This window comes from Hermetia illucens, chromosome 3 (genome assembly GCF_905115235.1).
Source record: "Hermetia illucens chromosome 3, iHerIll2.2.curated.20191125, whole genome shotgun sequence".
Classification (NCBI taxonomy): Eukaryota; Metazoa; Arthropoda; class Insecta; order Diptera; family Stratiomyidae; genus Hermetia; species Hermetia illucens.
The window spans coordinates 6,629,647-6,773,825 of NC_051851.1; the positions used below are offsets into that span (position 1 = coordinate 6,629,647).

At 46.2% G+C, this 144,179-nt stretch overlaps 3 protein-coding genes across 4 annotated transcripts; all 3 read right to left on the minus strand.

Moving 5' to 3' along the window:
- Nucleotides 1–6,703: 6,703 nt before the first annotated feature.
- Nucleotides 6,704–41,839, minus strand: LOC119651741. 2 transcript variants are annotated; one of them, XM_038055470.1, is made up of 9 exons: nucleotides 41,298–41,834; nucleotides 25,092–25,254; nucleotides 24,604–24,708; nucleotides 24,369–24,543; nucleotides 23,375–24,286; nucleotides 17,240–19,184; nucleotides 17,037–17,163; nucleotides 16,823–16,968; nucleotides 6,704–7,804 (listed from the first exon to the last, which is right to left on the minus strand). In XM_038055470.1, exons 2-9 carry the CDS (start codon nucleotides 25,139–25,141, stop codon nucleotides 7,629–7,631), a joined length of 3,636 nt encoding a protein of 1,211 aa, XP_037911398.1. In that variant the 5' UTR covers nucleotides 25,142–25,254; nucleotides 41,298–41,834; the 3' UTR covers nucleotides 6,704–7,628. The 2 variants fall into 2 exon arrangements, with proteins under 2 accessions (XP_037911398.1, XP_037911399.1); XM_038055471.1 differs by lacking the exon at nucleotides 25,092–25,254 and having other exon boundaries at nucleotides 17,234–19,184; nucleotides 41,298–41,839.
- An 8,486-nt stretch (nucleotides 41,840–50,325) lies between these two features.
- Nucleotides 50,326–52,260, minus strand: LOC119650835. The gene has a single exon (XM_038053976.1). The coding sequence runs from the start codon at nucleotides 52,258–52,260 to the stop codon at nucleotides 50,326–50,328; it is 1,935 nt and encodes a 644-aa protein (XP_037909904.1).
- Nucleotides 52,261–63,983: 11,723 nt separating this feature from the next.
- Nucleotides 63,984–68,481, minus strand: LOC119653131 (eukaryotic translation initiation factor 3 subunit A). Its single transcript, XM_038057660.1, has 5 exons — nucleotides 68,275–68,481; nucleotides 67,950–68,146; nucleotides 67,013–67,894; nucleotides 64,829–66,959; nucleotides 63,984–64,516 (listed from the first exon to the last, which is right to left on the minus strand). The coding sequence occupies exons 1-5, from the start codon at nucleotides 68,321–68,323 to the stop codon at nucleotides 64,467–64,469; spliced, it is 3,309 nt and encodes a 1,102-aa protein (XP_037913588.1). The 5' UTR covers nucleotides 68,324–68,481; the 3' UTR covers nucleotides 63,984–64,466.
- Between the last annotated feature and the right edge of the window lie 75,698 nt (nucleotides 68,482–144,179).

The following is a 144,179-nucleotide window of genomic DNA, read 5'->3' on the forward strand; positions in this document are numbered from 1 at the left end:
ATAAAAGTTTCCATGAAATCGTGAACTCTGTTGAAAGAACTCATTCCTTGGTGTAAAGAGCTGTTGATAAATACGAATCAGCCGTGTTTTTTACTTCAGGGTATCGATCAGTGCGTCCACCTAAACTTACAGTACATAAGCGCTGGATAGCCTTTTACTTTCAGCAAGCCTATGACCCCAAGCATACTGCTGACATAAAAAGGCTTGGTTGCTCTACACGCCCTAAATCACTGGATCTGAATCCAATTGAGCAGTTGTGGCACTTACTTGAAAGAATTGAATTACAAGCAAAGAAGCTCTAAAAAATGTTATATTCGATGAGTGGAATAGTATAACGGCTGAAGAAACCACCAAACTAGTTTATCAGTGAAAAATAGGCGTAAGGAGGTCATTTACAGAAAAGGTTATGTAACCAGCTATTAAAGTACTTAATCTGATAATCAAATCTATTGGGTTTAAATTAAATGAATAAATTGTCTGCGGTGTACACAGACTTTTTTGGAAGCCATCCTTCATTCCTGTGTCAGTATTGTATCCCCTTTCCCAATCTGTGGCTCATTGCATGAATAGGGGCTAGTTTAGGTGGGTGGGAGCGGTTCAAATTCCGGAATCATTTGTTGTATTTATAGGCTCCCTATAAATGCCAAAAGAGATTGCCTTTTTCCCTCTAGTAATTCTTATATCTAGAAATGAGTTCTCCATCGTCTTCGATTTCCATTGTAAGCTGCGATGCACATTGTTCATAAACTCCAGTATCTCACCCATCCAGTTTGTTTTTATAAACAAGTCGGGAAACCGGAAGCTAACGCTTCAGGTATGAAAGGTTTTTCCCTATGTGAGGAATGATGAGTACATGAAAGTTCCGTGTGTGTATAGTTAAAAATTCAATTGCCCTTTTTAAAAAGCCATTTACCCAAATATGATAATTTGGAACCTGGAAACCACTGTATTGACACTAGGTAGTTCAATAAGTTTTGCGACTCGCCTAATTTTGTTTGTTATGTTGGTATGCCCCTCATATAAACGTACGGGAAGTTTCATTTCAATCTGTCAATTCGTTCCTTGGATACAAGCCATTTAGTATCGACATGTCATGGTATTTTTTTAGAACGGGAAAAGCAAGTATCGTTCTGTGGTTGAATTTTTATTTTTGGAATGTTTAAAAGCAGCGGAAATTTATGAACGAATGTTGAAAGTCTATAAGGACTCTTCGCCTTCAATTAGTACAGTAGAAAGATGGGTTGCTCAATTAAAACGTGGTCGTACAAGGCTTGAAGACGATCATCCACGTCAACGACGTCGAAAAATAGCAACAACAGCAGAAATCGTAGAAAAAATACAGGATATCGTTTTGGAAAATCGTCGAGTGATTGAAAATTGAAAGAGATTTAGTATAAACCCTAGGCATCTCATTGGGCAGTATAAGCAATATTTTGACTGAAGTATTGGATTTTAGAAAGCTGCGTGGAACAAAAGCACATTCGAATGCGACCTTCTCAGCAAGATTTAGAGCTTTTTCGAAAAGATAAAGTGAATTTTGTGCATCGATTCATCAGGATGGATGAGGCTTGAGTCTATCACCATGATACTGAATCAAAACAATAGGCTAGAGTTGTGTGAACCTGGTTCTTTGGCTCCGAAACGAGTTCGTGTTCAGAAATCAGCCAAGAAGGTGTTAACATCAATTTTTTTGTGATTCCAAAAAATTTTGTTTGTGGACTACTTGCAAACTGGTAAAACAATAAATTCTGAATATTGTTGTAACCTTTTAGACAAGCTGAAGGAAAAAATTCGTGAAAAAATATCCCGTGTGCAGACAAATATTCTTTTTCATCAGGACAGTGCATCGTGTCAAAAGAGCATTTTGACAATGGCTAAAATCCATAAATTCGAGTTGGGATTGTTGGAGCATCGACCGTATTCACCAGATTTGCCCTTAGCGAGGAAGCGAATTTTACAGCCCTTCCAGATTCTCAATTCAGATTTGAACTGATTGGCTATTGACGCTAATAGCTGAATTTCCTTGAAACTTGGCATGTGTATATGGGCTACTGTCCTCTATTCCAGTACCCCTAAGATGCAATTAACAGGGGTTTTCCAGTTAATTTCTAAAAGTTGGTAATATACTATTAGTAAGTTTATTTGAGCAGATATCGGAACGTTTTGAGGCCTAAATTTCGTATAAGCGCACGACCCTAATTTTATTCTGATTTTTGCGCTGGGTAGTTTCCGAAAGTGAGTCCTGTCTTACTTTAATTGTGTAGATTTTGCCTCTTTACTCGCACATTTTGAAACCTACGTCAAAACTAATATCAGCTTCGGAAAGTACTAATCGAGACCTTTCATTCAACATCCCACAAAACTACATTGGTTGAAAAAATGTTACATCCCCCCTTTGCAGGTATGGGGAGCCCCCCCCCCCCTCCTTTAAACTCTACGTAAATTTATGTCACTCAGATAAAAAAAGCGCCTTCTTAAGGGGGTCATCCCGTGTGTCGGGTTGGAGAAATCAATTTTTTTTGCATGAATTGTATCTATCATATATATGGTGGAGAATATGTGGGCAAAGGGATTTTCCGATATTCCGAGTCCTTCAGAAATTACAGGGTTAAACAGGTAAGGAGTTTGCAGCCATGGCTAGAGTACTTGATGAGAAAGAGCATCGAATCTTTTTTGACCTGTTAGTTTTTTACCTGAGCCTTATAAATTTGAACACAGGTATAAATATAAAAAGATTGAATACCAATCAATTGTTTAAACTTATTTGCTGTTTGGAATAAAAAGGATAATCCAGTCTAGAGTGAGCCCTGAAAGGCTTTCAAGCTATACTCAGTTATATTTTGTTGTAAGTATTGCGCTGTTTGTGTGTTCAGTGATTTAAATGGATCGTACGAAGGGAGATCGCTTTAACGGTCAACGTCATGCTCGCACTAAAAAACGAGTATTTCATGGGAATCGATACTTATCAGAGAAGAAAAAGGACTTCGCATCAACATCAGCAAAGAAACTTTTAGCCTGCATGAACATGGATGTTCCAGTTTCGACAAGTTTTGTATATTGTATATTGGATTTTGCTAGAGTATTCTCCGGTATTTCTGCAAATAATAAAATATACGTAGTAGTAAAAAAGGAATGCGCAGGACATGTCGAGAAAAGAATGAAAACGCGGCTAAGAAATTCAAAGAAGAATCACAAAGGCATTGGTGGAAAAGGGGCGGGAAAACTTACTGATAAGGTTATTAGCGACCTCACTACATTTTTTGGGCTAGCTATTTGTCGACACGCAAATTCGATAGAATGAAGCAAGAAATTTGAGCAACTTTCTTCCATAAATGTTCTACAGACGAAAATCCTCAGCATCAAAATTTTCCAGCAGGCGAGGACAGTTGGTGCAAATGGCGCAAAGCTAAAGGAGAACTGGATAGTTTTCACCACGAGAAGGCACCTTTGACTGAAGAAGTTCAAACAGTCATCAAACCAATCTACGAAGATTTGTCACGAGATGATCTCTTGAACAGATGTGTAGGAGCAGAGACCCCGAATAACAATGAGTCGTTAAATGCATTAATCTGAACTTTCGCTCCTAAAAACCTTCATTCTGGGGCCAAGGTCGTAGAAATAGCCACTTTTCTGGCTGTAGTTATTTTCAATGAAGGATTCAATGGCATTCTCAAAATCCTAGTGACAATGGGATGTCTAGTTGGTCACATATGTCAGGTTTATGCCGACCGCCGTAATGAAGCGCGAATTTGGCGGTCCGAACGACGATCGACTAACCTCACTAAAAGAGCCAGAATTGAAACCAGACAGCAACAATCGGCCTTACAAGACTTTTTTGAAGAAATTGAGGGTGCTCTCTATGGACCAGGTATAGCAGATTAATGGCGAGTGAAAATTTTACGATTGATAATCACATTTAAATTTTCAAATGCGTTTTTCTCGAAACTGCATCTTGAAAATCGGCTGCCACCATAGCTCAAAATCGATCCAACCAAATTCTTTGAAATTTTCACGGCTTCTTTAGTACATATTTCTACGGTCCGCAAACTAGGATAATTGCAATCGGACGGGTCGTTTTTTTTTTATTCATAAAAAAAACCGTAAAAAAACACCAAAATCCAAAAAATTAAGTTTAAAAGCCCACCAAAAATTTACCTTTTAATATTTTCTAATTATCCTAGTTTGCGGACCGTGGAATATTGTCCACATTAAAATGTCGTTTAGTTTTTTTTCATCACATGAACACAGCGCCCTCCAGCGTGGCAGCAGAAAAACACCTTTTTTTGGAGATGGGTGCATAAATTGACACGTATTCCGAAAACTAGCTACGATATCAAGCTGAAAAATTTATCACGTATACTAGAGATATCGATAAACATATGGTGAAATTACGTTTCTATCTTTATCCAGTCCTCCAAAATAATTCTTCAAAAAAAGGAAAAAAAAACGGCCTGCACACGGGATGACCCCCTTAAGGCAGGCCTGGGCCGGATACCGGTTGTTGTGCGGTTGATGATGATGAAAATAATAAGCGATTAATATACCGTTCGACATCATTCTCACTCTTCCTTTTTATGCCACTTTATTCTTTATTTTCTTCTATTCCTTATAACATAATAAACGTATTTTTCAATCACAAAACGTAGAATATGACATCAACAATATTAGCAGCATCATGCGCAGGAGTAATTCATTCAAATTCAAATTTAAATTGAATAGCTAATGAGCAAAGTATTGCTATTTTCCAATATTTATAATTATCACATACTTATACATATCATATTAGAGGACAGAATAGATTTTCATAAATTGAAACTTATCCAAATAAAATTCCAACATCAAAAACCATTCTCAACTCTTTTAAATTGTTAACATAATATTAAGGGAAAAATACAATTAAATTCTCTCCGCCATTTTATGCTAAATTATAATTACGTAAAGTAGAATGTAACAATTGCTTTTAACACCAATAGAAATTGAAGAAAAATAAACATAAGAAGATAAAAGAACGAAGTTTTAAAAGTTGGAAGTTATATAATTACAATTACATTGGGATGAACTGAAATTATTCAAATTCGAAACGTATTTCAGACCTCAACGCAGGCTTTGAGGGAATATTTTACTGCAGTGTACTAAAAATTATTCTAATAGCACTCGTTTTGTTGCTATTCAGTATCCTTTAAATAATATATCTTTTTAAACTTTGCACAGTGGTTAGCAGCTAGTAGCATCCCATCGCAAGCACAATCTTTTGACAATGAGTCAGTCTAACACATCGTTCAATAAATCCCGGGACTAGCGTAGAAATGGCGCTAATAATGCCATTTATATACCAAGGTTCAGAAGTACCAACCTTCAGATAAGATGTGTCAAAATTTGATGTAATTCGAAACATAACCAAGAAAGCTATAGTGGTTAAACTGACGCTACCTTTGCAATCGTGAAAAAATGGACCAAAACAAGTTTCGTGTGTTGATAAAACATTGTTTTCTAATGGGGAAAAAACACTGTTCAAGCTCAGCAATGGCTTGAAAAACGTTATCCGAACTCTACTTGGTCGAAAACAACCATTTGTCGGTGGTTTTCGACGTGAAACACGGTCGTGCTGATACAAATGATGCGGAACGTTCAGGTCGGCCAAATGAGGGGGTAACTCGCGAAAACACAAAGCAAGTATTGAAAATCGTGATGGGCGACCGCAAAATGAAAGTGCGTGAGATAGCTAAGATGGTGAACACATCAACTGGTAGTGCATTTACTATTTTGCACCAAAAATTGGCTATGAAAAAAGTTTTTTTCCAAATGGCTGCCGCGTTTGCTCACAATGGAACAAAAGCAACAACGTATCAATGATTCGGAGAGCTGTTTGGCACTGTTTACTCGCAATAAACAGGATTTTTTGCGTCGATATGTGGCAGTGGACGAAACATGGATTTACCATTTCACTCCGAAGTCAAGTCGGCAGTCAGCTGAATGGCGTACAACCGGTAAAAGCCGCCCAAAGCGTCCAAAAACACAACATTCGGCCGGCAAAGGGTTGGCGTCCGTATTTTGGGATGCGAATGGTATAATTTTCATTGACTACCTCGAAAAAGGAAAAACCATCAATAGCGACTACTACATGGTGTTATTGGATCGTTTGAAGGCCGAAATAGCGAAAAAACGCCCACACATGAAGAAGAAGAAAGTCATCTTTCATCAAGACAACGCACCGTGCCACAAGTCAATCAAAACGATAACCAAATTCAACGAATTAGGCTTCCAACTGCTTCCTCATCCTTCGTACTCGCCGGATCTGGCCCACAGCGACTGCTGGCTCTTTGCGGATCTCAAAAAGATGCCCCAGGAAAAAAGATTTGGCTCAAATGAGGAGGTGATCGCTGCTACTGAGGCTCATTTTCAGTCAAAAGACAAATCGTTCTACAAACATGGCATTGAAAAGTTAGAGAAGCGTTGGAATGATTGTATTACACTTGAAGGAGATTATGTTGATGAATAATAAAGAATTTTCCGTTGTTTGTTGTTAGTCCCGGGACTTATTGAACGATTGATGACCTGACGGTGATCCCATGCCAAAATAGATTCATCTAATCATTAAGTAATTAAAATCTATCACCTAGAATGGGTAAAATATTGCGTAAACAGTCAAAATATTTAAACTTAATATCATGTGGATCTCCACTACTCAAACTGCGCTTTTGGGATTGGCAGTGACTTGCTTTTCTCACTTTTGATTTAATGTAAAACAACAAAACAAATCTTATTACAAACAGTCAATAATTGAGCATACTAAGATTATGTCATATTCCACGCGATTACCTTCTTTTAATCATTAGCAGTAACGTATTTAGTATTTATACATTTTTAATATATTAAACAGTTAAGTAATAAGTAATAAAGTTCAAGCATCTTTCAAAAATAAATTCAATTATTTGAAAATAACATTTCAGTTGATTAAAAGTAATTAATGATAACTAACTATCGAATATTTAGACACAACTCGAAAACCTAATATTGTATTGCTGTTGCTTTGTTATAACAAATTGTACTGAGTAGGAAAACGATTTTAGATGGAAAAACTAGTTCAATACACTCGTATAAGAGTTCCTTACTGTATTCATATTTCAAAAGGGGGGCTAAACACGTTCATCTGTGTACAGTTATCAAATCCTAAATTCAAAAACAGTTGCTAGCTACATGGTAAGTATAGTAAAGTATCTTGTATATTCCTACATGTTATCTTGTGTATAGATGTTCATAAATCTACTGTTATATGCTGGAGAAAATCGAATAGCATGCGAACAAAAAAAAAACAATACAGATAAAACTGAATGAGTAAATTTAGGATGCTTTCAGTTCTATTCAGGCAATAGTTGCTTGCAAATCAGATTCTCCCCCTCGCGCAAAGTGGAAACTCGCGTGACGATACCCTAATCCTACTATCATAATCATAAATATATTACATGAAATTCATTCAATCTATTTCTACTACTTATAACGGTATTGTTACTATTCTTAAATCTATCATCATTATATGTATTTGTTGAGAAGATTGTTGTGTATAAGACTTCAATCTTTTTGTTACTATTGCTACTTCGAGTACCTTGGGCCGTAGCCTTTGTAAAATGTCAGGTTTTACAACGCGATGATGATGATGGAGCCGGTGACGATGCTTTGGCGCTCGTGAGTTTTTCTTTGACCTTGGCCAAAAGACTTTCGAAAGAATCCTCTTGAAATGATGGGGTACGCAGGGCTGGCTTTGAATAGGGTAAATGATCTTGGAAGCTGTTGGTTGCAGCACCATCTGAAAGGAGAATGAAATTTGGAATGTTATAATTTTGCGTTCAGAGTTAAGATATTTTTCTTCTGATGAAAGATTTCTATTTTTTTTTTATAAGTGAGGAGTTGACTGACTCAATTAAGATCGATTTCGTAAGTAAACTATGGAAATTTTACTTATACAAGGTGTTGCAAGCCACGAGGAGCGAACTGGTTCTGCATAAGAAACCATGCACCTGTTGAAAGTCTCAGGATATGACATTCATGTGTTTTTCACTGGGACACTGCGGCGAGTTCTCTGTGCCGTGAGACAAATGAGCCGACAGGCTCTTCATTTTGTGAGCTATACAATGTGAATACTATTTTTATTGAACCCGAAATTGAATCTCGGATCGGATCGGAAATATAATAACGATTACAGCAACTGTAACCTGGCCTCCCGATATCCAGGCGCAGCTCTAAATGTATTACTCAATTTGCAATGAAGAAGCAACATTGAAAGAGTTATTGGGAAAATTGAATTCTTTTTTCGCAATGTCTCCCGCTTGGTAGAAGATATGATGTAATTCTTCAATGTCGAGAACACTGGGAGGTACTAGAAGAATGCGTGGCAGGATATAGTAAGTAAGGACTTCTACTCCCATAGCCCTAAAACAGCCAAAGTCTATCTTTCAAATAAAAACGAAAAGTAAACTTTTGCCTTGGGAAATTGAGCGCCCGAGTCACGACCCCTGGGAAGCGCATCAAATCCATTGCTGGAATTGAGAAGACAACCCAGATGATCACAACTAGCATGAGAGAAGCTTTCGAAGAAAGCTGTCCACTCAAGATGCCAAAGAAGGATAAAACACCATGGTGGAACTCGGATTTGGCAAAACAGAGGAGAACGACAAGGATGCTCCTTAATCGTGCTCTGAAGGGTAGCCAGAAACTGGGTTATTTACGTTTACAGAATGGGAAGTACACAGAAAGCGATGAAGAAACTGCAAATCATTTGCTTGTAGTACACTTCCCAGGCAGCATCCAAAATCTAATCTCGGAGCCAATAGGTGCATACAGCCCTCAACCGAGAGACTGGAATCATCACTGGAGCGAGTGAAATGGGCATTTAATTCGTTCCATAGATACAAGTCTGCAGGTTCGGATGGTATCATCCCTGCGCTAGTAATAGAAGGAATGGATGCCCTGAGTCTGCACATTCGGAATATATATCGTGCATGCCTGGCACACGCTTATATTCCAACTAAATGGCGGGATGTGAAGGTGTTGTTCATTCCCAAACCAGGAAAACCCACCTACACAGACGCAAAAAGCTTTCGACCGATCAGCCTAATGTCCTTTCTGCTAAAAGGACTAGAAAGATTAGTAGATCGGTTCATAAGGGATACACACATTCCTAAATGGCCACTTCACCATAGGCAACACGCCTACCAGAAAGGCAAATCCACGGAGACAGCACTCCATGAACTTACGGCAAAAATTGAAAAGGCGATGTCCGATAAAGAATACGCCTTAGGCGCATTCATGGACATCGAAGGTGCCTTCAATTATGCCTCATTTGCGGCAATTTGTGATGCGGGAAGACAGCATGGAATCGAACCGCTGCTAATCAGTTGGATCTTTCACATGCTAGAGTGGAGAAAAATCCACATATCGGTCGGCCAGAAGTCTATTGAAGCAGGATGTCTGAGGGGCTGTCCACAGGGAGGGGTTCTCTCTCCACTGTTATGGCTCTTGGTGATGGATACCCTGCTGTAGCTCCTGGAGGACAAAAAAAGTCTTCGCGCAAGCATTTGCGGACGACCTAGCCGTAATAATTACCGGCAAGTTTGCGGACACAGTATGTGACCGCTTGAATGCAACTCTGCATGTAATCCACAGCTGGTGCCTTCGCAATGGACTCACGGTGAACGCTAGGAAGACTGGACTAGTTATGTTCACTAGGAACGTCAGGTGGGGCAACTATACGCTACCCACCTTAGCAGGGGTGGAAATCCAGCTGGCACAAACAGTCAAGTACTTAGGAGTACATTTCGACTCCAAGTTAACGTGGAAGCATATCCAGGAACAATATCAGAAATCCTGCAGATTGCTCTGGTGCTGTAGGAATGCGATAGGTAAGACCTGGGGACTTTCACCTAAACGGATATATTGGATGTATACATCCATAATAAAACCCATTTTGATGTATGCATGCATCGTCTGGTGGCCAAGACTGAACTTTGCTAACAGCAGGAAGCTGCTAACGCAGATTCAAAGACTTGGTTGCCTAAGTATTACTGGAGCAATGAGTACTACGCCGACTGCGGCACTTGAAGCTATCCTAAATTTACCCCCCATTCACTTGGAGGTGAAACGAAAAGCGGCCAACGACGCATATAGGCTCGATACCATTGGGTCGTGGAAAGGCGGCCAATCCAACGGGCATGCATCTATCTGGAAATTCCTTGAAAAACATCCGGTAGCCCTGATGCCGACCGATCATATGGTTTCCAGATTAGTCTTTGAAAAGACGTACACTGTCGTAATCACCGAAAGTGAAGAATGGTCGACAAGTGGCCATGAGTCTTTTCAGATTACAGACCTAATAATCTTCACCGACGGGTCAGTCACGCAGGATGGATCGGGTGCAGGTGTGTTCTCGGAGAATTCGATTATAGAACTGGCCCGACCCCTCGGAAAACTGGCAACCATATTCCAGGCGGAGATATATGCCATTTCATTGGCAGCAGAAGAATGTTTGCGACAAAAATGGAGGGGTCGCACCATTCGAATCTGTTCCGACAGTCGGGCGGCATTATCAGCACTAAATGGCAATAACATATCAAGCCAGTTGCTGTGGAGTTGTCATCAGGTGCTGCTGAAACTTGGCCGACTGAACGAAACATTCCTGATGTGGGTGCCGGGGCACTCTAACATCGCCGGTAATGAGGAGGCTGATAGACTGGCTCGCCGAGGGTCTGGATCCACAATGGTGGGGCCAGAACCAGCTCTTGGAATCCGACCATCTACTGTCAAGTCTACTCTGAAGGGTGAAATTGCAAGGATTCACGCAACCGAGTGGAGAAATTTGGACACTTGCCGCCAAGCGAAAATCCTTGTGAAGGAGCCTAGGGCCACTAGAGCGGCATTTTTGTTGTCCCTTAAGAAGTGGGACATGAAAACCCTAGTAGGGCTTTTGACGGGACACTGCCCCTTAAACTACCATATGGAAAAAATTGTGGTAGCGGTTTCGGCTGTATGCAGCCAATGTGAGGAGGAGGAGGAGACTGCCCTGCACTTTTTATGCAGCTGCCCGGCATCCTCAGATTTCAGACGAAGACACCTTGGCAAGGTTTTCTTCAATGAAGAATCTGCACACTCTCTGCCTCTTGAGAATGTTCTCAGATTCGCTAAAGCCTGCGAACACCGTAGGCGGGAAGCCATTGAACAGGCAACTTACGGGGATAGTACAATGGGCCTAATAATGGCTTGAGTGTTCGGAGCTGCGGCTCCCCCCAGTTAACTAAACTAAACTTTGCCTTGGGATAATATGCAACGATCTTCCAGGCTGATCAAAGGCTAGTATAGGTCCCAGGGCGAAACGTGGATTGGCACCCACGATGGAACATAAAACCTGGGAAACGCCCGCTGAACCAACACCAACAGCTCTACTACCAAACCCTATCTCCACCTCCACATGGTGACCGCTGGGAGCTCTTTCTTAACGAAAAGCTGCAGACGGAGAAAGATGAAGGCGAGTCTCTCCCGCCTAAAAACGGAGCAAATTGTACCAACTGGTCCTCCAGGTTGGGGGTTGTGTAGGGCTGACAACCTTACACGGAAAACTTGTTACGAAGCCACAACAGGAGCCTCAGACAAGATGGATTTTACAACGGCGAACCCGGCAACTACAACGGATTAACGATTTGCACATTTTCTCATGGAACGTGCGTTCTCTGTACAGACCGAATGCTGCTGAACAGCGATGCGTTGGACAGGGGTCGGTTTCCTGGAGAAGAGTCGCTACCCCATATATTATAGTGGCCATCCAGTAAACCATGTGCTCGGAGTAGGTTTCTTAGTCAGCCGAAAAATGAAACCTGCTGTTAACGGCTTTGAAAACATAAGCGAATGGTTATGCACTCTGCGCTTGCGAGACAAGTTTAGAAATATAAGCCTCATTAACGTTCACGCCCCTACAGAGGAGACTGCAGAGTCAGAGAAAGATACCTTCTACGAGGCAGTAGAACGAACCCTCGAAGCCTGTCCCAGATATGATATCAAGATCATACTTGGGCATTTTAACAGCCAAGTAGGGAAGGACCCCGTATTCAGGCGATACGTTGGCTCCCATAGCTTACACCAAAATACAAATGATAACGGACTTCGGATTATTTAATTAGCAGTGCCACACGAAATGGTTATTGGAAGTACCTGGTTTGCGCCGAAAGCGGTCCGCAAACATACATGGGCCTCTCCAGACGCGACCACTTTCAACGAAATTGACCACGTGTTGATCGAACGCCGCCACCTCTCAGCCTTGATGAATGTCAGAACATATAGGGGGGCCAATATAGACTCGGATCACTATCTCGAATTATGACACCACCTACAATCCCCTCTGATAATCAGGCGAGAATTAACACTGAAGCCATCCACAACACAGCCCTCCGCCCTCCTATAAGAGAGAAATGGATGCCGGAATAACCGCAGTCAACAGATGACCTGGAGATGAAGCAACAACAAATGATCTTCACAACCACCTGAAGAACGTTATCATTGATACGGCCACAAACATACTTGGCCTCAGCCGCAAAAGGAGTCGGAACGGTTGGTTTGACGATGAATGTAAGCTAGCAACGGAACGGAAGAATGCCGCATACCGAGTAATGTTGCATTCTCAAAGAACGCGGGCACGCGCAGAGACTTATCACAAACTCCGTCGAGCGGAGAAGCGACTTCACAGACGGAAAAAGGAAGCCTGGGAGAACCAACAAGTCTGTGAACTAGAAAACCGCATCAGGCGCGGAAGTTTTACCAAAAAGTCAGCAGGATGAAGCCTTATACACCTCGATGCTCATCCTGCCGACACAAAGAGACAAATCTGATTCCCTGCCTAAGATGGAGCGATGGCGTAGGTCAGGACGCCGGACAGCTTTTAGGGATATGGAGTTCCTTATTAAGGCAGGCCTAGACAGAAGAGAGGCTTCAAGTCAGACAAATCCTTTCTTCAAAGGGAGGGGAAAGGAGAAAAGACGAAGAAATGATCATTTATGAGTTAATAATTGCGAGTAGGAATTTTAAAGGATGCATTTGAGGGGAGAGTAATGGAGGTGCTCAAAAAATCTAAATAGGAGGGAAAGGAAATGGTCAAAGCAAACGAAATGGTGCACATGCTGTGAAGTGACGAATACTAGAGTGCTTCTTTCTAAACCTGACAGACAGCTGAAGTCCAAGATTGTGATCTGGACTCTGAGGTCTTTAGGGTGAGCGATACCCAGATTGTGACCATCCACGTATTTCAACTCGTATTAGTTTGTTCCGATTCTCCCGGTGATTTTTGCTTTAACGAAATTCTGACTCAGTTTGACAATGTACGGCCTTGGCCTTGCCGCACTATTTAGATTGTAAAGCCGCATATGCACCATATCTCCGCACACTTGCAGAGGTAGTTTGTTGGAAGTCTATCACGGTCGATCAATTGCAAATAGCCCGCAGACCAAAAATGTGGTGAAACAAAATCCACGACTAGGACGTCCTCGTTTCTCTCCCAAGGGTCCATCTACGCTGATGAATACATGCGAGATAGAGAATCTTGTATCAAATGTTGTGAGTCTTTTCTATTTATGATAATGAACGAGAACTCCTGTGTGCCAATGTCCATCTGGTCACCCTTGCTGGACGAATCAAATCCAAGCCACCGCGAAAAATGTCCACCTGGCGGCACCCTGAAACCCTGAATTCAATCTAAATTTAGCGTTTTCCGTTGGTCAACATGCAGTAGGTTAATACTCCAAAGCGGAATTAGGGCGATCAGACCTAAGTTTGTACGGGGACTCAGAGTTTATCTGCTAATATGGAAACCGAGATAGTCCTCGTGAGTTTAAAGGAGTTCCTAGAAGAGTTTTGAGTTGTTGAAAACGATATCCAAAATACGTTCCTCAGTTTTCGTTTTAACGGAAATGAATTTGGTTAAACTCCTTTTGAGCTGTTGATCCGGAGTCAACTTACTAAGCGCTTTCCGCCAAAGCGTCTTCTTTCGTTTCGTTTGGCGATCAACCGGCTGATGTTCAGGTCGTGCATAAGAAATGCGCTTGATCTCTTTCACTACGCCTTCCCAGGTTATGAGAAGAGTTAGTATCTGGTAAATCATGTAGTTGAAAGAGACAACTTTATGCAGGAGACAAAATTAAATGCAATGACTTGGGAGGAAATCAAATCAAATCAGATCATCTATTAATTGTTAACGTTCCTTTGGGGTTGCTTTTTTTTTTATATGATGTAATAAAAGCGAGGGGACTTTTTGCGCGACATGGTCATTGTGTTAAGAAGGACAGAACTTAACTGAACTTAAGAAAGAATAAACTCAAAAGAAACAATATTATTTCCATAGAAACCAAACAGGATGTTGTCTGCAAAAAAAGTAAACAGTCCTAGATGAGCGATTTTCCGAGATTCCAACTAACCATTATGGACTTCCGAGAAAATTAGAAAACTTGACCCCTGCTGTCCTTATTGAGAAGTAAAAATACGTGATATAATGAATGTTTCTAATAATTTTTGGTGTCCACGCCCGTTATTCCGAGGGTCCGCTGAATAGAGGAACTGTTATGTTAAAAAATCTATCTCTGGGCGCGTGCAACAGATATGGAGCATAGCGCGCCAATCACACCTACGCCCCGCCACTCGCGTTTCGCTGAAATGCGTCTCAACCCCTTCCAGGACACTTGAAGTATAACAATGTGCTTCATTTTGTTGAAACGAAATTCATCTCATTCAATTACGTTTACGCTAGAGTTCAGGCAAAAAGAAACCATCATGACGGTCTGCTCGCGGAATTTCTTCTTCCTCTTATCTGTAAATCCTAAGAATTCGGGACCTTGTAATGACTAAATGCGTTGGCAATGGTTAAAAGACCATCCTGAGTGGCCGGAGATGACTTAGAAGGAAGAGCTATCCCAAAAATAATAAAAAAAATTGCGAAATTGGCCGTTGAAGTTTTATTGAAGTGTTCCGTTGACACGTGCTTGCGCGCCTCTGTGCTAGCCAGGCTCGGGAATGTAGGGGCGATCCTTTGTGCCACTATACAAAAATTCACGTGTAATTGTACGGCTCGACTGCGCGCATGTTGCCTAGTTTTTTTGCTGTATTGAAATTGAACCCCATGGTACATTTAGTAGCTTGAGCTTGATACGGTGGTACCAGCAAATTGTCGGGGTGTGACTATTCGGACGCCCTTTTCAAGAAGCAGACCCCGACGGTGACTGCGATCGATATCTACCTCCTTAATGCAAAGTACCTATTGTCGTCGTCAGTTTGGAGCCCGCCTCATTCTTCGAAGCAGCTGGCTACGGGGGGTACGGTCGCCCAGCGTCAGTCGGTTCAGCAAATATTTCAGATTAACTTCCTCACTTATTGACAGCCGGGGTGTGAGCTAGCCGGTCGTAGGAACCATCATAAAATACGCCTGCCACTAGCCCGATGGTCTCTTCGTCGAGACCGACAAGCGCGTGGAGTCCGTTGTGACACCTGCGAGCGCAAATTGCGCTTATAATTGAGTCGGAGTCGCCAGCAACCACACTCCCTTTTACACCAGTTTTCGCTGCCTTCACTGCGTCACTAATCGTACCTAATGCGACGTTGCACTCCGCTTGCCGTAGCCGCCGAAATGAGCGGAAATTCCAAAAAAAAAATAAATCCCTTGCATATAAAATCGCGGCCGCAGACGTTGACGCTCCTTCGAAAACAGTTGAAGTTAGCTGTGGACGCCTATGCGCTGAACTTGGAACATTGGACTTGTCCGTCCGTGCAAAATCGCCGGCGACAATTAACAACGAAATATTCCACTTGGCTCGGCCAACTTCCAACTTGCAATTCTGAATTGCGACCACTACTTCTCGCTACCAGCGCGGAATGCACTCAATATCAAAACTCGACACCTGGTAAACACGGGGTCTGATTGGCCAGCTCCAAATTTAGTTTTCCATTTTCTTTTGTATAAGCTCGAGACGGGCTCATAGCTAACGTCACGGCTGGTCGTTATTTCGTTACGGGGAATAAACGACTAGGCAAGAGCTGCTCGTGCAATCTTTTTTGAGTTTCAAGTTATTGCACGCGTCTGCACTCTCCGGCGGAAGTGTAACCCGCCGGACTCGTGCCAGGCCGCCAGATGTGTCGGCGGCAGTGCAGTGCATTGCCGGAGGTGTTCTTATCACCGACAATGCAGTCGCGGGTTCTTGTTCCCGCTGTGCCGCCACAAAGTCATAAATTGCAACTGACGTTTGGATTGAACCAACTTGGTCTATGGACCCTTCCAATTAAAAAAAAAAAACATAACTTGCGCTTGGATACTTAACCTAAAAAGTGGGATTCATGGATTCAAAAAATGAGGAATGTCAAATTGGTCCGATCTATCATAAAGAGAATGGCGGACTTAGGACTCCCTCAATCCTAAACAAAAATTTGTTTCGTTTCGGGCTGAAACTAGGCGATTTTTCGTCTTCAATATGATTTAGACTCAATCGTTTTTTTCGGGTCTATATAAGGAGGCAATCACTTTTGGCCTCGCTGCTCCCAGGATAGAGGTGAGGCAGCGTCTGATTAGTTGCCTCTGCTCTAAACAAAATCGCAAGTTGTATTTTTTAACCAACTACCTTTCTAAATTGACTGTCCAAACACGGGCCACAAAAAGAATGTGCTGCTCAGTCGTTTTTTGGCCCGTGTAGACAAACTAAGGTTTTATTTACTCTTAATCGCCAAGTTGATTATTGGATCACCTTATTTCTGGGTTTATTGATCGTTCATAATAGCGTGTTAGAATAAAAATATTTTAGGCACTTACCTAGATCAGAATAAGTAGCTCTGCAGAACGCTCGTCGGCCTCCGAAGCTAATATCATACATATTTATCTTCGGATCATTCATGCTACGATCAATAACCTGATAAGCATCCTGAGCCTTTTCATACGTTACAAATCCATACTTCATGCTGTTGAAAATAAACGGAAAATGGCATTAGATTGGCATCGAAACAAAACCGATCAAGAATATCCTCACCCAGTATCTTTGTAATGCACAGTAATCTGTCTGATTGGACCATATGAAATGAATTTCCGCTTTAGATCCTCCTTTGATGTTTCGCGCTCTATCCGCCCAACATAGACGATACGACGTTCCTCTACGGCTGCAAAATATGAAAAGAAGAAAAGGAATTCGATCAAAATTCATCTGAAACCGGTTTCATCCTTTAGTACCATTACCCGGAGATGTGTTACGTCTAAAACTGGATCGACGTTGTCGATTCCCACTCGAATAGTGCGATCGAGAACGTGATCGAGATCGCGACGATCGGCTTCGTGATCGTGAACGTGACGAAGTGTCACTGCTACTACTGCTACTGCTAGTGTTATGTGAGGAACTATAACGGCGGGTGCGACGTTCACGACTACGACTTCGACGTCCTGTTTCCGGATCAGATGAATCCGATGCATATTTCGTGCGACTACTACTTCGGCTTGATCTTCTACGTGTTTTATGATACGGCGAAACTGTACGACGACTACTTGAATAAGAATAACGAGAACTACGCGGGGATACCGAACGATTTGTTCCATGACTGCTTACTGAACGATAACGAACATGACTACGTGATGACGATTGATAGTCATTATCGTCCGATGATGCTGCAGATGAATCACGACGTGAACGATAGTGTCTTTTGCGTTTTCTTCCAGTGTTTGTTGGATTACTAGAAAGCTTTTCGGCTAGAAGTAGTGTTAAGGGCGGGAATTGAGGTAGTTCTTCAGTTTGAATGGATACTGAGAATGTTTTCTTGCGTATCCGATCCTTACGCAAATGCATAATGATTTTGTCCTCTCCGTGTTCGATATCTCTTCCGGTTTCTTTGACTGTAGGTTTCTCAGCAGAAACTGTATCTGTTTGGTCTGTGTGCGACATTTCTGGTTTTTGAGGTGAAAAATGACTAGGCGGCGAGACGCCAATGTTCGGTGACTTTTGTGATAGTTGACCTCCATTTAGTAAGGTTGTAGTCGACTGTTTAAGAACAACGTCTTGGATGCTAGATAGAAGGGAACTACTAGATATTTTCACTGCATTTGTTTTCTTCATGGTATCGCTGATGTTGGAAAGTAGCGATGATGATTTTATCACGGCCGTTAGAGGGTTATTTTTGCGATCTGGAATCGAGTTCGTATCCAATTTCTCAAAGACTGGAGGTAGCGTGATTTCTGTGTTACTACTTGCTGAAACAATTATTATCTCCTCGTAGTCAGGGTTTAATTTTGTAGTTGAACTGTTTTGTGCGTTGTATTTTCCGTTGCAGATTTGCTCAAGTGGGAGAATTGGAGTGATCGGGCCAACTTTCGCAGATACTGTCGAATCAATGCGCTTACTCTGTGCCGCCTTTTTCAATTCTTGCATGCGCAGCACTTTGTTTTTCGCTTCCAAGATGGGATCGTAGAAATCCTTACCAGATTTGCCATTAGCTGGTTGTGTTAATTTTGGGACTGGAGTTTTCTGGTTGTTTTGAATTTGAGGTGGAACAGGGGTTGGGTCCGTCTTCTTGCTATCCTCGATTTTAATTTTAGAAGGAGCTTGAATTGGAATCGGATCACATGGTATGCATTTTTTGATTTTTGTGTCGCCTATAAGTTGATTCTCTCTTCTCCGCTTGTATTCTTCTAAATTTAGCTTCTTTTTGACAGGTACCAAATGCGGAACTTCGGAATTAACCTTCTCATTTTCCTGACTAGAAACATCCTTTGTACCGTCAGGACAGTGAGCGTCTTTGATTTCAGTTTTTGAAACATCAACTGGCTCCTCTTTCTTGATTGCAACGTTTTCAACTTTCACTGTTGTCTCTATTTTAGGAGTTGAAGGTTCAGAAATTGCATTTGTTTTATTTTCAGTTTTGGGTTCATTCACGTTCGATTTACATAAATTGCTTTCTATGGCACATGTTTCTTTAGAATCCACGGTTTCTTGCTTTATACAGCGAGTATCGATGGTTTCTAAATCACTCTCGATATCTGAATCAGAGAAGTCGGACAACTCAGGTTTCGTACACATCGAAATGTTCTTCCCTTTACCGAGACCATACTTTTTCCGATCCATAACTACATGCGGTTTACTAGAGAAATTGTTCGATGCACAGCTATTGCTGAGCATTCGATTACATTGTGACATCTGCAAATATGATGAGAGACAATCAACTCAAGTGTAAATTATTTATTTAATGAGGAGAATACACAGAAAACAAATTCCTTATTACATACTGTCCTCAGAGGGAGGAGCAAATGAGTGGCTTACTTTACGCTTAAAACTACAGAACTAGGAAATAGAGTCAAGAACCCAAGCTGTAGGGCGTTGTAGGACCGGTATAGCTTCGGGATCGAAGAGTGGAAGTAAATCTCGAGCTCCGCGAAGGGTATATCAAAAATGTCCGCACTACATGTGTTATGAGACGAGGCGATACGGAAAGTAATATCCGAGTTGGCAGAGCAGTCTATCAGGCAATTGCTGGCACGCTTAACGTTGGGTGATCGAACACCCAGTCAATTGGTTCGTGAAATGAGGCTTTTGAGGCTCTGGCTGCCGCAGCTTACAAAGTGCACGAGGTACACGCATGTCCTACATTATCTACCAAAGAGCAGCCCACCGTGGGATCGACTTCATTAAAACGTGAAATGGCCCCCTTTCTTGCAAGCATGGCCGAAATGAGAGCGACGTGGAACGCTAAGCGTTTGGGTGGTAGGTCGCGGACTGGCACGCGATCCACCACCCGAAAAGGGCGATCGGGTAGCCAGTCTTCTGGACAACCTACGGACCCAGGCATATGTTGGTACCATCGTAGATTCGGAGATAAAGCTACAAGATATACACTACCGTGTAACTTCGCGAGCTCTACAAAAACTAGGTCCGCGGAGGGTCCTGGCGACGGCCACTCAGAATGCAGCGCCACGTCACCCTCACGATTTAAGACCCTCTCAGGAGGCGCAGCTACCTAGTGGATACCGGCGCGGAGGTTTCGGTTCTTCCCGTGCTCCGGCACCATCGATTAATACCACAAAATTTGAAACTCGGAGCAGCGAACTCCTCACAAATAAATACTTACGGGTACAGGCATGTGGACGTGAGTCTTGGTTTGCGTAGAAAGTTTTCGTGACAGTTCATCCTACCGGTTGTCGGCTTCCCCATTTTATGGGTTGCTAGTGGACCTACAGAACGGGTCACTTATAGATCCCACAACCAGCCTCATTTCGTCAGGGAGAATCTCGACCTACCCAAGTAACAGCCTTTCCGTACTCTTGGAGGACATTACCGACGCTCGTGTTCGGGCACTCCTCCAAAAGTTCAGTCAGATTACTACGGAATGTAGTCTTTCGAAACCAGTGAAGCATGATGTTCTGCACCACATCATTACCACTGGTTCCCCTATCTCCTCAAAAGTGCGTCCCCCTACCACCCGAGAAGTTGGCTATAGCAGGGAAGGAATTCGAGCAACTAATTCAATGGGGTATCTGCCGAACTTCAAACAGCTGTTGGTCATCACCACTCCATATGTTCGCTAAGCCAAACGGCGAATGGCGCCCCTGCGGGGACTACCGAAGGCTAAACGCCCAAACCATTCCAGACCGATACCACTCATTCACGAATTTGCGCACCATCTCACAAACTGCCACTTCTTTTCGACCTTGGACTTAGCCAAGGTCTGTCGAACCCCTGTAGCTCCTGAAGATATACCAAAGACGGCATTATGCACGCCCTTTGGACTCTTTGAGTTCCTGCGAATGACTTTTGGGCTGTCCAACGCGGCGCAAACCTTTCAAAGGTTTGTCCACTTGGTCCTGCGAAACCTTGACTTCTGTTTCGTATACTCGGGTGATGTTCTGGTCGCTTCTTTCTCATAGTCTGAGCATTTGGCCCATCTCGAAAGCATTTTCCAACGTCTCCTCGAGGCCGGACTCTCAAATTTCAAGTTTCTCCAGAATCAGGTGACATTCCTCGACCATTCTATTACTCCTGACGGAATCCAACCCGACCTAGACAAGGCACAAGCAATTTTAAGCCTCCTGCGTCCTAAGACAGTGAGAGAGCTCCGAAGGCTCTTGGGCATGCTAAACTTCTATCTTCGTTTCCTGCCCCTTGCCGCCCACCACCAGTTTGTTTTGAACGCGTACTTATCTGGCCCCAAAACCAAGGACACACGAATGATTGTGTGGTCTGAAGAGGCGATCCAGGCGTTTGAAAAATCCCGATAGCAGCTGGTTGATGCTATACTCTTGTCATTCCCTCAACAAGATGCACACCTAACCATATTCATTGATGCCCCTGACGTCGCTATAGGTGGTGCTCTTCACCAAAAGGTGAATCAAATCTGGCAACCGTTGAGTTTCTTTTCTCTAAGCAGCTGAAGTCCGCTCAACGAAACTACAGCACTCACGATCGAGAACTGCTCGCCGCGTACTTGGGCATCAAATACTTCCGTTTCTCCCTAGAAATCAGCCCAATCACAGTGTTCACGGACCACAAGCCTTTAACGTATGCTTTAAAAGAAAAGCCCGACAAAGCGTCCCCTCGTCAGCTACGACACCTCAGCTTCATAAGCCAGTACACTTCTGACATATAGTACGTGTTCGGCAACATATCTCCAAGTAAACATCCCTGCCTCAGTCGACTTTCCGGATATCGCCAAGGCGCAAGACATCTTCTTGCAGGCAGTACTTCAGAGCCTCAAGTCCAATCCCAAATACAAATTTCGGGAGTTGTCTATCTTCGGCTCAATCCTCACTATTTTCTGCGAAGACTAGAAGGAATCTCGACCATACATTCCGGCCACTTTTCACAAGGAAGTGCTCCATGCATCCAGGCATCAGGACAACGAATCGGTTACTTAATACTTCTGGCCCGCTATGAACAAGACATCAGCTCCTGGGCCAGAGAGTGCATCGCGGGCCAAAAGTGTAAGGTCATCAGGCATGTAAGAAAAAAAGTGGGCTCATTCAGTCGAACGACCAAGCGGTTCCACGCGATCCATCTCGACCTCATAGGCCCTTTGCAAGACTCGCACGGCTTCAAGTATTGCCTCACAATCATCGACAGGTTCACGTGGTGGCCTGAAACAATGCGTCTGATTGACATTACAGCACAATCTTGTGCCGAAGTCCTCTGTCGAGAGTGGATCTCGCGCTTTGGAGTCCCGGCAGTGATCAGGGAATGCAGTTTGAGTCCAACCTTTTCTCGGATCTAGGCAAACTCCTGGGATTCAAACGTCTTAGGACCACTGCACACCACCCGCAATCCCATGGGTTGCTAGAACGTTGGCACCGGTCACTGAAATCCGCCATCATGGCCCGCGTCGATACGTCCAGGACACAGGTCTTGCCTATCGTCCTACTTGGCCTCCGAGCAGTCAGCCGGGAAGAGTTTGCTGCCAGCCCCGTAGAGCTGGTATACGCGGAGAGCCTGAGGCTCCCGAGCGTCCCGGTTTATGACAGAGGATCGAGCCTCACAGACTCAGAATTGCTGCGTCTGCTGAGAGAAAACTTAAAAAGAATCAAACCAACACCACCCACCCGTCACCCATTCGCGGTAGTCAGCGTACCCAAGGAAACCGCTGCAACAGTCTTATGAGGATCCATATCGTATGGTACGAAATTGAAGTGTTTAATTTACACACTCTTGAGAATAGGGATAATAAGGGCCTCTTTCCAGAGATGGGGAAAGTAGCATTCTTCTAGATTATGTTGTAGATTATACTCAGAGTGAGGGAAATGTGTTTTCTACTGTTAAGAAGGAAGAGGTTAGGAAGCCCATCGGGGTCAAGAATACCATTGAGACTCAACCAAGGAAGGTGCAAGGAAAGGGATGGCCAGAGATTCGGAGCAGTCTGCAGTTAAGAGAGGTGTAGAAGGTGGAGGGAGGAAACATTGAAGAGAAGTAGGTGCAGAGAAGGTCGCAGGATTGTTGATGGTGGGGTCACTAAAACTTATAGAAGAAGGGAGGGATTGAATGGGATTACGAGAATTGTGAGCGTGAGACTAAAAGGGTTTTAACTTACCGCAGGCAAGGGCTACTTTGACGCTCAATAATTACCTTTTATGCGCTTTTTTAACCGTTGATTTCACAGTAAAGCGCATAGGCTTAAAGTCGGTACGAACTTAGGCAGACAAGGGAAGAAGGGACATAACAGGAGAGGAGTTCGGACAGGATATTATAAAAGGTCTTTAGACCTTGACCACACGATGAGTTGCTTAATATATGTACCCAATTGGAAGACGCTAAACCTGAGTTCAGACCGTCGAAATTGGCTTCAAAAGTTTTTTCAAACTACAACTAACCATTCAAAAAATAACATTTTAAAAGCAAGTACTTACCAAATTGCTAGTTTTCTTCCCCTTCGCTTGTCGGCCTCCTTTTGTCTTAATACCTTTTCCCTGTTTCTCAGCTTTCGGGCTCCACGATGGGTCGTGCTTAACATCATCATCACATTGTGTAAAACTTTCATTGAAATCAACACAGGAACTATAATCGATCGTTTGTTTACGTAACAACATTGGCTTCACGTCTTCTTCGTTGTCATGAACTGTTTCAATATCGATAATAGCTTCGGTATCCGAATCACATTTTGGTTCGATTTTAACATGATCTGAATTAACTAAATAATTGCTAGGATTGCTATGAACTTTGTTACTACTTTCATGAGTTCTATTATTTGTGAGTTTCGGGAAATCGACATTGTCTTGCGTTATGTATGTAGCTAAGTCGAAGTCTTTAATGTCATCCACTTGGGCGTCGAGGATTCCATCACATTCGCTCAAGCTTAGCGAAGTGGAATTTCTATCCTCTACCGATGGAGCTAACTCATTTATAATATCAAGAGGAGCATTACTAATATCAGAAGCTTTACCATAATTAGACTCTACTTTCTTTGGTGTAGATATTCCATTATTTGTGTTTTTCAATTTGTTTCTACTTTGCCCTTCAACTTTAATCCGACTCATGTCTAGACATTCTTGATTATTGACTGTATCAATGTCACTTTCATCGCTTGAATGACTTTCGTAGTCGGCTATTGATGAAACCTCTGAATTGCTGCTACAATCACTACTGCGACTGCTGCAACGATCGCTGTCCATTTCTTCGTCGCCTTCTGCCTCATCATCGTCATCATCAACGGTAATTGGTGAGGTAAAATCGCAATTGGGATCAACCGAAATAATCTCCAATGATGGTGACATGCTGTCGGACATATCATCGGCAGCATCGTAATTTGTTAGAAGATAACCCTTTTATTGGGGAATCAATATCAAGTTAGTATGCATTACTTGGAAACTAAGTAATCCAGCCATCTACGCTCAGATAACTTACTTCTTCTTCATCCTTATCCATTTCGATAATGGTCTCCGTGAGTCCATCATTTTCCGATCCAAATCTGTAAGGAATACGATGTTCTAGTTCTGTTTCGAAGAAATGCGGTGCTTCTTCGTTTGCAGCGATCGGTAGAATGCCGTGCAGAGTTTCTGAAAGCTGCAAGCCCATGCCACTGAAAATATAATATAAAACCATGATAACTCCGGAAGGTAGCAAGCATTGCTCTACATACTCATTCCCATCTGACCAAAGATCTAAATTGTTATCATATTTGGAATAGTTCCCATCGAAGTGATCATCATGGAACGTGCTCAACAGTCCTGACTCCATTCTCGATCTGTAATTAAAGTAAGCAACCATATTAGCCATCAAAGCAACTAAAATTGAACAATTGCTAATAAAAGTCCTGAAAATAAAAGGATATTCATCAGATTTGCCTACGCTTCATAACTCACAGCAAATGACAATATACTATCGCCTTCGCTTGAATTTGAATCAGCCAATTAAGAAAAATCCTAAAGACATATTGAATAGTATTTGGTGCTGATCAGGAGGAAGACAGAGATGAGATTCGATTCCCGCCGTTCCTTCCCACCTACCAACCAATCCTCTTAATTACTAATAAAAAAGATTCTGTATTTCAACAAAATCATATAAAAAACCTGCACCTTTTTCTGTTTATGCGAAAACTGAAGAGAGGATTTGATCTTTGGTACTTGCCTGCTATTGATTTCTTTGGTTTCTTCCAACATTTCAAATAGTAAATCCATTTTGAATGTAATTTTGTGTTTTTATTTTTTCTCTGAATCGAAACTATTCGAAAACTGAATCTTTCATTGTGTAAGGACAAACAAGACGACAAACATTGACATTCAATTGTAAGCTGAAAAGAAGATTCAAGAATCGAGATGAAATCGATTGTTTGTGTCGTTGAAAAGTTAAAAGTTATCTGTAACGTTAGAAACTAAATTAAATTCATGCCACAACATACTTACTACATTTCTAAGGACAAGGACAAAACAATATTTAAAACTAACGCCTGATGATTTATAGCTAAGTTTTTTTAAGAGTGCCAATATGCTGAGATCAAGGATGTGATCCGTAACTACCAGATGTACTCCTAATTAGTTTCCGTTTTTTTCGATAGATGGCATTCTATGTTTTGTGTTGCTGTTGGTCACACATACCTGTCATTTTATTTAGTTGCTATCGAGTGTCTAAACTGCGTTGACGTTTCCTCAAAAAGTTCCTCCAGCAAATTTTTATTGCGCGTCAAGTATGTCGGCGTACGAATTTCGAGCATATGCGCCATGCATTGCTTTTCATGTTCAATCAAGGAGAAAAAATGTCCGAGAGCCACTGTGCACTTGTGGAAGTTTATGGCGATCGTACATTAACACTTCGAACATGTGAAACGTGGTTTTGACAATTCAAAAATGGAGATTTCCACCTGAATGACGCACGTTTCGGCAAGCGAAAATCGTTTGATGACGCCGAATTGCAAGCATTATTAGATGAAGACAGCACGCAAACGCAACAACAGCTTGCAGATACGTTGGGAACTCAGGGGAACAGCAAGCAATTTCGAAACGTCTGCGAGCCATGGGAAAAATTCAGAAATGTGGAAAGTGGGTGTCGCATGAACTGACCGAGAGACAAATGGAGAACCAAAAAGTGACGTGTGAAATGCTGCTTCAACGGTAAAAAATAAAGTCTTTTCTCCATCGAAATGTTACGGCCGACGAATAGTGGATTGTCTTGGAGAACCCTAAACGCAACAAATCGTGGGTGAGTCCAGGTGATTTTGCTCCACGACAATGCACCATCGCATAAGTCGAAGTTCGTTCGCGACACGCTGGAAAAACTCAAGTTGGAGGTGCTTAACCATGCGGCTTACTCACCAGACCTGGCCCCTTGGGATTACCACCTCTTTGCCTCATTGGGCCACGCACTTTCTGAGAAGCATTTCGACTCCTCCGAAAATTTGCGGAAATGGGTCACTGAATGGTTGAACTCCAAAGGCAGTCAATTTTACTAGCGTGATATTCACAAATTACCAGAAAATTGGGAGAAATGTGTAGAAAGCGATGGAAAATATTTTGAATAAAATAACTATTACGATTCCCTTGGAATTATGTGTTTTATTCACAAAAAAAAAAAAACGGAAATTAATTAGGAGTACACCTGGTACATTCCACAAAACCTAAAACTGATGTACGTGATAATGGAAGCTTCTGGAAGAATTGGGCTTTAAACAGAATGATTTTGATTGTCAGTCGTATATTTCTCTGGGATTCAATCTAGGTGCTCTGGGTTCGAATCCCAATCCTTATGGATGGCTTGGTTCATCTTCTGTTTGTCTCTCTGCTGTAAGCTTCCACATCGTTAAAAGTGATACTTTTTTTAGAATTGCGGGGTCCGAAGTCCGCATCTTTTTTTGGTCCACGAACCCCTCGTTTAAGGCTTAGCTGCCTCACCTCTGCCCTGGGAGGAGTGTGACCGAAGCGGCTTGCAATTCCTAAAAGAAAACATGTTCAGCTCTGGCCCAAAGCATGGGCGGATTTACGCTCAATATAATTCATAGTCATATTGTGTTCTGCGAATTATATAAAGGAGCACATAACATTTGCGAGTCGCTCCAGTCACGCTGTTCCCAGAGCAGAGGTGAGGCAGCGTCTGACGATTTGCCTCTACACTGGTAAGAAGCCGTAAAGCCGTCATCGCCTAATATAGTTAAGAGTGATGCTAATGGAACTTTGAACATCCTATACTTCACTCACGAGTAAACAGGACACACTAATATAGTTATACGCACTCATGCACGATGCATATAAACTTAGAAAGTCCCGGAAAGCAACAACAGATTCTTAGCTGTCAAAGTGAGTCCATCTATGTAGATATCTTTTGATAGTTTGTTGTACTGTTTTTGTTTATTTGGAGGCATTATGGGATGCAACCTGGTATAACACTGCTTGCTCTTCATCTATATCGAGAAAACTTTCGAAGGCATCAACAGGGCATTCCGCACCTAATAGTTATTATCGGAGCGACATTATGATGGTGTAAAATGTCATGTGCTGCACTGAGGTAAAATTTCGGAGGAATTTGAAGTTCAAAGCGGAATTCGCCACGGTTGCATTCAGTCGCCGATACTATTTATTCTTATCATCGTTGACGGATGACGTGAAAGTCTTCAATAAACCATATTTTCCCCCAAAACACCACTAGTACGGTGATACAATTACTTGTTCTTTTACACAGTTATGGACCAAATGGCTCTGAATATGGAAGAAGGGGCAAACAGAATTGGACTGAAGATAAACACGGACAAAGCCAAGGTTCATCGAACATAGGCAGAACATTGAGGGCGTTGGTAGCACGAAAACCGATGTGCATAAGTTTTGCAAGCCTAATTCAGAAATTTCCAAACCAATTTCAGAGTTTTTTCAATTCAAGTTCCGATTTTTCAATCCAAAATCTGAATTTTTCATTTCACATTCAGATTTTTTTCAAAAATAATAATAATAATCGTTGGCGCAACAATCCATATTGGATCAAGGCCTTGAAGTGTGTTAGAGCACTTCATTCAAGACCGTAACGGTACACCACAGTACACTGTGGGAGGCAATGTGGTCAGCATTGCGCTCGTCCGAGATTATTACCCTGATTTGACTCAGGTACTCATTCACAGCTGAGTCGACTGGTGTCCGACATCCAGTCATGATAACAAATTCCTCTGCCCCCAGCGAGATTTGAACCGCGACCTTCCGCTACGACAGCCCAGCGCTCTAATCACTTGAGTCATACGGACAACAACGGAATTTTTTCAATACTTTACTATAAAGTTTTATACCAATTTTCTTACCACTGGATAAGAATCAAGCTTCGAAAAAAAAAATGTAAGCTCTCCATCAATTTTCTGTTATTATTTATTTTAATGATGGAGCAGCCTCAATCTTTGCTGTTTTTTTCATTACCTCTAGATGTAAAATTGTGTATTTGTGACTGCAATTAATTCCACGATTTCCTATAGAACCAAATTAAGGTCCAATGACAATCGATAAATTATATATGCCCGCATAGAGTTGATGTCGGACCACATCGATTGGGAAGAAACTTTATTCGACATTTGTGGTCCGCGGACCCCTCTGGCCTGGTAGCAGCGTGACTGAAAGTGGCTACAGATGGTAATCGCTCCTTTATGTATAATGGCAAATACCACCTGTAGTCAGTTTCGGTCACTCTGCTCCCAAGGTAGAGGGCTGAGGTAGCGTCTATTGAGTTGCCTCTGCCCTGGATAAAACCGTCTGTCACTTTTTTGCTTTCATTACGTTATTTTTCACCGAAGTTGCTTTTCTCCTTGTTACTTAATTAATATGAACCTAGGCACAAGGAGACGGTCGCAATTCCCAGGTTAAAAGTGCGTATAAAAGCGTATATTGCACTCTCAACAAAATTCAAATCGCTTATAGCGATTGGACCATTTTATTCCCAGATCAAATGTACTAGTTTATTAAAGCAAATAATGATAAAAATTGATTGGCAGCTGAAGTTTTTTGTTTAAACAATCACCGTTTCATACTTATCCAATGGTTACAAATTTGTTATTAAATTTTATAGTAAAATGTTAGACAAATTCTGATTTTGAAGTGGAAATGTCTGAATTTGAAATCGAAAATTCTGAATTAGACTTGCAAAACCTACATATACCGCTGGCACACCTTCGTTAATATTTAATATGCTGCATTTTTTGCAAGTGTCGCATACTCTAATATTTTTTTTTGTTATGTAATCTAGTGGTCACATATTTAAGCAAGGGGTCTCTCTCTTTTGTCTGGAATTGTTGTTTGTGGAAATTTTGCAGAGTGTGAAAATTTTAAAAGTGTTTTTTGACAGTTAAGGTACGACCCCATATACGCTGCGTGACGCGACGCGGTGACAAACTGCACTGCCTGTCAGAATACCTTTATATATTTGTAGGCAGCAATATACACTTGAGTCGAGCGACTCGATTACGTGTCATTTCCATATAATTAGACCAGTTGACTGGTACGATTTTTTCAGTTTTAGTTTGTATCAACCTGTTAAAATGTAAAAATGTGCACTTGTTTGCAATTAGCCGACGCGCTAGTGCAATATAGGCATGACGCTTCGTGGCAGTTGTGCTGAATGTAGGGTCGTACCTTTGGAAAAACGTACTGTTACGTGAAAAATCATACAAAAGAATCAAAATGGGGCGCAAGAAGATTTCTATGGAGAAAGAAAAGCATATGATACGTAATATGAACACACGTGAAAAAAATATTAACAAAATTGCTTGGTCCATAGGGTGTTCTCCCAAAACAGTTCAAAACGCGATTAAGCACTACCAGGAAAATAAAAAGTTTTGCCAATGCAAGACGTTGTAGACTAAGAAACATTAGAGAAAGAGCAGATTCTTTGATTGTACGATCCTTTCGCCACTCCCACGTAAATAAGAGCCGGAATGCAAGAAAATTATGTTGTAAATATTTCTGCCAGGACTATCAGTCAGACAGTGAATTTTGGAGAAAAACCTCAGAGGATGTCAAAAATTGAAAAACCAAGTTGCATATGATAACCGGAAAAACGACTGGGGTTCGTCGGAAGTCATATTGACTCTTCTCGCTTCTTTTGGAATTCCCTTCACGATTTGTACGGCAGGTGTTCGAGGATGAGACCATATCAACCATGGACTGGACTGCACAAATCCCCCCGTGTTTAAATTTAATAGAAAATTTATTGGGCAATAATTGAACGGCGAGTTATGGCACTGAAATGAACTATTGTGCAACAATTGTGGGGGCCGACATCAACTTAAAGGAAGACAGGACTTATTTTCGGGAACTATTGTGGAATGCGACTTCAACCAGGTCGCATTAATGCGTGAAGCAATTTCATTACGCAGTTCTCCATTGGCTGACAGCATTGACCCGAGATATTCAATTCGCTCAGTTCTGGGCAGATTACTGAAGCTGACCGCACTGAGCAATTTAAATATTTCAAGTCAATGCTGTCAGCCAATGGAGAACTGCGTTATGCTCCTCACATAGGGAAACACAAAATCTTTTATACCTGAAGGGTCAAGCTTCCGGTTTCCCGGAAACCGCTCTTGAAGCAACCATAATGTATATTAACTATCACTGACATATCTTATTGACAAAAGGATCTCGAGGAGATCTGAATTCTATATTTTATTTAATAAGAGCAACAAAATTACCGCATTTGGACCGATCAAAAGTAATTTAGGCAGGATTTTCACAATCTAAGAAGTGACTTAACCTCGCTGAAAGTGGTACACCACCGAATTGTACAAAGCATAGGCAGTGCTAGTTGTTGAATTTCAAGTTATTAATCAGCGCGACGCAGACCTCGTCTTCTCATTTAAGGATTTCCGATGGAACGTCACCTTTTTGGAAGACTTTGTTGTAGCTTCAATTGATGACATAAAAAAAAATACCTTCTTAAAAAAAATCCAGTGGATTCATTCATTTTTAATTACAGTCAGTCAAGTAAGAGCGTGGTCGTGTTAATTTATAAACAAATTTATTTGATGAAACTTTCATATTCATATATTCATTGTACACATTACAAACAATGATGCAATTCGGTCAATAATGTGTCCAGTCACAACCGGCGTCGATAATTGCCTGGCATCTCCGAGGCATGCTTTCTACTAATTTGACGGCGTATTCTAGTGGCAAGGATCTCCAGATCCGATGAATTTCGTAAGACAACTGCTTGAAAGTGTATGTACGTCTTCCACGAAGCTTCCGTTTAATATATGCCCACACATTTTTAATAGAGTTTGCATCGGGCGGCTGCGACGGTCAATCCAATGTAGCGATGCCAGATTGAGTCCTCCACTGAGTACAGACTTTGCTGCGGTGTTTAGGATCGTTGTCCTCCTGCAGAATCCAATCTTCATTTCTTGTGATGAACCATCGTTTGGCAGATGGCAGTAAAGCCTTTTTGTAGATTTTTATCATTTTCTCGGCATTTAGGCTGCCAGTAAAGAGGTGCAAAGTGCCGAATCCCTGCTTTGAGAAGCAGTCCCAAAAATGCATCTTTATTCCATCTTTCACGGTCCACTGAACAAGCCTATTGGTGGGAGTTGATCAGGCTCGCGTAAGGACAGAACGTGCCCATATAGAACATTCATCAGTAAAAATGACATTTTCAAAATCTCTATCAATATTCTTATGCGCCCAAGCGAGTCGCTTTGTCACATGTTTTGCAGTCCGCAGAGGCTTCGTCATTGTGTTGCGCCATTTCAGATCATGAGTACAAAGATGGGTTCGGATAGTTTCGTATGATATATGTAAACCTTTTGCCATTAATTTGGCTTGTCCTTGCCGCAGTGTTAAAGCAGGATTCCGCGAAAACAGATTCACTATTCTTTTTCCATCTTTTATGTTCACTTTTCCTATCGAGCCACGTTCTGGTAAATCATCGACATTTTTAGTCATTTTGTATCGCTGTATCCACTTCTGTACAAATGCCTTCGACTTTCTCATATATTTAGCAGCCGCTGATTGCGACATTTTGGGACCTTTCGGGTGAATACAAAGGAACACAGCCTCGTAGCGCGACGCGTACTTAGCAACCACGTCGTTTAAACGTGATTCTCTTTCAAAAGATCAACGACAACTGAATCTTTGTTGACAATGCATCAAGGACAAAGCTTCCCTCTATCGGCTCGCGAAGGAAATAGAACGAAATCTTCCATTACCTGTCGGTGAAGTCGACCACGCTCTTACTTGACAGATTGTATGTTTAGGTCCCGCGAGTATGAGTACCATCTATAAGATATTCTCCGCTATCTTGCTAGGCCGGATGGCACCATACGCCCAGAATATCATTGGCCCATACCAAAGAGGCTTCACTTCAGCCAAATCAGCAACAGATCAGATTTTCTCTGTGCGGCAAGCGATGGAAAAACTGTTGGAATATGGACATCAGTTGCACCATCTATTCATCGACTTTATAGCCGCCTATGATAGCATAGCCAACTGTACAAAGCCATGAGAGAATTCGGTATCCTGGCGAAATTAATAAGACTGACTAGGCTGACCCTGACCAATGTGCGAGGCCAAATAAAAGCAGCAGGATCACTCTCAAGACCATTCGACATCAACAACGGTCTACGACAAGGGGATACCCTATCATGCGTCCTCTTTAACCTGGCCCTCGAGGAAGTGATTCGTGATGCTGAGGTAAATGCAAGAAGTGCGATCCTCTTTAAGTCCACCCAACTACTGGCCTATATGCTGACGATATCGACATCATAGGAAGAACAAACTGCCTTCATCCAGATCGAACAGGCGGCGCGAGATTTTGGGCTGCACATCAATGAAGGCAAGACAAAATATATGGTGGCAACGTCAGCACCGAAGACGAATCAAGCAACAACATCAAACCGCACTGGTCAAACGGGAAGAATAAGGGTAGGAGAATACAACTTTGAGACTGTTGACAATTTCTCCTATTTAGGATCGAAAATCACAACCGATAACAGCTACGATGATGAAACCCGCGCACGGTTGTTGTCAGCCAACAGAGCCTATTTCAGCTTACAAAAACTGTTCCGCCCGAAACGTCTCACCATAGGGTCAAAGTTCTTACTGTACAAGACAATGATCTTGCCAGTCCTCATGTATTCCTCGGAAACTTGGGTTCTTAGCAAGAACAATTGCAAACTCTTGGCCGCGTTCGAGAGAAGAATCCTCCGAAAAATTTTTGGCCCTCTACATGAGGATGGACGATTCCGTAGCCTACACAATGACGAAATCTATGAGCGATACCATAACCATCCGGTTGCGGATAAAATCCGGCTCAATAGGTTACGGTGGTCGGGTCACTTAATATCTATGGTAGAAAAAGAAGACGAGGCAGACCCTGTCTAAGATGGAGCGATGGCGTAGGTCAGGACGCCAGACAGCTTTTAGGGATATCGAGTTGGTGGACCTCGGCGCAAAACTGGTATGTCTGGAGTTCCTTATTAAGGCAGGCCTAGACCGGATATCGGTTGTTGCGCCGTTGGTGATGATGAGTATGATGACCAATTTAAAAGAGTAACAGGTTACAATCCCTATAGCGTAAAAAAAAAATCAAACTAACGTGAGTATTTTCGATTCAAATTTACTGAGACACATTTTTTCCTTGGTATTTCCAGTTGCTTTCCCAATTTTGTGAAATTACCAAATATTTAAAATTGCCTTCAGGTTTTCCGTCAACGTTAGCATGTCTTCATTATAGTTTAATTGAATGTACGGACTGATAACGATACACACTGGAGCTGATAGGAATTGTTTTGAATCGAAATTTAAGTGATGCTTCTTACGGATAAACTGATAACAAAATCGTTGTAAGAAGCATTGACAGTGACTAAGAAAATTAACATTTAATTTAAAGACAATTCCTATAAAATTGCTACTGGAAAATCTTAGCAGAAAAAATCATGTTTTGTATATTTAACTCAATATTTTGATTTAGAACGGAAGGATTGGCTTGTTTTTCTTTTTGCACAAAAGTAATCCCTTCCAGTTATGGAAGGCTTTCCAATTCTTGTAGGAAATCAGATCTTTGATAAAGCGGTGGAGATATAAGGATGAGAAATTTTCAGCCTCCAAAAATATTCAATCGCATGGTGGGGTATATCGTGTCAACCACACCTACGCGACATCGTTCACGGTTCGCTGAAATGCGCTTCAGCTCCAGGACTTTCCGAGATGCTTGCACTCTTCTTCCACTGTTCTGCCCCAAGTACTCTCGGAAAATATAGAAAATTAATGATCTTCGATTGGTATTCATGTATGTAGTTACACAATCGATTAGTGACTATTGATGAAACAGAGATCCATCACTAAATATCAAAATCGAAACAAGCAAAGCAAAAAAAAAACGGTTAAAATTAATATACTAATATTTTCACAAAACAACGTAACGTTTTACCCTCTCAGACCTCCGATTGCTTAACTATATTCTACAGAATGGCGTCATATTGATTGACTATACACGGTTGTCCGGTGTTTAATGTTTTTCAACAAACTGATAATGCAATGTCTTATCACAAAGAGACCCAAAAGGGGTCAATAGAAGACGAAAAAAGTTGGTTAAAATAATCGAGAAAAACCGAGATGGTAACAATTGAGATTTTAGCGGAAAAATAAAATCTTTACTAATTTCACCAATGAAAAAATTAATGGAATTAGGAACACCATGCCAACGAGATGGTGATCCGCGTCTATATTGGCCGCGTACAGGGGAATTACATGGAATGGGATTACGACAGTTAGTTTAAAGTCTCTAGCCTTCGTCAACACTTGTCTTCCTCATGTCGTCTGGGTTTTCCGTCCTGAGATATGTTGGGCAAAGAACTTTTTTGGCGTATAAATTCATTAAAGGGCACTATCCCAAGGTGTCTGACGAGTGGGTATTCCTACAGATACATTGCGCATAACAGGGGAGGAAAAGTGTAAGCTTCGCCAGAAGTCCTGGAGAGACAAGAAACAGAAACACACAGCAAGTCGACAATGATGACGCGAAGGTACGGTTGACGGCTAAATGGCAACCATGTCGTCCATGGCATTATTCTAAAGGTGTAGGAAATGTTCGTCGACTCTGTGGAAAAAAACCGCAAATCAATTGTTACATCGGTCACTACATTCAGACAAACTGCAAGTGCGACAAAAGGAAGAACTGGAGTCCCTCGACCCGTTAGATCACCTGAGAACATTGAAGCAGTGAGAGCGTCAATGTTGCGATCGCCACGGCGTTCTGCGCGCAAACACGCATCTGCCCTTGGACTATCCGATCGTTCTGTGAGAAGAATTCTTCGTGATGATCTTCATTTTCATCCCTATAAGATAAGGCGATGGTGCAGGAACTTTCAGAACGTGACTTCAATTCTCGGATGAACGCGTGTGAGCTTCTTCTTGATGTCGTTCCCGAGGGTGCTATTATTTTTTTAGCGATGAAGCCCATTTTCATTTGTGTGGGTCGGTTAACAAACAAAACATGCGCTACTGGGCTGACACCAACCCTCGAGAATTGCATCAAAACCCTTTGCATTCACCCAAAGTCACAGTGTGGTGTGCAATTTGCTCAGCTGGAGTTATTGGTCCCTGGTTTTTTGAGGAAAATGAGGTTCCAGTGACAGTGAATTCAGATCGGTATGTAAACATGCTACAGAATTTTTTTTTCCCACGGCTAGAAAATTTGGATTTGGGGGACACTTAGTTCCAACAAGACGGTGCTACAGCACACACTTCAAGAGAATCGATGGCTGTTTTGAGGGAACACTTTCCAGAGCGCCTTATCTCAATTAGAGGCGATTTGGAATGGCCGGCACGCTCTCCCGATCTGTTCCCTTGTCATTTTTTCCTATAGGGTTTTTTGAAATCCCGTGTTTATGTGAACCGTCCAAGAACCCTACAAGATTTGAAGACCAACAGCCAAGAAGAAATTGCCAACATAACACCTGCTATGCTAACAAGAGTCATGACAAACGCCAGAAATCGGTTTACGCAATGTATGGAGAATGGAGGACGTCACGTAACAGATTTGATCTTCAAAACAATGTAAATAAAAACTTTAGACATGTACCTACATTATAAAAAATAAATAAATATTTTCCGATGCATACAATAGTTTTTATTGACTTTTGAAAAAAGGAAGTTATGCTGCCGCACCCTGTACAAGGTGTCTCAAAAGAAATTTTATATTTATTTAGCTTACTGCGTGAACGCAACGTATCCGAGGGGCGCGGGGGTTATGTCAATCGGTAGCCTGGCTCTTGGGAATTCAGTCGCTATGGAGCGTTTCTCCGGAGCAGACCGTGCGTTGTGCGTGCAAGAGTTTTACAAAAACGGCGATTCGGCAACTGTAGCGCGTAGAAAATCCTGCAATATTCGAAGTTTTTGCCACTTAAATGATGCGCCAAGTATTCCTCTCATTCGACATTAGGTTAAAAAGTTTGAAGAGACTAGTACAACGGTGGATAAATCAAAAATGCGGGCGACCTAGGTCTTCAAGAACGGTAGAAAACGTGGAGAATGTTAATCAGTCTGTTCGTGACGATCCGAACCTTTCAATTCGGAAGCGCACAAGTGCTTTAAATGTGCATAGATCATCATTACATCGCATTATGCACAAAGACCTAAAGCTGCACCCCTACAAAATTCAATTGGGTCAAGAATGAAAGCCCCAAGATGACAGTCAAAGGCTTACTTTCGTAAATCAGGTGCTTGAGCGATTTTCAACGTTTACCAACATTTTGTTTTCGGATGAAGCCCATTTTCATCTTAATGGCCACGTAAATAAGCAGAACTGAAGCTACTGGAGTGCACGAATCCGAAACGCAAACATCAGAAATCCCTACATTCGCCTAAAGTGACCGTATGGGCTGCGATATTGGCGCGAGAAATTATCGGCCCTTACATTTTTGAAGACGAAAGGGGGCCTGCAGTTACAGTGAATTCAGAGCGTTATGTGGAGATGTTAGGCAATCTGGTACCTGAACTGCAAAACTTTCCTGGTTATAACCAAAGAACATGGTTCCAACAGGACGGAGCAACTTCACACACGTCCAATATGTCTCTGCCACGTGTTCGTGAAATTTTCTCAGGCAATCCACGCAGTCCAGATTTAACCCCTATGGGGTTATCTTAAATCTAAAGTTTACGCCAATAAATCAACTTTACTGGCGCATTTGAAAGAAAATATCCGTCACGATATGGCAGCCATCTTTGAGTCCACCTGCCGAGATGTCATAAGTAATTTTACTGTTCGATTAAATGAGTGCCGAGAACGCGACGGTCTACTCACTATTAGTAGCTTTATTTGAACATGTATTGGAATGAGATGTATTTTGAGGCCTAGATTTCATTTCAGATTTTTCGGTTGGCGCCTCCATGGATATCAAGGGCACGATTGAAATTCCTAAGGTCTTATTGCATTTTTGGTGGGATATTCGAGTGAATATACAAGGGGAACTGTTACCAGGCAATCAAACCTTCAAAGTGGCCAGCTAGTGCGTCTCAAGGCGACGTTGAAGGAAAAACGTCCATTCCTAGTGAATAGAGGAAATATATTTCACAATGACAACGCTAGACTTCATACTGCTCAACTCACTCAGCAAAAAAAGGCCGAGTTAGATTGGCAGCAGTTGGTAAAACCTTCGAACTTCTGTGACTTTGCCCCATCAGATTTTTACTTGTTCCGTTGTTGGGATACTCATTTGAAAGGAAAGGATTTTTTTCACGAAAATAGTCCTTAGGCCGAACCTACAGATTTCTTCTCATCCAAGTCATCTGAATTTTACCAAAAGGAGATTTTGTTGCTATCAGAGCGTTAGCAGTATGTAATAAACCACGCTGGAAACTATGCATGTATTAAAGATTGGAGTTTTTTTTTTAAGTTTTGCTTAAGGGACTATTATCGTTCTTTTTTTTTTTTTTGATTCCATATATCCTCCCTCCTCAAGTCTTAGATTTTTATAAAAAAATTCAATTAAAGTCAAAAAAAAAAACCGCGGATCCGCTTCCCGCCCAACCGGACCGAGGGGCGATCAATCTAAGGATGGGTTGAAGGCAATATCCAAAGACCCGTATCACAGCGATGATGCGTTTTAACGCAGTGTGTGCGACCATGCGAAAATGTATTGCTACATCCCCATTGTCGCAAACACTTCAAGCAATGACGCGGTGGTTTTATACTACGGAGACATGGATCTTAAATGGAAGACAGTACGAATTAAGACTGAAGCCCATTAGGTCAGATTGTTACCTAACAGGACTCTTCGGACTATAACACAGGTTGCAAGGATAACCACTTTTTGCATCTCCACGTATAGTGCAGCCCTAAGATCGAGCGTTTTCAGCGCTTTATGTAAGTTCTGCGGGACTAATCCCGTCGCTGAAATTACTACTGGGACTACTTCGATCTTTTGTAGTCTCCAAGTCTGCTTCATATCGTCTGCCAAGGGGCCGCAGTTCCGAATTTTTTTGTACTGTTTTTCAAAAGTGTTCCAGGGCAACGGTACGGCTACATCGATTATGAAGCACGCTCGTTCTTCCTTCAGAAGTAGAACTAGATTGATTATAGTGCAAAGTTTTCAAATCAAGTAGCTCCCCTTCCTCCATAGTGACGTGGAATAGTGATCCTCAATTTTTCGGCAGCTCTATTGCGCATGTTGCTGTTTGCAAGAACTACCCTTACCCGTCTAATCGTCTAATTAAATGACTCAATGTACATTTCGATAATATGCCATGTTTGACTTGGAACCCGTATTTGCATTCATGCAAAAGATGGGATAGTGATGTTTGTGAGAATACCGATAGCTTCGTGCTCCAATTCTTCATCATTGTTCGGAGGAGAAGAAAGACATCCGGGTTGATTTTGTATAAGCGTAACTCTTGTAGTAACCACGAATGCGATATAGAGTCAAAGGCTGATTTATTGTTGCTGTTCCTTGGGGATGAGAAAAGTGATCCCCTTGGTGAAAAATTCTGGAACTGATTTAGGATCGGCAATCATCTGATTAAAATGGTTTGCCAATACCTTGCGGGTGCTCTTGAACCGCTTCAGCCAAAAGCTGTGAATTTTGTCAACTCCTGGCGCCTTCTAATTACCTGCCTTTTCAAGGGCTGCTTCTACGCCAGATTTTCAAGATTTCAAAAAAAAGTCGAATTGCTTGAAACAAACCCGAAAGATTTATGCGTAAATTAAACAGTTTTTGAAATAACCCTCGGGCGTAGAAGTAGCGTGATCGAAGTAGTAAGTGTCTTGGACGAAGCCATAAGTCTTCCATTTTGAGGAAGACTAGTCATTTTTCAATATGGCAACCCCCCACATACTGAAGGAAGAGGATCAAACCCGAATGTGCAAGTGACTCATTCCACATAGCTTCACCGGAAATCATCTGTCACCTTAAGTTTATGAGAGCATTTTCTCCAGTCAAATTCCTGAGGATGTGCTCTCGGCCTCTGTGCCAGTCACGATGGAGCTCTGATCAATTCGTATTCAAAATGGGCGATGGCCTTATGCCTACACGGCAGGTATTCACGTTAAACCCTGGGGATCTTCAATACGGTAAGTCGGTTCCATATTTCCAAGGACATAACGAAAATAAGCCGTTTTGCTTATAACCTCAAAAATAAGTGTAATTCTTAATAATAAAGTCGCATTTCATTCCAAGAAATCCTGAATTGATGAGTAACATCAAAGCGATCCCAATAAGCCATTGGAGCCGCCTTTATGAAAGATTTTTTTTCAAAGGCCCTCACTCATCAACTAGGGTCCTATGTAGTCTCTATACGTAACCTAGAATTACCCAATTTACAAAGTGTAAGGAGCTTCCTCCCATAGGAGCTAACAGGGGTATTGGAATACTCGTTAGAAAAATTAAACGGAAAAGCCTTGAAACGATCAACCGTCGTCCAGGGGCAAGTTTGCAGGTTCAAATACTTTCGAGCTCCACATCTCCTTCACTGTTTCCGAAAGTAACCATTCCATATTCAACTTTTGTTGTTTGCCTGATATTTCTCTCACATGAATATGCAAATTGGGCCAACTTGAATGCGTTTTCGCCACGTTTTGAACCTGTAAGGTCGCCATTGACTGACCACATCAAAACAAGCGAAGATTCGCAAATCTACCAGCAAACAAAGCATTCAAGGTTCACGGAGGCATTTTTTCATTTGTTTTTCTCCTTTTTTCGTCTGAAATGTTTCGTGGTCACTCCGCCCGATAAATGGGTCAAATTCTCGTTGACGACGATAACGTCTCAACTCGATCGGGCCAAGTGGACCAGATGATGGAGGCAGAGTTGTTGGTCGAAGAAAACCAGTCGAGTCGTGATTGGATTTTCAAAATGTGCCGATTGGCCCTAGCCACACGCGAGACTGTGTCGTCGGACGATCCCTTGTGGAAAGCCAAACACCCAATCGACCGTTACACGAGTGGAACGAGTCGAAATCTGGAGATTGTTGCGATTCGATGGTCGCAGCCCAGCTGTAATCGACAATCACAAGACGTTGAGCCGGGCACGGATGCAAGTCAGCATTTTTGCACTCCGGCCGTCGCGAATTTGCTACATTTCACCCGGACGATGTGCCACCGCAACAGATTTTCCGTAGATATCAATTGTGGCGGTGAAATCGCTGTCCGGCCGCGCTCACTGGCAAATCCACGTTGTTATTGTCGACGCGGGAGATTTGAATGTGACCGACTGGAGCGAGGGAGATTGCGAGTATCTTTCATGCGTGGAAGACCACCTGAATTGGGATTAAATTCGTTTCAGGTTTAATTGATTGGTGACAGTTTGGAGACTTGCGAAGATACGAAAATAGATGGTGTCGGACCGTTGTTGAGAGACTGACGAGATTTGGAGGAAAAACAATGCGGAAAAGCCACTTTGTAAGCAAGTTTGCTTTGTGTTGTTTCCATGCGGTCATGACAGACAGTTTCGGGGCGGAACGCGGCCCCATTCAATTTGGCAAGTGGTCGAACGATCAAGCAAAACAAGGAGGGGTGTGAGCGCCTACCTCGACGCTCCCGGATGACTAATGTTGAGAGGTTAGGTGGAATCCCGACTGGAATTCCACTCCACCTCGCATCCAGGCCCTTTCAAACGATTGTGAAATATTGGTGGCGGTGCAACGTCCTCCCAGACGATCCGACACCAGCCACCCGCCCGATTGGGCTCCTGCCCACATGTCTGCCGCACAAAACCTCCGCGTACTTGAGCCAGATTCCTCAGCGGATCGGGCGTCCAACCATTGTCTTTTCCTGTGCCAGCCGCCACACGGCGGCAGGCGCTCGTGCCCAAGATGTAATTTTAAACGACACGACGCTATTTTTAAATCCGTTTCGAAGCAACTGCGTGAGCAGCCACTGGGTACGTACCGAAATTCAATTGTCTTCTCCCGAATCAGCAGCTCCGCTCGAGGCAAGACGCCCGAATTGAATAACAACTGAAAAACGTCCTTCCCGGCCGGGGGCGCAGCGTGAAATCCTTTCACTTTGGGGCGCCTACTGCAGCCGTGTCCACTCGTCGCGGAAGGCCGAAACGTGTTACATGATAACCTCACAAAACTGGAAAATTCCTTTTGTCACTGACACTCGTCTTAATCCGCACTTTCTTTCGCGCAAATCCACTTGCCCGGACACTGTCCACTTTCTCCGCTGGTCCGCAACGACGGAAACGAGTGATTTCGCAGGATTTTCGGCCGGAAAACGCGAGAAAACCTCACAAGACTGTTGAACTTGTCACATGGGCTCCACGGGCTCGAGCTCGGTGGGAAATTCACCGCGACCGCAAGTTACCTAATGACGAAAACGGTCACGGAGCTCGATGGCGGCGCTGCGTGGTCGCTATGCTCCCTCCGTGCCACTGGGCGTGAGAGTGTGTGCGCGGATTTTGTTTTTTTACACGTGGAAATTGACATTTGTCACCCACACACAGCTATCCTAAGAGAAATGTTCTGGTATTGGCGCACAGCTGATGTCGAGCGAAAGCCGGTATTTCGGGCATTTCCTCAGATTCGTGTGTTTTTACGCGGGAATATGTGAATGTGTGCGTGGGACAGGTTGCTGGCGAGAGCGTTTGGCGGTGGCTGCTCTGCTCAGCGCGTTCAAATACTCTACTACGTCGGCCTGCAAAGAAAAAAATGCGAAATGCCGAAACTCACACATGCGTTCTGAGAAAATGTCAAAACACGAAAACACGTGGGACAAAACAACATTTTGGTTTTATGACGTTGGCATCGGGGTGGCTGAATCGCCTTGCGGCGAGTTACTATTCAGGCAAACCGAAGGCGGGAAAGATGTTGCGGAATTTGAATTCGGAAAAAAAACCATTTTGTTGTGCTAGTCTGACGAGGAAATTTACAGTGTCACCTGTCAGAATCGGGAGGACGCAAAAAGGGGATCTCATGTTTGAGTTGAAAAAATTCAGCGTAGGGAAAACTGACGGCTTTCGTAACCAACTCACTTGGGGAGAATACCGCGGTTCGTTCCCAAAAACATGAGATCTATATCCAGTGCAAAGATCTCGATGAGGTAACATCTGCACTGCCTGCTGGAGGAGTGAAGAATGTATCGTGAGCCTAAGAAAAGCGTATGGCGGTACTCAAACGGCCACAATTTTTTTTTTTTTTTTTTTTGTAGGGTAGGTGAATGCAGTACGTTGTCGAACTACCAACTAAACACCTCCCCATCGTCAGAGAGCTAGCCTGGAACCGTTTGTCACATTACTTCGGGCCAGCCCCCGAACTCTCCCGCCTTGCGGAGTCTTCAAATCAGGGAATTCCTTTCACCAACGGGAGGGGAGAGGAGGAAGGGAACTGTCAGTTCAAGGAACCCCCTGCCATCCGGCTCTTCCACCGGTCGAGTTCTATCTTCTTAGCAACGAGAATGGCCCGAACGTAATGGGCAACACGGTTCCACCTGTCAGCAGTCCTCAGCATCTCTTCCACAATGTTGTCTGGAGAGAGATCCCCTGTGTTTAAATAGAGCTGCTGACGAACCCCATCCCACCTTCCACAAGAAAAAAAAGTGTGGTGGGCATCGTCCACAACTCCACACAATCCGGAGAACGCGCCTTTCCAATCCTGTGCAGGTAAAACTGAAAACCTCCATGCCCACTTAAAAATTGGGTAAGGAAATAGTCAGTCTCACCATGCTTCCGATTCAGCCACGCACCTAAGTTGCCGATGAGCCGCACAGTCCATCTGCCTCTAGTTTCATTTTGCCAAGAGAGCTGCCACTCGTCTAGAGTGTGTTGCCGTTCTTCGCGAGCAACCACCTCCCTTGGCTTATCTCCCTTGCGCTTGTATATGGCCTGACGCTCCCTAGCAAGAAGGGCAACGGGGATAACTCCCGCGATCACCATCACGGCCGGTTCAGAGACTGTGCGGTACGCAGACGCCACCCGTAAAGCTCCCCGTCTCTGTACTTGCGCAAGGCGTCTACGATATACCTCCTTGTTAAGAGCGCCAGCCCATACCTCTGCGCCGTAGAGCAGGGCAGACTGCGTTGAGCTCATTAGGAGACGTCGCCTACTAGACCTAGGACCCCCAATGTTTGCCATTAGCCTACTTAACGCCGAAACTCCAGCCGCAGCCTTGTTTGTTGCTGCTTGGATTTGCTCAGAAAAGCTCATCTTTGAGTCAAGAGTCAACCCGAGGTACTTTACCGCTGATTTTGACTCGATTATCGACTCGCCGAACGATATGGGACGCAGGGTCGGAATTCTCTTCTTAGTCAGGATGACTACTTCGGTTTTTTCCAGTGCAAGGTTGAAACCATGAGTAGTCATCCATCCGCTTACCCGTCGCATCAATATGCCGAGTCTGCTTTGCGCCTGTTCGACAGTGCGTCCAGCAACAAACGCTGCGACATCATCTGCGTAGCCGACCAGGCGCGACTCTTCTGGCATGTCGAGTTTAAGCAGACTGTCATAGGTAGCGTTCCAGAGGTGCGGCCCTAGGATGGATCCCTGTGCTACCCCCGACGTGACCTCCATCCACCTTTGAGCAGGGAGCGGTTCCTCAGATAGTCCCTCAAAATCCGTAAGAGATAGTTCGGCACGTTGAAGGTTTTGTCTAGTGTGCCTAGAATGTCTTTCCATCTTACGGAATTGAAGGCGTTTCTGACGTCAAGCGTTACGAGGAGCACCACCCGTCGAGTTCGGCGGCTATGTGCCTCTGCTCGTCGAACGGCGTCCACGACCTGCAGGACAGCATCAATTGTCGATCTCCCTGCCCTAAAACCAAACTGCCGGGGAGATAAATCTCCGGCAGCGCGTATCGCTTCAGCGAGTCTACTTCTGATGAGCTTTTCGAGCACTTTCCCAGCAGTATCAAGCATACAGAGCGGGCGGTATGAAGACGGCAATTCGGGATCGCCTTTCCCTTTAGGGATCAGCGCAAGCCTCGCAACTTTCCAACGAGCAGGGAAAATGCCCTCTTTCAGGCAAGCGTTGAATGCGCCGAGCAGTAGGTCTGGCCGGTGTTGGTATACCAGTTTGTACACCTCTGCTGGAATACCATCGGGTCCTGGCGCCTTCTTGTTTTTCATAGAGAGGATTGCCTGTTCCAACTCTTTTACAGAGAAAAGTGGACAGTCCTCTGCGCTCTCCGCGCCGACGTCACCATCCCATACGGGGTGTGCAGGGAAGAGTGCCCTCACAATGCGGTCCATCTGCTCGGCCTTAAGTGAACAGGGTTTCCGCAGAGCCCCGATTTTTCGGGTTGCAAGTTTGTAACCGAGTCCCCACGGATCCCCATTCACCTCGTCGATCAGATCTTGCCAGCAGCGAGCTTTGCTCTTGTTTATTGCGCTGCGGAGTCTCCTTTTGGCTGATTTGTACTCCATCATTATGGTACATGCCTCCTCCCGGTCGCCTAGACGTTGTGTTAAGCGGCGGAGCCTGTGACATTCCTTCCGGAGCTCTGCGATTTCCACTGTCCACCAATACATGGAAGGTTTGCCGAGCCTCGATGTCTTCCTGGGCATGGAGGCTCCGCAGACCGTCGTTATCAGGTTCATAACTGAATTTACGACAGTGTCAGCAGCGGCGCCACCGCCCCCAGGAGTACCCTTCAGCGTGGCCCCACCTGTTCCCAGAGTTTCGACAAACTTCCCGGTGTTCACTTTCGCGACGTTCCATACACAGAAAGATCGCTGGGGTGGCGCACACCGAGAGTTTGTGTCCACCACTTCGAAAGCAATGTATTGGTGGTCACTTGCCGAAAAGTCTTCCAGAACTCGCCACCCGTCCACCAGCGACACCAGTGATTCCGATGCGAAGGTTACGTCTGGAATGCTTCCTTCGCAGCCCGGGCGCCGGAACGTTGGGGTAGATCCGGTGTTTAGAACTACCAGTCCTGTTCTCGCCGCCATTTCCAGAAGTCGCTTCCCTCTGGAATCTGTGTGAGGCATGCCCCATTCAAGTGCCCTAGCATTGAAGTCACCCCCGACCAGGATCCGCCCATCCGTGCTTAAGATAGCGTCCTCCAAAGCCTCAAGCCTCCGACGAAAGTCCGGCATCGTCTCATTCGGCGTAAGATAGACACTAAAAAACGTTATCCCTGAACACCGAATCCAGACAAAGTCGTCCCCTCGGCCTTGGGAAAGAACCCCCAGGAAGGTGCCGTCCCGAACCCAGATGGCAGCGGTACCTGATAAAACGGCCACAATGCGACTGCCAGTGGAGTCAGCGCAGAAGTTGTTGGCCGTGGGGAGGGTTCGAATTGGATAAGTTGTTTGCCGGCTAAGGGAACAGATCTCTTTAAAACGGTGCTTCAAATGCCTAATATTTGGACACTTCGCGAAGGCATGCACTAGCGGCATCGATCGATGTCGGAGGTGTGGGGAGAAAGGACATATTGCCAAGGAGTGTAATGGAGGCTCCAAATGCATTTTATGCGAACGAAAGGAGGGACATATGCATATTTTTTTTTTTACGTGCAAATCGGTCATCAGCATTTTCACGAATAAATGGGCGTAAGGTAGAAGTGCGGGATGTTTGGCTTCGAACGAAATATTAGATGCTTCTAACCTTCCTCCAACTAGTAATAAACCTTCCTCGTCCAGGAATACTGACAGTCCCAGAAGAGCACTTTTCTTGTCAACTTCCTTGTGCTGTCTTAAATGAGTTATCTCATCCTCGAAGTTTTGCTGCTGGATTGCTTTCACTATAACCCCATAAAGCTGCATCCAACTCTTGTGGAGTCAATGGTTTATTGTTTACGAGTGGTTTTTGGAGGCTCAGTTTCAGCCGGTCCCAAGCCCGGTTGTGAAAGGAGGAGGGATGGATAGCTTCAGTCTGAATGGCTGTACGCCACCGCAGCGTCTCAGGGGGTAGGTGAGGAAAGTGCAGGAACTTTACAGACTTGCAGATTACTCACTAAGGAAGCTATCTACACACCTGGCAGCTAGGGATAAAATGCACCATCAAAAATGAGAAGAAGGAGAAATTTAAGGTCCGGTACGGATAACCGGCGGGAGTCGTCTGACTTGGTGACTGGGTCGGGCTCTCGTAATGGACAGCACGGCGTCGAAACCGCTAGTCGTGGGGCGGTTCGACGTCTAGGCGCCACGACGACCAGGAGCACAGCTCCGCCTGCTGCAGCTGTTTCGCCACAACCTGTGGCGACCACTTCAGCAGGTTCGCGTAGGAAGCGGATGAAATGGACTGAAGAAATGAACCTCTTCATCATCCGCTCCTACTACGAAATAACGGCGGGGGCGGGTACAACATCTTACCGCCCCTTGTTGCACCAGAGATTCGTCGAACGTTTCCCGCAATTCGCGCACGTGACTGTGCAGCGAGTCGCAGACCAGTACCGCTTTATTACTCGCAGCGACACAATCCCGGCCACCATCAGGGAACGTGTTCGACTTGAAGTCATCGGGGAAACTGGTGACCGAGAGTCGATGGGGGCAGAGGCGGCGGCATCAACAACATCACGCCGCACTGCAGGCAACAGGTTCAGTACTCGCCGAAGCACTCTTCTCCACCGTCCAGCTGAGGTTTCCGCTGAGGTTCGGGACGAATTCCAAAGAGCGTGTATAGAATTCTCGGATATGGATCCTTTGCATAGACCAGGCATTCCCAGGCTCTATGCATCTCCAGCAACTCCGGGAATTCTATCTCAAATCAATGATGAGATTGCATCTCGACTGTGTGCTGATATGTCGCTGCTGCAACTACAATCACTTGTGTATTGTGGTGCAGTTGCGGCTATCAGATTGCACGGTCAGAAGATTCGCTTTCGTGTTATTGGTTTGAGTGACAAAAGAGATCCACCATGGAAAATTCGTCTGGAACGTCGGCGGGACTCACTAAGGCAGGACATTGCTAGACTGATTCAGATCAGCACTGGCAATGCCAGCCGACGGGTGAGAAACAAAGTGCAGAGGGTTTACCGGAACTATGCCATCCCCTGTGAGACACCCGTTGTTGAAATTCTGGACACACTAAAACAGAAACTTTCTGTCATATGCAGTCGGTTACGGCGGTATGGCGAAAGTTATTCCAGACGTGTCCAGGGTGCAACATACGCGAGGAACCAGCGGAGCTTTTTCAGATCTCTCAACGAATCCCAACAGAGCGCCCAGACAATACAGTTCTCGGTGACGGAAGCGAAAGAGTATTGGGGTGGACTTTGGGGGTTACCTGCCCAGCATGCTGAGCATGCTGAGTGGATCACCGCCGAAGGCACCCGCCATGTCAATACACCTGGCATGAATTTCGCGGATGTTACCGAAGAGGAAGTTCGACGAGCCATAAACAGCTCGAAGAACTGGAGGGGCCCAGGTCTGGATCGGGTGCAGAATTTCTGGTATAAGAAATTTACCAGCGTACACAGTCGGTTGGCACGCAGTATAAATGAGGTCATGAGTCGGCCGGAGGAATTTCCACCTTTCCTCACTGCGGGGATTACCTACCTTATCCCTAAGAAGGACACGGTGCAGGACCCCGCAGACACAAGACCGATCACTTGCTTACCAACCCTCTACAAATTCATCACGTCCATTATTAGTGGAAGGATCAATGCGTACCTCGAGACCAACAACATTCTGTCCGAGGAGCAGAAGGGCTGCCGAGTTGGGTCAAGGGGTTGCAAAGAGCAACTCATTATCGACTCGGTAGTTGTAGGACAAGCAACTAGAGGCCAAAGAAACCTCTTCAGTTGCTATATCGATTATGCCAAGGCTTTTGATAGCGTTCCGCATACCTGGCTAATCGACATCCTGCATCTGTATCGCATTGATCCGAAACTAATAAAGTTTTTGGCGACAGCCATGGAAGCCACCACCTTATCGGTGCGTACATCTGAGGGTGCTAATACCTCAGAGCCCATCCGTATACGGAGGGGCATCTTCCAGGGGGATTCATTGAGTCCTCTTTGGTTTTGTATGGCACTGAACCCCCTTTCATGGCTACTGAATGATGCTAGAGGGCATGGTTTTGCAATAAAATATGGCCTACGTGCTAAGTGCGAACTGACACACTTGATGTACCTAGATGACATCAAGCTGTATGCTGGTACTGACAACCATCTTAGAAGTCTGTTACGAATAATCGACATGTTCAGCCGTGATATTCGGATGGAGTTTGGATTAGACAAATGTCGAATCCAAGCCATCCGCAAAGGTCATCACGAGCCGCATGCCGGACATAGCATTGGTGACCTCCACATCGAAGCTATGACCGAGACAGACTTCTACAAGTGCCTAGGAATTCTGCAAGGAACCCATGCTCGAGTTGGTGATCTGAAGGAAGCTCTGCTGTCCGAATTCCTGCGACGTGTAAAGCTGGTGCTGAAATCGCATCTCTCGGGGAAGAATAAAATAAGCGCGTTGAATGTATTCGCTATCCCTTCACTGGCTTATGCATTCGGAATATTGCCGTGGATGAAGACCGACCTGGAAAACGTCCAGCGGCGGATACGGACAACTATGTCCAAATTCCGAATGCATCACCCAAAGTCTGCCGTGGAGCGGATGAACCTGCCTCGTGACATCGGAGGTAGGGGCGTGGTTGACGTGGCGGCACAACATCATCGCCAAGTCGACTCGCTGCGCGCTTATTTTTACAGCAAAGAGCAGGCGAGTCCCTTGCATGCGGCTGTCTGTAAGGCAGACTGTGGACTGACTCCACTTAACTTCAAGGATCGATCTTTCAATCCTCTGAGTGGGGTGAAGTCGGACCAAGAGCGGATCGAGGAATGGAAGTCGAAGGCAATGCACGGTAAACACGTGAATTGTCTTTGGCAGCCATTTGTCGATTTGCATCTGTCGAACAGATGGCTGTGTGCTGGGGAGCTCTTTGCTGAGACGGAGGGGTTCATGTGTGCCATTCAGGATGGCGTGGTCGCCACCCGAGCTTATAAAAAGCTCATCATGAAAGAACGGGTGGAGAACGACCAGTGCAGAATGTGTGGTTCGGCGTTAGAGACGTTGGACCATCTCATTTCTGGCTGTACTGTTATGGCACCGGTGCAGTACATCACCAGGCATAATGCTGTATGTAAGGTTATCCATCAAAACCTTGCATACAAGCATGGGCTGATCGCGGGGACATGTCCGGTTTACCGATATGAGCCGCAAGCAGTACTTGATAGTTCTGCTTACAGCATGTATTGGGACCGGCAAGTTCTGACTGATCGCCATACCGCACACAACAAACCTGACGTACTGTTAGTTGACAAGACAGGTCGCTCCGCGTATATTATTGATGTTGCTATCCCCCATAATAGCAACATTGAACGGAAATACGTGGAGAAGAAGGTGAACTATGAGCCATTGGCTCGTGAAATCAAAGAAATTTGGCGTCTCGAGCGGGTGGTTGTAGTTCCCATAATATTGTCAGCTACAGGTATTGTACCTAAATCCCTCACGGCTTCCCTTGATGTCCTGGGACTTTCGCACAGTCTGGTTCAAACCATGCAGAAGTACACCATTCTGCATACGTGCTCGATGTTGCGGGGAGTACAGGACGGATTCTCCCACTGACCTACCACCGGCCACCACCACCAGTGCCCCTTTAGTTTTTAAGTAGGTAGGATCGTCCGAGTCTAAATGCTTGGCACTTAGTGCTAGTATTAGGTAAAATCCGGCATCTGCCGAGATTGTGATAACTCGGAAATAATAATCGTTGGCACAACAATCCATATTGAATCAGGGCCTTGAAGTGTGTTAGAGCACTTCATTCAAGACCGTAACGGTACACTACAGTAGACTGTAGGAGACAATGTGGTCAGCATTGCGCTCGCCCGAGATTATTACCCTGATTTGATTCAGGTACTCATTCACAGCTGAGTCGACTGGTATCCGACGTCAAATCACGATACAAATCCCTCTGCCACCAGCGAGATTTGAACCGCGGCCTTCCGTACGACAGCCTTGCGCTCTAACCACTCAGCTATCCGGACGGACGGACGGTTTTGCCATCCTTATTTCTTAAAAGCTTTATGAAACGGAAGCAATATGCTGTCACCCTTTGAAGCTTTTGAAACGAATTCGAATGTTCAATTTTGTTCACAAAACTGCCTTCTTCCTGCTGCGAAATTACCGGGCAAACGATCTTATCCACCTTCTCCTGTTCTTTACTTCCCAAACTGTCCTGTTCTGGACCTGGTTCAGTGGGCAAGCTGATTTCTTCCGTCTTCTCCTTAGCTTCGTCCCTGTTTGTGTTGGGCTTGAAACACGAAGGCCACAATGCTTCTCGCCCATGTAAGAATAATGGCCCATAGAACCATAAGTAGTGCTCAAGAAGCTTATCCGGGGTAGTTCCTCTTGAAAGAACATCTGCTGGATTGTTAGCGGTCTTAACATGCCGCCACTGATCTTTGTTTGATATTGCATGAATTCTGGCGATTCGGCGGCCGACAAAGGCTGGACGTACTTCTGTTTGACCGTGAATCCAACAAAGAACAATTTGCGAATCTGTCCATAGGTAGGAAGTAGCTCCTTCGATCTTGAGATCTGCTTTTATACGGGATGCCAGCTCTGCGGCTAATACTGCGGCGCAAAGCTCCAGCCGTGGAATTGTGAGACTTGTCATCCCTGCTGTCATCTTGGCTATGGGAGCTACTCGAGACCTTGAGCACAGTAGTCTGCTTATTACAGTACCCTCGGGCTTGGTGGATCTCACGTATGCTGCAGCTCCATATGCTTTCTCCGTAGCATCCGCAAATGTGTGAATTTGTACTGACGTTGGCACTCCTTCAGCGAACACATGTCTCGGGATCTTCACTTTGTCTAGCTTTTGCAAGCCTTCCCGATATGTGCACCACCGTGTTTGCAACTCCAACGGGAGAGCCGGATCCCAATCATATTTGAGTGCCCACAGCTCTTGAAGAAACAGTTGAGCGACCATTATCACCGGTGCCACTACACCTAGTGGATCGAAACTCTGTGCTATTTCCGAGGCGATTGCCCTTTTAGTTGCTCGGCGCTGTTCTATTGGATTCACCTTAATCTGAAATACGTCGGACCTTGGCAGCCAGATCAGTCCTAGTGTCTTTATTGAAGCTTCATTGTCATCATTAAGATGCACCTCCAAATCTTCAGATGGGATCTCTTGCAGAAGATTGTTATGGTTGGAACTCCATTTTCGAAGTTTAAAACCTCCTTTTTTCAGGACGGTCACTAATTGCCTTTGAATTTCCTTTGCAGTTGTAAGATTGTTGGCACCGCTCATTAAGTCGTCCATGTAAAAATCTCTTCTGAGGACTTCGCAACCCAATGGATATTTTGTAGCGTTTTCAGATGCGAGCTTCTCAAGGCACCTTGTCGCTAAATATGGTGCAGAAGAAGTTCCATAGGTTACCGTACAAAGCTCGTAGCATCTTAAAGGTAGGCTTGAATCTTCTCTCCACCAAATTAGATGGAAGCGTCTTTCTCCTTCTTGTAGTCGAATCTGGCGGTACATCATCTGTATGTCTGCCTTGAATGCAAACTTCGGCAGCCGAAATCGCAATAAAATTGTGAAAAGTTCGTCTTGTACGGTTGGTCCCACATGCAATATGTCGTTCAAGGAGACGTTCGTAGAGGTCTTTGCTGATGCGTCGAGTACGACCCTTAATTTTGTGCTGGTACTATCTGGTTTAAGTACGCAGTGATGCGGTAAGAAATAATGCGGGTGAGGTATCTGATCCGGGTTGACTTCCTTCATGTGACCAAGGTCGAGATACTCCTTCATGAATTTGGTGTATTGCTTTCTCAAGTCCCCATTCCTTGCAAGCTTGCGTTCTAGTGCATAGAATCTGCTCTTGACGAAGCCCGCTGAAGATCCAAGTTTCTCAGCACTGTCTGAGAATGGCAAGCTTACCGTGAACTGGTTATTGCTTAACATGGTGTTCTGATTGAACCTGTGCCGCGGAGGCCTCTGGTAGCTGCTCGAGCTGCCAAAATCTCTCAATACTGCGCTCTAGAGGTTCATCCATCGTGCAGATGCCGCATGTAGCAACAGATGCATCTCCTTCCTTCAGCTTTCCTGTAACTATCCATCCAAGTAACGTGTTCTGCAGCCGCGGCAAGTTCTTCCCTAGTTTGATTTGTCCAACGCACAAAAGTTCATGGTAGTATTCTGCTCCTATTAGCATATCGACTCGTCTCGATTCATTAAACCTTGGGTCCGATAGCTTAATGTTTTTAGGACCATTCCATGAAGAGATGTCAAACGTTCGCCAAGGCTGCGGCGCCACGATCTGAGGCAGAACAATTGCTTCAACTCTCGTTGAATACCTGGTCATTCCTGACGAAGGCGATGTAAACATTTATTGGAAAGGGGGATCTGGTTCAATTGTAGATCTGACTTTTGTCAGCCCTGCGCTGGCACATGACATGTCCTGATAAGTTAGCGAGAACTTCACGTACAGCGACCACCAGGCTATCACCTTTGAATACTCAGGAAGCCGAAATCCAAAAGAACACCAGGATGGTCTGCAAAAGCGATGGATGAGCAAACATTCATGGAAGTGTGGCTAGATCTGCCTAGCAAAGCAGGCACCTCCAGGGATAGAGCTAAATCTCTTAGGCATGTGACGCGCCGATGCCTATTCTCCACTAGAAGATCCAATTATTCGTGGCATGGTGAACTTGCCAGCCTTCGATCAATTTGCCATAGAGCCAGACGAACGGCTCAGAGGGCAATAGGTAGAATCGATCAAGGGCAAAAGGAGCATGCCTATAGGGAAGCTCGCAAGAACCTCAAGCTCGCCATCCAGCGGAGTAAGAGGGAATGCTTTAAGGAGGTCTGTTTGGAAGAGGACATAAATCCGTGGGGTAGCGCCTATAAAATCGTGACAGGACGATTCAGAGGCCTATCATCTCCGCAGATCACGTGCTCTACACTCTTGTTGAAAATAATCCAGGGGTTATTTCCCCAGTAAGAGGGGGGGGATGCTGACACTTTCCAGCGTGCCCTGAATGTGACGCTGATTCCACCAGTCACCAGAGACGAGCTGCTGGAGATCTGCAGTCGAATAGGCGACAACAAAGCCCCGGGTCTTGATGGCATACCGAATAAGGCCCTCAAACTTGCCGTCAAATGTAGACCAGATATGTTCGCGGATCGCTTCGAAATGTGCATGTCCGAGGGTATCTTTCCAGCAGCGTGGAAGCGGCAGACGCTGGTGCTGCTGACTAAGGCTGGCAAACCGCCAGGGGAACTGTCCCCCTATAGACCCGTATGTCTTCTAGACACTATGGGGAAAATGTTGAAGCGGGTTATTTATAACAGACTACTCCCAGTCGTGGAGAGCCAAGGAGGTTTTTTAGATAGGCACTATGGGTTCCGTATCCGTTTCAGATCAACCATTGATGCCATCAAAATGGTTACTGGCTTGGCCGAAAATGCAATTCACGGATTGTTGAAAAATTGTGGTGGTGGTCACCCTGGATGTGAGGAATGCATTCAACTTGGCCAATTGGAATCCTTTACGAAAGTCTTTGGCAACGATTGGTGTTCCCACCAACCTCGCCGCTATTTGCATGAGCGAAGACTCTGGTATAATACCGATGATGGACCCAAGAAGTACGTTATCTCCGCGGGTGTCCCACAGGGCTCTGTACTGGGCCCACTACTGTGGAACATCATGTATAATGATGTGCTTAATATTCCGGTTCTGAAGGAGGCCACGGTGGTGGGTTACGCCGATGATATAGCATTGATTGTGGTCGCAAAGCATCTCGAGGATGCTCAGTTGTACTCAAGCGAAGCGATCAGTGTTGTTAAGGCTTGGTTAGAGAGTGCTGGACTGGTACTCGCTGAGGAAAAGACGGAAGCGGTCCTCATCATTAAGCGCCGCCAAAGAAATTAAGCCTCCATTAGAATCGGGAATCGTATCATCACTTCCAAGCCGGCCATCAAATACTTGGGGGTGATGATAGACGGAAAACTCAAATTTAAGCAGCACATAGAGCATACTTGCAAAAAGCATCCACCACGAGTATGGCTCTCGCAAGGATGATGCCGAACGTGGGCGAGCCGCGGCACACTTGCAGGCTGCTCATAGCCAGGGTGGTGAGTTCTATCATGCTGTATGCAGTCCCAGTTTGGGGAAAGGCGCTGCAGGTTTTAGGCAATGCATATAAACTGAGTACGGTTTACAGGAGAACATCCTTAAGGGTGTCTTCAGGACCGTCTCAGGAGATGCGGCGTTCGTCATCTTGGGAATGATGCCGATTGACATCCTGGCAACCGAAATGATGAATATTTATAACACCAGGTCTATCTTCCCCTTATTGCAGGTAAAAAAGCCGAAAGAGAGAGAAATCCATAAGCAGATGGCAATAGCGATGGGACCAGTCAGAAAAGAGTCGTTGGACTTACAGGTTGATCCCTTCCATCAGGGAGTGGCTGGAGAGAAAGCATGGGGAGATCAATTATAATCCCAGCCAGTTTCTCACCGGCCATAGAGGATACCATCAATACCTGTACAGGTTTAAATTGGACACCTCACCATATTGTCCAAACTGCGACGGGACCCAGAGGACCCAGCGCACGTATTGTTAAAATTTCCTAGGTTCGTGGTAGAAAAGAGGAACCTAGAGGAAAATCTAGGTGTTGGCTCACACCTTGAATATAAATTGATGAAGTGCATGTTATAATTGGTTGCCTTGATATTCAACCAGTTTGGCTGTAATTTCATCGACTCCTGCTGACTTATGACTTTTAAGCCGATAAATTGCACGCACTGTTTCTTCCATGTTTGGTGGTGATAGTATTTGTCCGTCCTTTCCAATGGGCGGGACCTCCAACTCGCCGATGTTCTGGTTGTTGAGCAGTTCATTAAAATAATCAACCCATCGCTCCCATATAGCCATTCTGTCAAAAATCAGATTTCCCTCTTTATCTCGGCAGGATGAGCATCGGTAAGAAGATGCAACTCCCCAACCTTACGAAAAGTTGTGGACGCAATAAGCAAGCAAACGTGCGCGACCATCAGATGGTGATTCTCCCTCTCTTGTTGCGTACATCTAGGAGACAACTCTTAAATTTGAGGCTGATAAGTCAGTTGAAACCCAACAAATTTTATGGCAGGCTCTGTGCTCGAACAATGTATCACCAATGGCGAATCAGTGAAAGTTGCAGTAATCTACGAACCAACCACCATTTTCATTATGGTCGCCAAGACCGTGCTTCCCCATCACACGTCCTAGAGAGGTGTTGTCACAGCCTGCTTTGGCTTTCAGGTTACCCGTAATTGTCGCAAGAGGAAGAGCAGTACTCTCCAGGGTCCTTCCATCTTGCTACGGATAGACCCAGGATGTCAAGCTTATATCATTCTCACTCGACTCGAAGAAAGCTTGCAATCTGGGGATTGGCGACACCGATGCAGAGGAGTGGGTGCTGATTCAAGAAATCAACCATCATTCTTATTTATAATTGACAATTTTTTACAAAATGGCGGCTGTAAGAACTCCCAAATAAACTAAGGTTTTTTGGAGGCCCTCCACGGAGAGCAGTACAACTCCTTTTGATCATCATTTTGGAAGCATATTAAGTTTCACATAAGTGTAGCTAGTGACATAAATACGATTATAATTTTAGATTTTTTTCGTAAAATGAGGTTTATAAAAGAATTTCAGTTTTTCGATGAGAAATGTTGACTTAAATATTTTATTAAAAGAAATTCTCTTCATCAATAATGTTCTCGAGTTCTGGCCATTCAGCATGCGAATGATGCCTCCTTCGAGGGTGCGATAAGTTCCGTCCTGCACAGCTTAGTATTCCCAATGGTGAATTTGGGTCGACTGCAAGAATTCAAAGCTGGAGCCACCTTAAAGCAGTCACATCAGTGCACTCCCAACGGAGGAGCTCATCAAAAAAACCTTGATTGGCTCCATTTATTTTTTTACGCTGGTATTTCCGGAGATTAGTAAATTGTCTCTCTAATCTTTTGTCATCCTTGGAGAAACATCCCACGGCCTATTTTTTCCCGCCTTCGTGCTCGTATTCCCAGCTTCCCAGTACACCGATCCTAGTTCTCGCAGAACGCGGCGGAGGGGGGTTCGATTCTTAGCAGAGTCCCCAAGGTATGTGAAGATGAAGAGTTGATCTCTGAAAATAGAATCAATGAATCGTTGGATGGTTTGTGCGGCATTCCGGAGACCAAAACACATTCGAGTGAATTCGAACAACCCAACAACTCCTCAACATCTGGCAGTATTTACATGTGGGTTAGTGTACGGATAAGCTTCCCCAATACATTCGCAAGTCCGGTTCATTTATTGTGGATAATACTTATTTGATGTACTGTGGCCGCAGGGCCGAATATAGATTCTTGAGAGTTCAGCCGAATGCAGCAGACGTCTTTGGAATTTCTAATTACTAATTTCTAATTCTTTGAGAATTTCTAATTACAAATTTATTTTCTTTTTACAGGAGTGGTTATCTTTTAGGTACTCTTTAGTGATAAGCGTGTGTAGTATTTAAGTTTTTGTGGGTAGAAAATAGTTTTTGTTTTTGAAGAGTTTTTTTTCAGCAGAAATCGTTATGGAGACGAGGGCCCAGAAAGCCCCTGAGGTCCGATTACTATCGGACCAATCCCAAGAAAAGCTAATCGCCAGTCTGCAACGCAGTCTGGATGAAATTAACAAGCAGCTAGCCGCTGCGAAAATTGAGATAGAGGAGCAGCGGAAGCAGAACGAGGGTCTGACAGCCCTCATCAAGAGCTTGCAGGAGTCAATAGACCTGCAAAACAGGGAGAAGAAAGAAAACGGCAAGCGTTTGCGTATCGAGAGTCCACAAGTGTCGGACTCTGAAAGTAACTCCTCATCGGAAGAGGAGATGTCCACCGACAACACGGACAACACCGCCACCGAGGAGGAGGAGGACTTTCCACCTCTGCCGCCACCGAAACCAGCGCCCACTCTTCCGCCCATTTTTTTTAAAAAAACCGTAGTGAAGCCACCGGAAAAGCCAAAGCCTTCAGGACAGGAAAGTCCTAAGGCTAAAGAAGCCGAAAAGGGCACCGTACCCGTGATTTTAAGGCAGCCATCAAAATGGCCAGCCATTGAGAAAGAGTTGAGAAAAAGGAAAATTAATATCCTTCACGCGAGGAGGATACACCTGGGAGTGAGAATAACTCCAGAGCAGCCGAGCGACCACCGGAAGATCACCAAATTCTTTAGAGAAAGTGGAATTCAATTCCACACATATCTTCTCCCAGAAGAGAAGGACACCAACATTATAATCCGGGGGCTCGAGGGAATAGCGCCCGAAGATGTGAAGGAAAACCTTGAGGATCAGGGCTTCCATCCTATAGAGTGTTTCTTCATAAAAATGAAGAACGGGCCCTCCAGACTATTAAAGGTGTTAATGCCGAAAAACGAAACCGGCATATGTAATGTCAAATCGATCTGCCATCTGATCGTGAAAATCGAGTCCCAAAAACCAAGGACTTCCCAATCGCAGTGCCATAACTGTCAGCAGTTTGGACATTCTGCGAACAACTGTTTCGCTGACGCACGTTGCGTTAAATGCGAGGGATCGCATCACTTTTCCAAATGCGAGAGGAAGCAGGAGCAGAAGGCAACCTGCACCAACTGCAAAGGGGATCATCCAGCCAGCTACGGCGGATGTCCAAAAAACCCTAAAAATATTAAAAAAAACCTTCGCCCAGATGGCGAAATCTAACTCTTCTTCACAGGTATCACAGGTATCACAACCAATCAACAAACCGACAGGAAAAACTCCAACAGCACCGAAAACTCCCTCTTTCTCAGCGAACCCGAAGCCTGTGCAAATGGATCAAGTGCTGAGCAGCATGCAAGCACAGATACAAAACATGATGGAGTCAATGATGACTAAAATGATCCAAAACCCGTTTAGCTCTCAGATCCCTCTAGGCAACCCAACTAGGATCCACCATGGTAAACATTAAGCTTAACATTATCTCATGGAACGCAAATTCCGTAAAAGGAAAAATGGGAGAATTGAAAGAATTCCTTTACGAGGCAGAAGTAGATATACTACTCATCCAGGAAACGTTCCTCAAACCAACAGATCCACTTAAAGTTCTCAACTACGAAATATATAGAAACGGCCGACTTACTGGCCGTGGAGGAGGAACCGCAGTCCTCATTAAGAGAAGCATCGAGCATCACCGCCTGGAAACACCACTCATCACTGGAATGGAAGCTACAGTCATCGAGGCAAGGACAGGACCAGCTGATGTAAAAATTATATCAGCCTACCGTCCACCATCAGCAGATAATTTTTCAGAGGACCTTCAACTGCTACTCAACGAGGACAAACCGACTTTTCTCGCCGGGGATCTGAACGCGCGTCATCGAGACTGGGGAGCAACCCGAAACACCAAAGCGGGGAGAGAACTGCTCACTTTCCTAAACGGAAACGGAGCAACTATTCACGCACCAGAGGAACCAATACATTATGGACGCAGCACGACCGGCACCAAAATCGATGTGGCTCTTACAAAGAATTACAACAACCACATCACAATCAACGTGTTGGACGACCTCTCGTCGGACCACGAACCGGTGCTATTTTCAATATACAACATATATATTGAAAATCCGCCGAAAATGATAAAAAGCACCAACTGGGACACCTACCGCCACATTCTAAGACAATACACCACAACCTCAAAACTAGAAACATCGGAGCAGGTAGAGACAGAGATTCAAAACCTAACCGCCCAACTAACTTCAGCCAAGCAGGAGAGCTCAACGGAGACAGAAGTAAACGACCAACAATACTTCCGCCTCCCAAGAAATATTAAAGAAAGAATAAGGGAGAGAAATCACATCAGAAAAAGAGGAAGAATGACAGGAGATCCCAATCTGAAAAGAGAAGCGAATCGGCTCACTAACGTCATCAGAGATGGCATTGATCGATTCAGGAACGAACAGTGGGAATACTTCCTCCAAAACCTAGAGCCGGGAAGCAACAACTTCTGGCGGCTCAGCAAATATTTTAAAAGAGGCTCGAGAAGGCAAATGCCTACAATTCATGGTCCCAATGGCCTTGAATTCTATAAAGAGGGAGGGGCCGAAGCGTTCGCGGACTCACTCCAACTCCAGTTCAGGGAGAACACCGCATCGGACGATGAATCTGAAGAAGAGTATGAGTCAGAAACAGAGACATAAGATGACTCAACACAAAGAGACGACTGGGAACTGCAAACAGATCAGGTGGAAGTCCAAACTATCATCCATGGACTAAGCAGCAAAAAAGCCCCAGGATGGGATATGCTTACAAATGAGTGCATCAAGAACGCACAGAATAACATTGCCGAATCAATCACCTCAGTAATAAATGCAATACTCCGTCTCAGATCATATCCAAAAGCATGGAAAAAGTCCATCATCATCCTTCTGCCGAAGCCGGGAAAGAATCCAACCTTCCCACAGAACTGGAGACCCGTCAGCCTACTTCCAACAATTGGAAAAATTGCAGAAAGGGTAATACGGAGCAGACTGCAGGATCAACTCAACGAGTTCAACATCATCCCAGAGGAACAATACGGATTCCAACGAGATCATTCATGCGAGCTTCAACTGGCCAGAGTAGTCCAGCACATTCGCAGTGGTTTGAACAAGCGGAAATCGACCGGACTAATAATGTTCGATATATCGAAAGCTTTCGATAAAGTCTGGCACGCAGGGCTCGTAGCCAAACTAAAGAAATTTAAAATATCTGATTCAATGATAAGACTAATCCAATCCTTTATTGCAGATCGAAGTTTTAGGGTGGCACTGGAGGGGCACCAATCAACGGAAAAAAAAATAGAGGCAGGAGTATCCCAAGAATCGCCGCTTTCCCCGCTGTTATACACAGTATTCACGGCGGACATTCCAAAACAATTTAACCGCTTCACAGGGATCTCCTTATTCGCGGACGACACATGCCTCTTCCACACATCGAAACAGGCACGCCTCATCACAAGCAATCTTCAGAAGGCAACCAACACAATGTTGGAATACTTCAAAAAGTGGAAGATAAAAATAAACCCGGAGAAGACCCAGGCAATCTTCTTCACAAGAAAGAGAGAACAGAAACCGGGGAAAATCCAAATCGAAAATCAGCCCATCGATTGGAAACCAACAGCGAAATATTTAGGACTGACTTTCGACAGCAGACTAAATTGGAGAAAACACATCAAGTTGAAAAGAGGTGCATGCACAGGTACGCTGAAATCCCTTTACCCCTTAATTAGATCTAAGAATCTAAACATTAAGAATATACTTTTAATTTATAAACAATTAATTCGCCCATCTTTGCTATACGGGAGCAGTATTTTTTACCAAACATGCAAGACATATAAAAAACAACTGCAAATATGTCAGAATATAGCTGTAAGAAAAATTTTTAATGTCCGCATCTAGACATACATAGCGATCTAAGATTAGAACCAATAGATAAGTATATTAAAGATAAAGCCCTGAAATTGTTCCAAAAAATTGATTCCCACAAGAATAAAACTCTAAATATTTTAAAAGCAGAAAATCAAAAAAAGAAACTTATCCTAACTTAAGGGCATTAGTATTGTAAGAATATATAGTGGACAACAATGTCCACAGAGAAAAGGGGAGCAAAGGTCTCGAACATCAGCTCTAGATTCATCACAGTTCCAAGAGGGCCGAATAGTGCCGTTTGCTTTTTTCATACTGTGCAGAGGATTCGAACATGAGCTGTTGGATGGCAGATTCCCTGGTCCATCATCCACCGGAATTTTTGTTTTGCGCTTGATACTTTGCTGGGGTAGGTCTTCTAGCTATAGCGGTCACTGTAGTATCTATGATGTGTTCCACAGTGTACTTTGGTCATTCCTTGGGGTGTGCAGATCTTGCCAGTTCAGGAAACTGGGTGAGGCAATGTTTGAAATGGCTGGGACCGTCGAGACAGTGAGTAGATTGTTCTGCGTCACTCTTCCTTCCGTAGTGAGGCCGGTTTTGCTATCGATCAGTTGTCGACGCTGGAGTTCTACTAGAAGACCGTGGGTAACCAAAAAGTCGGCTCCTATGATGGGACGCTCTTTTTGTGCGATGAGGAATTCCCATTTAGGGAGTCACCTCAGGTCCAGAACCTTGTTGGTTTTCCCGAAAGTCTTGATAGTAGTCCCATTGCCTGCGTAAAGAGTGTAAGACACTAGTGCCACCTTACAGTTTGTAGGAAGGGCAATACTGAGGTAGCACCGTGCCGATGTCTGCATGTCTCGTTTATCGTTGATAAAAAGACGGATGTGATGTATGTACACCTAGCGTGACATCTATGTACTTCTACGTCAAATTTATGATGGTAGTAACAGTAGCCATCGTACAATTTGGGTTTTTAGCTACCGCGTGCCTTCGCATTTTTTTTTTCAAACGGCGTTCTCGATCGTCTCGAAGCTGTAGTTGAGCGATTTCCTGGCGAAGTTTTGCTATTTCCGTCTCCCAGGCGGACACGACTGGCGTGGTTTGTATGCGTAGAATGTGAAGGGTCGACTTTGACTATTTTATTCGCTAAGGCTAAGGCTAAAGTTTGTTTGCTCTGAGGCTTGTAGGATCTTCTGTGTACGCTAGGAAGCGCTTGCAACTAGAGGGATCGCAGGAGATCGTCGGTCATAAGTGGACCGGGTCTTGAAGAGTGTTAGAGTCCTTCATTCAAGACCGTGCCTCCTACAGTGTACTGTAGTTACCGTCAGTACACTGTAGGAGGCAATGTGGTCAGCATGGCGCTCGCCCGATATTATTACCCTGATTTGATTTAGGTACACATTTACAGCTGAGTCGACTGGAATCATGATAGAAATCTCACATCGCATTTACATGCATTTGTTCCATCGCTTCCATTCATAAAAAATAAATTTAAACCGGAGGTATGTGCACTCTTACGAATGGAAGCGACGGAACTAATGCAAGTGCCTTCCGCAGTTCTCAAAACGAATTTAATCAAATTCTTCTTCTTCTTTTTCTTCAGCCTTTGTCCCGTTCACAAGCGGGGTCGGCTCGTCGTGATCGGCTTCGCCATTTGGCTCTATCGAATGCCTGATCTGGGTGCAATCTCGAGGCTTTCAAATCCCCATCCAGCGTATCAAGCCACCGTTGCTTAGGTCTGTCTTTTGGTCGTTTTCCATCGACTTCGAAGTTCAGACCAATCTTGGCAAGTGAATTCTCGTTTGCATGAATTGCGTGACCATACCATCGAAGACGCCTCTCTCGCAAATTTTCCACGATCGGTGCAACCCCATAACGATCGCGGATATCCTCATTTCGAATGTGATCTAAACGTGTAACGCCACTAGTCCAACGCAGCATCTTCGTCTCCATTACCGCAAGGCGCCGTTCAGTGTCTTTTATAGTGGGCCAACACTCAGAACCATAGAGAGCGACTGGACGGACGACATTGCGGTAAATTTTACATTTGAGACGTTCGTTGATACGTCGATCACAAAGGACACCAGTTGTGGAACGTCACTTCATCCAGGTTGCGTTAATGCGTGAAACAATTTCATAACACAGTTTTCCATTGGCTGATAGCGTTGATCCGAGGTATTTAAATCGCCCAGTTCTGGGCAGATCACTGCCGCTGACAGTGATTGTGCCTGTTTCATGGGGATCGGTCGTCAAAAACTCAGTTTTGTTTAAATTCAATCTGAGACCGTGTTGCATGAGGCGATCATTCCATTTTTGAACAAGTTGCTCGAGATCATTTTTGCTATCAGATGCTAGGAAAACATCATCTGCATAAAGCAGTGTGTAGGGCGCTGGACGTTGGATATCCCGTGTGACGGTGTCCATAACAAAAACAAAAAGGGATGGTGAGAGGGCGCTTCCTTGATGAACACCAACAGAGACACGAAGCGGTTTTGATACACCCGCCATACTTCGAACTTTACTTTTCGGATCGCGGTAAAGTAATTGAACCCAGCGCACGAGTTCTCCTGGTACTAAGTGTTGTCGTAGAGCATACCAAATGAGTTCGTGTGGTACACGGTCAAACGCTTTCTCTAGATCCAGAAAGGCAATGTAAAGAGGGCGATGCTTCTCACGGTGTTTCTCCATGAGTAACCGCGCAGCGTGTATTGCGTCAGTAGTTCCGCAGTTCTTGACAAATCCGGCTTGATTCACGGTTATTTCAACGATTTCGCGAATACGGTTGTCAAGAATGCGTTAAAAAATCTTCATGGTATGGGAAAGTAACCGGATCGGACGGTAATTTGAACATTCTGCTGGGCTACCTTTCTTTTTCCATATTGGAATTATTTACATTTAAAAGTAACTGGCGAAAATGAAAAGCGCCGCCATATTGCAAATGGCTGTAATCTGTCATCAGAGCGAACCTTGCCGACCTGCAATCTTGATTATACATTTAAACTGCCTGCGGCCTGCAGCCTCGTATTGCAATTGTGTTTGAGTCTTTAACTAGTATCGCTGTGCCAGTCTGGCGGGGCTCTGATTGTGGTCTCCAAACCAATCAGTGTCCGAAGAGGACCGTGGGATTATACCTACACGGCAAGTACTCACGTTAAATCCCCAGCTACGGAAGAGTGAGCCAAGAGCTGTCTGCATCACTTTGCAGAAATTGCACAAAATTCGACCCAATAATTAAAACACCAAACATCGTTTTTTTTCAAAAGTTTTATATTTTCCTATCAACTCGGATTACACCAAGCCCATCTGGCCGGGGGTTACCCCGCCAGCCAGACAGCGCTTTATCAATTTTTTTGTGGGATTTTTTCAACGTCGCGACCCGACCAACGTTCCACCAGCATTCACTCCTCACAGGCTTCAAAGTGAGGTGTGGATCGGTGTTCGCGTCACAATTTTATTAGTTTTTTTTTCGTGGATTTTACGTTGCTTGTTATATTTCATCATTAATGATAGTAGAGGCACAAAAACATAATATTTTTCCTCAACACAAAATCGAAATAAAAAAAAAGGTAAAAAAAATAATCGAAAATCAAATCGCTGCCTGATTGGTTCGGGAGCGCGAATTGCGGCCGCCGATAGGCGATTCCTCTAATGATACGTACAATAATAGCTAAAATATGGATTAGATGTGGATTTAGCAGAAGCTGGTTAGGTGATGGCGCAAAGAAGGGTCTAGCGACGCTTCACGTTCGTCCACTCGCCGTCGTCTCGATCGCGGTTGTCTGGAAAAGGGAGAAGATAAGGGTTGAGCGTTAGTTGGAGTTGCTGCGAATAGGTTCTTGGCAATTTTAGGCTGCCTACGTCTTAGTTCAGCTCAGGAGCTGTTGCAGCCGCAACTGAATACGATCTCTGCTCTGGTGAAGCAGCACTTCGTATCCCTTTGGATGCGGAGGGAGAAATATTTGAAATTGAACGGCAGGAATCTGGCACTTTGTCCACTCTCTCAGGAGGCAAAGTTTTTTTTAGTGTTTAAACAGTGGAGAGCGTGGACAAATACCGAAAAGATATAGAAAGACCCGCTTAAAATAACTTACCTCGTTCCTGTCGTGGTGGAGGTCGTTCCTTACGGTCATCGTCGCGGTTTATCTGCCTCTCGCTTCGCCAGCTTCCGTCCTTGGTGGGCGGTCCGCGAGCGGATGGTCGGTCACGATCACGATCTCTGTCACCGCCTTGCGGTGGTCGTCGTCCATCGCGGCCATCTCGATCATCATCCCGTGGTGCAGGTCTTGCTCGCCAATTGTCACCGCCACGATTCTCACCTCGCGGTCCATCCCGTGGCCCATCACGTCTCGGAGGTCCGTATCTATCATCGCGACGGTCCTTGTCGCGATCATCACGTCTGTCACGTCCACCATCACGGTCGCGGTCGTCACCACCACGTCTGAAATCGTCACGCGGCGGTCGGTCATCACGGCGGATTGGACGATCATCGCCAGTGCGACGCCACTTCTCGCCACCGCCTTGTCCTGGAGCGGGGCCTCTTCCGCCGCCTTGAGTGTCGCGATGTGTGCGCCACGATGATTCAGGAGCACCTGACTCGCCACCAGCAGCAGCAGCAGCTGTTGGACGTGGCGGTCCCTTGCGCCATCCATCCTCGCGCTCGCCGCGATCCTGTCCACCGCGCCATGCATCACGCGTGTCACGGGTGTCGCGTTCACGCTCCTTTTCTTTGCGGGCCAGTTGCTCACGCTCTTCTTGAATACGACGCTCGGTTTCCTCCTCCTTTTGGCGTTGTTTCTCGAACATGACACGTCGCTTTTCTTCCTCTGCTTCGCGCTCCTTGCGGCGACGCTCGGCTTCTTGGCGTTCCTTCTCCTCCTGCGCCTTGCGGATTTCCTCTTCGCGGCGACGTTTCTCCTCTTCCTTCTCCTTGATCCAAGCCTGGCGACGAGCCTCGCGTCGCTCTATAATTCGCTTGGCCAAGCGAGCCTTGCGCTCCTCTTCCAAGAACGCGTTGAACTCCTTCAATTTCTCGACATAGAGTGACTGGCGCTCGGCACGCAATTTCTCCATGAAAGCATCCCGGTCGGGGTGCATGCGCTTCAGGCGCTCTTGCTGGGCCACGGCATTCTTGCGTTCGGCAATCGCATTCTCGATACGCGTTGCTTCTTGGCGCTCCCAGAACTCCATGTCCTGGACGCGTTTGTCGGCTAAGAACTTCTCGATGAGCGGGATTTCCTCCATGCGCTTGGCTCGCTCGAAGTAGTCGATTTTCTTCTCTTGCGACTTCAACTTCATCTGGAGTTCCTTGCGCTCCTTGAGCAGTTCTTCGGTTTCGCGGGCAGCGATCTGCTCGGCGTCGAGCTTCTTCAAGCCTTCCTCGTCCAATTTCGAAAGCATCTTTTTGCCGTGCGCGGTCTGCGACATTTGTTGCATCTTCTCCTTCAAACTCTTTTCCTTGATGGCCTGGATTTCGTTGGTGCGACGCTTGCGCTCACGCTCCTCGATTTCTTGTTCGATGCGCTTTTGCTCGGCGAGTTTGTGCTGGCGCGAGAGCTCCTCCTGGCGACGAAGTTCCTCTTCCTCGCGGGCAATGTTCAACTTTTCGATGAATTCCTTGCGGTCCTCGATGATCTTCTGGCGCTGGAGGATGCGGTGGTGCTCCTTGTCCTTGATTTCGTGGTAGTTCTCGACCATTTGCAAGCGGGCCTTCTCGCGCTCCTCCTTCTTCCTGTTCGGGTAGATTGCGGCGATTGCGCGGTGCAAGACGACGGCCATGTTGACGAGCTGCGAGCGTACTTGCTCGGAGGGCATGGATTGCAGTTGGGGGCCGTCGGGATGGTCTTCCCGTTGGCTTTCAGTCAAGTCCGTGCCAAAGTGGATGCATCGTCTCTTGTGGTCGATTGTGATTTGCATGTCGTTGTGGCGGACACAGTCGACGAGGATGCGCTCCAAGTAGAAGGCATCGGTGAATTGGGCCAGCTCCAAGAGCCGAGTGAACTCGATGGACTGGTAGACCTGCGATACCTGACGGATCAGACGCATCAGGGTAACGTCCTGCAGCGACTGCGTGTATTGGTTGAGGAGACTGTTCTCGTCGGCGGAGATAAAGTCGATGACGGTCTGCACGCGCTTGCAGAGGTTCAATGGATCAAAGTCGACCTCGAGCCAAGTGTACAGATTGGTGAACTGCTCGGCGGCAAGATTCACTACGTTTAGGCGCACCTGCGAAGACAGCAATTAGAAGAATTCACCAAAAACAACTCGTCCCAACTTACCACGTCCTTCAGGAGGGACACCCTCGTCGGAGGCTGGTTGAGCCCCAGCAGCACCGCCAACTTCTGCGCCTTTTCCAGCGGGCTCTTGTCCGTCTCGATGAAGCGGTCGAACTCAGGATGAGCCGAGGGGAGTGGAATGGAGAGGGTGGCAATCAGGACGTGCGAGGCCATGCGCTGCATCTCCTCCTGGGTAATGTTCTTCTTCATTTCCCGCGTCAGCTGGAAGAGCTTCAACAAGGCGGCGGCGTGGAAGAGCTGGTTTCCGGCCTTCCAGAAGACCATGGCGAGCTTCTGGTAGTAGTTGGCCATGGTTTTGGCGACTGGCGTCTTCTTCGAGAGCGACATCAACCCGTGAATGTCCTCAATGGCCTTGTAGGCCTCCTGCCAAAGTTCCATCTGAATGGCGCTGTCCAGCTGGTGGAGCCTGGTGTCCAGGTTCAGCTGCTGTGTCTCGAGCTTGGTGATGCTCACGCCGGTGGTGGTGGTCGTGCCCTTGCAGATATCCTCCAAGTGCTTGCGGAGCTTGTCGCACAGTCGGCGGAACTCGCTCTTGCGGCCGTACTTCAAGCAGAACTGGAAGGCCATGCGAGCGATGTCGTGATAGAGGGTTTCGCAGTGAGTGTTCACCCTCAGCAACTCCAAACATTGGCAGTACGACTCCCAGAGGAACTTGACCCAAGGCAAGAGGATTGTCCGGTCGGAGCGATCCTGCGCATCCTCACCGCAGACGGCACTCATGAGGATACTCTCGGGGGTCGCGATGTTATCCAAATCGTCCACATCCAGTACGGCCTGGGACGATTGCTGCTGGGCCGCCTCTGCCCTCTCCTCAGCCATACGGAGGTAGCCGCGGATCACATTCTCCAGAGACCCGACATTAACCTGCAAATTTTCCCACTGTTAGCGACCAGTCTACGCAACCAACAAAATCCCTTACCAACTGAAACATGTTCCTGTACTGGAACAAACCCTCCTTGGCTATGTGCGACTTCTTCAACTCCACGCAGAGGTACAGATACTTGAACATGATCGGCTCAATCACCGATTCCGAGAACGTGTACGTCCATTTCTTGTTGCGGAAGACATCCTGCAGCGTGTCCAACGCTCGCGCCGGCTTCCCGACATCGATGAACTCTGAAAAGGTCGAAACTCCGGTTAGTCCCCGAGCCACTCACACGTCAAATGCCATGTGAAACGTGTCCACAGGCGGCCTCCATATTGCGTTGCACTTTCTTCCCGGCCGCAAAATCGCTTGCACTCACCATTGGCCCGTTTCAGAGCGTTTTCCGGCCTTTGTATGTACCGCGACATGTTAAACTTCAATTAAATTCACACTCTATGCACATACGATTCGATTTGCACTGTTTTCGCGTGGAAATTTCCAAGACGGCGTGTTTATTTGTGGAATTTTCACAAAGGCCGTGCCTTGCCTTCGACAAGTTTTTGACAAAATGGCTGAGAGCGAGGTTGAGCTGTCTCACGGCGAATGCTGAATGCAATAAAAATGTCAAAATTGGGGACATTGAACTGTAATTTGCTGGTGGAGTGGATGAGGTGGTTGTATTGGATGAGGTTATCATGAGCATTAGAAAATGCAGTTATTAGGGGAAATACCGGCAGTTGCATGTATATTTTTGATATTTCTGCAATTTTACCTTGATTGAAATCGCTTTGAGGCGTGCGTGCTGCAGGAATTCAATTGAATTGATTCAGGCGGCGAGGTTGAAGGTGACGGAAAGGGCGTAGTAACCGATGCCCCCGACACACAAGGAAAAGCTTGTGCGGGAACAATGGTTGCCTTGAGAACGCCATCCTTACGCCGGAAGCAGTCGACGGGCCACACTCATTATCTCCCCAATGACTTTTGCGTTGGGCGAAGGGAGTGAAAAAGTGACCTTCTTCCTGGTTGTGATGAAAGGCTGACGGCGCTGCCGAAGTGACGAATGTTGGTGGAGTAAACCCAGACGGGCCCTGGTCGTCAGAGGTTCCCGGTCTGGTTTTGGGGATGGCTCTTGCTTCGCAGGAAATGCCTGCTCCAAGGATGAACATGCTACAGGCTCGTGGCCGGGCGTCGCAGGTGGCGAGAACGACGGAACCGATATCTTCGCAGGAAGTGGTGTGTGATCTGCCTGTTCCATATAGGATGGCTTGAGGTTGTTTGTCGAAAGGTTTTCTTGACCCCGTTAGCATCCACAAGAAAGGTTCGGTCGTTAAATCTCCGGAACATCGGGGCGGACCTGTATAAGGCTGTTCCAGCGGCTTCTTAACAGCATAGATGCGGTGGAAGGGGTATTCGCAGGCGCTCAGGTCCATCCTCCGAATGGATAATGTAATGTGTGTCTAGCCGGGGGTATCGGACTGATGGCGTTGAAGGGCCGTCGGAGATCCGAGCCGAAGTCTTGTGGGGTAGTCTCGGTGGATCTCTGTGGCGCGATGACCTCGCCTGGTATGCGTAGTGATGTGCCGAATACCACCTCGGCCGGTGATGCTTGAAGGCCCTCCTTAAAGGTTGTGCGGGGATCCAGGGGAGCAGTCTGAAGTGTGCTAAGCCAGGGCTCTGCAGATGTTATGGCGCCGTGTGAACATGGTGTGCGCCCACAAGGCAGCCGAGATGAGTCATCAACACGTCTTGAATTGACGCCTTGATCCCCTATGACCTCGAGTGGTGTGCCAAATGTAGAGATCCAGTGGTCGAAGAGGCCTCTGGCGACCGTGGCTTTCACGTCTCGTACGAGAATGGTTTGGTGCCGGCGAGTGTAACGGTCGATGATCGTGAGGCAGCTCCCCTAGCCTTCTTAAAGTGGCATCTTGACCAGGTCTAGATGCATGCAGCTCGGCGTGGTTGTGTCGATGAACCATCAAAAGTTGACAAGAAACGTACTGTTTGATCCAGCGGAGGACATCTTTACGGAGATTGGGCCAGAAGAACTTAAGCGGTGGCACGTCCGCTCGGTTGGGAGAGCTGCTGCGCCGTATCAAAAGCTTGACAACGAAGGGAAGGTGGCCGATACGATTTCATGTTACCATTGTGTTCCGCATAGTAGACCCCGTGGGCTTCGAAATACAGCCAGTGCAACTTGAAACTAGGACTGACCAGGAAGTAAGGAAACTGAATGTTCTTGGCCTGGGCCTCGTTGATGTTCTTCGCAAGTATCGCTGTGGCCATAGAGAGGGTCGGCGACTACGTTGTCTGCGCTCGGCGTGTATTGTAGGCGCGCGTCGAACTGGCTGATAAAATCCAGTTGTCTAATCTTCCTAGACGAAACCTAGTCAGGGTGTTGCATTGGGGCGAAAGTGAGCAGACGGTCATCAGTGTCAATGACAAAACTTCGTCTTTCCAGGATGCGCTGGAAGTACTTAATGGCCGTGAAGACTGCCAAAAGCTCGCAGTCGTATGTCGAGTATCGCTGCTCGGTTTCTGATAATTTCCTCGAAAAGAAACCCAGGGGGACCCCGATATCGTTGGGTCGTTTCAATTGAGTACCGTTCAAGGGTTGGGTCCGGAGAGCCAACGAAAGTTGTTGAGTTGGGAAGACTCGTGAAACGCCGTGGTTGCTGCGGATGCTATGCTTTTTTTGCAGCGTTCGAAAGTGTCGTCGGCGTCCAATATCCAGTTTACCAAGGACCGTTTGGTTTTGCAAACTTTAGGCAGCTCGGAGAGAGGCGCCTGGTACTGGGTCGCGTGCAGGATGCAACGCCGGTAATAATTTATCATACCGAGAAAGCGCCTGAGCTGCGATGAGACATTCAATTTCGGGAGCTCGATGATCTCGATCTGCGGTGATGGTGGGCGAAACCCTTCACTGTTGATCGAAAATCCCACGAAGAGGACCTCCGGAAGATCGACCTAGCACTTGTCCCAGTTGATCCGGTGCTTGACTTGTGCAGTTTTTTGAAGAGTTGACCCAGGTAGCATTCATGCTGGTTGTGACTGTTGGAAAAAACCAAGAAGTTATCCTGGTGGGCCGAAAGGGAACTTCATGAGGAGGTGGTTCATGATGCGTTGCATAGTCTGCCTGGCGTTCTTGAGGGTGTAGTTACGGCGGTCTTGCAGATGTTATCCGATGCCATCGGAATCTGGTGGAAAGCTTTCTTTAGGTCGGCAGCCGCGAAAACCGTGCTACTGGCGTCCTGGAGGAGGTCCTCGATGATGGACAGCGGGTTAAGTTGACGATAGTCGCCTGAGATCCGCCACTTGGCGGGCCCTTGGGTTCTAGATAAAGGGGGCTAGCCGATTGGCTTGACGATCGTCGGATGACGTCGCGCTCAAGAAGGAAGTCGAACTCTTCTCTTTGCGTGGCGTTCTCCAGCGAAGCGGCGCGGTCGTGAAAATGTCAGTGCTCTCGTGGTGACGATGTGGTGGTGGATCGGCAGGTTAGCAATCGGTGGATGGGACGGTGACCTTGATGAACTTGCAGAGAATATTGAAATAAGCGACGCTAAGAGGATCGTCGGGAAGCTATGGTGTGGGTACGGCTCCGAAAATGGCCGTCTGCATGTCAGTGATGATGAATGGACCGGCGTAGCCCGAGATCCAGGTTGAGCTGCCGATGATCGAAAAGGATGTCCTGTTGGCGCCCTGCTGTGATAGGCTCTGCTCCCGGATGGGTTTGACAGCGTACCACTTCGGGACTGTGGAAAGAGCAGAGCCCGAGTCGGCTAGGAAGCGTACCTTCGTGCTGCGGTTGGAGACGTGGAGTCGTTTTTTCCGCAGTATCGCCGGTGATGGTTGTAGCGTACAGCACCGACGAGTCTAGTTTCCCTGGGAACAGGGAGAGTTTCACGCAGGAAAACTGCAGCGCATGGCCGGGGTGCCTGTCCTGGGGTCCGACCTCGGAGTTGCTGAGCGCCTGTGCTGATGGTGGAGTGCCCCTTGTGGTTGAAGGCGCGTGGTTGCTGCGGAAGGTTGCGGGGTGAGGGTTGTTACGGACGCAACGCAACGCCTCCCCCCCCCCCCCCCCCATTGGGCCCCAACTCTGCTTCGTACGCAACAATGTGATCCCGCGTTGGGTGCCAACTCTGTTATGATGAAAGTCAACCGTAGCATCACCTTGGCACCAACATGCTCACCAAGGGCGTCAACCAACTAAACTCCTCTAACAGGTTTGCCAGTCATGAACACCAACTGCGCCAGATAATATATATAACCGGTCGGCACGTGCTGGAGCTAACCCCAAGGCTAGCAGTTCAGCGAGATAAGGGCTGAGGTTCTTGGTTCTCAAATATTCTCTCCCTGTCAGGACACAGAGATTTTATCACGTTCATTCACTCAATAGTAAAAAAAACTAAAACCACCCGGGTAAGCTGTAGTATTAGGCGATGACAGCTTTACGGTTTCTTACCAGGGCAGAGGCAAATCGTCAGACGCTGCCTCACCGAACACAGCGGGACCGAAGCCTAACGCTACGAAACCGTACAGCCGCCATCGCCTAATATTTTGAAAGTTTGGGTGTCCTAAAAGTCCTAAACGAGGGGTTCGTGGACCAAAAAAAAAGAGGGAGTAAGTTGCTCTCCATTTGGTCCGGTCCGGCATCAAGTTGATGCGGACTTAGGACCCCGCGATTCTTGAAAAAAAAGGTTGTAGTAGTTTAGAGGCGGGTTGATACCACTGAAAATTTCTTTGCAAAAGGAGCTAGAAGGCCTAATAAAGGAGGGGACGCAATCACAAAGAAAAAATCTAACGCACGCGGGATAGAGACTAGCTCTGAGCTGATTTTTTTCCTCTTCATGAGGGACCAAATGATATGGTGGCCCTGCGGCGGCCCACCCCAAACTAAACGTTCACCCCCTGCCGATTCGAACATAAGGGGGAAACTCTAGTTAAACGCGGGTGAGATCCCACTGCCACGGATTTCCCGTCGATTTTCACGTCACCACACAATTTAGCCCGTTTTGCCTTCGAAATTGAACAGAAATCAAAAAGCTCCGCTGTTACGACGTTCAAGAAAAAGCCTTTAGGCGGTTTTTGCTTGAAAGGACTGCGAAATTCCCCTAATGGCTTTCACTATGTTCTTAATAGCTTGGTTCACTCTATGCCTGTCCTTGATAAACTCGGACGCTTAACTATTTTTGCTCCAAGCTGCATGGAGGGTACTTCCTCCACGTCAGGGCTCTGCTCTCGATGGGTCCTGACCGGATCACCCTCCCTCCGTCCCCCACTCCGTCACCCTTAACCTGTAATGTACTTTCCAGACTTTTTGCCGTCCTTGGCATTAGTGGAGATCGGAGGAGTGAAAAGCTCCTCCTGAATGGGAAAAAATCCTTGATCTTGGAGTATCTCCTCCGGTCCTCCTTCTTGGACAGATACTGTGGGTGTCGAAAACGTCTTTGTGGGAAAGTGATTTCCACTCAGCGCATCATTTTTTGCCTTCGCCTATCCGCCACCTGGAGTCGCGTCTGATGGGAGATCTGGCAACTCCTCAAAGGTGTCTGTCCGTCTGGTTGTCACACTCTACGTGGAATTTAAGGGGGGGGGGTCTTCAAATATACAGGAGAGGAGTGTGCATGTTTTTTAACCGAATATAGTCTTGTGGGGTATCAAATGAAAGGTCTTAACTAATACTTTCCAGAGCTGGCCTTAATTTTGGATAATGGATAATTGGATACACAAGGGAGAGGGCGGGAGCTGAAAATACCTGAAGCGTCCGAATTGGATGACATGATGCATTATTCGAGCCCATTAAAGTCTGTGATTTTTATGGAGTGCACGTCTTGAATTTTCTAGGAAACTTGAACATTTCCCATCAAAATTTATGCTTTCTGTCCAATATTCAAATATTAATCCCACTTGACACTGTCAAAGGCTCACCTTTTCAATCAGTTTCGAAATCATTCAAAATTTGAAAAGTTGATGGGTAAATGCTAAATAAGTAACTCCACTCCAATTAATAGTTGAACCTGGCTACCACCGGTGCATTGCCATCTTTCCAATAAGCATTCATCCATTCATTATCCCTTGCACATCATTGAATGCTAATGAACCGAACTGGGTTTTCGCAGTGAAACCTCTATGTCACCATTTTACGCTCTCAACACATCTCACGAAATGCATGTGATGTTTATTACTAATTACTATCGCGAGCATGATACTGGGATGCAAATATTCGATTATTTCGCAAAATGATATTAATGGATCCGCATTCATTAATGATAAAAGGAGGTGATTTCAATCAACAAGTTAATGACAAACGCGTGATGGCTTGAAATTGGTTTTCGGTGGAATAAGCAAAGGGTTTGGGGTATTTTGAAGGTGGTTAGCGGGGCTTGAATCAATTTTTCAATCTTTTTTGCATCTGGAAGTTCAGTAAAAGTGAATTGTCCACAAAAAGATCCACGTCCCATGTTCATCCAAATCCTCTACTCCATACTAAAATCATCAATTAGAATGTTTACATCAGCAAATTGTCTTGCTGTTTTTGCTGTACTATTGCTGTTGCTATGGGCAATTAGATGCGGTTTAGGAAAGAGCGAGTGGATAGGTTTGGACTGACATTACAGGGAACTCAGCTGTAAGAGAAGAATTCAAGTTCGTTCCTCACTTTGAGTGGGAGTAAAAGAGCATCTCATAACTTTTAGATTATTAAATGATGAGTTGTGGAGGGATCATAATGGCTGGGGGCTTTTTTTTGGCAGGGGTAAATATGAATATCGAACAAGAATATAATCGATCATGGTTTTCTCCGCCGTAGTTAGAGGGGTTCAATTATATATGCATAGTAAAGCCGTTTATTTCAAAATCTGACTGACGATTTCGTTCAGACCGGAAATTACTTCACTTCCATCCTGGGAGTAGCGTGACTGAATGGGGTTACAAGCTGGAGTAGGATTTGGAACAAAGGTTGCCTGTGAATTAAATTTGGTTATGGGAATAATACCTAGAAATCAAACCAAACATGGGGAGTAGAAGAGGAATAAACTTATGGCGCAAGGTTTTGAAAGCCCAGTACCGGCGATTTTTGGGAGTAGGCAAGCGGGCTCCCAACTGTCGATATCCGACGATCATAGTTTTCTAGTAGTGGGAACCTCAGTTACTATGAAATCTAATGTTACAAGAGCACTTTAGCGGCTAGAACTGGCACAAGGCCCCGTGATCGAAAGCCTTACCCCAGTGGGAAGTGTGTACGATGAGGAAGAAACCTTGATGCCTTCCCTTGCCACCCGGACGATGTTGAAAGCACTGGGTAAAAAGATCATGGAACTTAGTTAATTCATCAAGGAGCGCAGGAATATCCACGATAATATAAGACGCATCCGGTTGGCGTACGGCAAGGCCTAAGATGGAAGAGGGGTGAAGTGAGTCAGGCGATACAAGCAACGTCTGTTAAAAACACAAAAGACGAGAAATCGGGGAAGAGGCTGTGCGAACAAGCAAATCCGGAAAGGAAACTCCCCCCCCCCCCCCCCCCCGGATAAATTTTTGAGCCCAATCAGGAAGTCGTTAGGACAGGAAGGGCTGGCAGACTGGAGATCACTATTACCTGCAAAAATAGAGATGATATTTCAACGAAGGGAGAGGCTCGAGAGGCCTTGGCACAGGACTGCAGGAATCAGCGATGAAAACGCTGTACAAACTACCATCATCCGCCTACTAGTGAAGGCATTACTCAAGCTGTTAACAACAGAAAGAGCAAGAATAGACTGGGTTTTGGTTCGGTTTAGGAAGCAGGTGACACTGAAATGGCGGTTTAGATGCCTTCGGCTTCGATCACATGGCGAAGGCATGCACGCGTCCAAATGACAGCTCGGAGGAATCCAGAAGATGCGGAACGGTATCAACGGCATCAACGAAGTCTATGGAGCTGATTCAAATTGCTTACTGTGCAAAGGAAAAGAGGGTGTAGACCAGCGGCATATTGTAGGTAGTAGTAAGTCCCCGCAATTCAGGAGAGCCCTTAACACAAATCGCAGATGAGGTTGATACAAAACAACCTTATCGTTACGGGCTCACGAAGAACAAGTCTCCCAGGAAATAATGGAGCACCCGGAGGAAGGCTTCATTAGATCAAAAGTGAAAAGGGTTCATATCTTCAGCTGCTATGCTCACCCCAAGGCTGCACCTGACGAGTATGAATGGATGTTGAGTGCACTGCTTTTGGGTGCAAGTACCACGATAACAGGCGATTTTAATGCATGCGCACTTGAATGAGGTAGCCGGAAAACGAATGTGAGAGGACGTGTCTTATTTGAAATAATCCCGGAGTTCGACGTGGTACTCCGAATATTGGGGCCTGGGGTCTATAGTGGACTTGATAAACGTGGGCGCCGCTCTAGTCAGTAGAGCTTCTTAGCAAGTCAGTGAGGACTACACTCACAATGACATCAAGGCAATCTGCATGGAAATCAAGGGTGAATCAAGTTCGGAAAAAAGCTCTCGTAGAATGCCTGGTGGTTTCCCCGGCTGGACAGCGAAAACTTTTCAGGGGGACACGTTTTCCACTGCGCTCAAGCTCGACATATCCCTGAATGGTACGGTCAGGAAAAAAGTCACCCAAATCACTCGATGGATGACGGAAGCATGCTGTGCTAGAAGGTCCAAAAGGCGACTGCTCCCAAGTAGGAAACTCAACTATTGGTGGAAAAATGAAAGCCTAAGTTTGTGAACCACATGCTCCCGGACAAGGAGGTTTTACCAGAGGTTCAAGGGGCAGCCCAGCAGTGACGAAGGGGAGGAGGCACTGACGCAACTGCGCGACCGCTTAAAAGAAGCCATTCCAAGTAGTAAAAAGAACTGCTTCAAACAACTGTCCGATCATGCCGATATAAACTCTCGGGTGTGGCCTACAAGGTGATGATGAAAAGGCTGTGAAGTTCGCTTCAGGTGACCTGCCCGTCGCTCCTAAAAGAGATTGTTACCATTCTGTTTCTTCACCATGAAAATATCAGAAGGTAGACCAACGAGGGCATAAGACTTCCAGTAACTGATAGGATTGGTGACAACAAGGTCCTAGATTCGGATGGCATCCATAATTGAGTTTTGAAGTTGGGAATGAAGACTAGGTCCAAGCGTTTTGCTAATACTTTCGAGGGGTGCATAGAAGAAAGGGGTATTCCTTTCTCAGTGGAAAAAGGGAAAATTTGGTGGTGCTTCCCAAACCCAACAATTCACCTTTAGACCCAGAGAAGATGATGGAGCGTCGAAAGCAGCAATGGCAATGCAATAAACATGGTCGTGAATCTGGCAAAAGAAGCACCGGTTTCTGGAGGCTGCTGTCCCGTGTTGCCATTGGATGTGAAAAACGCATTCAACTCGACAACTGGGACCGAATTAAAGGGGCATTGGCTGATATATGTATTTAGACAGTCTGGTTGAAAATGACCTTTCCGAGAGGGCTCTCTGGTATGGGACTGATGAGGGTCTGAAAGAGTATATTGTCATGGTGAAACTATAACAGGGCTCAGTTGTGGCTTTCCTGTTGTGGAATGTCATGTATAATGGAGTGCTTCCTCTTCCCGTCTCAGAGAGCACTACGATTACCGGGTTAGGGGATGATTTAGCTGTAGTTGTTACAGCAAAGCATCCAAATTGTATGGAGGTCTACGCGAGGGAAACAGTGAGAATGGTAAAGTCCTGGTTGGAAAGGGTCAGGTTGCCCTTGGCGGACGAGACAAGGTAAGCAATGGAGGTGGGAATCTGAACCAATCGTTGGGAAGGGGGGAGGGAGCTAGGAGAACATGCATCCCGGTAGTGGTATTGAGATTATTTTGGGCACCAAGCTGCTACAGCACTTCAACTCTTTTGGAAGCCACAATAAGCACTTGGCAGATAAGACCAGTCGTTTGCGCTGTCGGGGATCGAATGTGTAGAGAAGCTGAGTGTAGAGCCATGGTTGTTTTTTCATTCAATCGATGTCCCGAAAATATTGATGCAGTTCCTATAATAAGGTCCATTGAGGTTCACCAAAATCACATTTACCTTTCCGAACAAATGTTAGATGTTGCGGGAGTTGCTCGTCCAAACTTCTTATTGGCCTATGATCGATCCCATTATTGTGGGTAGGTTATTCCATCAGAGGGGTCCCTTCATGCAAAGCTGGAACGCTCGGTAGATGTATTACAATGGTGGACATGCATATGAAGATGAATTTGTTAACTGCTTAACTGTTCAAAAGAAGTTTAGTTTTTCGTAGCACTACCACCTGCCGGCAGCAACCTCCGTTGTTCACTCCGCTTGCAGCTGAAATCAAGGGGTTCCTATGCTGGATTCAAGGAGCAACAATCGTCTTTCGCTTGATTAGCTACTTAGCAAAGCTAAATGACTTGCCGACCGATCTGACCCTCGGCGATCGCACCTTCAACCAGCTGATGCAGAACATACAGAAGTTCAGTAAGGATAAGGTTGACACGGAGTTCCCGAAGTCTTTGTGGCTTCAGCGACTCAGGGCTCAGGACGTCGATAGTGTCGACACCAGCTTCCTAGAGGTTTTGGTTGCGACAGTCGACAAACAAAATATACGAGTTTCACGTGATCCCCATGATCGCGGAAGTAGATTGGCAGACCACAGAGATGGCGGAAATGCTGTGACAAATGGTAGTACTTACGGACAATATGGTCACTCTGATAGCATCGGTGAATGTTGTGCATTCGAGAGGGTACACTAGAATGCCTTCGACGTCTACCTCACGAAATGAGCGCTTGCCGTGATTCGCATCACAGATTTGCCGAGAAAGGTTGCACATTTACCGCGACGCAATCAGAAGACTAAGTTCACTGGGTGATTCGGCGATTTCCGCTCGAAGTGCATCAAGACGTTGATTGACAGTTTACGCCCCTCGCACAATTTTCTGGTAGACACGGGGGCGAAAGTAAGCAAACTCCATGCCTATAAACACTTCCGCTACAAGGAAGGTTTGGCCTGTGTAGGACTTTATCCCCCATATTAGGCGCAGACTTCCTGTGTTACTATAGGTTGGTGGATGTGCTGGGTATGAAGAGTCCCAAAATCAACGAACTACTCTAGCAGGATATCTGTAGACCTTCCAACTGTTCTTAGTCACCTCCACTCCATTTGGTAAACAAGCCTAATGGCGAATGGCGACCTTGTGGAGATTCCAGGTGCCTGAATGCTTAGACGATTGTGGTCCGATATCCTATTTTGGCCATTCAAGGCTTTATGTGTTATTTAGCAAACTATCGTGTTTTCTCGACCTTGGATCTCACTAAAGCAAACCACCAAATCACTGTAGCTTCTGAAGACAGGAATTAGCATCCCTTGGGACTCTTCGAGTTCACACGGATAATTTTTGGCCTGGACAATGTGGTGCAAAGTTTCGAGAGATTCATCCACTGTGAACTACGAACTTGGACTTGTGCTTCGTTATGGTTGCCTTCTCCACCGAGTTCGAGTATTGACATATCTGGAGTACGTTTTCCAGCGCTTTCTTGATTATGGCCTAGTTCTTTACGCTGAAAAATGCGGTTGCCTCTAATAACAGGTGAAATTTTTAGGCCAATTCATATCCGGTGATAGGTGGTACCAGGAGCATTCCACTGTCTAAGACGGTAAAAGACCTTGGAAGTTTCTTAGGCATGGTAAATAACTGCCATCGTTTCCTGCCTAAACCCGCTCACCAGCAGTCCCTCCTTAACACTTTCCTGTGTGGTCTTAAAACCGAGGAATCGCTGAAGGTTGTGTGGACTTCAGAAGCTGTTCGGGTGTTTGAAACCATCAAGCAGCAGCTGGTAGATGCTAAAATTTTGGCATTCCATCAACAGGATGCATCCTTAGTTCGTTCGTCGATGCCTCAGGCAGTAGGCACTGGTCTTTACCAGAAGGTGAAACAAAGCTGGCAACTGTCGAATTTCGAAGCAGTTGTAACTCGCTCAGCGGAACTACAGGACATACGGATGTGAATTATTAGACATGTATCTGAGCATCAAATACTTCTGCCGTTCACCTTGTTCATGGACCATAAACCTCTGACATTTGCCTCATGCCAAAAGCCCTGACAACGCGTTCCCTCGCCAACTTCGGCACCTAACTTTCATAAGTAAGTTTACGTCGGACATTTAACATCTCAGTCGGCTATCAGCTGCGAGTTGACGAAATATATTCCGGCTATTTTTCATAGGGAAGTATTCTGCTCGTGCTCCATTTTAAGCACCCCGACATTCGTACAACGAATCGAGGCGGTCTTGGGGAGACGAGATTTGTGCGCCTGCTGGCCGTTGCGAAATTAAAACGGCCTCCACCATCACGCGTAGGGAGCTCGAAATCTGCACCCACGTCGTGGTGAAGACTAATGCTGCCCGGAGACTGCTGTAACCAGCATACCGAGGCTCCGGTAAGTTTTTCGAGCGTGGCGAGCACTTGTACAGAGTTTATATTGAGGCCAAGCCTAAGATGGTCTCCTTAGATAGGCTCGAAGCCTTTCTTCCAGGAGACACACGCCACTGGGAGGGAGAATGGGCGCCGTGCAGTATCTTATCAGAAGTGAAAAGTAGTGAACAATGTCCACAATGAAAGCTTGAGGACCTGGAAGTTCGGAATAATATCCAAATGGTGGTCTCCTGGGCCAGGATAAGAAAGATTGGGGGTGGTTTATTTCTTTTTATTTTATCCCGAGTTATCACAATCTGGGCAGATGCCGGATTTTTCCTAATACTAGCACTAAGTGCCAAACATTTAGGCTCAGCCGATCCTACCTATTTAAAAACTAAAGGGGCGCTGGTGGTGGTGGCTGGTGGTAGGTCAGAATCCGTCGAGTACTCCCCGCAACATCGAGCACGTATGCAGAATGGTGTACTTCTGCATGGTTTGAACCAGACTGTGCGAAAGTCCCAGGACATCAAGGGAAGCCGTCAGGGATTTAGGTACAATACCTGTATCTGACAATATTATGGGAACTACAACCACCCGCTTGAGACACCAAATTTCATTGATTTCCCGAGCCAATGGCTCATAGTTCACCTTCTTCTCCACGTATTTCCGCTCAATGTTGCTATTATGGGGGATAGTAACATCAATAATAGACGCGAAGCGACCTGTCTTGTCAACTAACAGTACGTCAGGCTTATTGTGTGGAGTATGGCGATCAGTCAGAACTTTCCGGTCCCAATACATGCTGTAAGCAGAACTATCAAATACTGCTTGAGGCTCATATCGGCAAATCGGACATGTTCCTTTGGCAATATTTAAACCAATTTAGCAATAAATTAAATTCGTATATTTAAAACACAAAAAATTAACTTTATTTAACTTTATCACAAGCTGCGCGTACAGTACTTGATCACTTTCTGAATTTGGGCATCCCAACTGGATCTTTGCAATTTGTGTGCACGCCGCCGCGGTTGGAACAGAAGAGACCGGCTTATTTCCATGCGGTCCTTACTGTCCCAACCAACGGCATTTTTCCACCGCTAATTCTCCACTCCTTTGGTGCGTTCTAAAAATGAGTGAGTGGAGAGTTCCGCGCCATCTACCCGTCCGCATCCGCAACATTCGAAATAAATTTCGAATGCTGCAGATCCTGCCGCGCCACATCACTCCGCCCCCAGACGAAACCTAGGGTGGCGCTTTGATGCGTCGGAGATTGTCCCTCAGCAGACGCACCAACCCCGACTCCGTGAGACCCGATCTCTTGTCGAAGACCGGATCGCTTGGGAGTCTTGGGTTCTCCCCGTATACCAGCTCCGCGGGGCTGGCAGCAAATTCCTCTCGGCGGGTTGTACGAAGGCCGAGTAGGACGAGGGGCAAGATTTGAGTCCAGGACGGGTCGTCGCGTGCCATAATGGCGGCTTTCAGCGTCCGGTGCCAACGTTCCAGCATCCCATTGGATTGCGGGTGGTATGCCGTAGTCCGCTGGCGTTTAAAACCCAGGAGTTTGCCTAACTCCGAGAAAAGGGTGGATTCAAATTGCATTCCCTGGTCAGTGATGACCACTGCAGGGACGCCAAAGCGAGGTATCCACTCTCCGCAGAGGGTTTCGGCACAAGATTGCGCCGTAATGTCTTTCAGAGGTATTGCCTCAGGCCACCGCGTGAACCTGTCGATGATTGTGAGGCAATACTTGTAACCGTGCGAGTCTCGCAAAGGCCCTATTATGTCGAGGTGTATCGTGTGGAAACGCTTGGTAGTGCGGGGGAATGAGCCCACTTCTTTCCTTACATGCCTGGAGACTTTACACTTCTGGCATGCGATGCACTCTCTGGCTCAGGAATTGATATCCTTGTTCATGGAGGGCCAGAAGTATTTTCTGGTGACTAACCGGTTTGTTGTCCTGATGCCGGGATGCGCCAAGTCGTGAACTGCGTGGAACACTTCCTTGCGAAATGTGGCCGGAATGTATGGCCGGGGTCCCTTTTCCGAGTCTTCGCAGCAGAGCGAGAGGTTTGAGCCGAAGATGGGCAACTCCCGAAATTTGTATTTGGGGTTGGACTTGAGGCTCTGAAGTGCTGCGTCATCCTCCTGCGCCTTGGCAATATCCGAGAAATCGAGTTAGGCGGGGATGTTAACCTCGGAGACACGAGACAAAGCGGCAGCAACTATGTTGTCCTTACCGGACACGTGCTGGATGTCTGACGTAAACTGGCTTATGAAGCTCAGGTGTCGAAGCTGACGAGGGGACGCTTGGTCGGGCTTTTGTTTCAAAGCATACGTGAGAGGCTTATGGTCCGTGAACACTGTGAACGGCCTGTCTTCTAGGGAGAAACGGAAGTATTTGATGGACAAGTACGCGCGTGATCAGCCCAAGATTGTATGCAAGGTTTTGATGGATAACCTTACCTACAGCATTATGCCTGGTGATGTATTGCACCGGTGTCATAACAGTACAGCCAGAAATGAGATGGTCCAACATCTCTAACGGCGAAACACACATTTTGCACTGGTCGTTCTCCACTCGTTCTTTCATGATGAGCTTTTTATAAGCTTGGGTGGCGACCACGCCGTCCTGAATAGCACACATGAACCCCTCCGTCTCAGCAAAGAGCACCCCAGCACACAGCCATCTGTTCGACAAATGCAAATCGACAAATGGCTGCCAAAGACAATTCACGTGTTTACCGTGCATTGCCTTCGATGCTCTTGGTCCGACTTCACCCCACTCAGAGGATTGAAAGATCGATCCTTGAAGTTAAGTGGAGTGAATCCACAGTTTGCCTTACAGACTGCCGCATGCAAGGGACTCGCCTGCTCTTTGCTGTAAAAACAAGCGCGCAGCGAGTCGACTTGGCGATGATGTTGTGCCGCCACATCAACCACGCCCCTACCTCCGATGTCACGAGGCAGGTTCATCCGCTCCACGGCAGACTTTGGGTGATGCATTCGGAATTTGGACATAGTTGTTCGTATCCGCCGCTGGACGTTTTCCAGATCGGTCTTCGTCCACGGCAATAGGGAAGGGATAACGAATACATTCAAAGCGCTTATTTTATTCTTCCCCGAGAGATGCAATTTCAACACCAGCTTTACACGTTGCAGGAATTCGGACAGCAGAGCATCCTTCAGATCACCAACTCGAGCATGGGTTCCTTGCAGAATTCCCAAGTACTTGTAGAAGTCTGTCTCGGTCATAGCTTCGATGTGGAGGTCACCAATGTTATGTCCGGCATACGGCTCGTGATGGCCTTTGCGGATGGCTTGGATTCGACACTTGTCTAATCCAAACTCCCTCTAGCTTCATTCAGTAGCCATGAAAGGGGGTGCAGTGCCATACAAAACCAAAGAGGACTCAATGAATCCCCCTGGAAGATGCCCCTCCGTATACGGATGGGCTCTGAGGTATTAGCACCCTCAGATGTACGGACTGATAAGGTGGTATGCCACCCTTCCATGACTGTCGCCAAAAACTTTATTAGTTTCGGATCAATGCGATACAGATGTAGGATGTCGATTAGCCAGGTGCCGCTATCAAAAGCCTTGAAGAGATTTCTTTGGCCTCTAGTTGGTTGTCCTACAACTACCGAATCGATAATGAGTTGCTCTTTCCAACCCCTTGACCCAACTAGGCAGCCTTTCTGCTCCTCGGACAGAATGTTGTTGGTCTCGAGGTGCGCATTGATCCTTCCACTAATAATGGACGTGATAAATTTGTAGAGGGTTGGTAAGGAAGTAATCGGTCTTGTGTCTGCGGGGTCCTGCACCGTGTCCTTCTTAGGGATAAGGTAGGTAATCCCCGCAGTGAGGAAGGGTGGAAATTCCTCCGGCCAACTCATCACCTCATTTATACTGCGTGCCAACCGACTGTGTACGCTGGTCAATTTCTTATACCAGAAATTCTGCACCCGACCCAGACCTGGGCCCCTCCAGTTCTTCGAGCTGTTTATGGCTCGTCGAACTTCCTCTTCGGTAACATTCGCAAAATTCATGTCAGGCGTATTGGCATGGCGGGTGCCTTCAGCAGTGATCCACATAGCATGATCAGCATGCTGGGCGGGTAACCCCCAAAGTCCATCCCAATACTCTTTCGCTTCCGTCACCGAGAACTGTATTGTCTGGACGTTCTGTTGGGATTCGTTGAGAGATCTGAAGAAGTTCCGCTGGCTGGACATGTCTGGAATGACCTGCGCCATACCGTCGTAACCAACTGCATATGACAGAAAGGTTCTGTTTTAGTGTGTCCTGAATTTCAACTACGGGTGTCTCACTGGGGATGGCATAGTTCCGGTAAACCCTCTGCACTTTATTTCTCACCCGTCTGCTGGCATTGCCAGTGCTGATCTGAATCAGTCTAGCAATGTCCTGCCTTAGTGAGTCCCGGCGACGTCCCAGACGAATTTTCCATGGTGGATCTCTTTGGTCACTCAAACCAATAACATGAAAGCGAATCTTCTACTGTGCAATCTGAACTGCGCCACAATACACATGTGATTGTAGCTGCAGCAGCGACATATCAGCACACAGCCGATATGCAATCTCATCATTGATTTGGAATAGAATTCCTGGAGTTTCTGGAGATGAATAAAGCCTGGGAATACCTGGTCTATGCAAAGGATCCATATCCGAAAATTCTATACACGCTCTTTGGAATTCGTCCCGAACCTTAGCGGAAACCTCAGCTGGATGGTGGAGAAGAGTGCTTCGTCTAGTACTGAACCTATTGCGGTAAGATGTTGTACCCGCCCCTGCTGTTATTTCGTGATAGGGGCGGATGATGAAGAGGTTCATTTCTTCAGTCCATTTCATCTGCTGCCTACGCGAACCTGCTGAAGTGGTCGCCACAGATTGTGGCGAAACAGCTGCAGCAGGCGGAGCTGTGCTCCCGGTCGTTGTGGCGCTTAGACTTCGAACCGCCCCACGACTAGCGATTTCGACGCCGTGCTGTCCATTACGGGAGTCTGACCCAGCCACCAAGTCAGACGACTCCCGCCGGTCATCCGTACCGGACCTCAAATTTCTTCTTCTTCTCAATTATGGTGGTGCATTTTATCCCTAGCTGCCAGGTGTTGGGATAGCTTCCTCAGTGAATAATCTGCAAGACTGCAAAGTTCCTGCACTTTGCTCACCTATCCCCTGAGACGCTGCGGTGGCTTACAGCCATTCAGACTGAAGCTATCCATCCCTCCTCCTTTCACAAATGGGCTTGGGACCGGCCTATTATTATTATTTTCACTTTTCTTTTAATTATTTTTCTTTTCTTTTAATTATTCTTTATTGTTATTTCTGCTGTCATTCACAACTGTCTTAGATCCTTTCCGGTCCATGACTCCCGTCCCTTTCCGATGACACCACCACCACCAGCTAGAATCCATTCATTTATTTCAGTTTTCAGTAAAATTGAATACATTTATGACGGAGCTCCTTCGAGGATAACAGTTGAAATACGTGGCGTCGATAATAAATTTAAAAGTTTCCTTTCCTCCAGTCATACATGGAACCATGCCGACCATCTGGGGCATTGCTTCCTCCATTCGTCTGAACCTGCTCGCAGATGCTTCCTGAAAAATTGATGCACTTACAATATTCTAAATGCATCCTTGAGTAATGTAAGAAGCGAAGATGTGCATCAGAGATAAATGAAACTACAAAGAAGCAAAAGGCCCCACAGCGACAGGACGAGACGAACAAAGCAGGACCAAGGAAAGATGGAGTCATCATTACTCATGCAAGAAAGATGATAGATAATAGGCGAACGGCGGGAATATTCAATTAAATTGTCATATCCATAGTTTAGCAAAGATGTTTCGCTCCATGTTTTGTTTGTTTTTCCTTGGCCACCCCTCCCTCAGCAGTTCGAAACGGTTAAGCGTTGTAGGACAATTAGTTGTGAGCAGGGTTCAAAATATGGAAGGTGCAGCAAAACGGAGAAAGCCATTATCAGATAATCCCATCACGTAGTGGATAGTATTTTCACCGGTAGCATGCTTATGAGGGAACTCAGATACTATCATGTAGGGCACGCAACCTAACTGTTTTCTTCCCATATTTCAGTAAAGTGCATGCTCTGCTAATGAAGCAAAAGAAGAGTGGCAAAAGGATGCGACCCTCATTCTAAGGAGAATAATATGAAATGGGTGGTGAGCGAGAGTCGGAGCTGGAAGTTTTATAATTTGAGCATATCAGGCAGAAGTTGGTAGTCATTAAAAGTTTTGGAGAAAGGATTATGAATTTTAATTTGACAGCATCCATGGGATATCCTTTTTCAATCGCTGGCATGTAATCGGAGATGATTCAAAACTAAGGGATGATGATGGCGATAAGAAGACGCGGGTCTCTTCATAATGATTCGCAAAGTATGTAAGTCATAATTATTACTTTCCAAAGTCCTTTTTTATACGAACTTAGGCGATGTCCTGTTTTGGCTCCAGGATAATGAAAAACTATTGTTATTTGAGAACTACACAAAGCAGAGCTGAAAAGAATATCTCAAGTTTAGGAATGCTAAGAACCAAAGGAATGACACAATTTTCACATTTGCAAGTCAACAATCCCTAGATCCTTGAGCTGCCAACAACCCTTCTCCAGCTTTCATATTCGTTGAATTACAAGTAACAGATTGACTGCAAAATATGAAATTTTGACAAAGGTGCTCCCCATGGACCACGGGTTGGGCGGTGAGGATACTACAATCCTTGCATATATCATTCCTTTAATATGCAATATCCTCCTCCTGCCAGGAGTCAGGTTCCATAAACAAATTTTTTGAATAAATAAAGTTCTTTTAAAAGGCAGCTGTCTAGGGACGAAAAAAGCACTAAAAAATGGATCTTCTTTCCTTGTGTCTGGAGCCGATGATGCTTCCGCTTGGTATAGCACGTCATACATATTCAAACAATTATTTGGTCCTTGGATGCTTGAACAGGATTTGATGCAGAGATAATGCTAAGAGACGAACCAACGACCAAGGATTAAGAAGTTCATTAGATCCTGGAAAAGGGAAAGAGATGTGTAAACAACGCTTATGGGCTTAATAGCCTTCCTTAATAGGACCAAGGTTCCACTGGCTTTGTTTGCTCATCTTCTAATGGAAGCTCTCACCCGACTGTCACCTCTTTTAATTGAAGAACTATCAGAGCTGCAGGTGAAATTCCTTTGAAAGAGTCCTTTCTGGTTCTGATTGTGGCAAGATGTTTGCCAGGAGTTTGACTTGAGCTCAAAGGTGAAAGGTGAGTGCAAGGAGGACTTTGATTAAAAACTTTTCTGTCTGTGAAAGTTTGCGGAAGTGAGGTTTATTTTGTCCTTGGTGTTGGGATTGACTATTTCCGATGGACTAATTCAATTAGAGAGTATAAATGTGGCTTTTTGGCTCAGCACTTCGGAAGAAGGATTAGAAATAGAGATATCTACAGGACTACAGTACACGACCAGAGGGGAGAGGGGGTTGTTGAGCTTTGTGCTGGAATTCTTACTACGAATTCCTTATTCCTTTTCCATATATCTGTGGTCCTATCTTTGCGGAAACCCATTTAAAATTCCTGTTGGGGAATGGGTTCTATTGATTAGTATAGCTAAGCATAGGATCAAATTCGTGGTTAATCTTTGCATCTTCAAGCTATTCTTGCAGTGAATAGACGAAGTTCCAAGGAACAACGGAGTTTTCCATTTCTTGAACTCGCTTGCGTGGTGTTCCTACCAAAATATCAGGATTCTAGCTGCTACTATCCTATACATATGGCACACTATCCCAGTCCATTCTGGAGAGAGGCTCCATGAAAAGTTCCAATTTCTTGTGAAACCAGAGTTGGGACTTCAATTGAGATAGGAAAATCTGGAGGTACTGCATGGAGTTGTACTGTCAGAGGACCGTCGTCGGGTCCTGTTGTTCCTTTACTCTGAGGGGAATGAATGATCCCATTCTCGTAATTGCCGTAACCATGGTTTATCTTACCTCACTTCCGTCAATTTCCTGTGTCCTTAGTTAGTTGGTTTCGTTTAGCGAGGGGAGCCGCAGCTCCAAGAGTTCACGCGTTTGTTAGGCCCATTGTACTATCTCCGGAGATCGCCTATTCATCGACTTCTCGCCTAACATTCTACGGTGGTGCTCTGAGGTGGCGGGGAGGAAGACGGGCGGCAACCCTGTCGTCTGAACCAAAACTAAGTGGCCGAGGAGAACCTCTACGTGGTGGCACCAGGAACCGCTGTATCGCATTGGCTTGCCGGCCGTGATTCAGTAGGTGAATGCTCCAAGGCCTAGCAAGGGCGATCAGACCCGAGTCTGCACGGGGACTCATCTGAAGTGGCTTCGGTCACGAAACCTTACCAGGGGTATACTGGTACCATGGGAACCGAGGTAGCCCCTGGACTCTTATACTTCAGGAGCATTCCTGTCGTATCTGAGTACAGCTCGGTTGGTTGCAGTTGGCCCCCTTGTGGGAGTTTCATGGGGGCTGTGGTTGTGCTCGAGCGAGAAGAGGCCTTCGGGCCTCGACGTGGTGTTGCGTATCAACACGGGTGCCGTACTCCATAGTTCGGTAGAGATTTAGGTAATTCTTGCATCCACCAGTATGAATGCTAAGCCATGCACTTGGTATAGACTGGTATCGTTGGGCTTGGAGGAGCAGAAGAAGAATGAAGTTACGGTGCAGGGTTTCGGAAACTCAGTACCGGCGGTTTTTGGGAGTGAGCAAGCGGACTCCCGGCCGTCGATATCCAACGACCGCAGTGCCTCAGTAGTGGGAACCTTGGCTACTGTGGCATCTAATGTTACAAGCGTACGGGAGGAACTTGAACTGGCTCCAGTGATGGATCCGTTCAGAAGGAGCTCGATTTTTCGCAGATCCCCTCCCACACGGACACAAGCCCCTGCGATCGCTACCCCCAGTGGGAAGCGTATAGCGGGAGGCTTCGATGGGGAAGAATCACTGACGCCGATTCACCCGAGCGATGTTTTGGGCAATGATCAGTCTGGAGCTGCCTTCACTGCCCTCGGTAGATCATGGAGCTGCGCGAGTTTATAAAGGAGCGCAGGAACGTTCACCAAAATATAAGGGCCATGATAAGAGGCATCCATTTAATGTACGGCAAAGCCCAGGATGAACGTGTAGGGAAGTCGCCGATTGGAAAAGTGAACCAGGCAACTCAAGTAACGCCGATTCAAAACACAAAAGGGGAGAAACCGGGGAAGAGGCTGCGCGAGAAGCTGAATGACTCAACAGGCCAGCAAACCCCGAAAAGAAAAAAGGACTCAACTCCCAAAAAGGCGGAGTTCATGAAAAGTACGTCTGAAGCTGCCAGTGAAAATACTGCAGTGGCTACCTCGGGAAAAGGGATCGAACCTTCAAAGGCGGATGCGGAAGCTTGGAGAAAGGTAGAACCGCGGAAAAGAAATTATCGGAGGAAGATTAGACCGGACGTGATTTTTATTTGCAAACGGGGCGAAGGGTCATACGCCGACATTCTCAGGAAAGTGAAGGCAGACCCCGAACTCACCAATTTGGGAGACAACGTCAGCCGTATTAGACGGTCGCAGAAGGGAGATCTTATGTTGGAAGTTAAGAAATCCAAGGACGTGACCGCGGACAAATTCTTAAGCCAAATCGGGAAGACTTTAGGGCAGGAAGCCGACATAAGAGCTAGCAGGCCGGAGATCACTATAATCTGCAAAGATATAGATGAAATCACGACGAAGGAGGAGGTTCGCGAAGCGTTGGAGAAACAGTTCGATCTTGCCGGACTACAAGAGTCAGTGGTGGAAACGCTAAGGAAAACTTATGGGGGAACACAAACCGCCATCATCAGCCTACCAGTGGAGAACGCACTCAAACTGTTAGCAGCAGGGAGAGTGAGAATAGGCTGGGTTATGTGTGGCGTTAAAACGGTGCTTTAGATGCCTTGGCTTTGGTCACATTGCGAAGTCATGCACTAACCCCAATGACAGGTCAAAGCAATGCAGGAGATGCGGAGTGGAAGGCCATATCAGCAAGGACTGCGGAGCTGACCCAAATTGTCTACTGTGCAAAGGAAAGGAGGGGAGGCGGAATACAGGAGAGCCCTTAGCACAAATCGCAGATGAGGTTGATACAAATCAACCTTAACCACTGCGAGGCGGCGCAAGATCTACTCGCGCAAACCATCCGTGAGAAAAACATCGATGTGGCCATACTAAGTGAACCATACCGAAACCGCGGTAGTAGCGTTTGGGTCAAAGACCAAACGGGCCAAGCAGCGCTGTGGACTTGTGGAGAACAAGCCTTCCAGGAAATAATGGAGCACCCGGAGGAGGGCTTCATCAGAGGCATCCACATCTACAGCTACTATGCTCCACCCAGCGCTACACTCCTCGAGTATGAGCGGATGCTTGCTGTTCTTGTTTTGGATGCAAGAGGACGTTGCTCGATCATAATAGGAGGCGATTTCAATGCATGGGCTCTTGATTGGGGCAGCCGGATAGCTTATGTCAGGGGACGTGTTCTCCTCGAAGCATTCGCGGAGCTGGACGTGGTACTGGCGAATGTTGGGTCTTCGTGCACTTTCCGGGGAAGGGGCCTGGGGTCTATAGTGGACCTGACATACATGAGTGCCACTTTAGCCAGTAGAATCGCTTGGCATGTCAGTGAGGACTATACTCACAGCGACCACCAGGCAATCTGCATAGAGATCAAGGGCGGATCGAGCTCGAAAAAGAATTTTCGCAGAATGCCGGGTGGTATGCTTGGCAACTACTGGTGGAACAACGAAATCGCAAGTTTGCGAGCCGCATGCTTTCGGGCAAGGAGGCTTTGCCAGAGGCTCAGGGGAAAATCCGGTGGCGACGGTCGAGAGGAGGCACACAAGCAATTGCGTGGCCGCCTAAAGGAAGCCATTCGGAGGAGCAAAAAGAACTGCTTCAAACATGCACGACATAAACCCTTGGGGCGAGGCTTACAGAGTGGTGATGAAAAGGCTGCGGAAATCACCCCAGGTGACCTGTCCGCGCCTCCTGAAACACATTGTTACCACTCTGTTCCCTCGCCACGAAAATAGGAGAAGGCAAATTTTTGTCCAGCTAAATGACGGCATAATACCGCCCGTAACTGTGGAGGAGGTGCGGGAAATATGTGGTAGGTTCGGCGACAACAAGGCCCCAGGTTTGGATGGCATCCCCAACCGAGCTTTGAAACTGGCAGTGAAGACTAGGCCCGACCTTTTCGCCAACACCTTCGAGGCGTGCCTAAAAGAAGGAATATTCCCTGCCCAGTGGAAAAAGCAAAAGTAGGTGTTGCTTCCGAAGCCTGGCAAGCAATCTGGAAACCCAGCGTCGTATCGTCCTATCTGCCTGTTGGATACAATGGGGAAGATGATGGAGAGAGTCATCTACAACAGACTCTTGCCCATCGTCGAAGCCAGCAATGGTTTGTCGGAACGCCAGTTTGGTTTCCGACGCGCCCACTCTACGGTGGACGCAATTGCCATGGTGGTAAACCTGGCAAAAGGTGCACTGATTTCTGGCGGCTGCTGTGCCGTGGTGGCGTTGGATGTCAAAAACGCATTCAACTCCGCCAACTGGAATAGAATTAAAGGTCCATTGGTTGACATAGGTGTCCCCGGATACTTAGCGAATTTAGTGGAAAACTACCTCTCAGAGAGGACTCTCTGGTACGGGACGGATGAGGGCCCCAAAGAGTACATTGTCACAGCCGGGGTACCACAGGGATTAGTACTTGGTCCCCTGTTGTGGAATATCATGTATAATGGGGTGCTTGCTCTTCCCGTCCCAGAGGGGACTACGATTGTCGGCTTTGCTGATGACCTAGCTGTGGTTGTTGCCACAAAACACCCAGAAGATGTGGAGGTTTACGCAACAGAAACAGTGAGAGCGGTAAAGTCCTGGCTAGAAAAGGCCGGGCTGACCTTGGCGGACGCGAAAACGGAAGCGGTTTTGATAACGAAATGCAGGAGAAATAATACTGTAAAAGTGGAGGTCGGTGGACATACGGTCGTATCAAAGCCGGCTATCAAATACCTGGGGGTAATAATTGACACCAAATTGAGTTTTAGGGAACACCTAGAGTATGCATGCCAAAAGGCAGCCAGTGCCACCACGGCACTTGCAAAAATGTTGCCAAATATTGGTGGCCCGAAACATTGCCGGAGGTTGGTGCTAGCCGGAGTGGTGCGCTGCATCCTGCTCTACTCGTCGTCTGTGTCTGCAGAGGCGCTTGGAAACTCTCAGAGACGGAAGCAGGTGAACTCGGTTTACCGGCGGATGGCTTTGAGGGTTTGCAGTGCTTTTAGAACCACATCAGATGAGGCAGTATTGGTGGTGGCAGGCATGATCCCGGTTGACATTCTGGCCAAAGAAATGAATGTCCTGTACAATGCAAGACATATGGAGGGGCATGCACAGCGTAGAAATGCGGCAAGGTCAGAGTCGCTTGATCTCTGGCAACGCAGATGGGACGAGCCTGCTAAAGGTCGGTGGACGCACAGGCTCATTCCCAACATTAGGGTGTGGCTTGAGCGAAAACATGGGGATACCAACTACCACATTACCCAGTTTCTCACGGGACACGGTGGTTGCTACAGGCAGTATCTGCACCGCTTTGGGTTGGATGATTTTCCGAACTGTCCCAGATGCAATGGCATACCGGAGGATCCAGAGCATGTGATGTTTCACTGCCCACGATTTGCGATGGAGAGAAGGAGCTTAAACCAGGTGCTGGGCAGGAGCGGGACCCCGGAGAGCTTGGTTACTGAGATGCTAGAGTCCGAGGAGAAGTGGCTTGCGGTTGGCTCCGCAATCATCCAAATGCAGGAGGAGTTGCTGAAAGAACAAAGAAGGAGGAAAGCTGCAAATAGGAGAAGGATGAGTGCCTAAGAGCAAACCTACCCCGCGAAGTAATACCTCAATGGTGGTTCCGCGGGGCTGGGGCTGGAGAGACCGGGGGTGGTTTTTAGTGGGTGTGAATCCCACACGCGCCCGCTGTAGCTACGGCGGACGTGTCTTTCTAAGATTTTCCACCTCCGTGTACACACAAAAAAAAAAGGTACCTACGTTAAACACCGAGGACTTCACTAACATTCTACGGTATACACCTACCGACTCAGAGCGTAGTGTAATCCGTTGCAAGGATGCAGTTCTTACAGTTAGTAAAGAGTTTCTTCCTAAGCTGCTCACACTGCTCTGTATCGGAACCGGAAGCATTATTGCCGTCATACAAGACACATCCATCGGCCTCGATAGCCTTGGCTGTAAATGAAGACTTCGCCGTTGCTGGCCGAACTTTCTTTGCAACCATTTGAGGCGAAGAGTTGGAATCGTCAGAAAACCGCCGCCGCTTTAGTTTGTCCTAAGCCGCAGATGCGTCAGACGATTCTTTCTCTTCAACATTACCACAACTCGGGGGTTGTATTTTGCCCGAAGGCTGTTGCCCGGAGGCGGTTTACTGGACGGCGGTTTGCCCAGAGGCGTTGTTTTGCTCGAAGGTCGTTTTTCGCAGGCTGTTTGCTGCCCAACGACAGATGCTTACCCATAGGTAAAACTTTAGCGTTAGTAGGTGGCGCCGATTAGAGCCTGGAGGTCCTGGAGGAAGGAGCTTGCTCTGGTTCGTCCGTTAAGGACTGGGTGCCAATATGATTGGTTCCTACTTGAATAAGTGGGGAATTTGAGTCTAGACTCAGGTTCTCCTGCGGAGAGCTCAGGGTTGCCCCTTCGTTCAGGGTTGGATCGTCATGATTGAAGTGCTGCTTTCTTTTGAATTTTAGGTTTTTAATTTCTTCATAGTTGGCTGCAATGACCTTTGTTTTACCGGGAAAAATAAGTCGATCTTGTGTCTCCAAAATGCCTGGCTTCGTTCTAAGTTCCTCTTTCGACTTTGGCTAGATCCAACGCTCCTTAACACTTTTCAACTTTCTCAATAGAAACATCCTTGAAAATTGTTCCTCAATTTGGTCTCCTTTCCATAACTGTGACTGCCAAGCAGTTGACACAACAACAACCCAAATTCATCCCTTTCCTTCCCCTCCGCTCTTTTAAACAGAACTTTCTCTATGTGGACTTTACTTTCCGGCCTCGCACTTTCAATCCTTTACCTGCAAGAACTCCTAGTTTCATGATTCCGACAGCTTCTTTGCATATTTTCTTCCATATTGCCTCCAGTAACACAAGTAGGGCGGTCAATTTCGAAGTTTCCTTGGTAGAGCTCGACAGTTGTTTTTACTGTCCTGTCTCGAGATAATGCTGGTCCTACTATACAACTCCATAATTTGCTCTGTCTCCTTTCTTAGTTCTTCTTCTTTTTCTTCAGCCTTTGTCCCGTTCACAAGCGGGGTCGGCTTTTCGTGATCGATTTCGGCATTTGGCTCTATCGAATGCCTGATCTGGGCTGTCTCTTTTCTTAGTTATAGGCTTAGATTAACCTTACCCCTCCTGAGGATAATACGTTATTAGAAATTCACTTTTCTGTGTGTTGTTCCTTTTGTCATGATGAAAAAAAAAACAACTCCCTGAACTTATCGACGGCAAAGAGGACGACACATCCAATAAGCTCTCCGAAAACGTCAAAAACCCAACACAATCATAACCTCTGGAGTAATACACGTCTACCCAGCCGGTATATCTGTCAGATTTCTGGAAGGTCAACCCGAGAGTAGGGTTTGTAAAAGGTAAGACCACAAGCGCAAAACATAATATGCTCGGATATCAGCTAAATCGACCAGGTCGTCTCAACTATTCAAGTACTACCATCTCAGGCCAGAGATAAAATGCTTAACCAACTTCACAGAACGGCAGCTTCATAAGGTTTTCAAATAGTTCGAGCTTGGCGACTACGAGTAAATCCAGCCTATTTGTCGCATAGGATGGTTGGTTGGATTTGACATTACTAACCACGTTAAAAAAGATTAAGGTATTCGACCTTTCTCTGCCCCTTACCATTGTTCGCAACTTGACGTCTGTCAAAGTATTTCCTCTCAACGATTTGGCTTCACTGAATGATGAGTTGAGTTCAGGAAGAAAAAGATCACTTCATCATCATCATCATCATCATCAAGGACGCAACAACCGGCATCCGGTGTAGGCCTACCTTAATAAGGAACTCCAGACATCTCGGTCCGAGGTCTACCAATTCGATATCCCCAAGAGTTATCTGGCGTCCTGACCCACGCCATCGCTCCATCTGGGCCAGGGTCTGCCTTGTCTTTTTTTCTACCATTGGGGGTTCGTTCCACTGCCTCGTAGAAGGTGACCTTCTCCGACTCTGCGATCTCCTCTGTATGGGCACGAACCTTAATGAGGCTTATATTTTTAAATTTGCTTTGCAAGCGCAGAGTGCTGGTTTCATTTTCTGGCTAAGAAACCTACTTCGAGCATATGGTTTCCTGCATGGTCACTATAATATATGGCGCAGTGACTCGTCTCCAGGAAACTGGTCCCTGTCTGACGCGCACGTTCCATGAGAAAATGCGCAAATCGTTATTCTGTTGCCCTTACAGGGTTCGTCGTTATGTAGTCAATCCAGTCCGGGGCTCTTTTTGTGGCTTCGTAACAGATTGTTTTCCGTGTAGGGTTGTTAGCCCTACCCAACCCCCAACCTGGATTACCAGTTGGTACAATTTGTTCCATTTTTATGCGCGGGAGACTCGCCTTCATCCTTCTCCGTCTGCAGCTTTTCGTTAAGAAAGAGCTTCCAGCGGTCACCACGTGGAGGTATAGATAGGGTTTGATAGGAAAGCTGATGGTGTTGGTCCAGCAGGCGTTTCCCAGGTTTTACGCCCCATCTACCTTTCGCTGTGGTACTTATACTACTCTTTGTCCACCAGACCAATAGAGATATGTATAGAATTATAGCACACGATGAGGGGGGTGTGGGGGGATGTTGAGCTTTGATGTTTCTTCCAAAATTTCAGGATTCTAGCTGGTATTATCCTACACATATGGGACACTATCCCTGAACAAACGGTCCATTCTTCCCCTCCCCATGACTTCAATTCAAATAGGAAAATTTGGAGGTACTGTATGGAGTTGTATTGAACTGGGTTCCTCTACTGTGAGAGAAATTAGGGCTGGCGTGCATTTGAAATGTCCCACTATTGGCAGTCCTTTTTCCCCTGAATCGTTGCGTGCTAATCCAACTTGTCACACCACGGAAATCCATAAAACAGTCGCTTGAATCATTTCCAAAAATATCATCGACCTCACCCAATCCGCTATGAAAACTATGATTAAAAAAGTGCCTAAGCGATATTTGACGAACGGTGGGGCCATCCCAGCTCGCTGTCAGACGATACCGTTTTGATCCCACTCTCGAAATTCCCGTAACCATGGTTAAACTGACCTCACTTCCCTCAATATTTTTGGGTAAACTGCCAACTCCCCAGAACAATCTTGTGACCTAATCTGTTCTTAGTTTGTTGGTTTAGTTTAGGGGGTGGGGGAACCGCAGCTGCAAGCACTCAGGCCTTTGTTAGGCCCATTGTACTATCCCTGGGGATCGCATATTCATCGGCCTCTCGCATACGACGCGAATCTGAGAACACTCTCCAGAGACGTAGAACGCGCAGACTCTTCGTTCAAGTAAACTTTACCAAGGTCGTCTGAGGTTGGTCCTCTTCACATTGGCTGCATATGGCTGAGATTATCACCCCGATTTTTTCCATATGGTAGTTTAAGGAGCAGTGTTCCGTTAAAATCCCTACTAGGGTTTACATGTCCCACTTCTTAAGGAACAACAAAAATGCGGCTCTAGCGGCCCCGACTTTCTTCATACAGATATTTTGTTGCTTCGCACGACACCTTGGATTGGGGGAGGTATTTTTCGACTCCCCAGTCTAGATCCGTAGCGTTTTGTTAATACCTCGTGCTGGGTGTAGCTTTCACCACTCACTAACGGTTTTGGTAGACGAGGGGCTTGGCCTTTGGAAAGCCACACACAGGGAGCTATATTCCGCGTTAGTCTATTCAGCAGTGGACTGCTTCGTCCCCTGGTGGCCTTATCGTGGATCGGTGGTCGATTATCCTGGGGAAACTGTTAATCTGGAAGCAGTGTGTTTGGGGAATGGCAATATTTCCATCTGAAATTATCAAGCTCTATGATTTGCTGAGGTTTGTGGGGGGCATGTCCATAGCCTGGCTCCTGAGACGGTCAGACTGTCGAGGAAAACAGAACGTATAATGCTTATTGCAGCAGCAGGCAGGGATGTCAACTGGCTTAACATCGAGGGAGTATAAATTAAGGTGGTCCCCACCGAATAAGTCGTTGTCAACGTCTGGAGCCAATGTCTTCGGTCCAAAGGCTTGAGGTGCTACGAGGCTCCAATGTCTACAGTAGATCAGGCCATCGGTGTAAGGAGTGTTCTTCAGGTGGCTGTCAGCGGTATCATACGATGTTATGCCGCACTCTGTTTCCGGTTTCGGTGCAGAAAAATTTGTCTCTCCCATAGAAGCACAGCATTTCAAAGAGTCTTGTCTGTCCTAAGACTCCACCTTTCTGAGAGGAGTTTTCGGCTTCCTCTATGGTAAGGGGCTTGGCGACGGCGTGTGTTACCATTTTTTAGAAGTCTGGCCATCGACGATTAATCTGAGTACTTTGCGATCCAGGATCACAGGCGAGTTTCATTACGTTACAAATCTTGTCTACGGTTGAACAAGTTGAACTGTTGAATGAGTGGATGGGTATCGTCAATGATGACATGCTTATGAAGCCCGAACGGAGGGCTCGAAAGCATGCCACGTGGTGGACGACTGCTCTTTACATTAAGCCGAGTCTATCGCCTGAGGAAAAAATTCCAAAGGGCATGCCGTCTAAGTGCTGTCAATCCTGATGTTGGTGTCGACCAAATTAGGTTCGCCTATAGGTGAGGTGTTTAGTATTATAAAGAAGTCGAAAGAAGAAGACTGGAGGCGATTCGTCGGGAAAGGGGAAGGGTCTACCGAATAAGTAGAGGGAAACACAATAACGACATAGCCGGCATCTAGGTGATAGCCTATGCTGACATGGAGTGATAGTGTTTGTACTTTGTTGGGCAAATTATTTCGAAGATCCGAGCCCCGGTGTCTCCTGACGGTCGCGCTGAAGGAGGGCAAGAAATTCCTTCCCTGAGTTGTTGTGAGATCGGGGGGAGTATAGTGAGGAAGTTATCCCATCTTATGCCCAGTGTCTGTTTGAATGTTGCTTACGGGAGGGTTATTTCCCTGCATTCTGGAGGACTGGCAGGGTGGTTGTGTTTTTGAAGTCACCAGAGAAGGACAAGAAAAATCCTCGGTCGTACAAGGTCATATTTTTTCTCCCGGCCATTGGCAAGGCCCTGGAGAGGAATATGGTCCAGCGAAAGGGATGAAAACATCCCATCTGATGTCTGGCAGGCACTATGGATTCCACACTGGCAGGTCACCCGATGACGCTTTAATTTAGGTAGGTCAGGAACTTTGTTATCCATTGAATAACAATCGACTTGAGCTCGAACAGCGGGATACTGAGTACATGCGCATCGATAACGCGTGGTCTCGAAAAGTCGGTGTCGCGGTCTCAACGGATAAAACCATCGCGATTGTGCGGAAAGGCTGCCTAGATCATCCGCCATTGTTAAAATCGAATGAGATATGTTTGCAATACCGGCAGAAAGTGACACACTTGGGAGTCACGATCGCGAAGCCTATGTCCCTCTGCTCGCACTTGCGTGAGCTCAAAGCGCGTTTAACTAAATTGGAGAGCATGTTGAGACGTGTAATGAGGTGTGAATGGGGTCTAAGCAGAAGAGCTGCTAGATCCATATATGTAGGACTCTTTCTTGCATGTTCTACGTACGGGTCCCCTACGTTGTGTGACTTTGCGATGACGGCACAGGGTAGGAAACTGTTCCACCTTTGTCAGCGAGTCGTGTTGTTAGCGTGTCTTCCTGTATGTCGCACGGTTTCGACCAACGCCATGCAGGTCTTGTTGGGTGTTCCTCTTCTTGATCTGGAGGTAGTCCAGCGTGCCATGGCCTACAGGATCAGGAGGGGTGTATCTTTGTTGCAAAGGGATTTAGTTAGAGTGGATCTGGGGAAAGGTCTAGGTGGTTAAAAGGTTGTAAGCCGCGAGTGTAACATCTCAGTGGCAGCTTAGATGGAACCAATGTGGGAAAGATCGGGTCACGTATGAGTACGTCAAAAATGTGTCTGCCAGAGGAAGTTCCGTCGTGGACTATGAGCTTATGATAGGTTTCATCCTGACGAGGCATGGCATGGAGTTTCCCTTTTTGCGAACTTTGCCTGAAGTCAGGGTTGTGTCCTGTGTAGGGTAGACTCAGAGGACTGGTTCCATGTCCTGGGTGCCCGTTCAATGTACTGTGACATAAGTAATCTAGACGTTATGGGTATCATGGGCGAGATAATTGCAGTCAACTCGTTGGGGAATGTCGTCCCCACGTGCTCGAGGAGGGCTATCAGACCCGAGTCTGTAAGGGACTCACCTGAAGTGGATCTTGCCACGAAGTCTCACCGGAGGTTATCTGGAACCATGGGAACCGGGATGGCCGTCTGAGAGGATATACTGCGGGAGAATTCCCGGGGCATATACTGCGGGAGAATACCTGGAGGATGTGCTCTCGACTCGGTTATTTGCGGTTGGCTCCCTTGTGTGAGTTTCATGGTGGTTGCAGGTATGCCTACATCGTCAGCAGAGCTCCTTGTGAGCTCAAGTGTGGAGTTGCGCTGTGCAACTTGGATGTCGTAGCCCTTAGTTGCAGCATAGGTGCATGACTGCTGTGCCTGCATTCAGTATAAGCCAGTACCGCTGTGCCAGTCATGGTGGGGCTCTGATTGTGCTCTCCCGATCAATCCGTGTCCAAAGAGGGCACGGTAAACCACCAGGACCCTCATTACATTACAATTGGCAACTACGGAGAAATTATGCAAATGTGGGCGTAGTACGCGTTGGAGCGACACTTCTCGCTCTTTCCTTCTTGGAACTTATGTTTGGCGTCTCGTAATGGAGCCCGGACTTCGCAGTGGACAACATGGGCAGCTCTACGCTCAGTCGCTCGAGTTGATTGGGTTGTGTTTGGTCCAGCTTCTGTGGTACCGACCTCACTGTGTACTTTAACTACCACGAGTTACGTTCGGATGACTTCGTACACTGTTTTTGGCTACAAAAGACACATCCTGATATTAGTCATGAGGAGGAAGGACGTTATTCCGCTCGCATTTTCAGTAACATTTATTCATAAACTACGGATGGTAGTTGATCCAGAACGGAGGTCCCAGACTTTGGCGACTCCAAGCGAAAAGCCTTACGATTGTTTGGACGCCTTAAAAAACTCTTCGCATCCAAACCCGTTCTCCGGGAGAAACAGGTGGTTTCCATGAGGGAGTATCACGTTGATCCCCTACCAGAGCAATATCTTGGCTTCTAGATTTGACTTTAATGTTTCGGTGCTAACGTCCAATGGCAATTTGAATGACGCTACACGAAGAAAAACGATGATTCAGCCTCCACTGCTTTACGTGCTCTTGGGGTTCAGGAAACTCCGAGTGGGACTATCTGTAGGGATGAACCTCTTGGATATTATCAATTAGTGATCGTTGTCTATGTGATGGCTTCAAGTCAAGCAGTGTGCTCTTGATAATACTGTCCGCGTAATATATTCAAGCTGGGGCAGCTACCGCCCGTCGTTCTACGCAGACGATCTAATATCGATACCGATATATAAGGCTCGCGACATAGACCGTATCATTTGAGTAGGGCATTCCCGACTGTGCAAGCGGAAGTCAATGAGATTTCAGTGGTGCCGGCAATGTCTGAGATTCCTGCCCCTTTGAATGAGTTGGCTACTTGGCCATCGGGCAATCACCCACGTCTGTACTTGACTTCCAATAGGGCCCTGCCTGCGACGAGTTCCTGTTCCTAGTGAATCTGTCAACCTTGACATCACCTCTAATGGATCGTCAAGTGTTTCCCGAGGTGGCCAGACTTTATGATCCTGTTGGCCTAGTGGCACTCATAATTGTTGAGAGTAAGGTTATCATTAAGCCTCTCTGAGCAGCTGGCTTGGACTGGAATACCCTTCTTCCAGGTACCACGACGCGGAGATGAAACATTTTTCGTACTGAAATGGACAACTTCAATTGAGTGCGCATTCCACGATGGTCAGGCTTGGCTCCTTATTACATGATAGCACTTCATGGTATTTCAGATGCCACTATATGGGCTTGTGCTGCGGTCACGTGAGTATCCAGGACTGTCACGATCCATGTCGCCTTCATTGTCGCACGTAGAAAGGTGGATCTCTCTTGGATCGATTTAGTCAACTTTGGGGTTTGCTGAGACCTGTAGCTCGTATTCATCGTGCGCTCTAGCTCGACGACTTCTGCTAGGTATTTCTGTAATTAAATTAGATGAATTGGAGCAGGTGCTGTTCCCTGTGCTCCGGATCGAATAAGGACCGGCTTTCGCAGCGGAGCTCCAGGTACTCTGTGGCATTGCTTCTTTGGCAGGCTCTAGTCCTGTCCCACCCTTCAATCCATATCTGGATGATCAAGGATTGCTTCGGTTGGGGGGCCTGATCACCGGACTTGGTCGGCGAGAACAGGATCCTTCCGTAGGATCTGGCAGTCTTGGTGGACCAGGGAACGAATGGGCATTTCATTTCTCTAAGTGCTTCCCATCAGGGACGACGATGGGAAGATGTTGGCGATAATAGCAGCAATGGTAGCATCATGGCTCTTCTGTAGTTTGGTGACCGAACGGACTCCAACCGGGGATTATGTTTGAGGTTTATATTTCCGTTCCGAGGGAGTAGGGTTTGGTGTTTTCTTGGCCACAATCGGACAATTGCCGTGGCTATCTCTAAACAAACATCTTTTCCTAATCTTTAGATAAATTGATTTATCTGTTTTGCACGTCCCTCCTTTTCTCTCGCTTCGCACCTAATGTTAAGATATCCTAGGGGACAATATTTTTCTGCCGTTCTCTTCCCAGGACGTCGACCTCTCTATAAAGGGCATAGTGTGGTGAGCGCAGATATAAATCTCTTTTTCTTCAATTCCCAAACTTCTAATCAAACAGTAGAAGCCCATAACGAAGATATAAAATTCACTCCTCCATCGATTTTCCGAAAACTTTCCCCATTTCCATGGAATTATCTAGATTACCATAAAAAAGTTGAGTCCCTAACTAAATCTTAACTTCATATCAGACAGTTCACAATACTATGGAGTCCATTTTTCACCATTAAACAGTTTGTTGTGTGCATTTAAAATTTTGTGATCGCTCAATGGACTCTGACTCCATTGCGGAGATAGGACCGACTAAGTTTCTGGCTGGTTGTGTTCTCTAATTAGACACCATATCATTATTCATCTCCGAGTTTATCTGAAAAGTTTTAGTTAAATCATTTTTCCGTTCGACTTTTGAATCATAGTCGCTATGACTCCATGTTATCTCGGTCTCATGGCGGCCATTAATAAGGACTAGAATGACCTGTGCATGAGTTGATGGAGCTCTCAGCTCTCACAATCCTTTGGTGTTTTTCACAGTATTCTGGATTTGATTATGAATTTAATTAAAGTAAGTGAGCGGATAGATGGTTAGTAAACTGAATGTGAACATTTCCCGGTGCATTTTAATTAGCGGGAAATGTTTGCTTTGAGGTGAATCCTGTATGAGATGGATGTGGATTTTTTTCCGTTTTTGAAAGTTTTCCTATTGGGTTGATATGGTATGCAGAGGTTTCCCCCACTAAGCGGTTTTTCTATATAGTTCATTTTCCCATGAAAATATAGGCAAATAAGGTAACCCTCAGCTGCATTTAATATTAAGTTGGTCCTCAAGGATTATGCCCATACAAGCTGAGGAAGTAGATGATTCTTTAATTATGCTTGCAAATAATATCTGTAAAAACCTAAAGAATGCTTAGTAGTGCCCGGGGCTATGAACGACCTTTGGTCTTTCCAGCTATGTCCTGCCCCTCAAGACTCAAAGACTCGTTGATGTTTGAACACTTTCCTAAACGTTTTGTACCATCTAGTTTTATTTTGGCCAACGCATTGACTTTCCTCAGGTAGAGGGTTCAGCAGCAAGCCGCATTGAGTTTTAAAATCATTAAACCATTTTAGCAAGTGACCTGTCTACTGCACAAAGCTCAAAGTTACTCTTTACGAAGAGATTCCCAGGGACCGGTCGCCTGCATCTGGTTGCCGAAGATTTGCATGGATAAATACAAAGTCGCCCAAACCTTGCGTCTTCAAAACTTCAGAATTCCCATGGATGATTGGGTAGTTATTAAGGAGAGAGAACCCGTGGGGCATAGCCAACCTTTCTTGCCTCGTATGAATGGCCTTGGAAAAAGTGGAGTTCAAAGTGCAATTCAGGACTCAGGAACGCAAAGGTCCAGTCGATGCCGCCAACGAACTGTTGGAAGAGATCAAGATCGACGGTCCGACGGGGACTGACGACCCCTCCTCGCCCCCGCAAGCAGGTCATGCTGAGAGTAGTGTAGCTAAATCGGCAGCATTCGAAGTGGCCTTCGGCTAATCCGCTTGTCTTCCTCCTAGAGGAAGATATCGATGTCGCACTAGTACAGGAGCCCTGGATCAAATGGCTCCAAACTAATTATTATAAGACCAGAATTCTTTCTTAGATCAGAGCTGGATACTTTTCAGTCTAGATCTCACGGCAGAGGTCAGAGACCCCAGGAGGATCGACAGGAGGAGAACAAACTCTCCGATGTGCAAATTGGTAAGACTGGCAAGACAGACGAACTGGAGTCAAAGGTCGGGGCTCTGAAGAAGGCATTCGATACCGCTTTTAAAGTCTCGTATCCTGCTAAATACAGCAAGAAGACGAAACCACCGTGGTGGAATGACCAAGGAGATCTTCAATATATTTTACAGGCACAAATATTGGCAGCAAAACAAGGATTGCCAGAAGATTGTGTCCATAATGAAGACTGCGGGTTCAGATGCAATCCCCCACCAGCTAGGGGGACAGTGAGTCGCAGCTTTGCTAGGAGGGTATGCAGCCTCAGCCGTTCGATAATTATCGAGAATAAGATCGGCTGAACTATAACAACAGCCGCCGCGTGTGGGATTCACACCCACTAAAAACCACCCCCGGTCCCTCCAGCCCCAGCCCCGCGGGACCACCATTGAGGTATTACTTCGCGGGGTAGGTTTGCTCTTAGGCACTCATCCTTCTCCTATTTGCAGCTTTCCTCCTTCTTTGTTCCTTCAGCAACTCCTCCTGCATTTGGATGATTGCGGAGCTAACCGCAAGCCACTTCTCCTCGGACTCCAGCATCTCAGTAACTAAGCTCTCCGGGGTCCCGCTCCTGCCCAGCATCGGGTTTAAGCTCCTTCTCTCCATCGCAAATCGTGGGCAGTGAAACATCACATGCTCTGGATCCTCCCGTATGCCATCGCATCTGGGACAGTTCGGAAAATCATCCAACCCAAAGCGGTGCAGATACTGCCTGTAGCAACCACCGTGTCCCGTGAGGAACTGGGTAATGTGGTAGTTGGTATCCCCATGTTTTCGCTCAAGCCACACCCTAATGTTGGGAATGAGCCTGTGCGTCCACCGACCTTTCGCAGACTCGTCTCATCTGCGTTGCCAGAGATCAAGCGACTCTGACCTTGCCGCATTTCTACGCTGTGCATGCCCCTCCATATGTCTTGCATTGTACAGGACACTCATTTCTTTGGCCAGAATGTCAACCGGGATCATGCCTGCCACCACCAATACTGCCTCATCTGATGTGGTTCTAAAAGCACTGCAAACCCTCAAAGCCATCCGCCGGTAAATCGAGTTCACCTGCTTCCGTCTCTGAGAGTTTGCAAGCGCCTCTGCCCACACAGGCGACGAGTAGAGCAGGATGGAGCGCACGACTCCGGCTAGCACCAACCTCCGGCAATGTTTCGGCCCACCAATATTTGGCAACATTTTTGCAAGTGCCGTGGTGGCACTGGCTGCCTTTTGGCATGCATACTCAAGGTGGTCCCTAAAACTCAATTTGGTGTCAATTATTACCCCCAGGTATTTGATAGCCGGCTTTGATACGACCGTATGTCCACCGACCTCCACTTTTATAGTATTATTTTTCCTGCGTTTCGTTATTAAGACCGCTTCCGTTTTCGCGTCCACCAAGGTCAGCTCGGCCTTTTCTAGCCAGGGCTTTACCGCTCTCACTGTTTCCGTTGCGTAAACCTCCACATCTTCTGGGTGTTTTGCTGCAACAACCACAGCTAGGTCATCAGCAAAGCCGACAATCGTAGTCCCCTCTGGGACGGGAAGAGCAAGCACCCGATTATACATGATATTCCACAACAGGGGACCAAGTACCGATCCCTGTGGTACCCCGGCTGTGACAATGTACTCTTTGGGGCCCTCATCCGTCCCGTACCAGAGAGTCCTCTCTGAGAGGTAGTTTTCCACCAAATTCGCTAAGTATCCGGGGGCACCTTTGTCAGCCAACGCCCCTTTAATTCTATTCTAGTTGGCAGAGTTGAATGCATTTTTTGACATCCAACGCCACCACGGCACAGCAGCCGCCAGAAATCAGTGCACCTTTTGCCAGGTTTACCACCATGCCAATTGCGTCCACCGTAGAGTGGGCGCGTCGGAAACCAAACGGGCGTTCAGACAAACCATTGTTGGCTTCGACGATGGGCAGGAGTTCGTTGTAGATGACTCTCTCCATCATCTTCCCCATTGTATCCAACAGACAGATAGGACGATAGGACGATACGACGCTGGGTTTCCAAGTTGCTTGGCAGGCTTCGGAAGCAACACCAACTTTTGCTTTTTCCACTGGGCAGGGAATATTCCATCTTTTAGGCACGCCTCGAAGGTGTTGGCGAAAAGGTCGGGCCTAGTCTTCACTGCCAGTTTCAAAGCTCGGTTGGGGATGCCATCCAAACCTGGGGCCTTGTTGTCACGGAACCTACCACATATTTCCCGCAGCTCCTCCACAGTTACAGGCGGTATTATGCCGTCATTTGGCTGGACAAAAACTTGCCTTCCCCTATTTTCGTGGTGAGGGAACAGAGTGGTAACAATCTGTTTCAGGAGGCGCGGACAGGTCACCTGGGGTGATTTCCGCAGCCTCTTCATTACCACTCTGTAAGCCTCGCCCCAAGGGTTTATGTCGGCATGGTCGCACAGCTGTTTGAAGCAGTTCTTTTTGCTCCTCCGAATGGCTTCCTTTAGGCGGCCACGCAATTGCTTGTGTACCTCCTCTCGACCGTCGCCACCGGGTTTTCCCCTGAGCATCTGGCAAAGCCTCCTTGCCCGAAAACATGCGGCTCGCAAACTTGCGATTTCATTGTTCCACCAGTAGTTGGGTTGCCTACTGGGGAGCAATCGCCTTCTGGGCATAGTAGCATCGCATGCTTCCGTCACCCATCGAGTGATCTGGGTGGCTTTCTCTCCAGCCGTACCATTCAGGGATATGTCGGATTTGAGCACCGCGGAAAACGTGTCCCCCTCGAACGCTTTCACTGTCCAGCCAAGCATACCACCCGGCATTTTGCGAAAACTCTTTTTCGAGCTCGATCCGCCCTTGATCTCTATGCAGATTGCCTGTTGGTCGCTGTGAGTATAGTCCTCACTGACATGCCAAGCGATTCTACTGGCTAAAGTGGCACTCACGTATGTCAGGTCCACTATAGACCCCAGGCCCCTTCCCCGGAAAGTGTACGAAGACCCAACATTCGCCAGTACCACGTCCAGCTCCGCGAATGCTTCGAGGAGAACACGTCCCCTCACATTAGTTATCCGGCTGCCCCAATCAAGAGCTCATGCATTGAAATCGCCTCCTATTATGATCGAGCAACGTCCTCTTGCATCCAAAACAAGAGCAGCAAGCATCCGCTCATACTCGACGAGTGTAGTGCTGGGTGGAGCATAGCAGCTGTAGATGTGGATACCCTTGACCTTCGCTCTGGTGAAGCCCTCCTCCGGGTGCTCCATTATTTCCTGGAAGGCTTGTTCTCCACAAGTCCACAGCGCTGCTTGGCCCGTTTGGTATTTGACCCAAACGCTACTACCGCGGTTTCGGTATGGTTCACTTAGTATGGCCACATCGATGTTTTTCTCACGGATGGTTTGCGCGAGTAGATCCTGCGCCGCCTCGCAGTGGTTGAGGTTGATTTGTATCAACCTCATCTGCGATTTGTGCTAAGGGCTCTCCTGTATTCCGGGCACCTGCTGCTGCCTGCAATGTGCCGATGGTCCACACCCTCCTTTCCTTTGCACAGTAGACAATTTGGGTCAGCTCCGCAGTCCTTGCTGATGTGGCCCTCCACTCCGCATCTCCTGCATTGCTTTGACCTGTCATTTGGGTTAGTGCATGACTTCGCAATGTGACCAAAGCCAAGGCATCTAAAGCACCGTTTTAACGCCACCTGTTCCCTAAGGCGACACATAACCCAGCCTATTCTCACTCTCCCTGCTGCTAACAGTTTGAGTGCGTTCTCCACTGGTAGGCTGATGATAGCGGTTTGTGTTCCCCCATAGGCTTTCCTTAGAGTTTTTACCGCTGACTCTTGTAGTCCGGCAAGATCGAACTGTTTCTCCAACGCTTCGCGAACCTCCTCCTTCGTCGTGATTTCATCTATATCTTTGCAGATTATAGTGATCTCCGGCCTGCTAGCTCTTATGTCGGCTTCCTGCCCTAAAGTCTTCCCGATTTGGCTTAAGAATTTGTCCGCGGTTACATCCTTGGATTTCTTAAGTTCCAACATAAGATCTCCCTTCTGCGACCGTCTAATACGGCTGACGTTGTCTCCCAAATTGGTGAGTTCGGGCTCTGCCTTCACTTTCCTGAGAATGTCGGCGTATGACCCGTCGCCTCGTTTGGAAATGAAAATCACCTCCGGTCTAATCTTCCTCCGATAGTTTCTTTTCCGCGGTTCTACCTTCCTCCAAGCTTCCGCATCCGCCTTTGAAGGTTCGATCCCTTTTCTCGAGGTAGCCACTGCAGTATTTTCACTGGCAGCTTCAGACGTACTTTTCATGAACTCCGCCTTTTTGGGAGTTGAGTCCTTTTTTCTTTTCGGGGTTTGCTGGCCTGTTGAGTCATTCAGCTTCTCGCGCCGCCTCTTCCCCGGTTTCTCCCCTTTTGTGTTTTGAACCGGCGTTACTTGAGTTGCCTTGGTTCACTTTTCCAATCGGCGACTTCCCTACTCGTTCATCCTTGGCCTTGCCGTACGTCAAACGGATGCCTCTTATCATGGCCCTTATATTTTGGTGAATGTTCCTGTGCTCCTTTATGAACTCACACAGCTCCATGATCTATTTACCGAGGGCAGTAAAGGCAGCTCCAGACTGATCATTGCCCAAAACATCGCTCGGGTGAATCGGCGTCAGCGATTCTTCCTCATCGAAGACTCCCGCTATACGCTTCCCACTGGGGGTAGCGATCGTGGGGGCTTGTGCCCGTGTGGGAGGGGATCTGCGAAAAATCGAGCTCCTTCTGAACGGATCCATCACTGGAGCCAGTTCAAGTTCCTCCCGTACGCTTGTAACATTAGATGCCACAGTAGCCAAGGTTCCCACTACTGAGGCACTGCGGTCGTTGGATATCGACGGCCGGGAGTCCGCTTGCTCACTCCCAAAAACCGCCGGCACTGGGTTTCCGAAGCCCTGCACCGTAACTTCATTCTTCTTCTGCTCCTCCATATTTGGTTTTATTTCCGGGTATCCTTCCCATAGCCAATTTTTGTCCACGGGTGGGCGTTTACTTCCCACCTACCCGGCCTGCGCATAAACATGCCCATACACGCACATCTCCGGATGCGTGCATGTGCATGGCCATGACACATTCGCCGAGCATTCCCTTATCCGCACGAAGGGACGCGCCTGATGGGAGATTTGGCAACTCCACACAGTTACAGATTGTATAATACCAGTCATGCTATAGGAGCAGCAGAAAAGGGTTGTGCCGTGACTTGTTGAGGTTACCGGAGCATTATCTCTTTGAGATACGTACCATAGTCTTGAAGACGCGCACGAACGGTTTTCATACCGAAAGCAGGCAGACGTGGCCATAATTCCGCAAAGGACGTTCGACCGATCAGCTTCACCTTTTTCGAGTTGAAGACCTTAGAGCGGGTCCTGGACGTCTACTTAAGGATGATTATGGAGAAAACGTCTTTCTCTAAGTCCCTGCACGCAGAATTCGCTCTCTACAAGGTAATTGGCACGGTTAAGTGGTCACTGCAGTACAAACAGTATACTCTAGTTGCCTACCTACAGACGGAGCATTCAGCATTGCTAGTACCAATGCAATGGTGGAGAGGAATCTTGCGCATTGAATAATATCCATGATAAGAACTAGGATAATCCGGTCGGATCTGGGAGGTAGTCACTCGACCAGAGTTGTAAAAAGGGATATCGCCAAGGTGGCACCATATCTCTCTGCTCCAAGACGAGGGTACCCAAATTCCACTTACCACTGCTGAATGAATAAAGTTTGGTTCAAAGAACCGCGTTTGCAGGTGCTACCGGGAACTGCAGTCCTGCTGGGTAGATATTCTCAACGTACTCCTGCGCCTCCCCTTAGACCTTCACATTAAATACGTTGTAGCGTGTGGTGCTTCGTGAGTACGGATCATGGACAGCGAAGCCCTAGGGCATATTAGCATGTTAGACGACGCACCTTCGGAATTTTGGGCATTCCCTGCGGATTACACCAAATGCAAGCTGAACTCCATGAAACACTTTGCTGTAGAGTTTCTAATCAGAGCAGAATGGAAGACTGGCGGCAGGTTGCAAGGCTATGACACATTATTGAGCAGGATAATGGGCTGGCCAGTCGGGGCTCTGTTCTTGGCCGGTACAGTCTGTGTTTCCCTGACGACTGTCAAGGATGAAATCTACTCGCACTACTTGGCAGCGACGGACTTCAGATGGCGAAGGCTCACTGCCTCAGGCAGTTCCTTAGGGTTTGCTCAGTTGCAGAGAGTCGGGCTACGGGCACTGACTAAATCATTCTTTGAGGACCTCAGATAGATTTCTAGTTGCAGGGTGAGGGAGCTGCTTTCTTCTGCGAAGAAGATCTGAGTCGGCTCGACTCTGCCTTCTCGCTCTCATGAAAGCAGCCATGGTCTTAGGAGTTTGTGGTATTAAAACGGTGCACCTCACGCTCCTCTTGCCCGCGCATGGCATGAAATAGAGGTAATTCTGATCACCAAACAAAGGAAGCAAACATCGATAAAGATTAAGATTGGCGAACGCACTATATATTCGCAACCAGCGCTTAAATACCCAAAGGTCAGGATTGATCGAAAACTAAAATTTAAACTACATCTTGAGAGTTCAGTAACAAAGCCTTATCCCGAGAGTGATTATGGCCTCTATGAACTAACATAAGCAATCGGAAAGTCCTGTATTTATTGTCGGCGGAGTGAAGTTATATTGAAGTGTCAAAAAAGATAGGACGATTCACTTAAATGACGCTGGACTCACAGAATTATCCTCAATTTCTAAGTGGACACGGAGGGTATCGTTAATACTTTTGTGGCGACTTCCTATGTTGCCCGCCATGTGGAATGAATGCCAGCCCCTGAAACAACTTGCAGGGGGTTGGACAGAATAATGAAGTTGATCCACAATATGCTGAGGAAGGAGGAGCTTCGGAGGAAAGTGGTTAATAACGACACGAACTGCAGTTCGTAACTGATCCTGCTTTCCGACGTAATACTGAAATGGCAGTCCCGCGGAATAAGTGTAGAAGAGGGAGGTTTTAGTGAGGACAGATAGACAGACAGGCAACATGCAGACTTATCAGGAGTCTCCAGGCTTTCCATAACCCGTGACTTTGTTTATGTACTGGCCAACCTTGGGTAGTCTAAAATGGCTGTAGGGCGAGCATCAAAATGGCAAGGGAGAAGAGAAACTTATTGTGTAGGAATTGGCAACTCTTGTGCTGGTGGCTTTTTGAGGTAAGCAAGGGGACCACCTGGCTTTTCAAGCACTTCGATTTCTTTGCTGAATGGCTTCATCGTTGTTCCATCTAGTGCTGCAATTAATTTTAGGAAGCGTTCAAACAAAGAGCACCTAGAAAGCTTGTTCAACAGGTATCAGACTTGTTTCTGTTCCAGAAATGTCTGCACATTGTACGGAGTTTAGACCCACCTTTCATCTGGCCTTCATCGACTTTGAGAAAGCGTTTAAGAGGGTCAGCAAGGAGTGCATCTGCATTGTTTTACATATATAGGAGGCCAATTCTGAAGAAATTAACAACTATTTTGGGGCACAAGGCACAAAATGTTACTTGCTGCTTCAAGGTAAAATCTCGTCCGACTTCTGATTACAGGAGGGCGGTCAGCCCGCAGCCCGCAATCTGAAGTGGCTTATACCACTAAGCCTAATCGGAGGTTATCTGGTACCATCGAACCCGGAATGACCCCTGGCTCTAGGAAAATTCGTGGAGGCTGCTCTCTCGCGCTGTTTATTTGTGATTGCGTCCCCATGTGGGAGTTTCATGGTGGTTGTCATTGCACCCATACCGCAGGCAGATGTTGTGGAATCATATTTATTTGAAAAAATATTTGACAGTTGAATGTATATTAAATACAGTTGTAGTAAACTTAATTGTTAATTCACACTATGTATTACATTTAATGGTTAGTTCACACTGTTACAGCAGACCTCCTTGTGGACTCAAGCGTGGATTTGCGTTGTACAACTCGGGCACCGTAGCCTTAGTTATGGCGGAGGTGTTAGATTGGTTTCACATCTACTGATACGAATACTGAGCCTGCAATCAATACCACTGTGTCAGTAACAGCGGAGCTCTAAAAGTGCTCTCCAAGCCAGTCCCCCCTTTCTGACACTAATGTTGACCATTTTTGTGTTAGCAAATAAGATCGGAATGAATTGAGTCCCTCTATGTTTCCTGAATTCACTCCACACTATAATCCAATCAATCATGCAGCTAACAATGTAAATAGAGGCCGAAAAAAAAACAAAGACAAAGAAGTAGGAGCAAAGGAAAAAGAATAAATAGACTAAGTTCGCACAAAACTTGCTTCGTTAAGCCAAGGATTTAAAAAGGAAATTAAAACAAGTTGTGAAATTGGAAATTGCCTTCGCTAATTGCAAAAGGAAATTAATTTCTGGAATTTCCGAATACAATTTAATATCAGTGATTATAGGAAAGATGAAAGGAAAGTTTAAGGAAAAAGGAAATGGGCAAAGTGCTGTGCTCAGGAAGGAGAGTATATGAAGGACATTTATAACATTACTACTGGCCAGGCTGAAAGCGGTGAGAAGAAACTGTCGCTGACAAAAACCGCAACCATCATCAATTTTCCGGGTCCCCCCTTCTTACTAAAAGCAAGCGGAAGGATATGTCAGGGATATAATAGAACAGGACTTTATTTATAAATTTTTAAACATCTCCAGCCAGCTAAATTAAGGAAACATATATGAGTGGAAATATCGTTATATCTAATCCTTGGAAATTTTTTAACAGGCCATAAAAGAACTATGTCTAAAGACTTGCTGTTTCATTCAGGGCAGAGGAAACTCATCAGACGCTGCCTCACCTCTGCACTGGGAGTATCGTGACTGAAGTGGTTACAAGGTGGCATTTGCTTGCTTATATCAGTTCCGACCATGAACCAAACTTATTCTTCTCTTGCAAATCATCTCCCTGAACAGCTGATTTTAATTGCGTGTTTCATTCTCACAACGTTCCACTAATAAGACGTCAGTCAAATGCATCAGGGGTTTAATTGACAAATAAGTCGGAAACTGGAAGCTCGGCGCTTCAGGTATGAAAGGTTTTGTAGATTTTTAATGTAAGGATATATAGGTACTCTATGGTTTCATTTATATGTATATAGTTCGTAGTGTATGTACGTTGAATATACCCGATATTTAATTCGGCTTGGTGCTGACATTTTATCTCCTTCGAAGTATTAATTTGATAGAAAAGAGGCAACTTTGACCTACTATAACTTTGTTAATAATAGAGGGATTTGCAGCAAATTTTCTAGTATGCTGCCCTATATTAAAGAGTATGTTACTTCAAATAAACAAATTTTTCGGATCTGGGATGAACTTAAGGAAGGAAGATCCCTTTCAGACCTACACACTCCTTCCATTTCCAAGCAATACTAAAACTAATGGCCATTTCGGAAACTGGTAATCGACACTTTCATTTGATACACAAGGCCATATTCGGTTAAAAAATGCACCCTTTTTTACTTTTACTTGGACCCCCCTTAAGTTAAACGTGAAGTAAGGTAATTCACCGCATGCGTGAGGGCTCACAGTTTCAACCTTTCGACTAAATTACTTGCCAATAGGTATAGCTATGAAGAAAAGTGTGTGCAATGGATAGACAGACAGTAAATCGACTTGAATAAGGTTTTGGTTTCAACTAAACTCGGGAGTATAGCAGTTCCCATGTTTTTATCCACAAGAGGTCTCAGCTTATCCCGCAAAGCATTTGTCTGTTTTTCACTTAGATCAGTTCAGTCAGTCACTGGCTTCCCTTCCTTCCGCCTGTTTCGTAAAAGGTATAGGAGAAGTTACTAGCAGGCAGGATTCAATCTGTTGTCTTTTCACCAGTGCGAACCTCTACCCACTATCCTCCGCTCGCAGCTCCATTGTGGGATAGAGCACCGAAAATGCTGCAATTTGCTTCACATTGCGTGAGTCGAAGGCCATCATTGTTCTTTGATCTCAAAATGGAAATGAAGCTCTACAGTTTCCCGATATGACTGAATTTCAACCTATCTAGGAAAAAGCGGAGCACTTTATGGTAACTTCCCCTCAGCACAATCAGACTCTTTTGATCCACTTCGAATACCAAGCTAAAACTTCCACGTTTATAGATTTGTCCTTCCTGGCATTCATGAACTTTACCCTCCAGTGTTTGAAGTCCATGCACGGGTTATATTCACCCAACATGCCCTGTAACCAACATCTTATATGTTCTGCGCAGCTCAGTGTTCATACTAGGGAACTTGGGCCGACCGCCAGAACTCAAAGCCGGGATTACCTGCTGGAGCCACTTTAAGGCAGCCTCATCAGTGCACTCCAAACGGAGAAGCCCATCACGAGAACCTTGATTGTTAAATCTTGGCTTAGTTCCAGGGTCTAACATTTTTTCCCATAGCCATTCCCGGAGGATGGTAAATTGTTCCTCTGACATTTTGCCATCCTTGGAGGAAATTTCCACGGCAGCGGTCAGAACTAAGGTTGCAGCTTGTGCATAAGTCCTCTTCCTTCCTGCCTTCGCGTCCGTATTCCTTTGGCAGGACCAGTTTCATTGAGATATCTCTCGCTGATTTGATCACCTCCCGGCACACCGGTCCTAATATCTGCGGGACGTGTGGATGTAAGCCCTAGTGCGGAGCACAACAAAGCGTTGGGCACCATAGATGTGGTGTTCTTACGCTTCTTGCGAGCATTATTGCTGACGGAAGAGCCTGGTGCATCCAGGGTGGATCTTACTGGGGTTACCAGTTTATCCCCACCTTCCGCGGAAGAGTCCGGTTCCTTTCGCCTACAAGGTGGTAATGAAAAGGCTGCGAATATCACCTTACGTCACCTTCTCGCGCCTCCCGAAAGAGATTGTTTCCGGTTTGTCTCCTCATCATTAACTGAGCGGACTTAAGCTTGCTCAGATGGAAGGAGAATCTCGTTGCGTACTCCTCATCTCCGAAACTAAAGGCGCTACTACACTGTATGCTGCCCAGCTACTCGCTCATCTAATTTGGAAGGTGCAGGCTGCTCTTTCGATGGATGACCTAATTTGATATCTTTCATCGGATTCTATGGTGACACTTTTATGGATTTGTAGGCAATCTACGTAGTGGCAGACGTATGTGGCTAACCGCTTGGCCAACATATAACTCTCTGCGTGTCACGCTTACTGGCATCACGTTGCTAGCATTGATAATTCCGGGAATATTACCTTACGTGGAGGGTCGGTTCATGTTCCTATCAACTCAGGGTGGTTCTGGGCTCCGAGCTCCCTTTCTCGCATACCCGAGCCGTAATCATGTAAGGACGATTTTGAGTCGCTCGAATCTGTTCCCGATCAAGGTCCCACCTCCAGTGATGTGAAAAACGCGCCCGCTCGCACGGAGTCCGAACTGCTACTTCCATATTAACGTGCACTAGATTATTGAGGATCACAGCAAGATACTTGGAATTTATAAGGCAGGCACGCGACGGGTTTGCCTCATCCACTCTGTGGTCGACGAAGGTCCTCTTCACAACGTGTATTTACTGAGCGTTCACCGTTTCGCATAGATTCAGCTCTTAGGAATTGGATCAGGTATGTTCAACGCTTACATTTTAGTACGGAGCCATAAGTCGTTGCCGCTGGGATGCCGATTGCGAACCGAAGTCCGCTCGTCCAGACCCATGCTGGACCAGGAGGGCTTATTGTGCGTTGACGGGCGGCTTCAACACTCGTTAATTCAACCGTACGAGCAACATCCGCACATTCTGTCTTATGATTTGGTTCCTTTTGAAGCTGTGGCAGCAATTTTCTCGGAGCTGACAAGGAGCTGCGAGAGTTTTTTCAAGCTCAAAGTGGACGCACTTGCCAAAAATGGGGCTGAGTGGCGGTTCAACCCTACTGGTGCTCCCCATTTCGGTGGACTATGGGAGGGCGTAGTTAGAAGAACGAAACATCATCTGAAACGTGCCATTGGCGACGTATCACTCGCTTTCGAGAAGATGTCCACTTTATTAGCGCAGATCGAAGCCTGTCTCAATTCTGGACCTTTGCAGCCTCTATCGGACGATCCTACTGATCTCGCTGTGCTATCGCCTGTTTATGTTTTGATCGGTTCCACTACGTGCTAAATTCCAGATGCTTCGTTGGTGCATTGGCCGATCTCATAGCTCTGTCATTGGCAGCTCTCAATGCAAGAGAACTTTTGGCGGTGTTGGAGTGCGGAGTATCTACAGGAGCTACAGCCCCGTCCAAAGTAGCGTATGCGTGGTATCAACGTGAAGATCGGTGATCTGCGTCTACTTCGCACCGAGCCATTACCAATCACCATGCAAATGGCCCCTCTCCCGGGTCACTCAACCCTTGCCTGTTGAGGACGGTCTTGTGCGAGTGGTGAGACTGCGCACTGCCTCATCAACTTTCCTTCGTGCGATCGCCAAAACTAGTGTGCTGCCCTTCATATTCAATAATTCTCTGGAATTCCCTGGTTAATACGTCAGTCACAAAGAACACCAGTTGTGGAGCGCCACTTCATCTAGGCCGCGCTGCGTGAAACAATTTCATAACGCAGTTCTCCATTGCACTGACCTGAGATATTCAAATGACTCAGTTCTGGACTGCCACTGACAATGATAGCGCATGTTTCATGGGGATTGGTCGACAGAAAACGGTTTTATTCAGATTTAATCTGAGACTGTATTGCTTGAGGCGATCATTTCATTTTTGGACAAGTGCTCGAAATCATCTTTACTATGAGTGACTAGGAAAACATAATCTACATAAAACAGTATGTAGGGCGCTAGACGTTCGACGTCATAACAAGGACAAAGAGGAGTGGTGAGAGGACTCCTTCTTGATGAAATCCAACAAGACAAAGGTGAACCAAATGATGGCTTTCTGCAAAGCCACGAATAGGGCCGCTAGGTTTCTGAGACCTGCTCGAGAAAAGACAGCTGAAAACCAAGATAATGATTTAGACCTTGAGGGGATCGCAAGTTGTAACCCTTCTCCTGCGTCTCCTTTGCTTCAAGGCTATGCCTCTTGTTTTTTGACCTGAGAATTGATACTTTGACGGCTGACCCTTGCAAGGCATTCAGCCGTGGTGCAGGACCGTAATTACCCCGAGGTGTGACCATGTTTTGTCCAAGGACGATGCGATAAGGAGAACGCCCAATTGATTGATCACACCGCATCCCCATCTCTTTAATGTGGGTAATAGAGCCAACAGTAAGCGATTTATTAACTCTCGCCGAGGAATTTGCCTGCGGGAGGTCCCATGCTGAGTCAAAATGCTGGATTTCACACTATTCAAGAGATTGTTAAAAGTCAAGGACCTAAACCATCATAAACGGCACAACAACCGGTATCTGGTCTGGGTCTGCCTTAGTAAGGAACTCCAGACAACCTGGTTTTGTACCGAGGTCAAGAGATTGTTGAAAGCCAAGGACCTAAACCATCATCATCGTCATCAACGGCACAATAACCGGTATCCGGTCTAGGCGTGTCTTAGTAAGGAGCTCCAGACACCCCGGTTTCGCGCCGAGGAACACAAATTCGATATCCCTAAAAGTTAATTGGCGTCCTGACCTACGCTATTGCTTCATCCCAGGCAGAGTCCGCCTCGTCTTGCGTGTTGCCCTTATAGACTTCCCGGGCTAGATCATTCTCATCCATTCGGATGATTGACCCGTCCCCCGCAACCTGTTGAGTTGGATTTTATCCACAACGAGACGGTCGTGGCAACGTTCTCAGATTTCGTAGTTATGTAGGCTACGGAATCGTCCATCTCCGTGTCGGGGACGAAAAATTCTTGAACATTATACAGAGTTTGCATTTTTTTTTGCTAAGAACCCAAGTCTCCGAGGAGAGCTTTGACCCGATGATGGATGTGACCTTTCCAGCGAAACAGTTTTTATAAGCTGAAATAGGCTCTGTCGGCAGCCAACAACCGTGCATAGATTTCATCGTCATAGCTGTTATAGGTTGTGATTTTCGATCCTAGATAGGAGAAATTTTCAACGGTCTCAAAGTTGTAGTCTCGTTAAAAAAAGGATCTAAACAATGATCCATTATTAGACGTTGTCGATTCTGGGAGTCCAAAAACATGAAAGGTTCTCTTCTTTAGGCATTATGTCGTGATAAACCGTTCGGGAGACTGCTGAAAATCTTCCCAATGAGAAGTAAAAGAAAGCGTCCTTTACGGTGACACTGTTCACTTTATGGGCATCCAAGCAAACACGCACTTTGCCAGGCCACCACAAGGGTGATCAAAGGTGACGAGGCGCATTGCGACTCCTGGATGACTTCTAAGGAGCTAGTGTTCCGTTTTCGACATTTTCAATTGAACAAACCTAACGCAAAAAATTAGCATCAAGATACAAGCTCTGTGTTAATGATGGGATAAGGAAGACTGACATCGATTCTGTTTGACCACGAGACGTGATGTCAGTCGACACTATGTCTCGTCGGTTGTCTTGAAACTGATGCAGAATCCCCTCCCATTTTCACTGCGCAAACTCCGAAGTGAACCAACTTACAGTGGATGCGATATCAACCCAAAGCTGGGACATCCGCATAAGGTCCGATATCGTTTAGTTTAGTGGAAGGAGCCGCAGCTCCAAGCACTCGGATCTTCGTTAAGCCCATTGTACTATCACTGGAGATCGCCTATTTATCGACCTCTCGTCTACGCACACTTTTAGAAATTTGAGAACATTCTCCAGAGAAGGAGGAGAAGGTATCTTCGTCTGAGGTCTGAGGAGGCTGGGCAGCTGCATACGAAGTGCAGGGCCCCTGTTCCTCCTCCTCACATTGGCTGCTTATGGCCGAGACTACCACTCCGGTTTTTTCCATGTGGTAGTTTAAGGAGCAGTGTCCTGTCACACCTCTTAAGGGACAACACAGAAAATTTCGCCTGCCGGAAACAGTTCAAATTTCTCCATTTGATTGCGTGAATCCTTGCAATTTCGCCTTCTGGGCCTGGTTCTCGCCCCACAATTGTGGATCCAGAATCTTGGCGAGCTAGACTGTCAACTTCTTCATTACCAGCCATGCTTTCGTGTCCTGCCACCCACATCAGGAATGTTTCGTTCAGTCCGCCAAGTTTCAACAGCACCTGATGACAACTCCACACCTACTGGCTTGATATGTCGTTGCTGTTTAGTGCTGATAATGTTGCCTGACAGTCGGAAGAGATTCGAATGGTGTGACCCCTTTATTTTTGCCGCAAATATTCTTTTGCTGCCGCTGAAATGTGTGGGCAATCTGGTAGGCATGTTGCCTACAGTGAAGCGCGCACCAAAGGATATATGTATCCCTGATGAACCGATTAACTAGTCGTTCCAGTCTTCCGCCAATACTAATGTAGCCAACTGTTGAGCGCCTAGGTTTTCGCGTCGCCACCTTGGCTACTCCGAAAATTTATTTTCCGGCCGCTTGGTATTGTTGCAGTTTGACAGTTTTAATGGCCTCTGAACCCAAAGCGTCGTTTTTCTTGAAACTGTCGGTGGTGGGGTCAAATCCATGCTGTTCAAAGAGTTAGACATCTTCAATACGGCAACTTTCGGTGTTACTGCGGAAGACGTTGTCGCAATGCCTTCGTAGTTACTTGCTTCCGAAAGAAGAAAGCCGCATGACTGTGGTTAGGTTCTCGGATTCGACATTTTGGGTACAAGAGTTTGGGCGTGTTCGAAAGTTCACTACCATAACAGAAGACCCGGGGATACTGCAAAAAGTCGTCGTAGGTATGTCCGATCTGCCTACAATTTCACCAGACTAAATCGGAAACAGAACCTTGGTTCCCTAACTAAGGACCTCCTGAGATGCACTTCATGCTCACCTTCTTTCCAGATTTGTTGCAATACCTTAAAGCTTACAAACCGTACTAGCCTTACTTTAGGTCTCAATCTTTAGTAACTCTACAAATTTGTCGCCAGTTAAGGAATTTTCTAGCCTATCAGCTAGTGGAGGCATAGGTTTAAGGCACCTCCATTAGTGCGGCCTCGCATCAGTTCAAGGATATCCCAGCCAACTAATCTGATGGCGAAGAGCCTCATGGAAAGAGGTTCAGTGGACATAGGTACAAAGCAGACAGAACTCCCTCTGTAGAGTTGAATGAATCAATGCTTCCACGTGGAAAAGGAATTGGTCCAGAGCCGGAATTGTTAGTGTGCCATCAAAGTCATCGCCATCAGCTCGGAGGATGCAGTGATAGTTTAGGTATCAGGGTATACCACCTTCATGTCAGTCTGTTACGTGTACTCCATAGCTTGAAATAGGCAGCGGATGAGTAGCTCAACGCACTGGGTGTGCCTTCGAGTTCGAAGACTGAAGAGCAGCCAATCGCGGTTACTTCCCTTATTTCTTCTGTGGAAGAGTCAAGCCGACCTATAGGATCTTTTCTCGTGGCCTAGTGTCATCGTCAATTGCTTAGTGGTCTGACGGAGAAGTAGGAGGAAGACGAGATTTGTCGCATGAAAAAATATCTCCGCGGTATGACATCGGGGGACAATATCCGCAGTCTCCTCAGCAAGTTTTGAATCGGAACACAGCCGCCCGACTTTCTGACATCATTCCTGTCGCCAACGAAGCTCCGCTTCCCGCTACCGTCATATATCTTGGCACTTCATCCATCCATACCAGTGGCCCCAAGTTAAATGTGGCGTCCCCACCTAAACAGCTCTTCATCCCCAGGCTAGTGTTCACAACTTCTACGGACGATGTTCTGGAGTATATAAAGAGCAAAGTTGGTTTACTCTCTCCTCTGTCCTGCATTAAACTCACAAAAGACGACAACACCGATCGGGTGATTGCATCTTTCAAGGTTACTTATCCACACGAAGTTGATGTCCTCGGCAACCCTTTTTTCTGGCCTGAAGGTGTATTCATCAAGCCATATAAGCGTCCCAATTCGCAAGTAAATTTCAGGGCAACCCGCCTGCCTCGCCACCCTATATAACTGGATCCATGTTCACTGTCCGTCTGTTTTATCAGAACGTCAGGGGTGTAAGAACCAAGCTGGGAGCCTTCAATTTATCCGCGCTGGCTCAGCAACACCATGCCATCTGTATCTCCGAAACCTGGCTAGACGATGCCATATTATACTCCGAGCTCCCCGAAGGGTACTCCACTTTCCGTTGTGACAGGGACCGGGATGCTTCTCGTAAGTCCGCCGGCGGTGGAGTCCTAATTGCTATAAAAGATTCACTCCCTGCTGAAGTCGTCTTCTCCTCCTCTGGCTTTCCTTTTGATTGTGTTGCTCTTCGTGTCTCCCCGCCCAAATTCCTCCCGTTCATTGTTTCTTGTGTATATGTCCCCTGTGCTAGCCCTTCTCACCTATATGAAGAATTGTTTGACAGTTTGTCTGAACTCCTTACCGTCAGATTCCCTTCCCTCCCTTTCTTCCTTTGTGGAGATTTCAACCTCCCCATGCTCAACTGGCCTAATCATCCTAGTCTTCCAATTCCTTCCAACAACCTCTCCCGTTCTTCCCTCCCACTTTCTTCCTTTATGTATACTTGCTCTGCCCTGAATTTCAATACCACCGAAAATTTCTTGGGCCGCACTCTCGATCTCTTCCTTTCCAACCTCCCCGAGCGCCACCTCTCTTTATTTCCTGGCACATCCCCGTATGTAAAAACCGACGCTCACCATCCCGCGGTTGAATTTGAAGCGGAGCTCCCTCGTTCAAAACCCAAAACCAAGCGTAAACCCACTAAGTTCAACTTCCGCAAAGCCAATTTTGACGGTCTGAACTCAGCTTTAGCGTCTTTCAACTGGGTATATATATTAAGTAATTCATCGTGTGATCAAGTTCTTAACACCTTCTACAATATCCTCTCTGATCTCCTCTCCTGTTATGTCCCTTCTTCCCCTCCCTGCCTACGTTCTTACCCAACTTGGTTCACAACGGAACTTCATATTAATATTCGCTTGAAACATACACTGCGGAAAAAGTTTCGGGCTTCTAAAAATGACGCCGACCTTGCTCACTTTAAAGCTATACGATCTACTGTGAAGTCAATGGTCAGAAAAGCGCGTAAAAGGTACCTATTGAGCGTCGAAGCCGCCCTTGCCCGCGGTAACTTAAAACCCTTTTGGTCTCGCGCTCGCAACTCTCGTAATCCAACTCAATCTGTCCCTTCTTCTATCAGCTTCGCTGACTCCACTGCCAACTCCCCACAACAATCCTGCGACTTTCTCTGTACCTAGTTCTCTTCAGTGTTTTCTCCCTCGAGCGCTTCACCCTCTACACCTCTCATAACCACAGACTCCTCCGAATCACTAGCCATTCCTCTCCGTACGCCTTCTTTGGTTGAGTTCCTCATTGGTAACCCTGACCCCAATGTCGGACCTGGCCCCGATGGGCTTCCTAATGTCTTCCTCCTTAACTGTAGAAAACACATTTCCCTCCCCCTGTGTATAATCTACAACAAAAGTCTAGACGAATGCTACTTTCCCCGTCACTGGAAAGAGGCCCTTATCATTCCTATCCTCAAGAGCGGAGACCCTTCCCTTGCTGTGAACTACTGCCCCATTTCCCTTCTCTGCTCTTGCTCCAAAATCCTAGAAAGATACGTCAACGACTGGTTGACCGCGCACTTCGGTCACCTCATTGTCAAAGAGCAGCATGGTTTCATGAAACATAGATCAATGGCTTCAAATCTTCTGGTCATTACCAACTTTGTTGCTAAACGCTTGAATTCACGACAGGAGGTACATGCTATTTATACTGATTTCTCCAAAGCCTTTGACACCGTTGACCATAACATTCTCCTCTCTAAACTTTCTTCGCTAGACTTCCCTCCCTCAGTCACCTCCTGGCTTTCCTCCTATCTCATACCTTTCCTGCAAAGTTTCTTTTCATGGTCACTCATCTGGTTCCTTCTCTCCTTCCTCTGGTGTTTCCCAAGGCTCTACACTTGGCCCCCTACTCTTTCTGTTTTTTATCAATGACCTCGCCTCCATCCTCACCTGTCCGTATTTGCTTTACGCAGACGACCTTAAATTGTTTGCCTCTGTTTCGCCTCCATTGGACTGTGCTCTCTTACAATCCAACCTTGATAATTTAGCCCGTTGGTGTTTGGTCAACAAGCTAACACTGAATGTCAACAAATGCCACTGGATGCGCTATTCTCTGAAATCCTCCCCATCATCCTTTTCCTATTCTCTCAGTGGTCAACCCCTTTCACTACTGACCACCTTCAAAGACCTGGGTGTAATATTCGACGATAAACTTCGTTTCAATTCCAACTTCGTTGACATCATCAATAGAGCTGCCAAAATGTCTGGTTTTATCCTACGTTCCTCGTTCGATTTTACCTCAATTCAGCCCTCCCTTGTCAAAAACATCCTTGAATAATGCTGTGTAGTCTGGTCCCCCTACCGCATCCGCGACGGCCGCGCTCTTGAAGTTGTACAACGCAAATTCACCCGGACCCTCTTTTACAAAAAGAACCTTCCACGGGTTGATTATCCGTAACGACTCCGCACCCTCAATCTCCCCTCCCTACAGCAACGCTGCATCTTCCTTGATAAGTGTACTCTTTACAAACTTTGCAATGGTCTGATGGACTGTTCTGCCAACTCGGATATTACTTTCCGTATCGCGTCGTCTCATAACACACGTAATGCGGGCATTTTTGATGTACCCTTCGCCGAGCTCGAGATTTACTTTCACTCTCCGATCCCGAGGTTTTGCCGGTCCTACAATGCCCTGCAGCTTGGTTCCTTTGACTCTATGTCCTTCTCTAGCTTTAAGCGCAAAATATGCCATTTACTTGCTCCTCCCTCTGAGGACAATATGTAATAAGAAATTTGCTTTCTGTGTATTGTCCTCATTAAATAAATAAATAAATAAATAAATAAGATAACCGTCGATCGCAAGGTTAGAGGCAGAAGAGAACGATCCGTCTCCATGTGGTTCTTTCTGCCCCTAACTCACGGCACACTTTCATCGCTAGTCCTCCACTCCCGTGACGAGCTCTAAAAAGTGGAGAGTTCCGCGCCATCTATTTGTTCGCATTCGCAACATTCGAAATAAATTTCGAATGCTGCGAATCCTGCTGCGCCACAGTGGGATGGGAAAATGAGGTTTAGGAACACTTGGACACCAGGCTTGATAAACGAAGTCAAGGGCACGTGGAGTCTAGACAGAAACTGTTGTTTTTCCATCCAATTTGAGCGCCACAACCATCGTTTTTGAATATGATCCTTCGTGAACCATCCCCCTCTATCACGGGATAGGGATGAGTTTTTATTTTACCATTCAACATCACGTTATTTGCCTATTTTTTCGCATTAATACCCTGATGCGGTCCTAATGCAGCCAATGTATGACGCAGGAACTTCTGCTGGTGACATGAGTGGTGTCCAAGTGTCAAACGGATCTATCACAAGCTATTACAGGAGCGGGCAAACCTGTGTCGGCAGAACACTTCAATAGAGCTGGATTTACGTACTGGCGAACCTGGACGGTCCACGGTCGCCCTCGTGATTGAATTTGGTAAACCGTGATGGTCATCTCTAGATCAGGCATTGAGGGTCCTAGGGAGAAAATCTTGGCATGGAGGGGGACTTGCTATGTCCCCTGAAATTGCACAATCAACTTAACTTTTTCAAAGATTCCATATCATGCCTTCAGGTTTCCTTTCAACCCCACCCTCCCTCCAACATTAAGGGAGACAAACACGTTTCTTTCCAGGATAGAGCGATATGAGCGCAATTATGGAGTTTTCAGTAAAAAACATCCCCCCCGTGTCACCTTAAATTCTTATTGAAGGAACTTTATGAAAACAGAATATACCTACAGGCATCCAACTTAACAATTGTCTGGCAGCTCCTGTCGAACACACAAGTGGCTCTTGAAATAAACTTTCATCCTTTGACTTGCTTTATAAATAACAAGGCACTCAGATAAACGTTTCCATGTAACCTTTCTTTGCAGGAAGCGAACGATAAAACGCATCGAAGCTGGAGGAGAGCTCAAGGTTCTCAATTTGCTTCCACCTTATCCCAACTACTTGTGCTTCGCTATAAAATGCAATTTATTTAAAATGAATTGACTGCAAGGATACAATCTGCCGTTGTCCTTCAGAATTGAGCTCACTCAACCAATACAAGTTTATTGTCATCGGAGTGCATCTGAGGTGAAGGTCTGGGAAATATTGTCAAGTGCTTTCGGAAAATATTGAAAGTGCAATAAAACGGGATGGAGAAAATATTAGTGAAATTCCCGATGTCAGGAAAATTATTATGTGGGACTGGAAGATCCTCATTTCCTCCTCCGCAAAATAGATTCACAATTCCCAAGAAAATCCGGTTTAATTTTTGTGGTAAGAGTTTTTCCAGAAAGACGATTGACTTTCTAAGAAAATTAATTGGCGTGTTGATTAATTTTCAGGGAAATTACGGTGGATGGGTATTCGTAATTCAGTCGAGTCCTTGGAGAACGTGATTCAAAGAATTGGATCTTAGGTTACGATACGATTACCTGTCTCAATTCAAAGAATGAAACATCGAATACTAGGAAGTATGATAAATAGGGAAAGTGGCGGAAGAGCTTCATGAAAATGCTCTAAATGTGGAAAATTTGCAAATAAGGATAGCGAACTCCCGAACTTCCCGAAAATTCTAGGTAGAGGTTGAGTTTTCGACCCCATTCCTGAGGCAGTCAGGAGTTTATGGAGGTGGAAGGTGTCCTCCCTTAAAAGTCATGGCCCATCAAAGCGGGACTAGTTTCATGTCAAAACGGTTTAATTTTGAACCCTATCCCCACAGAAGTAAAGCGGGGTATGAAGGAAGAAGCGCGGGAAGGGAAAATCGCAGGGGTTACCCCCTCTTAAAAGGTTGTCACGATTCAAAATGTTTTGATATCGCCATGGAAAATTTAGTGTTACCTACCCCACCCCCGAAGGGGACAGGTTAAAGAAGATATGCCAGTGAAAGAAAAAGGTCTTGTAACTCTACCCCCGTTAAAAAGGCATGGCAGTCGTTAGTCCTTAAAAGTTTACGTTTTCTCAATAAGAGTGGGAAGAGATAGAGGAACAATGAGTGGCTCCCCTGTGCAACCCCGTTTGCATTATTGTTTAGGATAAGTGAGGGATCCTAAGTCCACAACCACTTGCTGTTGGATTGGACCAAATGGAGACCAACTTACTCTCACGTCTTTTTGGTCCACGGATCCCTCGTTTGGGGCATGGCACCTAAGCATTCAAAAAATATAGGACAAACGGTTTTGTCCAGGGTAGAGGCAACTCGTCAGATGCTGCCTCATCTCTGCCCTGGGAGCAGCGTGACCGTGAGTGGCATCAGATTGAAAACACAAGGAGGATATTTGGAAAAACACACCAAGGGGGTGCGAATTATATCCAATTGAAACCGCTAATAGTTTGAGCCTAAGCTAGGCTAACGCTAAATTATTGTTTAGGGTAAGTGAGGTATCCTAAGTACGAAGTCCTTCATTTATCCTAAACAATAATTTAGCGTTAGCCTAGCTTAGGCTCAAACTATTGGCGGTTTCAATTGGATATAATTTGCACCCTTGGTGTGTTTTCCATCTGATGCCACTCACGGTCACGTTGCGCTCAGGGCAAAGGTGAGGCAGCGTCTGACGAGTTGCCTCTGTCCTGGACGAAACCGTTTGTCCTATATTTTTTCCCCCGTTTGCATATTGCGACGATGATTGCCCAAGTAACAAGCTTATCAATAATACGATAATATACCCTTTTTTGGCGCCATAACTTTTCAACGGGCTTAACTGCCACAATTCTGTAACGGTGTTAGAAAAGGGTGATCTTCTTCTTCCTACATACTCTCCTTTTCTTTTGCTCCCCGGGGGTGAGGCCCTCCTGTATTTTCACGGAGCAAACCGTAAGTCAGTTCTCCTCAGACCTCAGTATCTCCTCATCTAAGTTCCTCGGACTCACGATTCTGCCCAACACTAGGCTTAGGCTTCTCCTCTCCATTGCAAATCTTAGGCAGTGAAACATCACATGTTTTGGGTCCTCCGGTATGCCACCGCATCTACAACAATTCGAAGAATCATCCAACCCAAAGCGGTGCAGATACTGCCTGTAGCAACCACTGTATTGCGAGAGGAACTGGGTCTCCCCATGTCTCCACCTATGCCACACTCTAATGTTGGGAATGAGCCTGTGCGTCCACCGACCCTTCGTAAACTCGTTCCATCAGCGTTGCCAGAGATCATTAAACTCTGACCTTGCCGCATTTCTACGCTCTGTGTGGCCCTCCATACGTCTTGTCTGGTACAGCACATTCATTTCTTTAGTCAGAATGTCGGCAGGGATTATGCCTGCCACCATCAATACTGGTGGTTCTAAAGACATTGGAAACCCTCAAAGCCATCAGCCGATAAACCGAGTTCACCTGGTTCCGTCTCTGAGAGTTTGCTAGCGCCTCGTCAGGTGACGAGTAAAGCAGGATGGAGCGCACCACTCCAGCTAGAAACAACCTGCGACAATGTTTCGGCCCACCAATATTTGGCAACAGTTTTGCAAGTGCTGTGGTGGCACTGGCTGCCTTTTGGCATGCATATTCTAGGTGCTCCCTAAAGCTCAATTTAATGTCAATTATCACCTCAGGGTATTTGACAGCCGGTTTCGATACGACCGTATATCCACCATCAATAATTGATTTGATGGTTCGCTCGGAGATTTCGGTGGTCGTTGAAAGAACGGAGATAGGTCTGTAGCTATCAGGGTGTGGTTTGTGCCCACTTCCAGCTCGCGGGGAGGGAGGGAGGCGATTGAGGCATTGACTTCGGCTTTCGAGCTTTGACCAAGCGTTTGGAGGGTGGAGTGGTGAGCTCCGAAGGACGTTTGCTGTTTCGAGATCGGAAATGTTTCGGGATAGGAGGTCACTAGGGATTATAGTTTTGCCAAGCCTTGGGGTGATTCTGCTGATTTTCTTGCTGGATTTAATTCAATGTTGGACAGGTGATTATTGAGATGGGTGGTATACAGATTGAGGATTCTTTCGGGGAAAGAAGTGTCGAGATCGTGCTTTTCGTCCTTTAGGGACGAGAATATCTATTGCTAAATAGTCTCCGCCATAGGGTTTTTTTTGTAGAAGACGTTCTAGAGAATGTCGTCCGGGAGGGAAATGAGGTTTCGGTAATTGAGATTGTGTGTAGGCGCAAGTTCGTCGCATACTTCCTGAATCGCTTCAGTGAATTGATGAACTGTAAAGTTGAATTTAGGGAAACCGGGATCTAAGGGATTAAGGAGCCGTCAGTTGGTATTCCTGTAATCAGACGCTAAAAGGGGCGGTGGGAGGATGGCTTTGTTTGGGAGTTATATGTCGAGAATGACCCAATCTTGGTCGCTTATGCCAGGGATAGTATGTAGGGAACGCTGGACTAAAATGGGAAATATTATGTGCAGCAGGACTTGTTGTCAGCCAGTGGCGTAGCTGGCGACCATTGTTGTTGACATAGGAGTCAAACCAAGAGGTATATTTGACATTTAAATCGCCCCCTAAATTTAGGAACCATGATTTGTCAAGTTGACGTTGTTGATCAGCACAAGAGGAAGTGCTGGTGGAGAGGCCATTCAGAGCAAGGATTGTTGAGACAATAGACGATGTACACGTAGGCGGATGTGATTTCGTTTCAGCTGATGGTCGCCTCGAGGGATTTAAGAACGTTAGTGGGGAAGAGGAGTTATTGGGTACTGAAGAATTTGTCGGTCTGTCGGTTCGGAAAAGGTTGAAGTTTGGAAATGAGGGTCTATGGCGGTAGTGCAACCTAGTTTCACACAGGATCACTATTTGCGGGTTGTGTTCACCCATGAACTTCTGTCTACAAGCCCGAACGACTAAAGAGTTTATGTTTAATTCAATGCTTCTAATATCCATGATCCATGGGGGAGGGAAGAAATGAGAACTGGGAACTAGCAAACAGGTATGCTCAGAAGCTAGGTAAGTGGGAACTTTTAAACCACTGATATCACCCGGAGGAGAAGGGATTTTCTCAGAACTAATCAAGAAAGGCCTAGGAATCATCTTAGAGTCTCTTCTGAGGGTGGTTAATCCCTCTCCATCTGCACATACAGATGCAAGCAGAGAGGAAACTATTCAGGATGGCCGGGAGTATCAGTGAGGCGGGGAGTTGCCTAAACCTAAGGGAGATTGATATTCTTTCTAGGCGGTATCCAGAATTATTGACACCAAGGGATATCGTGACAACGAGGTTTCACTTCGATAAGAAGTTTAAAACACGTTGGAGTAACAAGGCAAATTGGGAGAACGTGATTATGACATACGTCGTAAACCAGCAACTGATTACTTGGTACACTGACGGATCCCTCACAGAGGGAGCGGATGCTGGGATTATTGGTCCAAGGAAAATGTACTTGGAGCCAATGGGTTAGCACACTAACATATTCCAGGCGGAAATATACGCTATAGACAGATGTGCCCTTTAATCTCCAAAGGAACTACAGGGGGCAGAACATTGCTATTCTCACCGACAGGCAGTGATCAAGGCACTTAGGTCTAACCAGGTGAACTCTAAACTGGTATGGGAATACCTCGAGAGACTGAATACGCTCGGCTCGTCCGTCTGTATACTGTGGAAGGGGGGTGTTGAAATCACGCGTGGTTTGTTGGGTCCGGGATGAAGGGGCCCGTTTTTCGCCGCACAACTTTCGCGAAGTTAGTGGCATTTGCGGTAGTTAGTGGCGTGGTCGTTTGCTCCGCAGTTCTCGCATTTGGAACTTTCAACCGGCGTTTTGGAGTACTCATTAGGCCCGTGCGCGTCCTCATGTTTGACGCAGCTATAGTTCGCTGTCGCATGACCGACCCGCTGGCAGTTTGTACACTGCAGTATTGGTTTATTCATGATCCGCTCAAAGCGGAACAATGTGTAGTCCATCGCCTTTATAGGGACGAGATTGTCGATCTTAAAACAGGCGTTAAATGTGATAAGCCTCAGGCTCATTTCACGGCCCTTTTGCTTTGTCTTCGTTGTGATGGAGGGCTTAATGGCCAGCACGCTGGAGATGTCTTTGGCGTTGAGGTTCGCCAAGGCCGTGAATTATTAGTGAGGTTGTTTTCTCCGATTAGAGCGTATAAGCGGAACAATTGGATTGGTTCGTCACGAGACAGTCCTTTGCTTTCGAGGAAGATGTGGCGATTGGAGCTCCTTGATTTGCACTCACTCACAGTTTTGTTAACAGCTAATACTGCATACTGTCGTCCGTTCTAGTGCGCTAATTTAGGACAACTTAATGCACCATATCAGTCCCTTGATATTTTGGTAGATATTCATTCTCTCCTTGAAGAATTCATAGAGCTAACTTTTATGCACGGGCTGCCGTTTGTTGAAAACGCATACATAGTATAGCCATAAGTTCTGTCTGTCAAACAATAAAAAAAAATTATTCAAAATGGCCGCCCCAAGCAGCTATGCAGGCCCGAAGTCTGTGAGGCCATGCATCGGTCGTTTCAGGCACGATATGAAGCTGAATTTCTCGAGCTGTACGCACGATGCTGGCCTTCGAACTCTCCAAACCGGTGTAAGTTTGCTCGCAGGCAGTCTCCTCTAACTTAGCTCCCTTCCCCTTCCCTTAGGCTGTAGTCCAGAGGATTCAAATCTGGGCTGCCTGAGGCCCATTCATCCGCGGTTATAAAGTCAGGAATATGCGTCGCTAACCACTGCTGCTTATCTTGGCTTTGTGAGCGGGGGCCGAGTCCTGCTGAAGGCACCACGGCTTTCCAGCGAATAGAGATTTACTCAATGGCTCGACTACATCCTCTAACATCTTTTCCTACACGCTCGCATTGGTTTTGACACCGGCCTTGCAGAAATGAATATCAGTTACTCCGTGATATGGGACGCCCCACCATACGATGACAGAAGTTGGATGGTGACGACGTTGGACTCGCGGAGCATTTTCTTTGGCTTCATAGCAATTGTGAGCATATACTCGACCATTTTGTCGGTTGGATTTTTCCTCGATGCAGAAGAGTAACATACCGAGTTCGCTGTATTTCCTTCAGTTTTGGCGTTAACATATGCTAACCCACCGCCGGTACGCACTGGGACTGTGATCTCTTCGTAAAATATGCACGCCTAAGCACAGCATGCATGACATTCGGGCGACGTATGGAACGCGGCCTGTCAACCACATCAGCTGTTCCGTGGTATCGAGCTAATGTCCTAAAACGAATCGTTCGTTTACTGGCAGCTTTTAAAAACATTTATGAATCTTTTTGGGCGTATTCCCACAACGGTGCAACGCAGTAATTGCTATTTTTTTTGTAGTTACCGAACTTCATCGTGTTGTCGTGCATGCGCTACCGACCTTCGGAATCTGAAAGTCTGACGGAAGTGAGTTATGATTAGGTACTCTCCGTGCGCAGTGTTATCACTTTCGGTGGCCTAACATTTCTCGTTATACGCATCGACTGACAGAACTTATCGCATGCCTATACCCATCCTCTTACCGTTTTCTTTTCCACACAAAGGGAAGTATTAGATAGGAGATTTGGCAACTCCAGATAGAATCTTGTTGAGTTAACCAGTGCTGAATGAGGAACCCTGAAAATTGGCTTAATTAGGTGAAAATTGTAAGTTACTTCCTTCAAGGTTGAGGGAAAGGAGCGTTCGGGGCACCTGCGGCTAAGGGGAAACCAAAGCGGCAGCGGTCCTCGAACGATCCTAACTCTTCGACACAAAAGGCAGCAAAGAGGGCTCGGCCGGCGACGGCTAGGCCTTCATTTGCAGTCAAGGCTATCGAAGCCGATGGATGGGTCCTGTATGACGACTCTAATTCATCCGGCTACGATACTGAGCAGTGCGAACAGTTTAGGAGGAAACTCCTCCTAGCTGTAAGGACTGCGTCCGCGCAAGGCATTAAGCTTTGCTTTGAGTCGGTAGGTGTATACCGTAAAATGTTACGGCTGAACTTTGTCGACGAAGACACGAACGAGTGGCTCAGGCAGTACTGCTCCTCCCTTAACGATGTGTGGGAGGGTGCACGACTAACCTTGAAAAGGGTCTCTGAGCTTCCATCGATCAAAAAGTGCTTTCTCTGGCTTCCAGAAGAAGAGCGAAATGGTGTTGGGGTTCTGGAACAACTTGGTGTACAGAACAACCTTAACACTTCCACCTGGTTCCTGCTAGGCAGCAAAACCGATGGGCCGGGAACTTTTCTTACTATCGGCGGAAAAATCAGGTTGCCGGCTCTACTATGGGCTGGGGACCGTCACGTTACAAGTGTCGGTTCCTAAAACCATTGAAGGGGACATGCAGCCCCCGGCATCTACATCTGAAACGTAGATGAGGTGCCACATTTCCCAAGTAAATTTGCAGCATTGTAAAGCGGCGACTGCACTTATCAGTCGTCGGATCAATAGCTGCAAGACATTTATATACCTCATACAAGAACCATGGGTTGTTGGTGGGGCAGTCAGGGGCCTAAACTTCCAACATGCTGACCTATTGTATGCCAATGGAAGCGATCGACTCCGCACCTGCATGGTAGTCTCCAAAGACTTTCAGGCTAACCTAGTTAACGACCTATGTGATGGCGACACCACGTCGGGTAAGCTAACCATAAAAAGTCAACAGGGAGATAAAGAGATACTATGGTGCTCTGCATATTTCCCCTACGACGCAGAAGACGTTCCCAGTGGAACATTCATGAGAGCTATCCAATATGCCAAAAGTAGAGGCATGGGGGTAATAGGAGGATCTGATGTCAACGCTCACCACATATGCTGGGGAAGTTCGAACATCAATGCAAGAGGATCGAGACTACTGGAGTATCTAGTAGGTACCGATTTGCAGATCCTAAATGTGGGTAATGAACCCATTTTCTTCAACGTGGTCAGGCGAGAGGTCATCGACATCATCGGTGGCATCTCCTGACATCGCGGCTCTGATCGGAGAGTGGAGAGTATCAAACGATATCACACTCTCGGATCACAGACGCATTGATTTCGTTATAGGCATGGATCCACCTCCGCCCACTCCATTTCGGAATCCGAGGAAGACAGATTGGGTAATGTATCAAACAGAATTGAGCGCCCGAGTCACGATCCCTGGGAAGCGCATCAAATCCATTGCTGGAATGAAGAAGACAACCCAGATGATCACAACTAGCATGAGAGAAGCTTTCGAAGAAAGCTGTCGACTCAAGATTCCAAAGAAGGGTAAAACACCATGGTGGAACTCGGATTTGGCAAAACAGAGGAGAACGACAAAGATGCTCCTTAATCGTGCTCTGAAGGGTGAATCAAGCACTAGCTGGAATCGCTATAAAGAGGCACAGAAGGCTCTAAGGAAGAGCATAAGATCGGCTAAACGATCATCTTGGAGACGTTTTTGCGAAGAGACTAACTCTCTTGAGGCAACCTCAAAGCTGAAGCGAATTCTGGTCAAAGAACGTAGCCAGAAACTGGGTTATTTACGTTTACAGAATGGGAGGTACACAGAAAGCGATGAAGAAACGGCAAATCATTTGCTTGAAGTACACTTCCCAGGCAGCATCCAAAATCTAATCTCGGGGCCAACAGGTGCATACAGCCCTCAACCGAGAGACTGGAATCTGGCATGCAAAGTAGTATCACTGGAGCGAGTGAAATGGGCATTTAACTCGTTCCATAGATACAAGTCTGCAGGTCCGGATGGCATCATCCCTGCGCTAGTAATAGAAGGAATGGATGCCATGGGTCTGCACATTCGGAATATATATCGTGCATGCCTAGCACACGCTTATATTCCAATTAAATGATGGGATGTGAAGGTGTTGTTCATTCTCAAACCAGGAAAACCCACCTACACAGACGCAAAAAGCTTTCGACTGATCAGCTTAACGTCCTTTCTGCTAAAAGGACTAGAAAGACTGGTAGATCGGTTCATAAGGGATACACACATTCCTAAATGGCCACTTCACCATAGGCAACACGCCTACCAGAAAGGCAAATCCACGGAGACAGCACTCCATGAACTTACGGCAAAAATTGAAAAGGCGATGTCCGAAAAAGAATACGCCTTAGGCGCATTCATGGACATCGAAGGTGCCTTCAATTATGCCTCATTTGCGGCAATTTGTGATGCGGCAAGACAGCATGGAATCGAACCGCTGCTAATCAGTTGGATCCTTCACATACTAGAGTGGAGAAAAATCCACATATCGGTCGGCCAGAAGTCTATTGAAGCAGGATGTCTCAGGGGCTGCCCACAGGGAGGCTCCTGGAGGACAAAAAAGTCTTCGCGCAAGCATTTGCGGACGATCTAGCCGTAATAATTACCGGTAAGTTTGCGGACACAGTATGTGACCGCTTGAATGCAACTCTGCATGTAATCCACAGCTGGTGCCTCCGCAATGGACTCACGGTGAACGCTAGGAAGCCTGGACGAGTTATGTTCACTAGGAACGTCAGATGGAGCAGCTATACGCTACCCAGCTTAGCAGGGGCGGAAATCCAGCTGGCACAAACAGTCAAGTACTTAGGAGTACATTTCGACTCCAAGTTAACGTGGAAGCATCATATCCAGGCAAACTGGGAGAGCGTGGCTGCGACATACGGCTTAAACCAGCAACTGATTACTTGGTACACTGACGGATCCCTCACAGCAGAGGGAGCGGGTGCCGGTGTCATTGGTCCAAGGAAAATGTACTTTGAGCCAATGGGCAGGTACACTAGCACATTCCAGGCGGAAATTTACGCCATAGACAAATGTGTCTCGTTTAATCGGCAAAGGAACTACTGGGGGCAGAACATAGCTATTCTCACCGATAGCCAAGCAGCGATCAAGGCACTTAGGTCCAAACAGGTGAACTCTAAACTGGTATGGGAATGCCTTGAGAGACTGAATACACTCGGCTCGTCCAACAAGGTCTGGATACTTTGGGTTCCAGGCCATGCTGGGCTGGAAGGCAATGAGGCAGCGGATGAACTAGCCAAGAAGGGAGCAGGGATGCCTTTATACGGGCCAGAACCTTTCTGTGGAATCGGAAACGGTTTCATGGCTATGAATCTAAGAAACGAAGAAAAACGGTTGAGTGAACTATATTGGGCGGGCCTACCAGGGATGGAGCAGTCCAGGGTGCTTATTGGGGGATACGAACCCATGCGCACAAAGGATTGCTTAAACCTCACCAAAAAGAACCTCCGAATCATAGTGGGAATTCTCACTAGTCATTGTCGGCTGAACTACCACCTAGGGAAGCTAGGGATATCTACGGACACTGCCTGCAGGTTCTGTGAGGAGGAGGACGAAACCTCTATGCACGTCCTGGGACAGTGTCCAGCACTTGTGCAAAGTAGGTCGATACATCTGGGAGAACACTTAATACCAGATGCAAAGCTGAAACTTCTGGAAGTGGGGAACATACTAAAGTTCCTAACGGTTACTGGCCTGCTTGAGATACTATGATCAACAGGTACACTATAACCAGTAAAAGGGGCACAATAGTTCTTCAAGGACGCGGTGCGACTTTCCCTTAACAGAATAATAATAATAATCATATCCAGGAACAATACCAGAAATCCTGCAGATTGCTCTGGTGCTGTAGGAGTGCGATAGGTAAGACCTGGGGACTTTCACCTAAACGGATATATTGGATGTATACATCCATAATGAAACCCATTTTGATGTATGCATGCATCGTCTGGTGGCCAAGACTGAACTTTGCTAACAGCAGGAAGCTGCTAACGTAGTCTCAGAGACTTGGTTGCTTAAGTATTACTGGAGCAATGAGTACTACGCCGACTGCGGCACTTGAAGCTATCCTAAAGTTACCCCCCATCCACTTCGAGGTGAAACGGAAAGCGGCCAACGACGCATATAGGCTCGATACCATTGGGGCGTGGAAAGGCGGCCAATCCAACGGGCATGTGTCTATCAGGAAATTCCTTGGAAAACATCCGGTAGCCCTGATGCCGACCGATCATATGGTTTCCATATTCGTCTCTGAAAAGACATACACTGTCGTAATCGCCGAAAGAGAAGAATGGTCGACAAGTGGCCATGAGTCTTTTCAGATTACAGACCTAATAATCTTCACCAACGAGTCAGTCACGGAGGATGGATCGGGTGCAGGGGTGTTCTCGGAGAATCCGATTATAGAACTGGCCCGACCCCTCGGAAAAATGACGACCATATTCCAGGCGGAGATATATGCCATTTCATTGGCAGCAGAAGAATGTCTGCGACAAAAATGGAGAGGTCGCACTGGCCCATAGGGCACCATTCGAATCTGTTCCGACAGTCGGGCGGCATTATCAGCGTTAAATGCTACAAATATCAAGCCAGTTGGTGTGGAGTTGTCATCAGGTGCTGCTGCAACTTGGCCGACTGAATGAAACATTCCTGATGTGATTGCCGGGGCACTCTAACATCGCCGGTAATGAGGAGGCTGACAGACTGGCTCGCCGAAGGTCTGGATCCACAATGGTGTGGCCAGAACCAGCTCTTGGAATCCGATCATCTTCTGTCAAGTCAACTCTGAAGGGTGAAATTGCAAGGATTCACGCAACCGAGTGGAGTAATTTGGACTCTTGCCGGCAAGCGAAAATCCTTGTGAAGGAGCCTAGGGCCACTAGAGCGGCATTTTTGTTGTCCCTTAAGAAGTGGGACATGAAAACCCTAGTAGGGCTTTTGACGGGACACTGCCCCTTAAACTACCAAATGGAAAAGATTGGGTAGTGGTTTCGGCTGTGTGCAGCCAATGTGAGGAGGAGGAGACAGCCCTGCACTTTTTATGCAGCTGCCCGGCATCCTCAGATCTCAGACGAAGACACCTTGGCAAGGTTTTCTTCAATGAAGAATCTGCACACTCTTTGCCTCTGGAGAATGTTCTCAGATTTTCTAAGGCCTGCGAACACCGTAGGCGGGAAGCCATTGAATAGGCAACTTACGGGGATAGTATAATGGGCCTAATAATGGCCTGAGTGCTCGGAGCTGCGGCTCCCCCCAGTTAACTAAACTAACTAAAGTTACTTCCTTAGCCTAGGGACTCGGAAGGGAATTTTCACATTCTGTACTCACACTACCTAGCAGCCGTGGGCCTGAGATGGCGAAGGCTTACAAGCTGTGCCAAGTCAACGAGAATTTGGCCCGCTTATAACATAGCCCGATCACTAGAGCTCCTGTGCCAGACGCGCGCAAATGCATTCAAGATTACGGCGGTCTGCACGGGGCACTGGCCCATAGGGGACCATGCCGCTAGGCCCGGCATACCCTACAACTCGCACTGTCAAAGCTGCAGAGAAGGAAGGAAAACCCTCATGCACTTTCTCTGCGATTGCCCAGTCAGGCTGCGGACACTGGGCAAACCATTTTTTGGGGACCTCAGAGAGATGTCGTTTCTAGCTACAGGGTGGGAGAGCTGCTTTCCTTCGTGAATGCTACGGGCTGGCTCTGAAGATCCGAGCTGGCTGGACTCTGCCTCCCTGCTCCCATAACAACAGTGACGGTCTTAGGAGTTTGTGGCATCAAAACGGCTCACCAAAGCGCTAATTGGGCTCCTCGGAGCGGCCTCTGATACCTACCTACCTACCTACCTACCTTAGAACTAAGAAGTTTCCAATGGATATTTGAAACGGACGAGGAGTTAGGCGTACCAGCAATTCCGATCCTTGCCATATAAAACATTTTAAAGAAGCACAAATTAGGATGAATTCTACAACTTTTCCCTCAGCGAGAAAGCTTCATTCAAAAAGGACACTACAATCTTCAAGCGAAATGTTGTTCAACCAATCATATAAACACATCGCAAGGATTAAAAATCGATAGCAATTATGAGCCTGCTTCCATACAACCATCATTTTCAGCTTTTTTATCCTTTACCCTTACTTCCAGCTCTACCATTCAGTTCTCCCCCTGGTCTCACTCCACCCTCCTGTAAACTTGATGAATGGACAACACATCTCCGAATAAAATTGGTATTTCGTGCCAACAGCTCACAAAAGGATCAAAGCTTGATTCCCAAGCGTTCTATTCCTGTTCGCCATACTATCCTTTTACATGCCTGATTGTTGGATGGCGATGGCGATTGAAAGTGAATGCGGGCACTGGTAGCAAGAAGGTCCTTTTGGTGTCGTTTACAATTCATACTCTATGTATTCTACTGCCGGTATCTGTACGGACGACTTAGATTGGATTTTGCGTGTTTGGCAAGGTGTCGTTCAAACATCAGTTTCCTGGCTAAGCCTAGGCATTAATAGTCAGGCAGTTCGTTGCATTGGGTCCTGTTCTGTGGGTAGCTGGTCCTGTTTAATTGTGTGTATGTGGGGAATGGGACGACAATGTTGATAGTGGCGGCAACAAAAGGATAACATGGGAAGTAACAAAAGCACCAATTTAGACGCTTTTGACACACATACCTATGTGCACGCGTGATTGGGATTCGTCCTTAATTACCGATCGAATCGGTGGATAAGAAGTGCTCCCCCTTCCCTTCTTCAATCCAATTCACATGTGAGTTGGATTGAGTTGAAAACAAGTTTCATTGCATGTCTGCGGCCATTAAGTTATTTCTTTTATTCCATTTGATTAAGTGGCAAACCACCATGGAGGTGAGATTGATTTATATTGGGGATTAGGGAGTGCGGACAAAGCGAAATTTATTTAATGGTCTTATTTGTGCTCCCCAGTCTCTCTTGAGTAGTTCGTTAGTTCTGCAATTTTATTTAACCTAATGGAGACGATAAACTTGGCCCGGAGACTTCTGGAGGCAGGACTCGGACCGGGGCTATCTTTTATGTCCGTCTAGGATTCCAGACCAACAAACAACTGGAACTCATTGAATATAACATGACAACTTGATGGAATCCTTTTGGCAAACACATAGTCCTCGACATCCAGCATTCATCCTTTCAAGCGTGCCCATCAAATCAGCAACTTTATGAAGCGTATTCGCATATTCCTGTTTTTCTTTTCGGAGCTGAAAACGATAGGCATCGAGAAGTAATAATAGTAATCTGTAGCCAAAGCCTACAATAATCTCCCCATTGAGGCTCAATGATATACTAAACTAAAGCGTCATTATGGTGCCGTAATTCCAATCGGATTACCTACCGACTGAGAGGCTTTTTTCCCTTCGTCCTTTTCCTTCCATTCACCGAGCGGAGACACAACTACCCTCGCTGGGCTAGTATTGACGATGAAGACGTTTTTCATTGGCAAGCAATTGAAAGGACTCTAGAAAAATTGCTCATTTACCAGTTTAGCCTTAAGGAATAATAATCTGCAATTTATCTATCCCTCGACGGTAATTGAGGAGACATAATTCTGATGATTAGGAAAGTAATTGAGTTTACAATATGGTCCTAGATGAGTCCTGAACAGGAGAGTATGTTAAAGAGGATTTACATTTTGTTCGTACAAATTACGAAAACGTGCCTTTAGTGTTATCCTTAGTCCGTATTTGTTACAAATATCTTTTGAATGAGCAGCAATTATTAACGAAGAGTGAATCCGTTTTTAATGAAGATGCCATCAAGGGAAGCTTAGATGGATTTTGACTGTTTTTGCACGCAATGAAATACCGAGTTTACTTGGGTTTTGTTTTATTCTTCTTGAATTTCCGATCCTTGGCTTTATGACTTTCCAATCTGTAATCCTCGAGTTGAAACCTAACTCCCGTCTCAGGGGTCGCCTGACATCTTTATCAGACCGCTTACGATACGGAGAGTGTACTCCTGGAGGTGCCCGAGTAAATAGCTGCCAGTATACCTGCATCTTAGGTAGTAGCCTGAGTGTAGTGTGAGTGTCCTATACACATCGGGACACATTGGGAGTCCTCGGAGTCGTCGACAGTTTTCTGCTAATGTCGTTGGGTGATGTGAGCCTAGCTATCCCAAGGTGGTAGTTGTAGCGTGTATCAGCAGCCAGCCCCTTCGGGACTCTGGTCGGGTAGTGTACACTGAACTGATATTAGTAGACGGTATCACCCTGAGCGAGCACTGATCCATCCGTGAGTTTCGAGCCTGGGAGGTGGCACCATATGCCAATCATAAAAAGAGACTCTACAGCGTGATTACAAAAGCGAAGTCCACTGTTGGCAGGACATAGTTGAGGAGGTAAATAAGGATCCATGGGGACTCGGTTATAAACTTCACAACCGGAAAGTCAGGGTGCTGCGGTAACTATGTATACTTAATGCCGACGAGATGGACCGTATTGATCTCGTACGGGTTGATGGCTTTTCAATATGGAAGAAGAATTTCTCACTAAGTAGGCGCTGGGTCTTGATGGTATCCCGGCTTATAAACTGGTGTACCACCATAGGCTTGATTTCGGGCCGGGAAACTACTTGAAAAATTCATTACGAGTAAACTCGCTGAAGAGATACGTGTTGTTGGGGGCTTATATAGTGGTGGAAGCGCTTTATTGAGCTGAGGTATATAGTCATCGGTCTTGAAGAGGAGTGCACCTTTTAGCACTTGATGTCAGAAATGCCTTCAATTTCGTAGGATATACAGATATGCTAAGCGCACTAGAAAATTCATTCCACGCGTCGAGTTTTCTCTTGCGAATATTGAAGGATTATCTGGGACGTCGCTTTCTGCTCTTTAAGACGCTAGGGGGCGTAAGAGGATGGAGGCCACGTCGGAATAGCACTGGGATATGTTTTAGGACCTTTGCTAAGACTCGACATGTCAGAAAAGTCACGGCTTTGGTACCTTTGGTTACCGCTAGACTCGAAGATGAGCTTTTCCGAATAAATTCCAGCAGTAGTGGACAGGGCTGTAGTTGGAGCTTCTGTGTTAAGTTGACTTATGACGAATGTTGGGGACCCTACATTTATCAGGAAATGTGTTCTCATGAGTGCAACGCAGCCCATTCTGCTCTACGGCTTGGAGGTATGGGCTGATGCCCTTGGCAAGGAGATGTGTCGACACGTCCTGCTCAAGTGAAGAGACTGGGAACTTTGGAGGTTGTGTCTGCCTATTGCACTCTCTTAGAAGCGGCTCTAATAGTGATCACGGGAGTGATCCTCGTGGCTATCCAGTCTCAAGGGTCGAAAGAGGTGGTTACTCATGAAGAACGGAAACGGTAATTCAGATTCGTATCTGAACCGAAAGGATGATGAGTGTTGGGACATGGGAAAGCCGACCTTTGTAGGCCAAGGGAATAAGCAACTTAATGCATTTGAAGTCATCTTTTCCTAAGCTGACGCCCTATAAACCTGCTGCTTCCCTTTGCAGCTATTTTACGTATTCGAACAACTCCTCCACCGGATGGAGTTTGGCTAACTGTTGATGTTTGGCCGACATTCCTCCTATCAACGTTTTCAATTCCATTGAGAATTTCGAGTCTTTTGTTTTAGCACCTCTTGTTGCCTTATTATAGCATTTATTTGGTCGTCCATCCTAGCAACTCATGTACCCTACTGCTCCTGTGCTGAGCACATCTGGAATGTACTTGATACCTAGCTTTACCGCCTCCTTGAGAATGATGGGAGTTACCCCAGGGGCCGTACAGCCCGTTATTTTCTGTAGGCAGGTAGTAGGTCTCGATTAAGTTCTGTTGCCAGCTGGCTTATAATGATTTTTCACTTTCTGCTTTTATTGCCTATCGTGAATCTTTTCGGTTTGAGCCAATGAACACATTCCTAAGTTTAGTCATCCTGTACAGGAGAGGGAGAAGAACAGAAGAAGCTCAATTCATCGAAGATTCCCAACTTCACGAGGAAACGTTGCTACAATTGAAAGCCCCCAATCGGTGCTTCCCTTGTCGCGCTGAGTAATAAAATTACAGAACTTTACGAATTTATCAAGGAACGCCGGGATATTCGTTAGAATATAAGGACCTTGATAGGAATATAAGGGTTATGATAAGACACATCAATTTGGCGTACGAAAAAACCCAGGATGAAGGAGGAGTGAAGAATCTGAGTGGAGAAGGAAGCCGGGCAATACAAGACACGCATTCAAAACACGGAAGAGGAGAAACCGGGGAAGAGGTTACTGGAACGGCTGAACTAAACAACAGCCACCTCCAATAGAAAAAAGAGATCAACTTCCAAGTAAGTGGTGGATCAGGTGAGGAGGCGGCTGAAACTGCTGGCGAAACTCATGGGGTCGCGATTCCGGAAAGAGGAGTAGTCATCACAAGGAGAATATGAAGGCTTTGAGAAAGGTGACATTTCGAAAAAAGAAAGATCGGGGAAGGTTGCGACTGGAGGATAACATCATCTCCAACCGAGGGAAAAGGTCATACGTTGGCATTCTAAAGAGGGTGTAGGCAGACCCAGAACTCACCAGTTTGAGAGAATATACTAGCTGTATTAGATGATCCTAGAAACGCGACGTTATGAGAGTAAGAAATGCAAAGATGAAATGGCATACAAATTTTGGAGCCAAATTGGAAAGTCCTTAGAACAGGAAGCCAAATAAGAGCTAGCAGGCAGGAGAAGGAGGAGGTTTGCGAGGGCTTGGAAAATGAGGGCAACCTTACTGGACTCGAAAGGTTAGCGGCGAAAATGGTGCGGAGAGCCTACGATGAGACACAAACCGTCATTATGACTAGCGGAGGCAGTATTCAAACTATTGGTAGTAAGGAGAGTGGCAACAGGTTGAATAGAGAGCAGGGACGACTCAAATGGTGGATCTTCGGTACAGTGCAGTGCAGCAGCAGGTGGCTTGAATATAGGAGACACCAAAACTCAAATCGCAGACGAACTTGATACAATTTAACCTCAACCACTGCTAGGCGGCGTGGAGTTTAGTTCCACAAATCTTCGGCGAAAAAGATATCGACGTGACAATAATTAGGGACGCATATCGAAATCATGGTGATGACATTCAAGTCAAGGATCAAACGGGCCTGGCAGCGCTATGGACTTCCGGAAACCAACCCTTTCAGGAAATAATGGGGCCCCTGGAGAAAGAAGTCATTGGAGAGAAAATGACAGGAATCCATATATACAGCTTCCGTGCTCCACCCAGTGGTACACTTGCGAGAGGACATCGGCCGTATGGCCAAAAATAGTCGCCCCAATCACTCAATGGTTGACTACTCCCCAGTAGGGAACCGAAATACCAGTAGAATAACGAAATCGTAAGTTTGCAAGCGGCATGTTTCCGGGCAAGAAGGTTTTATGACGGGTTTGGCGAAAAACCCGGTAGTGAAGGTCAATGATTGCTTAGTCGCTTAAAAAAAGGCGTAGAAGTAAATGAAACTGTTTTAAACAGTTGTGCAAATATGGAGATATAAAATTTTTGGGTGCGGCTTCTAGGGTGGTAGTGGAAAGGCGCCCGGTAGTTGTAATAGGCACGGTTGCGAACTGTTACGCGCTAAATTCTAGCGGCGCCTGTTCCGTGTTGGCACTACATGTTAAAAACGCATTCGCCTCCGTCAATTGGAGCCAAATTAAAGGCACATACCTGACATAGCTATTCCTGGGTATTTGGCGAGTCAGGTCGGGAATTACTTCTTAGAGAGAATTTTGTGTTACGGAATGGATGAAGGCCATCGCGGGTGTTACAGGGCTCGGTATTCGCCTGTCGTGGAATGTCATGTATAATGGAAAGTGTGCGCTTCCCGTCTCAGATGAGGCCACGATTGTCAGTTTGGCTGTTGATCTGGCCGTAGTTGATGCAGTAAATCACCCAGAGAACGTGAAGATCTTCGCGATAGAGACAGTAGGAATGGTAAAGAACTGGTTGAAAAAGGCTGGCTAGACCTTGGCAGATAAGAAAACGGAAGCTGACACTATCAAGGGAGATGTCAGCGGACGTACGGTCGTCTCGGCTATCAGATACCTGGACATCATGTTTGACGCCAAACTGGTTGTATCCTATCGGAGTTCCTGAGGAATCTCCTTCATATGCCCCAAGTCCCGATATTTTAGCATGAACTTATCGAATTTTTTCTTGAGTTCAGCGTTATTTAGTCATCGATTCTTATACCCGAGAGAAAGCTGGACTGTCTTATGAAAAGGGTTCCCGAGTTTAACATCTCTCCGCCACCAAGAAATGTTAATGGTGGGCTTGAAAATGGTGCTCCCATTTTTTCTCCTCCAATAAGGTATTATCATCTTGATTGATAGGCATTTCCCAAAAGTTCCTCAAGTTTTGATACTACAAAATTCTTCCATAGACACGTATGCGGTGGGGATTCTCGGACCAGATAGTTCGCCCGAACCGTATACCAAAAATCCGAGAGTTGCATTCTGAGCAAGGAACTCTCTCTTAAAACAATTCTGGTAGGTGAG

What these genes read in the sequence shown, in the direction of transcription:
- LOC119651741 (XM_038055470.1), bottom strand. Translation starts at nt 25,141, where the DNA reads ATGGATTTACTATTTGAAATGTTGGAAGAAACCAAAGAAATCAATAGC. An exon ending in GGAAGAAAACTAGCAATTTG is followed by an intron (nt 19,185 to 23,374) that starts GTAAGTACTTGC and finishes TCATATTTGCAG; the next exon opens with ATGTCACAATGTAATCGAAT. An exon ending in AGCTACTTATTCTGATCTAG is followed by an intron (nt 7,805 to 16,822) that starts GTAAGTGCCTAA and finishes TTCTCCTTTCAG; the next exon opens with ATGGTGCTGCAACCAACAGC.
- LOC119650835 (XM_038053976.1), bottom strand. Translation starts at nt 52,260, where the DNA reads ATGTTAAGCAATAACCAGTTCACGGTAAGCTTGCCATTCTCAGACAGT.
- LOC119653131 (XM_038057660.1), bottom strand. Translation starts at nt 68,323, where the DNA reads ATGTCGCGGTACATACAAAGGCCGGAAAACGCTCTGAAACGGGCCAAT. An exon ending in CGCTCTGAAACGGGCCAATG is followed by an intron (nt 68,147 to 68,274) that starts GTGAGTGCAAGC and finishes CGACCTTTTCAG; the next exon opens with AGTTCATCGATGTCGGGAAG. An exon ending in TGTCCCTCCTGAAGGACGTG is followed by an intron (nt 66,960 to 67,012) that starts GTAAGTTGGGAC and finishes CTGTCTTCGCAG; the next exon opens with GTGCGCCTAAACGTAGTGAA.